The following is a 144,179-nucleotide window of genomic DNA, read 5'->3' on the forward strand; positions in this document are numbered from 1 at the left end:
TAGGTATCAACAATCTTAAAGATTATCTAAGGACATAGACCACAGACAACTACCCTAAAAGTGGGATTAAGAAAAGACAAGATTCAAAGATCTGAAAATGAATAAAAATAGAAGCAAGATGCTTTGCATCCTTAACAGCACCGCGTATGCACACAGAGATACAAAAACAGCTTAAAAAAAGGCAAGAACAAAATTAAACAGTAATGATGTTTTGTAGTAAGATACTCTGAGACATGACAGAATTCTCAGTACACCAAAAGGAAAATCTTGTTTGCTCAAATTATTTGTTTCTTCGATCTAATGAATGTAATTCTGACATCCCAGTGATAACACTGGCATTTCTTTGAAATGTTGATTCAGTTTAATTATGAAAATCACCAAGGTATTTTCTAGCTGCAGCATCACTCCCTGTACTAAGATTAATCATATCAACATCATTCACTTAATCTTCAAAGAGGAAGCAGTTGTCCACAAAAGCCTTCAAATAGCTTCATTAGTGCCATTTTTCAGTCTCAAACACTTAGCTGGCAGCATATGATTGAGAGTAAGATCATTATATTCATCTATTTCCTAATCTAATTTTTAATGTCCCTCCAGCTAATGCAGAGATGTATGAATGTGGACTTCTTGCTTTCCCTTTGTTTTGTAAACAGCTCAAAATATGGATTTTGATTAACAAAATATCTGATCGACGCCATGTCAATTTGGGCCCAGAACTGAATAATTTACCCTGTTTGGGGTTTATTGAATGTGGAAAGGATTGGATCTGGAAACATTATATTTCCTTGTCTCTCCAAGACAAAGCGAGTCTCAGAGCATGCGTGATACGCCTCAGTTCAGCAACTAAAATTAAAATAATCCTTGAAAGCATAATCATGTCTTTGGTGTTTTAAAATGCGAAGTGGAACTGACATTGTAAAACCAAAATGCTTAACTTTTCCTAGAGTGCTCTCCTAAGACTCCTATTGCCATCCTATAAGAGAATAGAAAGTCCTTTGTCTCACTGGGGTCTGATAGGGATCGGGGCTCCACTGCTTAAGTCTGAACCCTGCTCAGATCATGGCGTCAGTCACTCAAGAGTATGCCAGTCTTATTTAAAGATACGGTGTCAGAGCGAATCACAGCAATGACTAGCACCAGAGGGGCTGCGGTGAAGCGGAATCCTTCGTAATTATTGTACCCACTTTAAAGGGTTATAAAATGTGTCAGAATGTAAAATTTGCTAAGCCCATTTCCAAGAAGCCAAACCTGTTAGGTGGTACTTTAAACTTTGCATTTTATAAAGGAATGATTTATTTGACTTTTGACTGGTCCACTTACATGGCAATACTCAGTAATTGTGAAAAGGGAAAAGAAAGGATAAATCATGCAAACGCAGTCTCGAGTTAGCATCAGGCAACAATATAATGCCAAATTTTATGGTCAGAACTTCTCAAGAAGGGACAACTAATGGGGCATGTTTGTGCAAGGAATCAAGGATTTGGGGCACACAAATAGTCTATTGCAAAAATGAGATAATTCCACATATTTTGTTTATACAACTTATATTTTTTAAAGTTACCATATTTACAACATGAATCTCTTTTATATTGGTTTAAAAGAAAACCACAACCAGTTCTTATGGAGCTGAATTCTGGATAAAACAACAAAAACATAAGATAAAATCTCAAGATGACAATGACTTGAGTTTGAAAGGAGAAGTGTTTTTCTTGGTACTCTGCATGTGAAATTACCAGGGCAAAAGGGAAGGACGTGAAGAGCTACTTGAAAGTCACTGCATTATTTGTGTCCGTTCAGTGTGGTGACCAGTGGTGGCGTGGGGTGCTGGGAACCTTTGTGCATTTTCACGGGTGTATTCGTGAAGTTTTATTATGTGCTATATATAATTTTGTAGTTGACATTCTGCGGAATATAAAGAAAAACATTCTCCCTTCCCTTGAGAAGCCTTTACTATGATAGAAGACAAATAAATAAATAAACATGGCATTAGGTTATAAGACCGTAGGATATAAATGACGAAAAAGAGGAAATTCACAAGTGATTCCTTTCTGACTGGAAGACCTTTGAAAGCTTCCTGGCAATGACCATACCTAGGCTTTGAAGGGTGAGTAAGATGTTTGAATGCCAAGATTGGAAGAGAGAAATCTTACAGTTAAGATATTTTATCTGCACGTCCTAATATTAAATGTATTTTGTGTGTTCCTTGAAGAAAACAAAAAAGTTCCTTTCTTTTCAAACGTGTCAAAAGGATTTTTTACATAATATAGACAAATAAATTTTAAATGATTCAATATTTATTCCAGTGGCATTTCTGAAGGTGAGTGTAAAATACTCATTTTTAATGACTAATGCCATATAATTGTATGTGAGATTTATATTCAAAATAAATCAACCTTAGCACATCTCTTTAAATATATTCTGGGGTTAAATGGGGGTATGTCTGCCTACTTTCTATATAACAAGTAAGTTTGTATCTATCTATGTAAAGTCTATCAGAAAACAATTTATAGAAAATATTTTTAAATCTGAACTATTTACTTTTGTGAATTTTTTCTAATTTCTTCTCACTATAAATATTTTCAATGCCTGCTTGGGAATGAATGTAGGTAGAAATTTAGTGGGGAATAAAGGTGAATCTCATGAAAGCACCGTGGGTAATATATGAATTCAATTATTAATTGAGGGTAGAAATAAAACAAATAATAGAGCTTACTGGATTCATCTAAGCAACACGTGCTTTTAATTTCTGATAATTTCAATTGTCATCTTAAAAGTGAAGAATTCATCTTACAGTACTAGATAATATCGGGAGATCTATGAACTAAAATAGACCCAGGAACAATGGCTATGTGTTCCTGTTTGCAAGCATATAAAGGATAAATACGGGTTCCTACAAAAATAGGAAGATTTCAGGAAACAAAAATTATCTTATGGAAACTACTATGTAATTTAGGTCCTTTTCTGAGGCCTTGGGAATATGACTTTCTAATATAAAAATATGCCGTGTCTCTTTTTTACTCTGGAAGTGACTGAGAAACCTCCTTCACAGAACACTAAGGAGCTTAGAATCACCTTTCTGACCATCCCTCCTGTCTTCTACATAGCCTCATAAATTATTTACTGCTCTTCTGAATGACCACTCTGCTTATCCTTAGATTCTTTTCAGATTCCCTGATGATGTCATGGAAATGTTAAACCCATTATGCTAAGTTAGGACCTCCATCTGCAGTGACCTCTTGGCACATGCTTCGAGGACAGCATGATATTTTTACATAAAAGTTCATCTTCATTCAAATCCTTGAGGTCTGATTCTGAGGGGGAGATGGGGGAGGCGGGAGGAACCTGACAGCTCAATCAGTCCTACTAAATACTTAACTAAGTTTATGGAAAAAATAATAATACAATTCCTCCAAAATACATTACACACTTAAAATTGAGTCATAAAAGTGTCTATTAAGCATACAATTATTTTACTACCTTTTATTGGAAAATAAGCTTTTATCCTAATTCAAAGATTTTACCCAAAAGTGGTACATGACATTCCTTTTCATTGAGCTGTTAGGCAAGTTATGAGTTAAGTGCCCAGCTTTCATGTTTTTAAAAGCAGTGTTTCAAGTTGACATGCAAAATACAAGTATAAATCATAACTAAATTCATTTATATTGATTTTTTATTTTATAAGTTTCCAACCACAGTCTAGTACAACTATTTACACATGCCAACATTCATATTTTAAAACCGCCCAAACACTCTTCCTTTCTACCCCAGTTTTGTTCTTAATAAAAAGTTCAAGAACACAACCACTTCATCGGGTGAATGCTAACTTCAAAACCCTAAAAGTAAAAAGTTGGGACATTTAAATTAGGTTAATATTATTAGAGGAGTAGAAATTGTGCCTAATCAACTGAGTTTAAAAAAGAATTTATGGAAATATCCTGGCTCCACCGCTGGCTAGTTCAGTCAATGCACTTCAGATTAGCTTCTCAATGTGCATTCTCTTTGAGCGAGTAACTCATAAAAAATCAAGAGAATTCAAAGTGGTAGAAGCATTTTCTTCAATATTACAGGAAAGTGGAGAGGAATCTGGAAGCCAAGAAATGCAAAGAAAGTTTGCCCAGAAAATGAAACCCGGGGAATCGGCACTGGCTAGATGCTTCCCTTCTCTTCTCAACCCAATCACACTCAAAGAATAAAGTTCCCGCAGAAAGCTCCACACCTGAAGGCAATGCAGACAATCAATGAGTGGACAGATAGCACAGGAGACCCAGAAACACCCCAAGCCCATTGTTTCTCACAAGAAGGGAAAGTGGTGCTGGAGGGGGGAGGGGGGAAGAAGTAAGACTGGACGGCAGTGGTGATGCTGTTGCTGCCCTCCAGGAGTCAGATCCAGACTCATAGTGACCTCAGGTGGGAGGGTAAGCCTGTCCCTATGGGGTTCCCAAAGCTGTCCACGTTGCAGAAATAAATCTCCAGGTGTTTCCCCCCTTTCTAGTATATTTTTTCTAACAGAAGTAGCTATTAGACAAATTTGCCAATTCAGTGTGACTGGTTTTGTCACATACGAATGACGTTTCTCCCCTTTTACATGTGCTCTGTGAATCCAGACACAAGGCAGTAGCTGCTGGGCCAATTCTGACCCAGAGCCACACCACAGGGCCCAGGGGAGCCGGACAGGCTTCTTTGGGAGGCTGCAAGCCCTGCAGAAGCAGATTGTCACGCCTTCCTTCTGCACAGGGAGGCCTGGAGGGCTTCAAGCAAGGAACAGCCTGTGAGCACCTGCCAAAATCACGAAGAGATACAAGGGGGCTTTGATGTTTCAAATTGTTCATGGAAAACGGAATGAAAAGACAATGGGATTTGCCCACCAACTCTGTGGAGCTCCTTACATAAGCGGATCTTTCAACTCTCAACAAACCACTGGGACAGGGCCCTGTGGGTTGTTGCTCTCACCTGGAAGGGGGGCGGGGTGGGGGTGGGGGCTAGAGCTGAGAGCTAGTTTTCCAATTGCTTCCTTTACAGGCCTGAGGATCCAAATAGAAGGGCACGCAGCCAGCGCGGTTGGCAATGAAGCACTCACAGGAAACAGAAGTGAGAGGTTTATGAAGGAGGCTCACAGAGCCCTATGGTAGGTAGAGTTTCCTGGCTGGGCAGGGACAAGTCCCTTAAAGTGCGGGTGTGCAAGTTCAGGGTGAGTTGAGGCAAGCGCGCTGGTGCAGCTTGCAGTTCTCCATCACCCCGCCCCACCCAGGACTGCGGGGCAGAGGCTGCAGTGCATGCCCGTACTGGTCCCCCCACCCCGCCCACGCGAGGGGGTCCACTCCTCTTCCGAGACTCGGATCGGGGGACACCCTAAAGCCAGGCTTGGCAAACGCCACCAGACCGCCTCGGCGTTGTGGAGGGGCCAGCGCTGAGGGCGGGGATGGAGCCCCCAAGGGCGGCCGCGGGTCACTGTCGTCCTCCGGACGCCAAGCCTGGTCAGCCCGAGCTGCCTCTCCGCGGGCGAGAGGGGTCCCGAGAGAAACAGAAACCGTCCCCCCAACAGCACTCCCCCCCCGCCCCCGCAACCCCCTCCCCAACCGCGTTCATTCAGGCGCTCCTCCAAGTGACCTTTGGGAAGAGTTGAACTGCCCAAGCAGGGGTCCGGAAGCAGCCCACCTCCGCACCTTTCTCCCACGGGGCCGCGGGGGGGGGGGGGCCGGGGAAGGCGGGGGGGGGGGGGTTGTCTGATGGCTTCCCGCCGCTCACTTCCCGCTTCCCCGCGGAGCGCTTCACCCCTGCACCACTAGAGCTCCCGGGGCAGCCTGGAGGAGACCCCCAACTCCGCGGAAGCCTCCTGGGGCGAAGCGGGCGGAGAAGTCTGCGACTCAGGCCAGCGGGCCGGAGACGGGCCCGGTCCAGTCGTTACCTTTGTCCTAAAATAGGAATAGAGGTGGGAGCACCGCCAGGGTTTCAGAAGCACACAAGCTACAGCAGCACCTCTGAGAGAGAGAGAGAGAGAGAGAGAGAGAGAGAGAGAGAGAGAGAGAGAGAGAGAGAGAGAGAGAGAGAGAGAGAGAGGGAGGGAGGGAGGGAGGGAGGGAGGGAGGGAGGGAGAGAGAGACAGAGAGAGAGAGAGAGAGAGAGAAAGCAAAGTGAAATTCAAATTTGGGGCAGGTTGCCAGACCCTATCCTGTCTTCAGCCCTGGTGGGACCAGTCGCCACCCCCTACCCCCCAAGTCAGTCAAGCCTGCTAGCCTGGGTCCCAAGAACACGCTTCGCGGTCATGCAGTTCATGGTGCCCGCTTTCCGAGGCCCCGTTTGTCCCAATCCCAGGACCAACTGGCAAAATCACTTCTCCATTCTGACTTCTCAAGACATGGCTCCGTTCGCTCCAGCACTTTGGCACAAGCGCGGGCCTCAGGTGACATTTCTCTCCAGCTGAGAGAAAAGCTTCAGCCAAGGATTTCTAAAAGATTCTTGAATTATAAAGGTCTCTTGTCACCAAAAATGTGTTTGAAGGAGAAGGGGTCAGCGAAAGGAGGAACAAATGTTCTCCTGGACCAGCGAAGAGAATTCATTCGATATACATGGTGCATAGTTTCCTTAGCTAAAAAGACTCTGAAATGGTGACCCGGACTTTGAATATGAGTCAAAGTTTGGCAACAGACTCAACGCTGGAGATGTCAGATTGGAAATTCCAGTTATGAATTTTCCTGTGTGTGATGTCCCTGGAAATAGGAGTAATGAAGTCCTTCCTATCCTCCAGGAATGAGAACACTTGCTATTAAAATTCCATCAATAAGAGATTTGTTTTAAGAAGTGGGCAAAAATTAAGTTTCTGACGTTAATAAAGTCTTACACTTGTAACTTAATTGAAGTGTAGGAAGAAATATTGCCTTTTCCCTTTCTTTTTTTCTTTCTTTCTTTCTTTCTGTCTGTCTGTCTGTCTGTCTTTCTTTCTTTCTTTCCTTCCTTCCTCTCCATCTGTACGTGTGACAAGTAGCCCAAGTTGTTAAATTTCAAAGCAGGCACCAACTTAAAATGCATGGATTCTATTATATGTACAATTTAATCACAGGGTATTTAAAATAGACATTTCCATCTAAAATCCAATCAGAAATCAACACAGTTCCTCCAGGCATTAGACAATCATCTCGATTTTGCATTTGTAAACTGGGAGAAATAAATGTGACTTGTGGATACCAAGAGGTCAAGTACGGCTGCTCAAATATTTTTCTTACAAAATGACGGATTTATTAGACAAATAAGTAGCCCGGCTGATGCAAAACCCCCAGTGATTGAATTTTGACGTTAAGTCAACAACAACTCGAACTACATCAGTGCTTCAAGATTTAGTTATGATGGTAGAGATTACTGAACAAATAAGAGCCAGAAATGAATACAGATTTCTGAGGATCTGCCCCTGGCACCCTCTTCTTGACATTCTCCTCCATATGCTCCCTCTATTCACAGTGTGTTATAATTAAAGGCCTTGCCTGGGCTTTGCAAATGGAAAAGAACTTTAAAATAATTAAGCGTATTTTCCTGTTTAAAAAATATATGTCTATATAATGGGCTCAGAGAGAAAGCCAAATGAGTTTTTGGTAAATTCCTTCCTGGCCTGAAAGTCATCCACCAGCAGAAAGGAAGGAACATGAAGTGGGTGTCGTGGGTTTTTGTTGTTGTTTATTAAGTTCTTTTTATCAAGACCTTCGATACCTATCATCCTCTCCCTGTGTTCTAAAGACACTTTTTCTAAAATATCTGGACCATCTTAGTATCTAATTCTCAGCTTTTGAGGATTATACTGTTCACAGAATTTCACTTCTCCTGGGTTCTCTGGTGTGGAGGTATAAAGCTGCCTGTCAGTGGGATCTGCCCACGCTTCTGAATCTCTGGCGTGCACCTCCTGAGAAGGCAGGAACCTTTTGTGACACTTTGGGGGAATTATCTTTGCTCCCTGTGGAAGGAACTGAAGTAACCGAGAGGACATTTAAACACAAAGCAGCTCACATCTCATCTTCTCATGGAGAAAGACTAATCTTCTCTCACTGTGAAAACTTGCCTTCTACTTATTCTATAGGTGACTTACCTTCTATAGAGGAATTGGAAACTCAATTTCCAATGGGATTTTGTTGAGCCCAGTCCAAGGTTCATCCTTTAAAGTATTCCACAAATTTCTATACAATTTTGCTCCCTCAGTCTATGAATGACTTGATCCATTTGTAGGGACAAATCTACATTAAAGTTCAAGGATTTGTCTGCTCAAAGGCTCCTTGCAGATACAAGTTCATTCTGGGCAGCCAGGCACAGACCATTGGAGACAATAAACCTAGGATTTATTTAAATGAGAACATAATCCCACTCTAGAAAACAAATTGCTGGGCTTGGCTTCTCTCCTGGTTTGTCATATTCCTCTCCACATGTCCCATGTACCCATCATTTATAAAAACTGTTTTCATCACACTGATTTAGAAATCAACTATTGTATTAGTCGATTTCCCAAATGATTAAACTTGGAAATCGACCATTGCTAGTCCTTTAAGAACACTAGAATGCTCTAAATAGAAAGGAATGTTTCATTATTGCTTTGCCATTTCTCAGGATTAAATAATGAAGTCCTTCTACTGGGGAGGGAGATGCAGTTCTTTTTCTTCTTTTACTCAGTGGCAGTACCTTTATTCCAGCAATGCATCTGTTTATAGTTTGATCAAACTTGTTTCTGGATTTATATTTCAATATGCTCTTTAGGATGCAAAATTCCTGTCAAATTAAAGAATGCTCATGTCTTGTCCGCTTCCAGCAAATCACTTGCAGCACCTAATAAATCCAGCTGGGTGCCCTCCATAGCTGATGCTACTGAAATCATTATTGTCCTGCCTTGTTTCATGTCAGAGGCCTCTTTGCCTCATCTGTCATGAAACCAATTTCGCTTTATTTACATCCATTTGCTAGTTTAATTACTGTGCTGATGAATAGCCTGAAGGAATTAAGTTACGAGTCTTTGGAAACCCAAAGCGACAGATATATGGGTTACCTTTTAACTACAGAGAAAGAAATGAAGGCTAGTAGCATGCACCAAAATTTAAAGATAAGTGTTTCTCCCTCCCCAACTACTTTTGGAATTCAGGATGATCCTTCCTCTGTATATTAGTCGTGCCCTGGGTAGGAAATAGTGTTCCCGCATCTCTGATTTATAGAATGAATGTTGCTTAAATGCAATTCCCTGTACTTGAATGCTTACAAAAATTATTATTAAAGGAATCACAAATCTTGTTCGGTCAAACCAAATTATGTAATTTAATATTGTCTTATTTCCTGTAACTGGAAACTTACTTCGATAGAGAGATGATTATATTTGTGAAAACAAAAAATGTTTAGTGTATCCCGTGTAATATATAATACAGAGTACTCTATAGTGTATCATCATGGAATATAGTTCATCTATATAGTTACTGCTGTCCCCTTTCATTTATGTGCAAATCATGAGAACATTCTGCTGTTCTTTCATGTTTATGTGAAAGAGATCTAAAGGCACAGTAGTTACTCACTAAACAAGAAGTCAGCAGTTGGAACCCAATGCGAGGAGGAAGATGTGGCAGCCTAGGTCCATGAAGATTAGAGACTGGAAATCCAAGAAGCCAGTTGCCCTGGAGAGCCACTATGAATCAGAATCAACCGAATCAGCAATTGATAGTTATATTAATGGGTTGGTGGTATGAATGACTAATCCATGTCTTTAAACATGTAAGTAGTCTATCATGTGGATATCTATTTTATGAAACCTAAATTCATGAAACTTTCCAGTCATTCCATTATCCTATAAATTAACTGCTGCAGCGGAAGCTCACAACCGGGCAATATTCAAGAGCACTTAGTGATCTTTCCTGAAGTCTGTCATTAATTAAGAATTTCAAACTTTAAAGTTGATCATTTAGAAATTTAGCCTTTGTGTAGCTAATCTTCATAATTGCCCATTGAAACAGTAAGCAAATATGATTGAAATAACTTTTAATTTTATATTATCTTTATTATTAAATATCCAGTATGAAAAAGTGTACCTTTTAAAATTAAACACCTATGTCTTATTTCATTGCTCTGTTTCTGGTATAGTCTCTAGCATTTAAAATCAACATTCGCATTTCATTTCCCCAAAATGATGAATTTAAGGCACATAGCATGCATATTCATTACAAGAAAGTTTTCTTTTACACATTTACATGGAGTATTCCATTATTTCTAAGGTTGTCTACATTTCTAAACTAATTATCTAACTTAAAATTATCTTTAACATTCAATAACAAGAGGTACTTTTAAATATAATAAAAATTAGAAAACAGATGTTTTAAATTTTCCTACTTTATTCTTTCTCTTAAAGAAATAAATGCTTTTCCATGCAGTGGATTCTGCCATTTGATTAATCACAGAGTCAGCTTAAAGGAAGGGATAAAATTTACTATCAGAAGAAATAAGTGGGGGAAACTCCACTGTCCATGCAGATATATATTAATAAATTATATATTCATTACAAATCCTCCAGGCGCCTCCTTTCATGCCCCCTGTACATCCCCCTAAGCACACATTTCCCCATCCCCACCCCCCTTCACTATTTTTAATAAAGCTCATCTTAAAAGCAACATGCTTTTAACAAAACAACTTCTTATGCTGCAAAAGGGTTTTGCTTACATAGATTTTTTTTTCCAAATCGGAACACATTTAAGTAAGACTCGCTAGGTAAATTACCTTATATAAAGTAATCTGATTCTTAAGTAGACATTAATGATCCATCTTTAACTTGACAGAAAGAAAATCTACACGGATTGAGTCTTTTTAAAAGATATTGCTTAGATTTAATTTTCTTAAATAAAATAAAGAATGTGGAGTTTTAAATGCGTCTCTTTCTCTTCCCCTCCCCCATCTCCAAACCCGCCCCCACCCCTCATGGAAGACCCTCTCCAGCTCTTTTTGATTAATAGATCCATGTGGCTAACGGCCTGACATATGGTGTTCGAAGCAGCTTGAGATGGTACCTTAGGCATCCCCTACGGCCATTAACATATTAGGGGCTTATGTGCAGTCAGTCAGACTTGTCCTGAGCCCAGCGTCTTCAGAAAGGCTGGACCCCAGAGTTGGTTGATAGAGCGTTTCAATAATGCACACCCCTCTTCAATTTTAAGGGAGTTGCTTCTGGGGCTTCACTACTGAGAAAGAACTGAAATAAAGTTTAGCAATGTGGCTCCGTTACTTGCAACAACAGTTAAGTTGCATTTGTTTGTCTATGATATGTGTGGGGAGGTGCTACGTCAAACTCACAAACACACACCAGCTCCTGAGTATTATCCGTAAACAAGCAAAACAGCTGCCTGGATTTACACTGTTTAAAGATTTGTTTTGTTTAAATTCTTCTTGATACCGGGAATACTAACACAACCATACAGTTACAGTAGGATTACCAATTTAGATATTTCAAATAAAAAACACAACATAAAGTTCAAGAAAATCCCTTCTAGATCATATGATTTGTGCCTACCCCTACCTGCACACACACCCCTTGCACACACACCCCTACTCCACTCCCAGTAAAAGAAATAAAGTGCAGTCTTAAAATAAGGAAACGTGGAAAAGGGGAATCGTATTTTAAGTACATTTGCAGATCTAATCTCTGGGGAGGTAGCCAATTTTCTCCACAAAATTCGAAAGTTTACAAACGAAAGACATAATAATTTCAACAGGAACAAAGTCTTGACAACAACTCTGAGAGGTGTGTGTGTGGGGAAGGGGCTCTAGATAAAATTACATAACATACATATCTATCGAAGAAGGATGATATTCAAAAGCAAAGCAGACATCCCAGTTGAAGCTTATTTAATTCACTTTAACATAGTAACTGAAGCTTGAAATTCACTTTGCCCATGTTCTTCTTCCAGCCTCCTGCTGATAAACCACTGTACCCCTTTGAACTGTACTCTGGGCGTTTGCTTGGCAAATAAATGTTGTTCCGCCCTATTAAACCTTTTACGTAGTTTCATCTTTGGATTTCTCAAATACAGAACTAATAAGGAGGTGCTTTGATGCTGCTTTACTTTCAAACTATAGCCCCGGGGTGTTAAAATGAGCATCAACCACTACAACAAAGGTAACTGGAAAAGCAAATTGCCGGGAGCAAGGCGCCACCCTCCTTTTCAAGATCGCTCCTAACCTTTGCAGCACCCATGGACTTGCGATTGAAAACGCTCTTATTTCTGTGCCAAACTGCGTCCCTACAGCAGCCCTGGTGATTCTGAAGTGGTGGCTCACGGTAGGGATGGCCAGGAGAGGGGAAGCACTTTTAAGTTTAGAAGCTCTAGAATCCCTTGGGGTAAGATAAAGGTGGGGATAAAGGTCGCTTTCCCAAAGGTGGGGATCAGCGCTTTCAAAAGTTGGTTCTAGGCAAATAAATATTAGGTGGGAAGTGAAAGTTTTAAAATAGCAACGTGTTTTAAACAGGCAGAAATGAAACTGTTGCTTACAAGTGCAGGGATAGGTGCAAGAATCTATCTGCTACTTAGCACTAAGAATGGAGCTTATTTCCACCCTGGACCTCTGGTTACACTTTTGATGGAAGAGTCCCACCGTGCGCGCGTCCCCCCACCCGCGCCGCGCGCGCGCGCCCACTAACCACTGGATTATCCCCCTCCCCGCCCCGCCCACATTTGACACAATTGAAACAACTGAAGACTGTTTTCTTCTAAATAAACAGCCAAGTGTGTCCCTCAAAGGCATCACGGTTCTTCGGTGCGTATATTTTCAGCAGAAATCCAAGCCCTCTAGAGAAGCCTCTGTCCAGAGGCACAGGGATCCTACCTGCTTTTTAAAATGCCTTCGTATCCATTGCTAACTCACATGCCCTGTTTAAGATCGCTCAAAGTGCAGGACACTTGAAGTGTCTCCGCCCCAGAGCTCCGCTTCTCTTTCTCTTTCTTCCGTCACAGTGCTTTTGGTAAAGTCGCATAAGTGATCAAAATTAACATAAATCATTATTAGTTATTAGGGTTTGCTCTAGGTTACTGTGAATATCACACCAGCCCCATCTGCCGCCCCTGCTCCTGCAGCAATAGATTGCAGATAAAATAAATGTCCTTACCCCATTAGACGGTTCCTGTCTCTGTAGCCAAAAGCCAAACAAAAGCAATAAATACCGGGCTTTTCTCGCCACCATTCGGCTGTGAATCTTTTCATCGGCTCTTCCTCTAGAAAAGCTCGATAGCTGCCTGAAAATATTGCATTTTATATCACCAACGGGCGATTAATATTGCATTAACTGTGTTTAACATTTTTAAGGGCGAGTTATCGACAATGAATTTGTTTCTGTTAGTAAGTACAGAAGTATCAAAACTGATGCATACCACTTTAGATATCTGTCTAAACATATTATTTTTGTCGCACACTTTCAAAAATAGATCATGGTAGAGTGTCGCTTGCAATGTTTGAAGTCGCAGAAGCCGTGCTAATAGTCTGTTTCAAGTATTCCGACACTGTCTGGAGACAGCCAGGTCTCTGCCTTCATTAAATGTTTATTGTCAACACTTGGGCGGGGGCAGGGGGGGGGGAATGGAAGAGACTTGGTGTAAGTGAATTTCCAGGACTAGAAATTTTCAACACTTTTAATTCTGATCCATATTTACAAAGATTGTATAGATTACGCTGGATCCAGGCCAGATAGAAGAGTTACCAAATAAACTTCTGTTTGTAATTCATTTTACAACGAGTTCAAAGAGACAGTGGCCACTCTCTCCTCTCTCCACCTCCTTTCACCCCCTGCCCTTCTAGGCTCTTGTTTAAAGCCCTTCACCGCTTCTCCGGCTCCAGTATTCCTTCCTTTCTAAATTTGCCAGGAGCGACCTCCTGGGAATTCTGGCTGAGCCCCGACCCAGGCCGGGCCTGGCGCGTGACAGCCCCGCGCCGTCCTTTCGCTGCACCGGGATTGCGCCTGGGCCGGCCGCCTGTCCGCTCCGGGCGCTTCGCGGCAGGGCTGGCGCCGGCTCCGCGGCCCAGCGCTCAGCGGCCAGTCTTCCTCCCGCGGCCCGCGGAAACCTCGGCCTAACGCACCCAAACCGGCCGAGCGCTTTCATGACGCAGCCCGTGACAACAAAGTCACGATCTTCATCTTCTCAATTAAACCTTAAGAACGCAAGCCGCTGGTGAAAGTTTGGTGTGTACGGCTTTTCTGAAGTCCACTGGGGGATCGGAAAGGTTATGTGTTGGTCTGGGAGAATTCAGCCCGCCCCGGGGAGCGGGGCAGGGCATTGGGGGGGGTGGTCGGGACGTCCTCAGAGACAGTGAAGAGGTGGGAGGGGACCTCGGGGAGCGCTCGGTTTGGAGCCGCGGGATTCCGACTGCGGCTTTGGCGACTCGCTGCACACAGTGCGCATGTGCCATACCAGCGACTTCCCCGCGCGCGCGGGGAGCGCCTCGCCGGCCCCGCGTTCCATACTCACCGGCCGCCCGTGCGCAAGCGCGCGGGATGCTGGGGCCTCGGGCCTTGAACCTGGGAGCCAACTCCGCGGCCGCGCCCAACTCGGACCTGACCCGCCAGCCGGTGGCTGTCCCGCGGTCCCAGCGGAGCTCGGACTTCCGACTGGGCGTCTCTGAGAAGGCGAAGAAGTGCAGGCGCAGCGCACAGCGTCGCTTCGAAATCAAGCCCGAGATCTGCGGTTCGTGCGCTTGGGGGCGCAGGACTAGCAGGCGACAGTCCCCACTGTGTGGGCTTCTCTGGGGAGAGCAAGCAATGCGTGGGTCTGGGTAGAGCGGGACCCTTCCTGGCTGCAAATCCTGACCCAATCAGCTCTGCCTCTGTTTTGACCTGGCACCAGCCGACCCACTCCACTAAGGAAGTCTCTCCCAGAAACAGAATGCTTTCCCAAGTTTTGAATCCCTCCACTCGTGTACACCCGTGGTCCAGAGCCACCGGATTTGGGCGTTGGGGAAGGAACTGATTTGACAATAGTTTCGAAAGTTATCAATTAGTCCCTTATTAGAATTCATTTTCATTTTCTTATTTCCCAGCAGTCCAGGCAATGAATTATTCAAGGGATTTCCCATGTGAGTGCGGCTGCTAATGGTTCTCAGCCCAGGCAATGCCTTTGCTGGCCCCCTGCCCTGGTCAGCAGGGCCCGGCCACAAAGGCATGAAGGTTTCATCAAATATTACATAACGTTATTATTAGGACAGAATTTCTCTTGTAGGTGGGAAGATACCTCTGTGGGAATTGGAATTCAGCTGCTATTTTATCATCGTCCTTGAAACAGTCCCTGAGTACCAAGGGACTCGATGGACTGAGGCTGAAATGCAGGACCAGACCAGATAGGATTTGTGGGCATCAAGGCCATTTGGATGGGATAGGGGATCCTGGGTTTTCACCAGTGTCAAAAACCACAATTTCAGTCTCTCTCTCTCTCTCTCTCTCTCTCTCTCTCTCTCTCTCTCTCTCTCTCTCTCTCTCTCTCTCTCTCTCTCTCTCTCTCTCACACACACACACACACACACACAAACACACACACGACTTTGAAAACCCTTCCATGCCCCCCAAATGGTTAGGGTTTGTGTCCAGGAGAGGCTGGCGCAGTAGGGTAGGATGCCAAGGGTTGACTCTTCAGTGAAAGGAGTCTTGTGCTCTTATCTTGGCCACAAGTAGCAAGGAAATCAAAATAGTCTTAATATCACAAGGAAGTAAAAATCGATACAATCACTGTGGCAGGTGCCTACGGTTTATTTATGACAATATATTCAAAGTTGAGCGCAATCGCAGAACATGCTTGAAACAACCTATTCAGAAGTTGGTTGGTAGGTCTGAGATGTGTGGCATGACAAAGACCCTGAGTTAGGACTGAGGAAGAGGGAACCCGAGGAGAAGGAGTGGCGGCTACATTGTATGCTTTTGCTGTCTCTGCTCCAGCGGTGCCAGGTTGCCTGGAACTTCAAATGCATCCAGGGCCCAAGCCACTCATTCTCTCAGACTTACCCTTGAGTACTCTTTAAAAATGCCCCAGGCCACATGGTTTACTCTTTTTACCTACTGAGTCATGCTGGAATGTGCTTAAAGTGAACTTTTGCTCTTCAGACCTGAAAACGTTAAAGGCCAGCCTATCATGGAGTAGCATGCCTTTGAGTTCTCCGCAGCGCATGCTTTTGCTTCTTCCTCCTTCCCACATCCAACTTCACTCACCAGAAAGCAGTGCATTCTTTGTTTTGCACAGTTTCCTACCACATAAATAGGAAGCTCTGCAAAGCATATATTTTCATGATCTGTTTTATTGTACTGTATTCTTTTAACTTGCAAGGATTTTACTTAATACAAAACAATTGTTTGCATTCTTAATACATACATTGATTGTTAGAGTATAATACAAATGTACTTGCCTGCAACATTTCCATTTGGGGCAATTTTTTTTTCTTCAAGTCTTTGTAAATCTCGTTTCGTTTGTTCATTCCTGGCTCTCCAACAACAAAATCTGGTCATACTTTTCTATAAAATAACTTTGTTTTACAAATGCATTTTATTGAAAACTTTGATGACATTTCAGGTCAAGAATAAGAGAAACAAATCAGTTCTAGTGGAAGAGACCTTTTTTTTAAATATCTCTAGTGTTTTTGTTTAAAAACATGTTAAAAATCACAGCTCTTTAAATGCACTATTCTCTTCTGAACATCAAAGTGTTTTGCTTCACAGATTTGCCGGTAAAATGAAAAGATTTGACTAAAATAGGATTTCAGAAGCTATGAATCCAGTTATTAAGGAACTTTGTACATTTGGCATCTTATCTAGTCCCAGGTCACCAGGATATGGCTTCTCTGGTCGCTTAGAGCAGTAGGTGGCATACTTAAATGTTCCAGATGAACAGAGGCATTTGAAAAGATATCTGGGCAAATAAGTGGATAGTTTTCATTAAAATCTATTAACCCCTAAGGGAAGTCATTTAATAGCAAGGTTTTGAGAAGTATTTTTAGGCTAGCATAATATATCTCTCACTTCTGTCAAATCAGTTCTGAAGCATCGCAACCCTATATACAAATCTCAAAAGACCTCTGTCCAGGGCCTCCAATTTAAATGTCCTTTGTGGGTGCTTGATTATTTAGTACCTCCCACTTCTCTAAAGAGAGGGCTATCCTTTAGGAGTTTCTGCAGTTGAAACAACTTTGATTAACACAGGCAACTAATAAGAATTCTTTTTATTCGGAGCACTGCTTTTCACTTAAGAGCTATCTGAAAGAAATAAATGTTTGATTCAGCAGAAAAATACATCATTCTCACCCTTTCCCCCCTTTCCATCTCCCTTTCAACACCCTTCCCACGGCCCCCCACCCTTGTGGGGAGTGGTGGGATTTTGTCTGTGAATTATATTTCATGTTGAGCTTGGTCCACTACGGAAACAAAAATGCACCCAAATCATAAAGCTGCTCCTCTTTCAGGCATGTTTTATTCATAAGTGTGCTGGAACATATCCCCCTATTGTATTTTGGCGCACATAAATGGTTTGAATATAAGTAGGGAGGGAAAATGTCATCGAGTAAGGAAATAACCAAGGAGGAGGCTCAGCAGACATACATGGTCAGGTGGATCGATTCGTGAGACATTTAAGGATTAATACTGAAACTTTGTAACCACTCTGTGAGTGTGTGAATTAAAGAAAATATTTACAATAATCTTCCTTTCCCCCTTTCCCTCTAAATACAAGAATATGACAAGAATGTTGTGTTTTCAGTGAAAACAGGTAGTAGACTGTGAAATCACACCATCCACAAAATGGTCTACCAGAAAGCTAGCCCAGTTTAGTGCTCTCAGTTTCAAATGCATAGAATGTTTGCTCTGCAAACAATGACATACAACATAATTCAATAAATAATCCCTAACCAGAGTGAGGCCTAACTGTGTTTCTTTCTGCACCTTTCAGGCCATGCATGATTTCAATCTTGTTAAATAAGGGTTTTATTTTTTTCTCTTATTTGTTCTGGTTTCCATTTTTAACATATTAAAAATGGAAAGAAATCGCCTCCACACGAGAGCCAAAGAGTATCTTGTGCAGAAGATAGGCATTTTACCTAACCACCTTCAACTATCTTTCTCAATTGGAAAAAAAATCCATCAGCCGTTCATGAAGTACCTTGATTATTACTATGAAACACTATACATAGTTATCTATTTGGGAGACTGATAGTGCAAATTAAAGTTCTTGCTACCCAACATTTATCCCAACCATAAATAACTTTCAAATAATAATCACCTAATAATAATAAAGAAACTGTCCTGCTTCCCCCCCCACTACATGCAGACCCCTTTGAAACAAACAGAAGTTTAAACCTGTCTTCCTCTCAGCTGAGATTTAGCTGACTTTTTCATTGCGCAGTTCTGCTGCTACTGAAAGCAGACATTTTTCAACATTAAAAAGAAAAACCTCATTCTCCAAGAGAGGGAGAAAAGAAACCTAGAAGAGCAAGATAGATTTTGTTCTGTGAAGAACATGGGTCAGAGTGTCACTTCTGGAATGTTCCACAGCACAGTCTATGAGAATCCATAGGAGAAAAAAAGCACACTCAGATCAGAAGAAAAGGACAAAAGTAGAGTTCTAAAAGTGAAAGGAGAAACTACTTATTTTAAAATTATTTCTTTTGTCAAATATTAAAACAAAATCAAAAGAAAACCTTGTTAAATTATTTTATTTTTTCTAGAATAAAATATTTAATGCACCCTCTAAATTTATTTTAGCCAACTCCAACACTGCGTCTCTCTTCCTACAGGCCCCCACCGAGCCTAGGTCTGAGATGTGTAGGCCAGGCTACTGAAAACTTAGTAGGAACCTAAACAAGAAGCAAATCCCCCCTTTTCTGCAGTGATGGAGAGCAACCATCAGAGTCTCACTGAAACAGAGGAAATAAATCAGAGATGGAGAGAGTGGAGGTAAGACTTAGAAAGAAAGAAAAAAGACTTAGAAAGAAAAGCTAAATTAAACATACAGACAAAATAACTTGCTCCTCTAACCAGTATTTCATCTTCTGCTTCACTTGGCTTTCCTTTTTTGACTGTGTGTGTGTGTGTGTGTGTGTGTGTTAGGTTGGGATGGTAGTGATGATGATGGTGCTCTTTACTGTTTGTTTTTGCTTTCCTTGGGGGGAAATAGAGCTGCAGATTGTGGCTCCCCGGAGTTAAATTTCTGCAGCATTCTTTCTTTGCTTTGCTCTGTTTTGTTTTAGTTTGTCTAGTTTGGGAGGTTGGTAGATTTTGGTGGGGGGAGTTTGGTACAGAGTTCCTTGGTCCCCAGGAGTTTTGGTAAGTGTCTCTGGTCAAAAACAATCCTTTTCCCTATGCTTCCCATATCCTGCCCCACCCTAACCCCTAACCTATCCTGTTCCTCTGAACCTGGGTCCAGTTTCTGCTTTTCTATTCCCCACTCCCTGCTCACCCAACAGGCCCCTCTCCCTGGCTGCCACCCCTTCCTTCTTCATGCCAACAACAGGGTCCCCTAGGTCATAGGAGAGCAAAAGCTCGGGGCTATAGGGAGCGGACATAGGAGAGCCTAGAAGAGTTTAGGAGGGCCTCTCCCAAACGTAAGCAGGATAGCTTTCAGGCCAAATCCAGCGGGGATACCGTCCCAGGGAGGGGCGAGCCCCCCAACGCCCAGATCCCCAGCTGCCCTACCCTACACCCCTCAACCCCAGGCCCTCTCAGTAAGTGGCTGAGAACTTCATCCGCTTCTGCTTCTGTCTCTGGTTGCAAAACCACACCCGCACCACGTTCTTTTTGAGGTCCAGTTTCTCCGCGATGGCTGCGATCTTCTCCGAGGAGGGCCGGGGCTGCACGGCGAAGTAAGCCTCCAGGGAGCGCTTCTCCGGCGCGGCGATGGAAGTCCGCTTGCGCTTCTTCTCGCCGCCGTTGAAGAGCTCGGGCTTATTCATTTTCTCCCGCTGGGCGCCCTCGGCCTCCTCGAGCCACGCCTGCAGGATGGGCTTGAGCGCGATCATGTTGTTGTGCGACAGCGTGAGCGACTCGAACCTGCAGATGGTGCTCTGGCTGAGCGAGCCCACGCCCGGGATCTTGAGGTTGGCCAGCGCCGAGCCCACGTCGGCCTGCGTCACGCCCAGCTTGATGCGCCGCTGCTTGAAGCGCTCCGCGAACGCCTCCAGCTCGCGCGGGTCCGTGTCCGAGTCGCAGATGGACGCCAGCCCCGCCGCGCCCACCACGGCGGCCGCCGCCGAGGCCGCCGCCACCTGCCCGGCCGCCGCCGCCGCCGCGGCCGCCGCCGCCCCGTGATGCGCCGCCGCCGCCACCAGGCCGGGGTGCGGCAGCCCCGACGGCATGTTCATGGCGGCCGCCGCCGGGTGCGACAGGTGGCTCAAGCCGTGCATGTGCGCGTGCGGGTGCGCAGAGCCGCTCAGCAGCCCGCCGCCCGGGCCGCCGCCGCCGCCCCCCGGGCCGCCCCCGCCGCCCCCGCCTCCGGGGCCGCCGCCCCCCGGGCCGCCGCCGCCCGGGCCGCCGCCCCCGGGCCCGTCGTGGGCGCCGCCGCCGCCCGCCGCGCCCGCGCCGGCCGCGCCCGCCATGAGCGCGAGCGACGGCGAGGAGATGTGGTCCAGCAGGTCGCCGGGCTCCAGCGCCTGGTGGTGGTGGTGGTGGTGGTGGTGGTGCGCCAGGGGCACGGTGGGCGTCGACGTGCACGGCACGCTGTTCATCGTGTGGTACGTGGCGTCCGGCTTGAACGGGTGGCTTTTGCCCTGGGACACGGCGATGTCCACGGCGGCCAGCGCCTCGGCCCGCGCCAGCAGCGTCTCGTCGAGGCTGGCGAAGAGGTTGCTCTGCAGCTGCAGGCGACAAAAACCAAACCAACCAAAAAAAAACAACAACACCACAAAACCGAAACAACAAAGACAAACACAACAAACCACAAGCCGGGGAGCACGGGGCAAATGGCAAACACAAAGCAACCAAAATAAGGACACGGGGAGTAGGGAGGAACCAGGAGCGGGAAAGGGAAAGACAGCGTGGGGACACATTGGGGACCCAGTAGGAGGACGGGCGAAAAGGGACGAGAGCAGAAGGAGGGGGTGCAAATGCAGGGAAAGGGCGACACGGGAACACAGCCCGAGGGCCGGGATGGGGACAAGGAAAAGAGAAAAAGAAGAAACAGAGCTGTCACTCGCAGCAGGCGCCCGCGTCAGTCACGCACGCCCCGAGACTGGATTGCAGAAGGCCGGCGTTCACCGAGAAAGTGGAGGCAAGTGGAGAGTCGCCGTCCCGGCCGCCCCCTCCCCCCGCCCGCCGCCCCCCGGATCTGACCGCAAGCGCCCGGCCGGAGGCAGAGGCCGAGGAGTCTCCTCTGCCCACACATCCGCGCACCCAGACGGCCGCGGCAGCGGGCGAGCTTCGGGCAGCGTGGCGGGGCCGGGGACGGGGCCGGGGCCGGGGCCGGGGCGGGGGCGCTTACCGGCGGCGTGGGCAGGCAGGCCCGGCGGATGGCCTCGGAGCTGGAGTGCAGCGACGGGTACTTGTGCTCCGGCAGGGTGGGATGCATGGCAAAGTGCGGCTGCTTGCTGTTCATGGACATCATCTTGGAAGCTTGGCAAGTAAATCCACAAACAGTCCGAAAGTCCCCGGCAAAGTGCGCTCGCCCACTTCTCCGACCCCCTGGCCGGATCTGGAAGCCCGGCAGCGGGCGGCGCGAAGGCGGCGGCCGCCCTGGAGACTGCTGCCGCCGCCGCCGCCGCCACTGCCGCCGGGCACTCCCTCTGGCCGCGCAGAGCGCCGCGCGCCCGCCTCGCCGTCCGCCTCGCCGAGAGCTCTAGCCCCGCGCGCCGACGGGCTGCGCTCCTCTTACACCTGAGCCTCACTTCTCGGTCCGGGGAGCTCTCGCGAGAGCTCGCGGCCCTGCCGAGCTGTCAAGCATCAGCTGTCTCACTCTGTCTGGCGCTCGCTCGCTCTCCATCTCTCCATCTCTCTCTCACTCTCTCTCTCTTTCTCTTTCTCTCTCTCTCTCTCTCTACTTCTCGGCGGCGGCGGCGCCGTGCGTCTGTGCGCGCGCGTGCTCGTCTAGCCGCGACCAGCGCCTGGGAGCCGATCTTAGAGTGACCACACGCAAGGACAGCGCAGGTGATGCACCTGTGGCTGCCCAGGCATGCGCACTGCACGTCTCACCTTTTCCCACCGTGCGTCTGGAGAGATCAGAAGGGCCAGCTATTGTCTGAGGGTGGGCACCTTTTACAGATAGGAAGACTAGAGGCTAGTTTGCCCCTCTGAGTTTCTTCTTTAGTCACTATAGCCAGCCCTAGATATATATATAGATATAGATATAGATATAGATATATATGCATCACTTAGACACACCTCCTCTTCAGGATGTCTAACAAGCTGTTTTTCAAATAATATATGCAGCGGGCATTTGTATGTTAAATTATGCCCGCTCATACTTCTGTATACTGCATAAATAACAACACGCAGAAAGGCAAAAGGCGCTGTCTTTTGCAGCTAGAACTTTTTTTTTTCAAGGTTTATAAATAGGCTCCTGGAGAGTAATCGCGCTGACAGACTGTTTGAAGCATCAGTCAGACAGACGGCTTTTGATTTCCATATAATTTAACTTTCTCCTCATACTTTGTTGCTGTTGTTATTTTGAATATAACTGTGTCAGGCACCACCAGTGACAGTCATCAGGAGCCACGAGGAGCGCGTGCTTTCTACTTGGCTGTTGAAATGAAATTGTGCCTTTCTCTTACTGTTTGTCTCCTTTAACCGTGTACAAACTCAGGTTTCAAACGAACTCCAGGTGATCTGAGGCTTCTAGTAATCAAAAGGAAAAACTAGTTAACAGGGTGTAGTTAGGATCCTTTCCTCTCTGCTGAAACACACACACACACACACACACACACACACACACACTTTCTACTGGAAACGCCAGAAAATGAAATTGCTTCAGAGAAAAGGGAATAAGATGTAGAAATGAGAACTTCCCCCTTACATCTTGTTTGCTCCCCCCTACCCCCCCCCGCCCCAATCTCGGCATATAGAAAATATTTCTCTCACAGAAAACAAGATCAAACCAGAGTGATTAAAAATATTAATTCAAACTAATTTGAAAGAAAGGGTTCAAACTCTGGTCTAGCCTTTAATTTTTAAAAAACCTGTAAAATCAAAGCCTAACATGAAGCGTCAATCAATTAGCAAACCTGTTATATGGCTCTTATGTGGCAGGTGGATCAAGAACCTCCCCAGGGAACCACCATTCAGGTGGCTGAGTCCCCAGGCATACAGAGCTTGCCCCTGGTGATAATAAAGGCCCAGATGTTATCACATTTGCGGCAAGGGAGCTGGAGAACAGCAAGGGACTGCTTATTGAGAGGCCCAGATCAGATCAATTATCTGGTCTCTCCCATACGAAGGAGATGTGTTTCCACCAAAGAGCAGATTTCATTTCTAGAAACCTAAATTTGCGTTCCCTTCCATAGATTTGATCTCTCCTTTGCACAGATGCGTGCGTATTTAGCATACACATTTAAGACTCCGATTCCAAGAGGAGCCCACAGGCGTCACCATGGCTTCTTCTTGTCTTTTTGTCCTCCGCCCCCCTCCCCTTTCTTCTTAGCCAAGAGGGAAGCGCGAAGGATGTTCACTCGCTAGTGCGAGAAGGAGCGGCGTTTCCATCCATTACGCAGTCCCCTGAGAGCGCTAACTGCAACTTTATCTGGACTAGGGATGGACGGACTACTGGAGAGACCGGGAGACAGCTGTGGAGGGGGAGGGTGATGCTTCACGGGGAGGCCTCGCTTAGCCTAATCCTTCCTGACACCCACCTACCGCGGTGATATTCTGCCCTCCCTTACTGAAGGAGGAAGGCTCTAGGCTAGGCTAGAGTGCTAGCCAGGAATCTCCCCTTCCTCAGGGAAACGCTGACCTTTAAAATCTCTGAAAGGTGCAGGGCACAACACCCCAAAACACGCACAGGCTTGGTGTCAGGTGGCTTCACAGGCCGGAGGTTTGGGCTAGAACCCCTGAGCACACCAGAGCACCTGGTATTACTCTCCGGAGTGGGAAGGGCAGCAGGAAACCCAGCGGAGACACCTGCCGGGCTAGAGGTAGGGCGACTCCATCTCTATCTGCAGAGACTCTCCCTCCTTCCAGTTCACCTTGTCTTGCAGTTCAACTGGTCAAATCCTTTGCTCAGACAATTCTACTTTTGACTGCGTCTAGAAATGTCAGGGCTGTGAGTGCAATCGGCACCGACCGATTGGAAGCCCCTTTCAGGCACATCTGCTCTCACCATGGCACTTAGCAGGGTCCCTGATACACAATAAAAGCACACCGTCAAGCAACATATGTCAGCAGGAAGGTCTCTAACTCGGCTGCAGAGGGACAAGAGAATCTGACAGGTACCGATTGGGTCCGGCAGGGAGATTTCAAGGGGTGTCTTCTCTGACTGAAGAGGAGACGGCAACTGAGCTAGAAGGGCCCGAAAATTCCCTGCCTCAGAGTGACCCTCTCCTAAAAGCAAGGCTGCTCTTGTGCTTTTTGGAGGTTACCACAGGAGTAGCTTTACAGGAGTAGAAAGCTGTATCTTTGGTTCCTCCAGCCAAGCTGGTGGTTTTGAACTGCTGACTCAGAAGTTAACAGTCTAACTTGGAGTCCTCTCTGCCACTATAAATCTGGATTCTAGCCTGTTATCCTGAAGCCACTGCTTTCTGCTTCTCCTTCCTTGTCGTTCTACTTTTCCTCCTTCCTTCCTTCCTTAAATTCATGCTCAGCACCACTAGGCCGGCGGCGCAAGATGGCGGTGATAACATGAGGTATAAAATGTGGGTACCTATTCTCCCCAAAATGACAGTCTGCGGTGGAGGTCACAGATGAAGAGGTGCTGAGAAAACATTGTGATGTGAGGAAATTGAGTCAAAATATGGCTCAAGGATGTTGTTTGGACAGTGATTCCGCTGCCTTTCTGCTGGACCTCAAGTTAAGTAAAGAGTAGGGCATACTGGGGCTCGGGGTTCTTTCCTTACATTCAGAATCACTCAGCTCACCAAGACGTCACTGCTTTGTTTGTCTGACTTGGCATTCCTGGTAACCGGCCCCACTCTGTGCTAAGGAGGGCCACCATGGGTCTGAGCCTTGGCATTGATTCCTAGACATTTTACCCTCCTCCCTTCATTGGGTCTAATAACCAACACAGAACCTCCGCTCCCGAAAACCATCCCACCCCTCCATTTCATAACTTTGCATTTTATCAAGAGGGGGGATAATGAAAACACAGCTATTAATTTCCAAAGAATTTCCGCCTCCAGGAAAGGAAGTCTATCATCTGCAACAGAGACACATTTCTTTTCCTCTCTATTGTTTCCTCTTCTTCTTTGGCAGGCCCCACTTCACAGTTCATTCGGCAGCTCCTCTTGTCCCAGTTCAGGAAGCATATATTCATTTCTTGGTCTGGGGAGGACCCATAGGAGAAACACAGAGCTGGGCACTAACGAGTGCTGCTGGGGTGAACTCCCCAACTTTGGAAGCTTCCCATCTCCCCCAGCTGACCACATTCCCTTTCTCCTTCCAAACTGCTCCGGAAGTTAGCGCTGTACTGCACAGTCACTTGGACCTGCCAGGACCTCTAATCTACTCTTTCTAGTTGAGCCTGAAAGTTTGTGTGTCAAGTTTGGGGACAAGGAGTTAGTCCTGGGGAAGTCCAAGTAAGTGCACGCAGGGTGGGGGTAGGCCCACAACTTCCTGCCCCTGCTGGAATCCCAGGACTCTGGCCTACCACTCTGACACTTGGTCTCTGCAGAATGGAGGTGGAACTTCACTGTACAGCCTGTTTACTGCATGCTGGACCATCACTTCGCCTAACACCACCCAGTCTAGTGTAGGAGGACTGGAGAGACCTTGAGGGCTGTCTGAGACCCTCTCTGAAGGAGCAGGAGCAGGGTGTGACTGTGTGAGTGTGTGTATGTGGAGGGGGAGGCGTGTGGCCATGTTCAAAGAGACACAGTGTAGGTGTGTGTGTGTGTGTGTGTGTGTGTGTGTGTGTGTGTGTGTGTGTGTGTGTGAGAGAGAGAGAGAGAGAGAGAGAGAGAGAGAGAGAGAGAGAGAGAGAGAGAGTTCAGCTTCAGGCCCAAGGATGGAGTGGAGGAGGTGTAGGTATGGTACCTTGCTTTCCCTCCTGGCTGTCTTTTCAGGCACACACCACTGCAGCTGTGATGCAGTCTCTCAGAAGGAATCTCACTGCTCCTAGTCATGCGCTTCCCACAGTGACAAATAGAGGGGTGTCCTCGCCAGGCAGAGAGGCCTCAGACCTCCTTCCAGTAGCTCCCTGAACCCAAGACCCGCTGCACAGAGCTTACACAGACCTGTTCTGTAGCCCTGACTCGACTGGCTGGTAGAGCCCAGCAAAGCACCAGGAGGAAAGTCCTGGCAGAGCTTTGAGATTCCTGGAAGGCATTGACCTTGACAGCTCTGCCCACCCAGCTGGCCTCTCAGCCCTTGACCCCATTCAGTTCCCAAAGTACAGGTGAATGAGTTATTGGGGTCTAGAAATTCCTCCTCTAAGGCTCCCAGATGCAGGGTCTAGTTTAGCTTAGAATGGAGAATCCTAGCCTGTGTTCAGACTGGGCTGACTGAAGAGTGCTCTAGTAAAACGGTTTTCTTTCCTCTGACTCAAAACCCAACCTCAGTGCCAGGAGTTGGTGCTGACTCTGTAGCTTAATGCTTACGCCATGGGGCGGAGATCCACAGGGTACACAGTTGGAATGACCAGGCTTTCTTTTCACCTAACCAACTGTAGTCACTCAAACTCACTGGCGCAGTCCCAGTCCCACCCAGTCCTCCAGGGTGGCTTCCTGTCAGTTCCATTCAAATGAACTTCCGCTGGAGACATTTCACTCCTTGTCCACCACTGGACTGGGCGATGTCACTGATCCCTTGCCACCTAGAAGACGTGTATCAGTAATGGTCACTGGGTCATTCAGCTTCTTGGCGTCAGAGATAGATTTTTATGCATCTCTGCTCTGTGAACAAAAAACTCACTTGTCTTACCCAAGTCTCACAGTGCTGAGTGACAACCTTATGCCTGTCCAAACGGGGCCCAGCTGCCCCCTCTTGCTGGTTGCCAGATCGGTTTTTCCAGCCCAAGTGGGCAGTGATGCTTCACCAAGATTGGTTACAACCCTCCAATGATTTTGGCTACAAGAGGGACAGAGGCGCCCCTCATCTGCCGGACCCCTTTGAAAGAAAGAGAGCATTGGTCAGAGAAGGGGCTCTCTGGATCCTGAGTTTAAAAGGAAAACGGCAACAAACAAAATTCCACAACCCACGTGCCAGCTCCAGACCCCACGCTGCAAAACCGGAGCCTCCTGCTGGCCGCTGGGCTCCCACCCCACTCCCCGGCTGGTTGGAGGGACCTCCGCGGAGGAAAAGGGGCGCAGAGGCCCCCACCTCCACCTCCAGCGGTGGAGCCCGGAGAAACGGCGCCGCCAATCGCCCTCTGAGAGCTCTGTTCTGCCTCCCGGAGCGCAGTTCTCAGAGGCGCTCAGCTCCTAGCAGGGAATCGCCAAGCAGCGGGGGGAGCAGTGTCCTGTCGCCCCGGCTGGAGAACACTCGTTGACGCCGCAGCCAGCCTCTCCTCCTCCCAGCCACTCGCACAAATCAAAGCCCTTGCGAGGCAATGGGAAATAGTTGCCTTGTCATGTAACACATTTCCCTGATTTATTATAAAATTTTAACGAAATCATGCATATTTTAACAGCCTTTAATCACTGCATGAAAATTTAATTCATGGACTGTAGCGCGTTTAAATAAATGAAGTGTTAATTCATTAGGATTAATTAATTTGTTAAAGGATTGTGTGCAAGGTTAAGGTGGAAAGAAAACTCTTTGTTGGTTTCGCGTCTTAATCGACAGGTTTCGCGAGTGGAAATAAACCGAAAGGAAACCCAAGAGCAAATCGCTTCTTTGGGTGGGGCCTGAACAGGACAAGCTGAGAGCCTACAACACCCCCACCCCCCTGGCGCCCCCCTCCCCCTGCCCCCTCCCCCCCAACCAGGTAACTGGATGCAATTGAAAGGCGCTGGCGGGGTTCTACTCGCGGAGACTGTGTGGGCACTAGTGGGGCTGGGGTACCGGAAGTCGGGAGGGGCAGGTTTGCTGTGAGTCAAGCCTGGAATGGGGGCTCAAAACAGAGCCAGGCAGACTAGACCCCACCTCCCCGCCCCCAGCACCAAAATGACCCCATGGGCTAGGGAGGTCGACCCTTCTGCTCCTCAGAGAGCCAGGCCTTGGCTTAATGGACAGATGATGAGCCAACTCGTTCACCTCTAGTGCCTCCCGCTGCCCAGGAAGCCAACAGATCCAGGCAGTGAAGACGACCCCAGAATCTCAGGGGACTTTCTGAGAGAGGAGGCGGAGCAAAGCCAAATTGGCAAGCTCAGGCTGGAACTATCCCGGAAAGGTTTACAATGAAGAATAATAAAACAAACAAACAAACAAACACCCCCAAACTGCCGTTAGGGACGGATCCTTCAAACCTCTCCTTAAGCAATTGCTAAAGGGGCTGTAATAAGCCAGGTATAGGGCATGGGCAGCTCTCGGCATCCATCAGTAGCCTATGCAAATCATATCATCGCCTCAGCGAAGCTGCCTACTCCGCACGCTGGCCAACAGGCACTCGTGTTTTACACAGAATCCAAACAGACAGCTTTTTGTTTTGTTTTGTTTTCCTCCTCAGTATCAGTAAGTGCCTAAATCAAACCCTTGCCCCTGGGGTCTGGATTTCTACATCTCCAAGGTAGAAATGTAACACGCTTCTACACTTCTTCAGTCCTGTTAACATCTATTAAAAAGGGTCTCCTCCCTTTTAAAGCGCAGCAAGTTTGATACCTCTACCTTGGGACAAAATGGGCAGACGCAACTCAAGGTATTCTGGGCTGCCTGCCTCCATCCTAGAAAACTAAAGCTTGCTAGAGCTTGTGCTCTAGATGGGTTCTTGCAATCTGCATCTTAATAGCTGCTTCCCTTGGAGTGGGGTTCCGAGAATTAAGCAATAAATGTTCACTATGCACTCTGAGATCACTGCTTAAAAGGTTTTCTCTCTGCCAAGTCTTATTACAGGGATCGAGTTACATGTGATAGGCAAAGGCTGTGTTGTAGGGTTCCCACAAATAGGGACGAAAGACCTTCTTAGGAGACTTTGAGAATCTCTTCTAATCGAATATGCCACTTCCCAAAGCTTAACGGTTATTTTCAGTTTCATGCTCTCTGCAAGTTATCCTTCACAGGGACAAAATAACCGTGTCTGTGCTGTATTTTCAATAACTGAAAGGCACCAACGTGCTCAGAAACAGCAAGAGTTCCTGAAAAACCTGATGGTCCAAGACCAAAGTACCTTCTTTGCTCAATGGCAAACCAATGCAGGCATGAAAAATGGTTGACAAGAAAACAAAGCAGTTTTGAGATCAGGAGGCCATCAATCTTAAAAATCAGTTTTCCATTTTAATCAGCTGAGTTATTAAAACAGGCAAAATGTTATTTTGGGATGCAATATCATTTTGGATTTGGATAAAACAAATGAGCACTAAAGATGGTAACTAAAACCCTAATATAGCACATTTCTATAGCCACAGCCTTTTATAAAGGTAGCAAGCAGTCTATATACTCAAACAGAGCACACTGACATTGGGTCAGTTCTGACTCGTTACAGTATAGGACAAGCAACTGTCCCATAAGATTTCCAAGGCTAAAATATTTATGGAGACATGAAATGGCTGGTGAATTCCAAACAATGGACCTTATATGGATATTTACGCTCAGGGACACAAACTGAAAAGTGTCTGTTTCCTTTATGACCAATACATCTCTTGAAAATCACAGCTTGTGAAATTAAGCGATAGAGGAGGGCCAGTTTACATAAAGTTTTATAAACATAAAAGATGTGTATACACCACTCCCATCATGAAGCTGCTTCTTAGTAGTAGACTTGGTCCCAGGAGCACACGCAGAGTTGAAATGTTCACGAATCATTCTTGTAGGAGTGTCTAAAAATTTGAAGTGACCTCAGAATAATGTTATATTTCAAGAACTGGCTGCTCTTCTCTCCTTGCATCATGAAGGTGGTATATGGTTCATGGACACTAGGCAGACACGTTGCCTCATTGACTGGGGAACTGGAATAAGATGGTAGATTACAGAATGACAAAAACTGATAAATTCTGTTAAGAATAGAAACCCGCCTTTGTCTTGTTTGTTTGGTAGCAGTGGTCTCATTGAATATTTATCCTTTTGGGATTTAGGAACTTCATTCAGCGTAAGGTACATTCATGTCATGAGGTGTTTCTTTCATGGTTTTATCACTCTTTTTCAGGGATGCGTAGCATTCCATTGTGTATATGTACTAGTGTTTCTTATCTGTTCTTCTCCTGATGATATTTGGGCCGGTCCCAGTTTCTTGCTATTGTGAGCTGTACCTCTGAACACGAGAGTGTACATGTCTGTCTATGCTATGGCACTTAATTACCTCTTTAGAGCTACTGCTAGATCAGATAGAATTTCTATTCCCAGTTGTTGAGATAGTGCCTATCACATTCAAAAATGGCTGTACTTACTTACAGACCCACTACCAATGTCTACTATGCTGTGGCAACATTTTGATACATGGATCATGACAACCTGTACAAAACCTTGAGAAGAATGGGAATTCCAGAGCACTTCACTGTGCTCCTGCAAAATTTGTACATGGATCACGAGGCAGTTGTGTGAGAACGAGAACATTCTGCTTGGTGCAGTCTGAACTCCCCCAAATCAAGATGGGAGTATACCTAGATAAACAACCCTGAGGAGAAAACAACGGACCAATGGTCCCGGGAAGAAATGGGAGAGAGGGAGGTGGGGGAAAGGAAGTGGTGTTAACAAACTCAGGGACAAGGGAATAACAAGTGATCCAAAATTGTTGGCGACAAGGAGGGTGTAAGAGACCTGGTAGGGCTTGAGCAAGGGTAATGTAACCGAGAGGAATTACTGAAACCCATATGAAGGTTGAGCATGACAGTGGGACAAGAGGAAAGGAAAAGGAAATAGAAGAAAGAACTAGAAGGTAAAGGGCATTTATACAGGTCTTAACATAGGTATGTGCATATGTAAATATACTTATTGATCATGATTGGGAAATAGATCTATATGCATATATTTATAGGTTTAGTATTAAGGTAGCAGATGGACATTGGGCCTCCACGCAAGTACTCCCTCAATGCAAGAACACTTTGTTCTATTAAATTGGCATTCCATGATGCTCACCTTCCAGACACGATTGTTGAAGACAAAAATGTGCATAAGCAAATGTGGCGAAGAAAGGTAATGGTGCTCAGCTATCAAAAGATATAGTGTCTGGGGTCTTAAATGCTTGAAGGTAAACAAGGTACCATCTAGCTGAGAAGCAACCAAGCCCACATGGAAGAAGCACACCAGCCTGTGTGATCACAAGGTGTTGAAGGGATCAGGTATAATAAGGCAGCAAGGGGGGAAAATCATATCATTGTGAATGATGGGGCGTGCTTATGGGGGACCCAAAGCCCATCTGTGGGAAATTGCACATCCCCTTACAGAAGGGTTGTAGGGGGCAGATGAGCCAGTTAGGGTGCAGCGTAGCAACAATGAAACTTACAACTTTCCTCTAGTTCCTAAATGCTTCCTCTTATTGTCATGATCCCAATTATATCTTACAAATCAGGCTAGACCAGAGGATGTACACTGGTACAGATAGGAATTGGAAACACAGGGAATCCAGGACAGATAAACCCCTCAGGACCAGTGGCAAGAGTGGTGACACCGGGAGGGTGGAGGGAAGGTGGAGTAGAAAGGGGGAACCAATTACAAGGATCTACATATAACCTCCTCTCTTGGGGACAGACAAGAGAAAAGCGGTGAAGCAAGCAAGATGTCGGGCCATGTAAAATATGATAAAATAATAATAATTTATAAATTGTCAAAGGTTCATGAGGGAGGGGGAAAGAAGAAGGGAGGGGAAAATGAGGAGCCGATAACAAGGGCTCAAGTAGAAAGCAAATGTTTTGAGAATGATGATGGCAACAAATGTGCAACTATGTTGGACACAATGGATGTATGTATGGATTGTGAGCAGCGTTGTAAGATGCCCCAATAAAATGATTTTTTTTAAAAGAAGAAAACCCTGCTTTGTTTAAAATTAGGGAAGGTGTGTGTTGGGGTTGTATCCTCTCACCATACTTTTTCAATCTGCATGCTGAGAAAACAATCCGAGAAGCTGAATGATATGAAGAAGAATGTGGTATCAGAATCAGAGGGAGGCTTATTAACCCCTGAGGAGAATTTGACCCATTTCCTGAAGGAGATTAAGGAGTGTAGTCTTCAGTATAAAATATGAGTCAATGAAAAGAAAACCCCAATCCTCACAACTGGACCATCATGGTAAATGGAGGAAAAGTTGAAGTTATCAAGGACTTTGTCTTGTTTGGATCCACAATCAATGCTCGTGGAAGCTGCAGTCGAGAGACCCAAGACAAGACTGCATGGAGTAAATCTGCTGGACAAGGCCTCCTTAGAGTACTGAAGAGCAGGACATTATTTTGAGGATTAATTAAGGTGTGCCTGATCCAAACCATGGGAGTCTCAATTACCTCATACGCATGTGGAAATGGGCCACTGAAGAAGGAAGATGAGACAAGAGTTGTGGTCCTGGTGACGAATAGTGAAAATACCGTGGCTTCGCAAAGGAAACACCAATCTAACATGGAAGAAGTGCAGCCAGGGTTCAGCTTAGAGGCAAGGATGGTGAGACATCATCTTACAGACTTTGGACATGTTGTCAGGAAAGACCAGTCCCCGAAGAAGGCCACCATGCTTGCAAAGGTGGAGGAGCAGCAAGAGGAAGGACCTCTAAGAGAGGGCTCGACACAGTGGCTGCATCAATGGGTTCAGCCACAGGAACGATTGTGAGGATGGCACAGGACAGGGCAGCGTTTCATTCTTTTGTTGACTCTGTTGTGCATAGGGTTGCCACAGTTCAGAGTTGACCCGATGGCACAGAATAGCAGCAATGCATACCTCTGCTTGTGTTCTGCCCCTCACTTCATTGGACTGCATGTCCAGTTCAGGTATTGCTGTGTTAAAAGGGATTTATAGTGCTGGGTGTTACAGGTGGTGCCATAGTACTTTCCACAATGGTTGTACATATTTACAAATCCACCAGCAGTGTATATGTGTTCCAATCTCTCCACATCCTCTCCAGAATTTTTTTAAACGTTTTATTAGGGGCTCGTACAACTCTTACCACAATCCATACATACATCAATTGTGTAAAACACATCTGTACATTTGTTGCTCTCATCATTTTCAAAGCAATTGCTCTCCACTTAAGCCGTTGGCATCAGGGCCTCTTTTTTTCCCCTCCCTCCCTGTTACCCCCTCCCTCACGAGCCCTTGATAATTTGTAAATTATTATTTTGTCATATCTTTCCCTGTCTGGCGTCTCCCTTCACCCACTTTTCTGTTGTCCGTCCCCCAGGGAGGAGGTCATATGTAGATCCTTGTAATCGGTTCCCTCTTTCCAACCCACTCTCCCTCTACCCTCCCAGTATCACCACTCACACCCCTGGTCCTGAAGGTATCATCCGCCCTGGATTCCATGTGCCTCCAGCTCCTATCTTCACCAGTGTACTTCCTCTAGTCTAGCCAGACTTGCAAGGGAGAATTCAGATCATGATAGTTGGAGGGAGGAAGCATTTAGGAACTAGAGGAAAGCTGTATTCTTCATCGGTGCTACATCACATCCTGACTGACTCATCTCCTCCCCTAGATCCCTCTGCAAGGGGATCTCCAGTGGTCGACAAAGGGACTTTGGGTTTCTACTCTGCACTTCACCCTTCATTCACTATGGTAAGATTGTTTTGTTCTGATGATGCCTTATACCTGATCCCTTCAACACCTCATGATCACACAGGCTGGTGTGCTTCTCCCATGTGAGCTTTGTTGCTTCTGAGCTAGATGGCCGCTTGTTTATCCTAAAGTCTTTAAGACCCCAGACGCTGTATCTTTTGATAGCTGGGCACCATCAGTTTTCTTTACCACATTTGCTTATTCAGCCACTTTGTCTTCGGCGGTTGTGTAGGGAGGGTGAGCATTTCGGTTTTTTGAATTAGGCTATTATTGTGGGTATAAGGTGATTATATCAATGTCATTTTGATTTACATCTTCTTTATGGCTACTGATTGTGAGCATTTTTTGTATGTGGGTGTTAGCCATCAAAGTATAATTTTTGATGAACTACCAGTTTACATTTTGTCCTTTTTAGTTGGGTCATTTGTTATTTTATTAGATGTTGAAAACTTTATAGTTTTTGGAAAGTTAATCCTTGCCCATTATTCCATTGCTAAAGATTTTCCCCCAACCCATAGACTTTCATTTTACTCTTTCAATGTGCATAAAGTGTTTTATTTTTAGTAAGTCCCAATAATCTATTTTGTCTTCTATTGTGTATACTTCCTTTATTATATTTGATAGTTTGTGTATGACCTGCAGTAGGACCCTTACTTTTGTCAAAGTATTTTCACAGAGAATCCTAATAGCTCTGGGGGTTACATCTAGGACTCTGTCATGGTTAGGAATTATGTAAACTAGACACTCCTGGCTAAAGGTAGAGTTAAACCTGCCAATCAAGTCACAGACTGATGACACCTTCTTGATGACATAAATGTTTTGTGTAAGAGGAAGAAAACAAGGAGAGTCAAACTTTCTTTTGTCCTTTTCCTTCTGCTGGAGTGGATCTTGTGTCTCATTCCTACATCTCCTGGTGAGTCGCCTGTCAATCCAGGAGGTGTCAGGAAACTGATACCTAATATGTACACAATACTTTGATCTTTTCTCTTGTTCTTTCTTGTATTTTTAATGACCTTCTATTTTCTTCATGTATGATGTTCTTGATGCCATCTTACAGCTCATTAGGTCTTCTGTCATGAGTGTTCAATGCAGCAAATCTGTTCTTGAGATGTTCTCAAAATTCAGGTGGGATAGACGAAAGGTAATAATTTTAGCTCCCATGGACTTGTTTTAATTTTCCTCAGCTTCAACCTGAACTTACATATGAGCAATTTATGGTCTGTTTCACAGTCAGTTATGGAGCTTCTCCATTGCCTCTTCCCATAGATATAGTCAGTTTAACTTTTGAGCTTTCCATCTGGAAAAATCTGTGTGGCTAGTTGTTGAAAAAAGATATTTGCTATGAATAAGTTGTTGGGCAGCCAATACTGACAGATAGAAAAGAATAGTAAGTATTCTAAAGTTGATGTATTTGAGGAATTGAATTGTACCTGAGAGGAATTAGGGAAATGTGAATGATGGGTAAACATAACTGTGGGGTAGGATAGAAAATATATACATAAATATATATGCATATGTAACAAAGAAGCAGATGGACTTTAGGCTTCTAATTAAATCCTACCTCAGTACAAGAACGGTTTGTCATAATAATGTGGCATTATATGATACTCATGGGTGCATAAGGAAATGTGGTAAAGAAAGCTGATGGTGTCCGACTATCAAAATACATATCATCTGGGGTCTTAAAGACTTGTAATTAAACAAGCTGCCATCTAGCTGGGAAGCAACAAAGTCCACATGGAAGAGGTATACCAGCCTGGGAGATCATGTGTCTACAAAAAGAGGTATCAGATGTTCAAATATATGCAACCAACTCGATGTGAAGGGGCATGGATACAATAAAGAGCCAAGACTCACCTGCAAGGAAATTGTACAGTCCCTCTCAGAAGGGCAATACAGAAAGGATGATAAATTCTTTCTGTTGTATGGCACTGATGAACCAATTATCTGCCAGTTCTTTAACGTTTCCTCCCCTTACATGCACCTCCACAAAAAATTTTTTTAATTCACTCACAAGGTGACAGTGGAAGTGTCCACACTGGATCTGCTGGGCTGAGCTTTAAAAGCAGCCTGGCCACCCTCCTGGACCCCTACAAGACCAGCAGCTGCTAATTAACAACCTGGGATTTGTAAATGACACAATCTTGGTAACTGAAAGTGAGGGCGACTAAAAGCATTTGGTGATGGAGTTAAAGGACTGCAGATCAATGATTGAAGCCTTCAGTAATTATCACAACTCAATGTAAAGAAGGTCCAAATTCTCACAATTTGACCAATAGACAACATAATAAAAAATAGAGACAAGATTGAAGTTGCTAAGGATTTCATCTTGCTTGGATTCACAATCAATGAGCATGGAAGTAACAGTCAAGAGATCAAAAGACGTGTTGCATTGGGTAAATCTACAGCATACGATGTTGTTAGAGTATTGAAAAGCAAGGACATTACTTTGAAGACTAAGATTCTTTTGATCCAAGGTATAGTATTTTCAATTGCCTTATATGCATGTGAATTTGATATTGAATAAGGAAGGCTGAAAAATAACGGTGGTGCTGATGAATAATATTGAAAGTACCATGAACTGCCAAAAAGACAAGAAGTCTGCCTTGGAAGCGTGGGAGAGTCCTGCCTTAGAGTCAAAGATGAAGAGATGTCACCTTATATGCTTTGGACATGTTGTCAAGAGAGACTACTTCTTGGAAAAGGACATCATGCTTGGGGCAGCCAAAAAAGATGAAGGCCCTCAATGAAAGACATTGACACATGGCTGCAACATGGACTCAAACATAAGAACAAACTGAAGACGGGCAAGATCACGCGGTGCTTGTTCTGTTGTGTAAAGGATTGCTATTTGTCAGAACCGATTGGATGATAACTAACAGCAACAACATATACAACACCTATAAGCATCACTGAGTTTGCTTCTCTAAAGAACTGAACCCAACAGTCTCTAATCCACGTTGAGTTTGTTTTTGTGCATGGGGAGAGTTTAATCCTGTTTAATTCTTCTGCATATGGTGATCCCTTTTTCCCTCAACATCATTTGTTGAACTGGATGTTCCTATCCCATTTGATATTTTTTGATTCTTTGTTAAAAAATGTTTTGCTTCTAGGTGGATGAAGTTACTTTTGGCCTTTCTATTGTGTTCCATTGTACTAGTACCAGCTCGTTTTGACTACTGTGGCTATGAAGTAGGTCTTGAAGTCAGGTAGTGTGAAGCCTCCTACTTGGTTAAGTTGTTTGCTTACCCTAGGTCTCTTTCCTCTCCATGTGAAGTTGGTAACTCACTTTTCCATTTCTGTAAAGAATGAAGTTGGGATTTGGATTGGAATTGCTTTGTATATTAGAGATTAGGTAGAATTGACACTTTCACAGTATCGTTTTCCTATCCATGTATACAGGATGTGATTCTTTACATTGTTTATGAGGTATATTAACATTAATAATTTTTTTACAAATGTTGAACCATCTTTGCATCCCTGGTATGAACCGTGCTTGATCATAATTCTTTTTGGATATGTTGTTTGATTTTATTGACCAGAATTTTGTTGAGCATTTTTGCAGCTATGTTGATAAGATACATGGGCCTGCAGTTTTCTGTCTTTGTTTGGTCTTTACTTGGTTTGGGTATCAAGGTTATGCTTGGCTATTCATAAAATGAGTCTGGAAATTTGTTGTCCTTGTTTATCTTCTGGAATAATTTGTGTAACACTGATAGCATTTCTACGATGAACACTTGGTAAATTCCCCTGTGATGCCATATGATCCTGGCCTTTTCTTGGTCGGAAGTTTCTTGATGATGCCTCTGTCTTCTTTTGTTAAGGTTTTCTACATCCATCTGAATTTGTGTAGATGATTTTTTTAAGGTATTTGTCCAATTCTTTAAGGTAAACAAACTTGTTAAGAGTACTGTCTACTGTAGTAATGTAATCCTTTTTATTTCATTTGGATCTCTTGTGATGTCCTCCCCCATGTTTCATCTCAAGTCCTAAATATTTATATCTCTTTTTTCTTTTACTTTGTTAAGTTTGCCAGTGGTCTGTCAATATTATTAATCCTTTCAAACTACCAACTTCTTGGTGTGGTTTTTTCCATTTTATTTATTTTTAAGTTTGTTCATTTCTGCTGGGTTTTTTTTTCTGTTGGAGGGTTTATGTTGCACTTATTCCAGTTGTTGAATGTGTTAAGGTGTTAATTTCTTTTTATGAGTGCATTGATTATTGTAAATTGGCCTCTGATAACTGTTTTACTGTGTCCCAAAGGTTTTAGTATGGTATCATTCTTGTATCATTCTCATCTTTTCAAAGAATTTCTTAATTTCATTTATTTGATCTACTACGCATTTTTTAGTAATAACTTGTTCAGTCTTTGCTTTGTCTGTTCACTCGCCATGTGTTTGTCTTTATGTTCCTGTTTTCTTTTGATTTAGTTTCATAGGGCTGTGATTTGAATGGATTGTAGGATCTCAATGTGTTGAGTTTGTTGAGACTTGCTTTTTGGCCTAACATACCATCTATTCTGGAGAAAGTTCCATATGCACTACAAGAATGTATATCGTATTGCTGTTGGATGGAATGTCCTGGATATACACAGGAAGTCACGTTGGCTGCCTTTATTGTTAAGTTTTGTTTCTGTAGTGGTTTCTTTCCTGATGGTCTGTCTTTTCTTGACAATGGTGCGTTGAAGTTTCCTGTTAGTATTGAACTGGTTTTTGTTTTTTTTGTTTTGTCTCTCCTACTCTGTGAGGATTCGATGAATGTATTTTGAGGGCCTTTCACTGGGGGAACATGTTTATTATAGTCTTCTCAGTCTATTGTTCCTTTAATCATTATGTAATGCCATTTCTTATGTCATTATTTGTCTTGAAGTCTATCTTTTCAGTGATTAATATTTCACCTTTTTTTTACTGTCACATACTTGACATGGTTTTGCATAGGCATTGATTTTTCATGTTTGTCTTGCGTCTGAGGTGTTTCTTATTAAAAGCATATTGATAGGTCTTAACTATCCAGCCTGCTACTCTCTTTCTCTTGATTGATGCAATCAATCTATTAATGTTCAGTGAGATTATTAGGGATGTGTTGCTTTTTGAGTTGCGTTTGTCGTGTAGTTTCTTTGTTCTTCCTCTATTTCTGTGCTGGTAATGAAGGCTGCTTTTTTTGTGTGCTGGTTTTTGAGGAATTGTCTTGTATTTTGGTCTCATGTTTCTGTTATTTTTTTGGAGGGTGGGGCCATAGTTCATCTGCGAACATTGTGTTTAGAGTCCAGTTTGCTTAGTGGGAGTTCAAAATTGGAAGTGGCCTATGGTATAGCTTATGAAGGCTGCTGTGAACTTGAACAGGAAGAGTCTAAGTTGTTGTATATAGTACATATCCTGGGTCACCAAAGACTGAATAAAAATGAGGTCATTAGGACCCAATTAGGGATAGGATACTGAAACTATTCTTTTATTAGTGGTCTATATATTTAAGATGCAGCTTTTCCCCCAGTGGCAGGCTTCCTCACCTGGCTTACCCACTGACCAAAGTGCATTTGCCTTCTCCAAGTCAGACATGCCTCTACCCTAGGAAATTTCAAATAAATTCCTCTTTCACACCTCTCGAGTCAGCTCTGATTCATAGTGACCCTATAGAACATGGTGGAACTGCCCATGTGGGTTTCACATAAAGACTGTACCTCTTCACTGGAGTGGCTGGTGGTTTCAAACTGTGGCTAACAGCCCAATGCATAATCACTACACTACCAGGAATCTTTATAAATTCATCTAATTGACAAATGTGGACTCCCATGCGTGAGTGAGGAAACGTACAAGCGGTGGAATCTGAGATGCAGCTTCAAAATAAAACTACCTTTATTCCAGCACTGTTAGCTCACAAGCCTTGTAAAGAATGGAAAGAGACAAGTCATTAGCCCAGCACTTGCTCTTCATGAAAGACAGGGCTGCTTTTATGGTCAGTTTGGATGTGTGCACATATTTTAAGATAGGGAAGACCACCATCATGTGGTACACATGTGAATGTGTAGTTAAAATAAAAATCTCCACAAATTATTCTCTTTACTTGAGGCGTGTCGTGGTTTGACAAGATTAAAATGTGCTGTGGAGTCTCCAGGGAGGAGGCGGAGCGCGGTTTCTGAAGATAAGCTGGAGAATTTTTTTTGAAGAAAAGAAAAAGACCACTGCCACGGAGTCAACTTTAACTCATCGCAATCCTGTGGAAGATCTCCCAAACTCAAAAGTCCTTATTGGAACAGACTGCCCCATCTCTCCATTCTTCAATGGAGTGACTGGGGCATTTGAACCGCTAATGTTGCGGTTAGCAGCGCCACCAAGGCTGCAGCGCCACCAAGGCTGCAGTGCAAATATATATTCAGGTTCAAAATGGGCACATTCTTGGGAGGGTGACTGGCAGAATTAAGAGCAAGGCTTACCCCAAGCTGATCATGTGACTATGCAAAAACCTGGATTTCTACATTTCATCATTTAATTGAGTTTCTAATTTCCTATACCCTTTTAAAAGATATTTGAGCTGCTAATATCTCTGCAAGTGCCTATTAGCTTTGTCAGAAAGACAAAATAATGCACAAGTAATTGTTGGAAAAGATACACTACATATACCAAAATAAAAATTACGCTGTCAATGTTTTTGGTCTATTCTACAAGCAAAATAGTATTGTAAATTATAAAAGTAATTTGCTATCTTTAAGGTCTTGTTGAATTCTAAGGGTTGGTAGGGTTTGTTTTTTTTTTTGCTTTGTTTTGTTTTTTTGTAAACGACTAGAAAGAACGTATTTTAAGGTTTGTGGGCCATTTGGTATTTGGCAGCTTTTCATCTCAGCCTCTTACAGTGGAAAAGCAGCCACGGATCCCGAGTAAACCAAAGAGCAGCCCGGGTCAGGTAAGACTTTATTTACATATGCTAACAGGGAAGGACACGCAGAAAAGGAGGGTTAGAGTGGCCGCAACACTCAGAGAAATGAACTCATATCACTAAATGCTACAAGAAGAAGCCGCTCGGGTTGTTTTGCCTTGTACATTCCCAACAACACCAAAACAAGTTATGTATAAAAAGACTTTATTTACAAATGCTGGAATTTTAATATGTCATGACATGAAATATTCTTTGAATTTTTTTAACCATTTAAAAATGTAAAAACTATTTTTGACTCACAAGCCTTACATAAATAGGAGGTGAGCTTTATCTGGCCCATGGAGCACAGTTTGCCAATCCCTGCACCATAGCAATTAAAAACAGTAACTTTTGTTCCTCTTTATAAGCCATTTCAATACTTGAAACAACATCAAGGATACAGTGCTATGACATCTTTTATTCAACTCACACGGAAAAGCATGCAGTATTAATGCAAACCATTACAGCATGAATGGAAAATGTTCAGTGTACATTAAACAAGTCATCAGCAAACAAACCCATTTTTAAAGACCCGAACAAGAAAAATAATACACTTTCAGAGCCTAAATTAAAAATTGTGCTCTGCATTTCCCTATCCTCATCCCTACCACATACACTTGTCATGAAAAAAATTTCTTTTAAAGAAATTGTTTTACATAAAAGATGTTGTGCATGCCAGATGAAACTTAATTTTTCATAAGCATGGGAAACAGTTAAGTAAGAAAGCTACCATGCACAGAGTTTACATAAAGATCAGGAACATGCAAACAAGAACTGCATTCCAAAAAGGCTTCTCTGGGATGCCAGTGGATCAAGACCATGGAAACGAGTGCTTTTAGGGTTGTACATCCGGAACAATGACACTACAATGTTTACCTTCCTCTACAGCTCCACACCAAGGAGGCATACCATCTTCCAAGGCCCCCATGCCACCTTTCCATTTTCTGATATTCCACACACATGAAAAGGTAGGCAACATAACCCACCTGACATAGAATATGTATTTTCAAATAGAAAATGTATTTTTTTGGCATTATCGGGATGTTTGTACAAATACTGGGCAAAACACAATGCTTAACAAATGGAAACATATACATAAAATGTGTTTTTTTTAAGTAAGTGAATAATGAACTACAGTGGGAGTGCTATTTCTCAATCATAGCCTTGCCTAAAAGTTAGGCCACCACTAAACATAAAAAAAGAGGCACGTAAAAACATTTCCACCCTAGGAAAAACTTTTAAAAGAAATTCAAAAGTGTTTTTATGGGCAGTGTACAGTCAACACTACAAGTTTTATTTTAAAAATCCAAGTGAGATAACTGAGGCAGATCAATAGGCCCCTGTGTCTAACAATAAGCTAAAACTTAAAAAGCAAGATACGCCTAATCCAGAGATGTATGTCCTTTAAAAACAAAACCAACAACCCTTTCTCTACCTCCTGTGATCAGAAAGGTTCCCACATAAAACATACTCACAAGACTGAACTCTTCAAAATGAACAGTATTCTGGGTATAGGTATTAATCCATGATTCTGACTTGACACTTGGCATCTTTAAAGATTATCGATCTAAAACCATATAGAATCTTTCTGATGAAAAAAAGGAAAAATTAACTTTTAGAACTCTCAGGACAAAAACATAAAGGATGCCTTTCTAAGAAATCAACTTTTAGTTGTCTTCGAGGGGCTGGCATTGGAAAGGCTGCTCTGGATTTTTCTTTTCGTTGAATGACTCACATTTTTATTCTTCTTTTCAGGCACAAAAGAAGTGGACCAAGGAGACTGAAGGTGGTTATGAAGACCATGCATCTCTGAGGATATTTTAAACAATGATGATCCAAACCTTTGATCTTCAAATAGCCGGTGTGAGCTGTTTAACAAAACTCCCTGGGAAAATTCTGTCTGAAACAAACAGCCTGGAGGTTTGAATTCGTTAGTTCCTGGATTTGAACTGGGATGGAGTGAAAAATCTTCATTCATATCTTGGTCAGATGGAGGGAGAAGGAAAAAAGAAGTGGATTTCCATTCATTTCCATTTTCTAACTGATCAGTAGAGAGAGAACCATTGGAAAGGTTTGGCTTAGTTCTTTCTTCCAATTTATCTGGTTCATTAAGAAATTCACTGCTTTGTGATGACTTTGATAAAGCATCCAAATCTGTTGACTTAAACCCATTATTACAAGGGCTCTTGCTATTGTCTGATTCTGACATCATGGAATCCAATTCAGAGATTTTGTCAAGGTAAGCAGCATCCATTGATGCTTCACTAGATGTTCTTGTCCGATTAATTTCAAAAGATCGGATAGAGTTCAGCCTTTTGGATAAGCATGAGCCTGATTTCTCACTCGATTTTGAAGCTACTGCCCCGGCAGAATTTACCATGGTGTTCCTCTCTGAGCTTTCAAAGCCCAAGCTTTGGGCATAGCTTGTGGAACAATCCCAAAACCCAGTCTTTGCAGAAGTGAAGCCATCTGCTTTCCTTTCCTTTTCACTTATACTTCCATCCTCTGCAGAAGCTTTCCTACAGACACTGGGAGACTCACCAAACACCAGTTTTCGGAGATGGTTTGAGTGCTTTTTGGAATTGCCTGCTTTGACCACCGGGCACTCCCTATTTTCTGGAGTACTGAGCTGAAGGCAACTAAGGGACAAATGAGGACACGGAGCGGGAAGATCAAAGAGCTCTTCATCTTTGTAGTGTCCGCATTCACTGGCTTTATCAGCCCACTCTCTTTCCATGTAAGTGTCCATACCTGTATCTGTCACATCTAACATGGTTTCTACCTGTTTTTCATAAAGGTCTTTGTTAGAACAATTTAGTTCTGTTTTGCTGGTGCTTTCCTGCCTGGCCAAACAAGTCTCAGAGAGTCTGCTGCTGGAAGGCTTTGCCAGGTGAGAGGAACTTGAAGTAGAAGAGCTAGGCTGTTTTCTGACACCATCCTCTTGGCACTTCAATGCCACCTCCTCCTCACTGACGTCGTTTCCCTTGCCATCTGTAGCAAGTATTCTCTGGCTAACGGCATTCACGGCTTCTTTCTCATCACTCTTTAGCTGAGCAACTTGAGATTCTAGTTCCTCTATATATTTATCACTTCGTTCCAAGGCTTTCTTGAGGCGATTGGTTTCACGTTCATATTGCTCTACTTTGGACTGAAGGGCAGCAACTGTAAACCTTCCAAACCTGCAAAAACCAGAATAATAGGAAATCTTTTAACTTGTGCTTTTTCTTTCCTTCTCAAAGTTTAAGAGCAAACTGTGTTGGCCTTTCTAATCTCATATAGGAAACAGTAAACATTTCAGATCATTCAGTCAGCACAGCAAAAGAAATGGCAGATATAATGTCATATAAAAAGGATTTCTTCCCCTAATGTAACTCTAAGTATATCATAATAATGGCAAAAATCTAATGGGATACGTTTGTGTCAAGCCAGACTGTTGGTGGTGGCGAGACAGAAACTTGCTGATCAGTTTCCTTCTCAGAATCAGTGCTATCTAGCCAGCTCATACATGCATGCATAGCCATCCCCTAAAACAAAGGCAAAGATTTATGATAACGTTTGAACAGTGGCCGACATCTTGAAATATTTACATTCAATCATTTTCCTGCTGTACAGCAGTGTTTTACAATTTATTTCTTATACAATGTCACCTTGTCAAACATAAAATGCAATTTGAAATTCAAAAATCTTAGTAGTCCCAGGAGGGGTGGTTTTAAATACTTATTTGTCCGCTTTCAATTATATTCACCCTTGATCTGAAGCTTTTACTTAACTTTCTGAGCACTGGGCTTTAATTCATTTCAATGCTGCTTATTTTTGACGCATAACCATATAGGACACAAACCTTATTTCTTCCAACTCTGAAATACAAAGTTAGTGCTGTTGGTTCTAATACATTGTGCATAAAGTCATTTTCACAAGCGAAGCATTTTGGTGAATACCTAACGAGAAAATCAAAATGTCACCCCTTATATCCAAGATAATGTTTTTATTATTCCCTCAAGAATGGGCACCGGTTCAGCTAACAATTTTCGAGCACCTAGGATGAGCGAAAAGGAGCCGCATGGTGACAGTGGACTATGATTTGAGCAGCAAACAGAAAGGAGAGTGATGCAAACCCACCAGGCTGTCGGCCGGCGCCTGTGAAGATGTACAGCCTTCAAAACCTAGAGGAGTAGTTCTACTCTGTGTGAATGGTTCACTATAAATCCGAATCAACTCGATGGCAACAGAGCTGCCAGAAGCTCAGGACTGATTCAAAAGAGGACACTGAGCAAAGAATATCATTGGTGGAGGTGAGGTGGATCTTGGCAGAAAGCAGAGAATACCAGGAAGATGTTTCCTTGTGTTTTATTGACTAGGCCAAAGCATTTGACTCTGTGGATCACAAGCAGCTATGGGCAGTCATGCGAATGAGAATTCTAAAACACTTTATTATGCTCAAGTGGAACTGATACACGAATGAATCAAAAGGCAGGTGTGTGAAAAGAGCAAGAGAACACTGCACAGTTTAAAATCAGAAAAGGTGGGTGTCAGGGTTGTATCCTTTCAACATACTTAGTCAATCTGTTTGCTGAGCCAATAATCAGAGAAGCTAGATTATATGAAGACGAATGCTCTCTTAGGGTTAGAGGAAGGCTTATTAACAACTTTAAGAATCTCAGCCTTAAATATGGATTACAACTCAATATAAAGAAAACCAAAATCCTTAAAATTGGACCAATAGAGAAAATCATAACAAATGGAAAAAGGGTTGAAATTGTCAAGGAATTCATTTTGCTTGGATCCACAATCGATGCTCATGGAAGCAGCAGTCAAGAGATCAAAAACTGCATTGCGCTGGGTCAACTGCCGCACAAGACCTCTTCAGAGTAATGAAAAGAAAGATGTTACTTTGAAGACTACGGTATCTGAAAGGTGGACAATGAATAAAGAACGAAGAAGAACTTTCTCATTTGAATTGTGGTGCTAGAGAAGAATATTTCAAGTTCTGGGGACTCCTAAAAGAAACACTAAATCTCTCTTGGAAAATTATGGTCAGCATGCCCATGAGCAGCAAGGACTGCAAGCCTTTGTCTAACCTCCTCCTTCAGACACATTGTTTGGAGACACCTTGCCCCTGGAGAAGCACTGCATGGATGGTAAAGCAGAGAGAGGGGCAGCAAAAGAGGGAGGTCCTCAATGAGACCGATTCGTGTAATGGCTGCAACAATGGGCTCAAGCCTGGGAACAAGTGTGAGGGTGGCAACCAACTTGATGGCATCTAACGACAGCAGCAGCAATAGGGAACTAGAGCTGGTGGGCAAACTAACAGAATGTGAAGTCAAAGCCAAGGAGCTGATGAATGAATTAATCAATCTCTGTACCTACCCACCCCGCCCCCCACCGTCTCCTACATTAGCGTATAAGTCGTAGGAAAGCAGGGATTGTGACTGTCTTTTATCAATGCTTGAGGAGAAAAGTGGGCCTGTCAATGTCAATGATTTATAGTCTCAGAAACCCTGTAGAGGGTTGATACAACTCAGAATTGACTTGATAGCAGTGGCTTTGACTTTTTGGTTTGCTGGTTGACCCCTCCTCAAACTCAATCACTAACTGAGCCACTTCTAGTGACCCAACAAGGCAGAGTTGAACTGCCCTTTGAGTTAGTTTCCCAGGGTTCAAATTGACGCTTTGTGGCTCAGAGTCCAATATGTGTTTAACCCCTTGTACCACCAGCCCATTTAAACTAGTGCACTTCTTGATGCATGGCAGTTCTTCATTAATTCTTTGTTTATTAAAGGTCAATTTCTTCCTTTAAGATGCACCAATCAATACCTTACTAAATTTACAAGACAGAGCTAACACCACAGGAGAAGCTAACAGTTCTTAGGTCTTTTATACCTGTAAGTTGCTTCATTATTAAACAAAATCTGATTTGTACATGACATTTCACTTTTGACACCAAGGAAAGCAACAGAAACTGATAAAACACAGGGTAGCTTTTTTACTGATTGCCATTCTACACTGTTCTACAAAAAACAAATGAATCCATTTTCACCTCTGAAAAAGAATGCAAATAAATGAGACTTTTCAGAGGCGTTAGGAGAATTTATTTTAGTGGCTAGCTTTATTTTCTTTGATATTAATTTTACCCCTATAATCTTGAACAAATGATGGCGGCACCAAAAATTGGGTGGCACCTCAGTAATTACAAATTCTTTAAAAGAAATAACAAGTGTCTAAAATAAAAACATCTTGTTTTTTGAAACATCTGCTTTTTTAATAGACAATCTTGGCCTAAGTATTCTCTCACAAGTTGCCCAAGAGATAGAAGAGAACCCTAGGATAGAGACAGCCCCGGAGAAAACTTCCCAAAGACTCGGAAGAACTGCAACATTCACTGAGTGTCAGAGCCCAGTGTCACTTTTTATCAGTGTTTCTTTGTCTAATTCTAGTCTCATTAGGGCATTTAAAAAATTAAACTTGGCACAAGGCAATTAACTTTACCATGTAAAGATGATCTGATACTACCAAAGAAAAAGACAATGAAAACAGCTTATTTACCTTTGAATTTTAATACTCTTATTCATATGAATTCTAAATATGTCCAGAGTACATAATATTAAATGCATCAATGCCAAGGCAAGCCAGAGGGATTTCTAAAATCATTTACCATACTTCCTCTGACTGCACACATTTCAAAAAATGGAATATTTTTATAAACATTTCATTAGAGACCAAGAGACTTTGATTTTCCAAGGAGCAGTGATGGCTAAAGGCTTCATTGTTACAGAGAAAACACTGTAGAGCTTTCTGGGGAACAGAAACTGATATATATTATACCAGGACAAGGAGAAATTTAAGAGGATTTTTCAGCTTGCAAAGTTAACTAATTGTATATTCGGGATGAGAGTTCCCCTTGCTATAATTCTGCTTTTTGTCTCTAAAAGAATTCTGAGAAATGGAAGTCCTATTGGCTAGAATTTTGAGGTATAAAAGTATACCAACAATGAAACATACAACTTTCCTCTAGATCTTAAACACTTCCTCTCCCCTCCACTATCATGATCCCAATTCTACTTTACAAATCCAGCTAGACCAGAGGATGTCCACTGGTACAGATAAGAGTTGGAAACATAGGGAATCTAGGACAGATAAACCCCTCAAGATCAATAGAGTAGCAATACCAGGTGGGGAAGGGGATCTACATATAACCCCTTCCCTGGGGGATGGACAACAGAAAAGTGGGTGAAGGGAGACATCAGATAGTGTAAGACATGACATAATAATAATAATAATTTATAAATTATCAAGGGTTCATGAGGGGGGGCGAAGCAGGGAGGGAAGGGAAAGAAATGAGGAGCTGATACCAAGGGTTCAAGTAGAAAGCAAATGTTTTGAGAATGATGAGGGCAACAAATGTACAAATGTGCTTGACACAATGGATGGATGTATGGATTGTGATAAGAGTTGTATGAGCCCCCAATAAAATTTTTTTAAAAAAGGAGGGGAAAATCATATAGTAGATGCCAATAAAAATCTTTCTTTTTAAGCAAAAAAGAAAAAAATAATAGGCCAACAACTTCAAATATGTGGAAAAAGTCTAAGAATAAAGTAATATGAAAAAAAGAGAAAGTAATAGCATCTCTAAGAACAAAGAGGATATAATTCTTAAGACATTACCTCACGGCTCAGGAGGAACAGGGATGTGTGTGAAGGGGTCAGGAGAAAAGAATAGTAGCAAAAGAAAGGTATTGAAGGAATCCTATAGTCAAAAAAAGAGAATAAATTCCAGAACCACAAAACACCAGAACTAAATAAACGCTAGTGCTACACTACCATTAGCTAGCAAAACCTTGCACATTCACTTTGCCTCTCTGGTTCACAATAGCACCATTAATAGAATCCGGGCACTGAACTAGATCAGGCGTCAGCAAAGCAAGGCTCCTTGCTTCATTCTGTCATGTTTTAATCTGGTAGTCATGGCTCTGCTGCTGGGAATAAATATCACTGGAAGATTTGCCCTATCACCAGTCCCCTTTGTTTGTGTAAAGAATGTTCAGTCACTGAAGAGTTTAATATGAACAAGTTAACAATTCATGCATTGCAGTTCACAAGTGGCCTATACTCATATAATTCCCTTTTCTCAATGGTGTTTTAAATTCTGTACATTTGGCTAAACTAATGATACTATCAATGCGTAGTGGTCACATATTGGGTCGATAACTGCCAAGGTCAGCAGTTAAAAACCACCACACAGCTCTGCAGGGGGAGGATGAGGCTTTCTACTCCTGTGAAGCTTTGCAGGCTCTTGAGACTCATGTGGGGAGTTCTACCCTGCCCTGTAGGGTCACTATGACTCAGCATTGACGATAGCAGTGGAATAAGGCTCCAGGGCATGACTGATAATGTCCTTGACCAGCAAATGGAAGAGAAGATACAAAGTCCCTGAGAATACAAGGAAGCTGATGGACTTTGGGCCTCTACTTTAACCTTACCTCAGTACAAGAACAGTTTGTTCTAAGGATGTGGCAATGTATGATACTGACCCTCCCCACATGATTGCTGAAGACAAAATGGGTGCATCAGCAAATGTGAAGAAAGCTGATGGTGCCCAGCTATTAAAATGATATAGCGTCTGGGGTCTTAAGGCTTGAAGTTAAACAAGCAGCCATCTAGCAGGGAAGCAACAAAGCCCACTTAGAAGAAGCATGTGTGATCATGCAGTGTCGATGGGAATAGGTATCAGAAGTTCAAACATAGCAACCAAATTGATGATAAGAAGCATAAGCAAAGTGGAGACTGAAAAAAATTACCTGTAAGATAATTGGTCAGTGCCTCACAGAAGGGCCACACAGAAGGGATGATATATCCAGGGTGAAACATAGCACTGTTAAAACACAACTAAGTTCTTTAATATAATATTCCAACCTATTATTATGGTTTTAGTTTTACTTCATAAATCCTGTTAGACCTGCGTAAGTGCATTTGTATAATTAAGATTGTTCAATGCCTGACGTCCAAGATAGACAAACACTTCAGAAATAGTAATGGGAGCAATGATTCCCTGAAGGTTCGGAAAGAGAGGGGGGCAAGGAGGAAACTGATAACGATGATGACTGTATAACCCCACTCTAGAGCAACCAATAGGAGAATGGCAGGTGAGTGGATACATTGGATAGTGTAATATATGGGCGGGAAAGGAATAACAACAACAATAATATAATAACAAGGGTTTGTGGGGGAGGGCAGGGGAGAGGAGAATAAAGGGGAGCTGATATCAAAGAGGAAAATTTTTTGAAAATGATGGTGGCAACAATTGTACAAACATGCGTGACCTAACTGAACTATGGATTTTTTTTTGTAATATCTGTAAGAGCTCCCAATGAAAATGAAAAACAACAACAAAAACCAAACATAACATGACAAGGATGTCTCTAACATAGTGGTTCTCAATCTTCCTAGTGCCACGACCTTTAATACAGTTCCTCATGTCCCCCCAACTATAAAATTATTTTTGTTGCTACTTCATAACTGTAAATTTGCTACTGTGATGATTCGGACAACTCTTGTGAAAGGGTTCTTCGACCCCCAAAAGGGTTATGACCCACAGGTTGAGAACCACAGCTCTAGGTGAACCAGAGACATATATAAGCCATACATGTATGAATAGATTTTGGGCTTGCACTTACTTTTATCCCCAATCTAAGGGCAATTATTTCTTTTGGAATGGTCCTGTCTGATGACTGAACTCACGGAAGGTCACTGAAGACATGGGCGCTGTAGGAAAGTGCGATGAAGAAAGTAGAGGCTGCCCAGCCTCCAGAAATAAAAGTCTGGGGTCTTAAAAGTTGTTTTCAAACAAGCACAGCCATCTGAACGTGGCGTCAACGAAGTCCACATGAAGAAACACAACAGCCTGAATGATCCAAGGATTATAAAAAATGAATCCAAATCTACAGGAGGGTAAGGTATCAGAGTTTAAACTGTTAACACTTGGTTTGCAGAAGGCGATAGATGGCAGTGGAAGCCCCAAATTCATTTCTGGGGTTCACATATGGATTAACTCTCTGGTGAATTCTGTATTACAGCTGAGAGATGTGAACAGCCCTGTTAACAGACAGGTAGCACAGTAAAGTTGATTATGGAGGATGCAGTTAGGTCAAAATGTATTATCTTTCCATTTGATCTCCCCTTTGACCGATTTTATAGCTGTTTCAGTTAAAACTATTTTCTTTTTTTTCCCATTTTTTTTAATTTTAACAATTTATTGGGGCTGATACAATTCTTTTCACAGTTCATACATATACATACATCAATTGTATAAAGCACATCTGTACAGTCTTTGCCCTAATCATTTTTTTCTCTTTTCTTCTTTTACATTTTATTAGGGACTCAAACAACTCTTACCACAATCCATACATATACATACATCAATTGTATAAAGCACATCCGTACATTCCCTGCCCCAATCATTCTCAAGGCATTCGCTCTCCACTTAAGCCCCTTGCATCAGGTCCTCTTTTTCCCCCCCTCCCTCCCCATTCCCCCCTCCCTCATATGCCCTTGGCAATTTATACCTCGTTATTTTGTCATATCTTGCCCTATCCGGAGTCTCCCTTCCCCCCTTCTCTGCTGTCCCTCTCCCAGGGAAGAGGTCACATGTGGATCCTTGTAATCAGTTCCCCCTTTCCAACCCACTCACCCTCCACTCTCCCAGCATCGTGCCTCACACCCTTGGTCCTGAAGGTATCATCCACCCTGGATTCCCTGTACCTCCAGCCCTCATATGTACCAGTGTACAGCCTCTGTCCTATCCAGCCCTGCAAGGTAAAATTCGGATCATGGTAGTTGGGGGGAGGAAGCATCCAGGATCTGGGGGAAAGCTGTCTTCTTCATCGATACTACCTCACACCCTAACTAACCCATCTCCTCTCCTAAACCCCTCTATGAGGGGATCTCCATTGGCCGACACTTGGGCCTTGGGTCTCCACTCTGCACTTCCCCCTTTATTTAATATGATATATATATACATATATACACATACATATATACATATACACATATATACACATACATACACACACTTACATCTTTTTTTTTTTTTGCATGATGCCTTATATCTGGTCCCTAAAACTATTTTCAAACGAAGGGGAAGTCTGCGTGGGTTGAGACCCCGTGAGTGCCCTCTGACCATGGACTGAGGCTGTGAATAGTCTTGCTGTCATGCAGAATGTGACACAATGGAGAGTGCATTATTGTGGAAGCAGTGAGGTTAAACATGCAGCACCCTGTCATTTGATCTCCCTCATGGTCCACTTAGATTTCTTCTACTTTTCAGTATTTTCTGATTTATTTTCGATTGAGGTTTTATCTGTGTTACTTTGTTATTCTTGCTATTTTTAAAAGTTTTTCTGAATATGAAATCCAGGATACATGAATTTAAAGAGACAGTAACTGGATTAATGGTTCCTTTGGAGTACGCCAGGAGAGGAGGAATAGGGAGCTAAAAACAATGAGTAGAAGGATGAGGAAAATATTCTGAAATGTACTGTAGTGATGACTGTGCAACTCTTCTTGAGGTGACGGAACTATTTAATTGTGTACATTAATTATATGCCAATAAAACTGTTAGAAAAAAACCTGCTATAATTTGAAAGACACTAGATTGGTTAGGTATTAGGCTAATTCCAAGGTCAGTGGTTCAAACCCATTAGTTGCTCCATGGGAGAAAAATGAGGCTGCTTACACCTGTAAAGATGAACAGGATTGCTATTAGTCTAAATCAACTCAATGGCTGTGGGTTTTGTTTGTTTGTTTGTTATTGCATACACCCTGAGGCATGACAATGAGACATGTGATAGATACCTAAATGATGGTGCTCAAAAGAAGCACCACTAGCAAAAATAATGGTACGTGTGGAGCTAGTCAGAATTGACTCCTGGCAATGAGCACTTTTGGTTTTAGCTTTTAAATTCATATACATTTATGACTGATAGCAAAAGAGTTAATATTTTGACAAAAATCTTGAGGTCACAGAACAATTGTGATTTTTCTGCAGCAATTAAGGTTATGTTGCCCAATCTTAGCAAGTATGGTCATTTTTATGATTCTTCACTATTGTGCACAATGAGGATTACCAAAACTAAAATATGATTGATGTGTGAGAAGACCAAATAAATGAGTCTTAACTTTATTATTATTTTAAATGAACTATCACACTTCTTCTTAGATTGATTTTAGTGTAGACTTGCCTGTTTACAAAGGATTCATATTGGCAACACAGTGTATGTTTTATTTCTATCCCTGGATTTCAGAGATACTGGAAGTTTCTCCTTTGAAGAAGTGGAATTTCAGAGGGAACATTTTTTTTCATTTCCCATTTTCCATTCCCTAACTACCTTCTTCTGAAGCACAATCTATAAGTTAGTAGAGATTCAATGGGTTCACAAATTCTTCTTTCTGGTTATACATAAGTGAGTAGCCTAGAATTGGAGCTGTTCAAGATTGTTTTGACAAAAGGGGAAAAAAGGAAGGGGGCCAAGTGCTGGATCCCACTTATGTGCATGTGGTACCGGGCAGGTAAAACACAATATATCTACTGCCACTAAGTTGGTTTGCAGTCACAGTAACTTCCAACGACCATAAAACTCTGCAGGAACAGACAGGTCCTTTTCCCCAAGTTATGGCTAGTTGGTTTCAACACTGTGGTTTGTAGCCCACCGCACAGCCATGGAAATAAGGTGAGAAAAGCTGACGGTGCCTGGCTATCAAAAGATAGAGCATCTGGGGTCTTAAAGGTTTGAAGATAAACAAGGGACCATCTGGCTGAAGCAACAAAGCCCACATGGAAGAATCACACCAGCCTGTGTGATCATGAGGTGTCTAGGGTATCGGGTGTCACACATCTAAGATCCAGAATAAAATCATACCCAATGTGAATGGTGGTAGGGGCATGGAGTGGAGATCCAATGCCCATCTGTAGACAATTGGACATTTCCTCACAGAGGGGTCACAGTGAAGAGATGAGCCAGTCACGGTACAGTATAGCACTGATGAAACACACAACTTTCCGCTAGTTCTTTGGTGCTTCCTCCCCCCCACTAGCATACCTCAATTCTACCTTAAAAATCGAATTAGACCAGAACATGCACACTGCTACAGATAAGAGTTAGAAACACATGGAATCCAGAATAGATAAACCCCTCAGGGTCAACAATGACAGTAGAGATTCCAGGAAGATTAGGGGAGGGTGGGCAAAGAAAGTGGGACTTGATCACAAGGATCAATATATAACCCCTTCCCAGGGGGACCAACAAAAGAAAAGTGGGTAAGGGGCGATGGAGGTTGATGTAAAATATGAAAATAATAATCAATAACTTATCAAGGGTCCGTGGGGGAGGGAGGAGAGGAAATGGGGAGCTAATATCAGGGGCTCAAGTGGAAAGAGAATGCTTTGAAAATGATGATGGCAGCATATGTGCAAATGTGCTTAACACACTGGATGAATATGTGGATTATGGTTAGAGATGTAAGAGTACCAATAAAAGTATTATTTTAAAAAAGAACAAAAAGAGAGGGGTGAGAGTAAAAGAGTAATGGAGAAGAGAAACTACAGCCTGTACCCATGTAAAATGCCCTTTAATATGTAAATATGGACACAATAGATGTATGTAAATATTATGATTAGAGCTGTATGAACCCCCAACAAAATGATTTTAAAACACCCAAAATCATAGTTTTAAAAAAAATAAGGATATATATAGTTAAAAAAAAATAATGGGGATTTCCAGTGGCCTACAAATGGGCCTTGGGTCTCCACTCCGCACTTCCCACCCTCATTCGCTATGGTAAGATTTTTTTGTTCTGATGATGCCTGATACCTGATCCCTTCAACACTTCCTGATCACACAGGCTGGTGCATCTTCCATGTGGGCTTTGTTGCTTCTGAGCTAGATGGCTGCTTGTTTATCTTCCAGCCTTTAAGACCCTAGATGCTATATCTTTTGATAGCTGGGCACCATCAGCTTTCTTTGCCACATTTGCTTATGCACACATTTGTCTTCAGTGATCGCATCATCCCCTTACAGAAGGGTATTGGGGAGGAGACTAGCCAGTCAGGGTGCGATGTAGCAACGATGAAAAATAAAACTTTCCTCTAGTTCCTAAATCCTCCCCCCTAACACCACCACTACCATGATCCCAATTCTACCTTGCAAGTCTGTCTAGACCAGAGGATGTACACTGGTACAGATAGGAACTGGAAACACAGGGAATCCTGGGTGGATGATCCCTTCAGGACCAGTGGTGTGAGTGGCGATACTGGGAAGGTAGAGGGAGGGTGGGTTGGAAAAGAGGAACCAATTACAAGGATCTATATGTGACCTCCTCCCTGGGGGATTGACAACAGAAAAGTGGGTGAAGGAAGATGTCGGATAGGGCAAGATATGACAAAATAATAATTTATAAAGCATCAAGGGTTCGTGAGGGAGGGGAAAAATGAGGAGCTGATGCCAGGGGCTTAGGTGGAGAGCAAATGTTTTGAAAATGATGAGGGCAGTGAATGTACAAATGTGCTTTACACAATTGATGTATGTATGGATTGTGATAAGAGTTGTATGAACCCCTAAAAAAACGATTTTTTAAAAAAGAGAAAAGAATGGAGGGAAAATGACAGAATAAAATTCATCATCATGAGACATGATTTTTCCAGCAAAGAATGTAAGAGGACAAGTTAATTGTTTTATGGACACAATGCAGTAGCAGATGAAGTATAAATTTCATAGTAATCTACATCCTCAAACTGGGCTAAATATTAACTATGCCTATTTCTTTATTTGTAGGAATATTAAAGCACCAAGGTCTAGAAAGGGTATACTGAGTACAAAGACTGTCTACATAACCAAGTTGACTAGAATTATTGTAATATTTATTAATATATACATTTGTCAGGAAACATAGGAAATAAGAAAACAAGATGTGAAAAGTTAAGTCTGTATACACAATGTCAATATTTATTAAAATTGACCATGGGCTAGATATATTTTGGAAACTTCCAACTATTATTTATTAAGGTGGCCTTGAAGGAAAATGTAGTATAAACAAAGCCCCTTGCTATGTGCCTACCCAAAGAATATGGCTATTATATAACTCAAAGTATGAAATGGATAAGGGAAACGAAAAGTCCTTGTATGCTAAATAACTAAAAATGCATGTGATCATATCATCTTGCCTCCTAATACGCAAACCATAGGCATCTTTAACTACAAGGAAAATATTTAAATATGTAAATGAACATAACTTTGAATATAAATGTTGGGGAACTGAACTTCACACAGGTACCTGTCTCAGGGTCTAATCTTGATCAAAAATAAAATCATAAGCTATGTTAAGTCACATATTATTCTTATCACTAAACAGAAATTGCTTTAGCACTTGCAAGTCTAAGAAACATTACAACTTCCCCCTGAAACAAAGTTTACGTGAACAGTTGAACTAGCCAAATAATTAAGGTCCTGAGAGAATTCCTTTTTCTTCACCTCCCAAAAGTACTGTTTAAAAATCATGGCACACCCTGCTTTGTAAGTTAAAAAAATTAATAAAAATTACCATAACATTATAGTTCTATTTTTCACTAAAGAAAGGTTTGTTTTTTGCATGTTAGTTAAAAATTGTGCTGTGAAAAATATTTATATGCGAATACATATAAAATGAACTAAAGAATTTTTGTGGTAAATCTCTAATAAGAGTGAAGCCAAAACAACGTAAGGGTCGTATAGAAATAAAGAAACAAACAGTGCTTCATGCTGGCTATTTGTCCTCGCTGCCACTCCGGCATTGGGCACTTGGTCTGATTCTCGGTTTGGCAATCGTAGCCAGTTAGTGTCCACTTCCGAGGCTGCTCTCCTCTCTAGGTAAAATATGAGGCAATATGCAGTTACTCCAAATGGATGCCTGACCTTTTCTACACTGTCTGGAAGATGGGCTAATCTTTTAACTCTGGAACAAATTCCACTCTATTTAACAAATGTATTCCACTTCAATCCCATCCAGAAATGTTGCAATTTTTTGCCCTCAAAGAAAAAGATTAACCTTAAAGTTGTCATGGTAAGATTATGATCATTTATATAATTTTAAGTAGTTTAAAGAGGAATCAAGGATTTAGTACCTTCTCCCAAATATAATAACAGCAACAACAAAATCTTCAAAGTGTAAAAATCAATGGAAACAAACACATTTTTAAAAATCTCTGGAATAGTATACATCTATACTTTTCCTGGTAGCAGAATTTTTCTTAGCATAAGACACAATCTGAAACAAAATTAGAGTTTTGAATTGTTCAGCCATAGCCAACACCGCCAAATTGTGACAGTCCAGAATCTGTGGAATGTGGGTGCCTAGAATCATCATTGGAACAGAAAAAAATATGGGCCAAATCCGTATCAAGGATGACTCAGTAGATCTTTCAAAAGCCCGATCAAAATTAGATGACTGGTAAGACTGTGGAGAGTGTGCTGATGTTCCGTCTCTGCAGAACAAGACGTTTGGTTGCTATGTGGTGTGCACCCTCCATGTCCTTGTTTTCTAAAAGGAACATTAAGTTTCTTGAAGGGCATCAATCTCTTTTTCCTGTTGCAGTTCCTGCTTCAGGCACTCCTATCTCACAAATTCTGGTCCATGTAGGTTTTGCTTTGTCAGCCATGACTAAATTGGGAAGAACTGGGAAGAAGACCTGAATAAAATAAGAACAAAAAATTGTTCTCTAACCACCCTGTAATTGATACTCAGATGACAGTTATTGCGGCCTAATGTGTGCCGAGAGGCGAGGAGCAAGATAAAAGAGGCAGAAGACATCATCCATGTTCTCAGCAGTTTATAATTTCTCTGACAACCTTATTACTAAGTCATTAGCATGCACTGCAGGCTCCTAAAATACCTTTTCAATACAATAAAGACAAGTTGACAGAAAACTGCAGTAACTGTCTATCCCAAATTAGCTGACTACCCAGAGAAGGGCCCCTCAGGCGCCTAAGGGGCTGTCACAGTCTGGCCCCAGGGTATCGTCAGGCTCCCATGACAGTCTACAAGTGCCCCTTCCGGGAAAACCAAAGGGCATAGCAGAATCAGTCATTGAATCAGGCTGGGGTCAAATATCAGGAATCACAGCATTTGTCAGGGCAGAATTGAGAAAAGCAAAAAAGGCCAGAATAGGTCAGGAAGGTACACAGTCAAGGCCAGCCAGATCTAAAGTGCTAACGTTTCCGGAAGCACAAAGTCTGGAGTAGGTTCAGTGGTACTGGCGTGGGCTAAGAGACCTGTGAACTAGAAAGGGGACCCCACCTTCTAGGCAAGGGCAGAAAACCCTGGTTCAAAAAGGTGCAAGACAAAAAAAATAATGAAAAAATCTGCTCTCCTTATTTGGAGAAAAGGTAAGAAATCTGACATTCGGCTCCCATCTCCCCTTTACTTCAGGCTTAAAGGATGTTCACAGTGGAACTGCCCAATCAGTCCCTTTTAAGTGGGAACTGTTCTTGGTGGGTGTTGCTGAGCTGTCGCATAGCTAATCCGTGCACAACAGAATGAAATGCTGCTGAGTCCTGCGTCACCCTTTCGATACAGCCACTTTGCCACTCCACCCAGTGTAAAGCTTTCCTCTTTTTCGCTGCCCTGCTACTTTACCAAACATGACAGCCTTCTCCTGGTCTCTCCTGACATGCCCAAAATATGTGAAACCAAGTCTCGTCATCCTTGCCTGTGAGGAGCCTCTGAGGCAGTGTTGCTTCTGACAGCTTGTTCTTCCTTTTCGGCAGATTGCGGTACTTTCTTCCCCAGCACCATGATTCAAATGCATCAATTCTTCTTAGGTTTTCCTTATTCAACGCACCACCTTCATATGCATATGAGATGTCCTCAGAGTAACAGTCTTGCTTTTCAACACTTTAAGGCTGGAGGTCTAGTACAACAGATTTACCCAATGCAACACATCCTTGGTCTCCTGACTGCTGTTTTCCTGAGCACTGACTGTATGGAAGCAAGGACATCCTTGACAATTTCGTAATTTTCTCTGGTTATCATGATTTTTGGTTTATTACCCTATTGGTCCAGTTGTGAGGAATTTGGTTTTACATTGAGTTATACATACATACATACATACATACATACGTACATAAATATACATCAGTAAAAATAACTCTTCGCTCCAAGGAGCTGACAAATAGCCAGTTAAGACTAAGTAATCATAAAACTTGGTCACTATCAAATGTAATCATGAAAGTAATAGGGCAAAAAGGTATAAGAACAAGAGGAAAATGTTCCTTTGGACTAAGGAAATCATGGAGGATTTCACAGATAACTGGAATGATAACTGGACTAGATCTTAAAGAATTGGTAAGAATAAAAAACATAGTTTTAATGGTATGTGTTTCACATATCATATCATTTAACTGCTCAAGCATATTAATATTCGCGCAATCATCACCAAAATCAACTTCAGAAAAATTTCTTCTCATATTCACTATTGTTAATGCCCTATTTCCCCCATCCTCTCCTGCTGTGCCCCTCTATTGTTACTGTCTCCACAGATCTACCTATCCTCGACTTTATATACAGAAAACCATACAAAACACAACCATACAAATTCATACAAAGCAAATAAACAAAAAAAACATCAAAAATGACTAAACAAAACAGAAAAACCTTAAAGAGAGTGAAGAAAATTTTAACAATTGAAACAACTTTAAAATGGGTCAAAAGAATATCCAATGATAGGTTATTATATTTAACTGAATTACAACAGCCATAATCGACTTTACAATGCTCTCATGTCATCAGACAGCAAAGCTATTTACATAGCTTGAATATATTCATAGAGGATTCACCAGACTTAACCCACGTGGGGACTCTGCAAGTGGATGTTGGGCCTCAACTGTCATCCACAACGTTTTACAAACTAAGTGTTCGTAATTTAAGCTCGGATACCATTCTTCTTAGAATTTAGATGTTATTATTTACAGTTCTTGGCTCACACAGACTGGAGTGGGCTTAGTTAATGCCTCACCCGGCTGCTTGCTTGAAGATAAACTTTTAAGAACCCAGACGCCATTCTTTCTGATAGTTGTACCCCCTTTGGCTCCTTCTCCCTTTGCTATAGCACCTACATCCCCAGTGATGTCTTCATAAAGGTGAACATTGAAGAGGGCCAGGTCATAAGAACTAACTGTTCTGAGATTGGGAATCGTATCAAGTGTGAGCCCCCGAACCACTCATATGTCTATGGTTTATATGTCTCTGGTTCACGCTGGAGATATCATTTTAATTTTATGATAGTGAACATTATAAATCATCCTCCTGGGGAATAAGGTGAAGAATTTTTTAAAAGATAGGTTAGCAGGAAGGATCATGCAGCGTGTGAGAAAAGACATGAGCCAACAGATAAAAGAAGACTATACCATAAGGGATCTGAGCCCAGTAGAAGAAATCCACCAAAGTAAAGCATAACAGGAAGGGGCAGGAAGGCAACAGAGTATCACCAAAAGATTTTAAGCAGGTTATACAATTGATGTATGTATATGTATGGACTGTGATAAGAGTTGTATGAGCCCCTAATAAACCGTTAAAAAAAAGTTTCAAGTTATTAATGAAATATAGTAAATGATACTTGACAAAACAATAAAACATAAGATATTTCTAAAAAAAAAGATTTTAAGCAGGGGAGTGACATGATCAAGTTAATATGCTAGAATTCAGGTCATAATAGAGCAGATACTCAAAGGGCTGGAGTGGAAAACAAGGGTAAGCTGTCAAGTGGGTCTTTTAGTAGGATGGCCAAGAAATAATGTTGGTCTACACTAGTGAAGATGGGAAGATGGAATGATAAAACACACTAAACCACGAGGTATGGACTGAGAGGAGTGGGGAAGATCAAGGTTTCTGTCACAGACAACTAAATGAGTAGCAGAGCATTCAGGAGTGTAGCAGCACGAGGATGGACAACCTTTTGTATCTGGGAAGGGGCTGCAGAGGGGAACAGACAATGGATATAATTTAGGCATACACAGAAAGGCTTTTCTGTGCTACAGTTTATGCTAATAACACACACATTCTCTCCTTTAATCTGCACAATGGTGTAAAGTACCCAAAACCAAACCAAACCAACAAACAAAAACCTCATTGCCAGCAACTCATAGTGACACTCCAGGACAGAGAACTGCCCCAAGGGTTTCAGAGGCTGTAAAAGTACACGTAAGGAGAAAGCTTCATCTTCCTCCTGAGGAGCAGCTGCGGGATTTAAACTGCACTTAGCCATGCAACGCGCAATCCACTCCACCACCAAGGCTCTTACACTGTACGACAGTACAATAGGGACCTGATAACCACATTTTACATTGGGGAAAAAAAGGCTCAGGAGGTTACGTAGTTATTTTTCAGTTACTTATTTATTCAACAAATATTTATAACATGTTTCGTCGTTCTTGGCGGTGCATTAGCGTTAGGCTGCTAATGGCAACATGGTGGTTCAAGCTCATCGTGATTATAGTCTTGGAAACCCTATGGAGAAAGTCTACTCTACTGTTGTGATAGGAAGTGACTTAGTGGCAGTGGGCTTGATTTGAGTTTTCTAGAAGAGAAGCTTGGGTCTTAGAAGTGAAGAAACCAAGCAGCCAACTTCTCACCTCCATAGAGTTTAGAGTAGAGAATGAAGGAAACACACATCAAGCAATTAAATGAACAGGCTACTGTAACATTCATTGAGCATTAACTATGGGCTCTCTTATACGTTCATTGCAAGTTTTAACTCATTAACTTCACTTAAAACCTAAAAGATTGGTTTTACTTTTGGCATGATTTCACAACAGCCAAAGACAGAAGTTAAATATTTTCTCCTATCACAAAGTTATTAAGTATTCAGTCCGAGGAATTCTGGCTCCAGAGTCCACTATCATAATCCCCACATGATGCTTTTACTAGTAGGGTATTATAAAAGAACAAGCGAACAGTAAGCGGAGAGCTGCAGAATGCTAAAATCTAAAATAAGGCCTCTTTGAAATCTGATGATAGGAACCTGCCACTTAAAGATCTAGAAGCAGACACTCAAGCAGAAAAACCAAACCTGTCATGTTGCGGAAACAAGAGATAGCCAGTATTCATATAGCATAAGGCAGTGCAGTTAAGAGTGAAATGAGGTGAAAAGGGCAGGTGTAGGCTAGTCTGTGAAGTCTTCAAATCCTAGTAAAGAACCTGGATTCTATTCCAAAAATGCACTGGAGAATTTTGGGAAGGAGGTATAAAAATTTTAACTCATAAGACAATTTTGATCACAGTGAAAAATTAATTGGATAGGTGACAGAGGGCTCTTGTGAAATTTGAATTCAGGCAGTTCGTTTCAAGAATAGTACTTTTACCCATTATACTATGTACTGATGCAAGGCATGGGGCTTCGGATAAAGGCACAAAATAGATGTATGAATCTAGGGTTCAGGAAGGACACTGAAGTCAAAGATTTTACATTGTATTTTGTTATTTCTGACATGCAAGTATTAGTGACTCATAGCATGGGACCACATGAGATGACACAAAGAACACACATATAGCAAAAAAGTAAAAGAAGACCATGAAGCTAAGGAAATGGAAGGTAATCATGCATGGGGGCAACCAAAAAGAGGGGCCCTCAACAAGATGGACTGACACAGTGGCCACAAAAATGGGCTCAAATGTAAGAACAACCGTGAAAATGGTGCAGGTCCCAGCAGTGTTTCTTTACATTGCCCACAGGTTTGCCATGGATGGTAGAGATTCAATGGCATCTAACAACACCAAGGGGATGGCATGGAAGCCATGTCTGAGACATCCTCTAGCTTAAGGAAAGGAGAATACAATTCCACACCAGTCCAATTCTCATGACACAGCTTACACATGCCTCTACCCTCCAACCTTATTGATCCAATGTATTTTGACACCAGCCCCCCCCCCACCATTTCTCACTATTTCAATCATTGTTACAACAGCCGCATAGAACTCACAGACAATACGCATGATTAAGAGATTTTAAGGAAAGTTAACAGTTATAAGAATCAGAAATGTTAAGGATACAGATCTTTGCAGCACTTCTCAGTCATGCCAATAGACATACTCGGTCTCTGCTCTACTTGGGGAAAATGTTATAAAACTCTCTTAGCAATGATAAGTGTCCGAAGGTCATCCTGTACTGCAAGTCAGCCTCCTGCCTAGAGAAACATGGCTTTTTCTGTTCTATGGGCCAGAAGTTCACTATTCTGCTATGGTCCACCACTTGGATCTCAGCTCTTTCTTTTGGATTGTCATGTCTCTACCCTCTACATCTGAGAGGGTTCACTTTATACATAATAAAATGGTAAAACTGACCAATCTGCAAATTAAGAGTTCTCTACAGCTTATTTGTAAGCTCCTACCCAGTCATATACAGGAAGGTGTACAACGGCTAATGATAGAAGAAGAGCAATACCAGGTAAATTCACTTCACCGCAGAAGTCTATTCTTTGCTTTTCAGACCCCAACAACAGAAGGTAATGGTTAATATCCAGTTTCCTGGAAACTTTATCCTCCTATAAAAGAAGTTGACACCATTTGCCTGTCAGTATGTTGTACTATGATGGCCGGTGCGTTACTGTGATGCTAGAAGTTATGTCACTGGTATTTCAAAAGTCAGCAGGGTCACCCAAAGTGTACAGGTTTCAGTGGAGTTCTCAGCTTAAGAACAGATTATGAAGAGACTTGGCTGCCCACTTTAGAGAGCCATAGAAAACCTTATTTCAAAACACTGTCAGATACCGAAGGCCTAATGAATGGAAGCAGAACATTGTCAGAGTAGTGCCCGAGGATGGGTCCCTGGGGACCAAGGGCACTCAAAATGTGAATGAGTAGGAGCTGCTTTCTCACAGTGGAATGGATCACAGTGACCTGAATGTAGTAAAATTTGAGACAGTGGAGCCTTCAGGATTTCCATTTACTATTTGGGCAGAACACAAGGAAAGTAGACTAAAATCTGCTAATGGTCAGAACTTAAAACATATGAAGTATGAACTTAGGAAAATTGGAAGGTGTCAAAAATCAAAGTGTATAAAGATTAAAATCCTAGGCCTTAATGAGCAGAAACAGATTGGTATTGGCCATTTTAAATCAGACGATGATGTGATTTACTGTGACAATGAATCACACTATCACATGATTTATTGTGACATTCCTCGATTGTATTATTTAAGAATGGCATAGTATTCATTGTGAAAAAGAACATGCAAAATCAATCAATAAGTACAACACTATCTGATAGGATTCTATCTTTCTGCCTTCAATGAAATCCAATCAATACAACTATTATTCAAATTTATGCACCAACCACAAAAACTAGTGATGAAGAAAGGGAAGAATGTTACTAAGAACAATCAGAAATTGATCAAACATGTATTCAAGATGTATTGATAATTATTGGAGATTGGAATGCAAAAGTTAGAAACAAGAACTGTACATGGAAAATATGGTCGTGGTGATAGAAACCTATTTGATAGAAATTTGCACGACCAAAGACTTGTTCATAGCAAATTTTTTCCCCACAACAGAAAAGCCGATTAGATACATGACTTTTCCAGATGGAATACACATAAATCAAATTGACTATATCTGTGGAAAGAGACACTGGAGAAGTTCAACATCAGCAGCAAAAACCAAGCCAGGGGCTGACTATAGAACAGATCATCAATTGCTCACATATAAGTTCAGCTTAAAGCTAAAGGAAAAAAAAATCCACAAGAGCAAATATATGATCTTTGTGTCTATCCTACCCACATTTTGTTAACAATCTTTTTGTTAATAATCTTTCAAGAACAGATTTGAAGTATTGAACACTAAAGATAGAAGACCCGATGAGCTGTGGGAGGACCTCACAAACTTTTGTCATGAAGAAAGAACAGGTCACTAAAAAGACAGGAAAGAAAGAAAAGATCAAAGTGGATGTCAGAAGAGTAGATCTGACACTTGCTCTTAATCTTCAAATAGCTAAAGCAAATGGAAGAAAAGGTGAAGTCAAAGAATTAAGTAGGAAATATCAAAGGGCAGCTCAAGAAGATAAAGCTAAATATTATAATGAAATGTGCAGACCTAAAGATAGAAAACCAAAAAAAAAAAAGAACAGGTTCAACATATCTGAAACTAAAAGAACTCAAAACATTCAAACCTAAATTTGTGTGTAGTTATACAATTTAGTGTCAACTTGAGAATATTAAGAGTGAAGGGATGGAGTTTAGCCTGTCAATCTGGTTGCAGCTTGATGATCTCATTTGGAGGCATGACAGAGGTAAATAAATAGCTCACTGAAGGCCTGACATACTCACTCTCTCTGCTTAGTCTTCCTGCTGAAAAGACACATGGAGCTATGCTGATGGAACCAAAGCCCTGGAACTTGATGGAGCCACATGGAGACCCACACCAGCCCTGAGATGCTTCCAACGCCACTGGATCCACAAGACTTTCCACTCACTGGCTTATGATCTTCCTGAATTCAGCATCATTGCATGTCTGCATGAGTCTAAAGAGGGATTTATGGACTAGTATCAACATATGGATTAATATTGAACTTCTGGACTTGATCTGGACTGGGCTGGTATGTTTTCTTAATGTACAATTGCTCTTTTGTATAAAGCTCTTTCTTATACACATGAGTGTCTATGAATTTATTAGTCAACTCAGACAAACATAATTTGCAACACTGAAAGATTCTATGGTAAAACTACTGGATGATGCAGAAAGCATAAAAACAAGGAGGAGGAGGTGGCAAGATGGTGATCAGGTAGGCAGCTCAGGCTGGGAGCTCCGTGGAGCTTGCTGAGTAGGGAGATCTGGGGGCCAAGTAGGAGTTCCAAGGCTGTAAGTTAATTCCTGTAACAGTACAGGGCACTTCCCTGAACCAGGAGCTGACTCCCACCCCATCTCCTGAACCTATGGCGGAGTCCCGAGGACCTGGTCCTGCCGCAGAAACTGGTCTGGACCTATCTGCCTGTGCTACTATGGACTGCTGTGGCCAGCTTGGCTGTGCAGGCAGTTTGATACCCCAAATAGCATGGGGCCCTCCTGCTGCCCGTTGGCAGCTCTATCCTCTAAGATCAGCACTATTCTTCCTAACATTTCCCTGTTCCACAGCCCTCTAACAGACATGGGTGGGCCCTATTTCCCACCCAACCACCTGACCCCAGTGACTAGTCGGGAGCAGATGACCACCACCGTCATCCCATGAGCTGCATGCTCCCGTGCCTGAGTCAGCACTTGGATCCAGAGCATGGCCGGCAGAGCTGTGAGCAGCCCCTAAGGAGGCCCGAGAGTTGCTGGAGCGCACGCAGGCTGACCTCAGATCCTGACAACTAAGAGGGCTATCCAACTTGCCCTCCAAACAACAGATTTCCTTTACGCTAGGGTAAGAGGGAAACCTTGGTGGGACAAAGGTAAAACACAATCCCTCAGGGCAGTTGGTACAGACATTCACACCAACATGTCAAAGAGAGAGTCAAGGGCTCTCTAATACCCGGGGAAAAGGGCACCAAGTTCCTCCAAAATGACACATAAACAGTTATCTCTCTAAACAGCTTCAACAAGGAAAGAGGAAAAACAAACTCTAAGGTCAGAAGATGACCTGAACCTAATGGCAGTCAAGAGTGCTGTTTAGAATCATACTAGACATGAGGAAAGCAATACAGAATAAGAATGAAATGACAGAGGAGATAAAGGCCGTGTACCAAAGGGAAATACAAAAGCTAAGGAACCAAAAAATCAGTAGCAAATTCACTAACAACACCAACAGACTTGAGGAGGCAGAGAATCCCACCAGTGACCTCGCGGATAAGCAGGCAGACTTCAACAAATGGGAAAAGCATTCAAATAAGATAATCAGAGAAGCTGAAGAACACCTGAGAATCATGTATGATGTTATGAACCAGAACAACATTAGAATTTTTTGACTTCCAGAACAAGTCACAATGAAGAAGTCATCAGCAAAAATAGCGAGGGAATTCTTAGAGAAGAAAACTTCTCCAGCTGAATTAATGAAAACCAGCATCCATACAGGAGGCCAAAAAACACCAGCTAGACCAGTAGTTCTCAAGCTGTTGGTTGCGACCACTTTGGGGGTTGTACGACTCTTTCACAGGGGTCACTGATTCATAACAGTAGCAAATTTACTTTTATTAAGTAGCAATGAAAATAATGTTATGGTTGGGGGGTCACCACAACAAGAGAAACTGTATTACAGGTTCTCAGCATTAAGAAGGCTGAGCTCTGAGCCTAGACTGAATCCCAAAAAGAAGTCACCACCACACATAATAGATAAACTATCCAGCTTTGAGGAAAAGGAGAAAATCATAAGACCAGGTAGAGGAGATAAAGCAGTCACCTATAAAGGCACCCACATACCCTAATAAAATGTAAAAAAAAGAAAAGAGGAGAAAAAAATGATTAGGGCAAAGACTGTACAGATGTGCTTTATACAATTGATGTATGTATATGTATGAACTGTGATAAGAATTGTATGAGCCCCAATAAATTGTTTAAAAAAAAAAGGCACCCACATAAGAAGATGCTGATACCTATCAGCAGACACTATGAAGAAGAGCAAGTGGAGTGACATTCTGAAAATTGAAGGAAAACAAGCCAAACCCAAGAACATTCTATCCTGTGGAATTACCTATAAAGATGAATGAAGAAGTAAGAGTCTTCCTGGACAAGGGAAAACTAAAAAAAAAAAAAAAAAATCAGTTAAAAGAAACCCAGCCCTACAAAAATCCAGTATGGGCAGAACAACACTCACCGAGCACAAATAAGAGACTGCCACATAGAACAACTCCACACAGAGGTCAACAAAGAGAAAAGCACTCTCAAGATAGCATTGGTTTATGGTGAAAAGAAAGCAAGAATGAATGAACCACACACACATGTACAACACACTGTTAAAATGGGAGGTAGGAAAAAACCCAACACAAAAGGTACTAGATGACATCAGAGTCCACTAGATGTAATAACCCCGAATGTAAACAGAAAACTCAACAATAAATGACACAGGCTAGCCGAATGGCATATAAAATACAACTTGTTGATCTGCTACCTATACGAGACACATCTTAAGTTTAGAGATAAAAATAGACTAAGAATCAAAGGTTGGAGAAAAATATGCCAAAATAACGGCAATTAAAAAAAAGCAGGGGTTGCCATAGCCATTAACAAGAGATAAAAGAGGGCACTATATAATGCTCAAGGGAAGAGTAGACCAAGAATCAGTGAGCATAATAAACATATGCACCGGAGAGAGCTGCACAATTCTTCAAATACTCCAAAAGAAAAAAAGAAATCACAGGCTCAACATTATAATAGCTGACTTTAATACACCGCTTTCTGAGAAACACAGATCACAGGGAATGAAGATTAACAAGGAGGCTACAGATCTAAACATTACATTTAGAAGAATTGACCTGGTATTTTCAGAGCTCTCCATCTAAATGCAAAGAGTTCACCTTCTTCTCAAGCCCATGTGGCACATACTCAAAGATAGACCACATGCTGGGACGCAAGTCAAATCTGTGTAAATTCAAGCACATATAGATCATACAGACTTCCCACAATGATCACTATGAGACTGGAAATCAACAAAAGGATGATTAAGAAAACAAGGGCAAACAATTTGAGGATGAATAACACTCTATTACAAAAGGAGTGGGCACTGGCCCAGATCAGAGATGAAATTAGGAAGGAAGAGGTGAAACTATCATTATTTGCCGATGGTAAGATTTTTACATATGAAAAATCCCAAAACTTCCACAAGGGAGTGCTGGTAGCAATAGAATAATATGACAGAGTGGCGGCATACAAAATCAACAAACAGAAACTTATCAGACCGCTATACACATCAGACAAGACCACAGAAGAGGGGATCAAAGGGGTAGTACCCTTCACAATAGCCAAGCACAAATCAAAATATCTAGAGATATACCTGAGTAAAAGAACAAGATTTGTACAAGGAAAACTACAGAACAATATTACAAGAAATCAAGAGTCACCTCAACAAATGAAGAGTATCCAATATTCCATGCTTGTGGATTGGAAGACTCAATATAGTAAAGATTTCAGTTCTGCCTAAGGCACTATATAAATTTAATGTAATCCCGATTCAATATAGTACTACACATCTCTAAAAAACAGTGATGAATACATGAAACATATTGTCGCATGGGAAGAATTGGAGGGAATTATGCTCAGCGAAGTTAGTGAAACAAAAAAGGAAAAGTACAACGTGAGTCCACTGAGGTAAACTTAAAAAACAAAAGGGACATAAGGGAAAAGCAACTATATGCATACATTCCTGTGGTGAGGTCCAGGCATGATGACAGGGGACAGACCCAATCCAGAGATACATATGGCACCTAACTAAAAAAGAGGGAGAAAAAAAAACAAACCCAAACACATATGGGTAGTGGGGGAACAGAGAATGTCAAGGTATTGCTAATATCACCACAGGAGAGGGAGAGAGGGACCAGAGTTCAATCTGGTGCACCAATATGTGAGTGCAACATGCTTGCAATAGAGAGGTCTGCGGGCCCAGACTACGTGGACACCCACCCCCGCACTCCGCCCAAAAGAATGCACTACAGAGGAAAGCACTGAAACTACAGCTCAGGGAAAGGGGTACACCTGGCCAGAGAATAAACTTGGAGGAAAGAAGAAAGAGAGAGAATGTGGTAGTCACCTAATCTGGTGTCGATTTGAGGATTAAGACTGTAGCAGGGGTGGAGTCTAGCCTGTCAATCTAGAGTTAGCCAATGAGACCTCTGTGTGGGCATGGCCTTCTCCTGAGAATTCTGAGAAATCCAGTACTTCCTCCTTGGAAGTGGGAGACACTCTCTCTGACACTTCATAGCAGACATAGCAGCTGACATAGCAGCTGACAAGAACACATGGACCCACCCTGATTCAGAGACCCTTGCCAGTGCTGAGATATTTCCAATGCCACTGGATCCAAGACTTTCTACCCACTGGCCTGTGATCTCTTATATTCAGCATCCGTGCATATGTTTCGTGAGTCTGAAGAGAACTTTATATATTAGTATTGGACATATGGGCTAATATAGGATTTATGGACTTGATCTGGACTGGGATGTTTTCTGAATGTTTAATTGTTCCTGTATATAAATCTCTTTCTTATACACATATGTGTGTCCATGGATTTGCTTCTCTAGTCTACCCAGACTAACACAGAGTAGAACACATTCTGGCCCAGAAAGCCCCAAGGACAATATTCTAGCTCGGAGCAACCAATGAACAGAGAGGACCACTGGGCCGGCCCCACCACAAGACATGATGTCCCTTACTGACGCATAGTGCTACTGGGGACAACACTGGAGACACAGTGTGGAAATTGTGCCTGATCTGACTACACCACACCAGGGCGAAACACAAAGGGCATGCATCAGAGCAGCAGGAGATCAAAGCAATGAAGTTACCAACTAGGAATACTGAAAACAGACTCTGGGGCCAGGGTGTGGCACTCCATCAAACTCGCCTAGAAAACACTCAAAAACAGACCTGGAACTATTTATAGGCTTTTCTTTTTGGTTGTTTTGTTTTGCTTTTGTGCTCATTATTGTTTTTGCATGTCTATCTAGATGAGCAGGATAAAAATTCCGGAGGAGAAAACAATGGGACCGACAGTTCTGGGAGGACATGGGAGAGGGGGAGGTAGGGGAAAGAAAGGGGGAGTGCCAACAAACCCAGGGACAAGGGAGCAGCAAGTGATCTAAAATCGATGTCGAGGAGTGCTCAGGATGCCTGGTAGGGTTTGATCAAGTGCAATGTAGCTGAATGAAGGTCAAACATAATAGTGGAACAAGAGGGAAGTAAAAGGAACTAGAGGAAAGAACTAGGAGGCAAAGATAGAGATCTAAATACTGGCATATACATATGTAAATATATTTATTTATAATGATAGGGAAATAGATCTATGTACATATATTTATATTAAGTATTAAGGTAGCAGGTGGACATTGGGCTTCAACTCAAGTACCCCCTCAATGCAAGAACACTTTGTTCTAATAACCTGGCGTTCTGTGATGCTCACCTTTCAGACATGATCGCTGAAGACAAAAGGGGTGCATAAGCAAATGAGGTGAAGACAGTGATGGTGCCCGGCTATCAAAATATATAGTGTCTGGGGTCTTGAAGGCTTAAACATAAACAAATGACCATCTAGATGGGAAGCAACAAAGTCCACATAGAAAAAGCATACCAGACTTTGTGATCATAAGGTGTCGATAGAATCAGGTATCAGGCAACAAAGACCAATAACAAAAAATCATATCAATGTGAATGAGGCAGAGTAGAGAACCAAAGCCCATCTGTAGACAACTGGACAATCGGATATCCCCTCACAGAAGATTCACAAGGAAGAGACAAGCCAGTCAGGGTGCAATATAGCACTGATGAAACAGACAAGTTTTCTCTAGTTCTTTAATGCTCCACCCCTACCCACCCCCACTATTATGATCCCAATTCTACCAAACAAATCAAGCTGATCAGAGCATGTACACTGGTACATATAAGCACTACCAACACAGGGAATGCAGGACAGATAAACCCCTCAGAACCAAATGAGAGTAGTGATACCAGGAGGGTAAGTGTAAAGCAGGGATAGAATGGGGGAACAAATCACAATGATCAACATATAACTCCCTTCCAGGGGGATGAACAACAGAAGAGTGGGTGACGGGAGACAGTGGTTGGCGTAAGACATGAAAAAAATAATAATTTATACCTTATCAAGGTTTCATGAAGGAGGGAAGGTGGGGGGGGGGGGGAATGAGCTGACACCAAAGGCTCAAGTAGAAAGAAAATGTTTTGAAAATGATGATGATGGCAACAAATGTACAAAATGCTTGACACAATGGATGGATGTATAACTTGTAATAAGAGTTATACAAGCACCCAATAAATTATTTATAATAGAAGCAAATATATAAAAATAATTTTAAGAAAGGAAAAAAGGTCTTATTGGCATATATTTCATACATCATACAATTTAATCATTTAGTAATGGTAAGACTTGTGCAATCATTACCATAATAAATTTCAGACTATTTTCATCTCATATTCATTGTTGCTAGCTACACACTTCAGCCCATACTCCCTTGCCATGCCCTAGGTATTTAATAATCTATTTACATTCTACAGATTTATCTAACCTGGATTTCATAGAGATCATGGAAAACACAATCAGGAAGCAAGCAAGCACACAAACAAATACCAACAGTGACTACACAATACACAGAAAAACTTCAATCAAAAGGACAAAATATTAAAAGCTACAACAACTTTAAAATGGGCCAAAGGGGAAATGCAATAAGGTCCCATTACACTCGAACCTAATTGCATCTCTCATAATTGACTTTACAGTGTTCTCTGATAGTAAGACAACGGCCGCAAGGCTAGTCACATCCCTGGACTATATTCTAATGGCATTCACTGGCGACCTCATCCATGTGTGGACGCTGGAAATCGATTTGGGGCTTGCACTGTGAGCCATGGTATTGTGGAAACTAAGTGTTTACAATTAAATCTCTGGCACCATTTCCTCCTTTGGATTTGGATTTTATTATTTACAATCCTTGGATCACACAAGCTGGTGTTGCTTCTTCATTGTAGACTTATAGTTGATGCCTCACTTAGAGGCCTGCTTGTTTGAACATAAGCCTTTAGATCCCAGATACTATTCTTTTTGATACCTTTGCTGTATCACCAATATCTTCAATGGTTTCTTCATGAGCGTTAGTATCAAGCAGAACCATGTCACAAGAAATAATTGTTCTTAATGCAGGGTTAGCGTTAAGTGTGACTCCAAATTCCATTCATTTATCTATGGTTTAGGTATCTGGTTTACTTTGGAAAAATCATTAGTATTTTATGATACGAGACATTATAAATCAAACCCCTGGGGTATGCGGTAATTGTACTGATAGTGTCATTAATTGAGCCAACAGTATATAATTTAAAATAATGTTGAGAAAAGGAAATTATACATATATAGGCCAGCTTCAGACTACAATATATGAATTGTTGACCTGTACAGATTAAAATATTAAGTGACTGGATACTATTTACACAAACAATGGGGATTGGTGAAAACTTTAATAACACTCATTCACAAATGTAGAGTCATGCCAGTCAGACAAACAAAGGTCATTAAAAAGCAAGGGGATAATTAAAATACTAAACATGTAGTAGTGCCAGGCCCCATTACTTGGGCACCCTCAAAGCCAGAGATCTTTGCAGTGAACACCAATCCCTAACCTTGGGATAATGGTCATCTATTTCTTCTCTAGCTAGGGCATTTCAGTCTTAAGTACAAGGGAGTATACCAGTTCCTTAAAACTGCTACAGGTGAATTTGAGTTAATGCTCGGTTCACTTAGTGGAGTTTGCACATCCAATTCTTCTGGTATGATCCATAGAACAAAGTCCCAGTAGTCTATAGCACACAGCTTGGTTCACCAAGGGCTAGGTAAAACTAGGTCAAAAGTGTTCAATTAGGAGTACAGTACCAGGTATATTTTCTTCTTGGGATCCATGTAAGTAAAATTAAGCATTTGTCCCCCCTACTCCCCATGGACAATTGGTCCACCAGGTTTACATACCAAAAGAAATGTAATCATATATGTTTCTTTCCCCCATTTTGACTTGAATTTCAAGTAAGGTTCACTTATCACTCTTGTAGGAATTTCTATAAACTTAGGGTGACCTTTAGCACCTGTAATCACAGCAACTGAATGGTCTTCTCCCTCTCCTCCCATCTTGAGAAACTGACCCAGCTAAGATCTCCTGTCAAAGTGGTTTTTTTCTTTCATCATTTTATGAAAGAAATTTTATGTATGTTATGCCAATGGTTTTTGCTTGCATAGCTTCTGCTGAGAAATTCGAGCTTATCCTTGTTGATTTTTCTTTGTATTTCCTGTTTTTCCTCAGGATTCTTCTCTTTTCCTTGAAATTTGACTACAAGTTGTGATGTTTTTCCTTTCAAGTCTATCCTATCTGGGGTTCTTTCAGCTTCTTGAATTTTCTCCTCCTTTTGATGTTGGGACATCTTCTGCCAAGATTTCCTGTATTTTCTCTAGATTATTGTTTCTTCTTGTTCTGGGATCCCAAAGAGACTTAGGTTGTTTCTCATGATAGTGTCCCATATCATTCTTTTTTATTGATTTGTGTCACAGTGTTTGTCTTCAACATCACCAATTCAGTTGTTTTCTTCCACTCTATTTCTCAAGTTTTTTATTATGTCATTATGTCCTTGTTTATCTTCCTGGATTCCTTTTGGTTTAAGGAATTTAGTTTTAAATTTCAACTGATATTCTCACGAGTGTTCTTCGTATCTTTTGAAAGAACCTAATCATCATTCTTCTGAATTCTGTCTCTGGTTGTTCCATGGCCTCTTTCAGAGTTTTGGTGACTTTTGATTGTTTGTGCTTATTGTTCTGATTGTTCATTTTACTGTGCTTTGCTATTTCCTTGCATAGTGGTACAGTTATTAGTGGTGTGTGACCTGGTGGGCCATACAGAGGTAGGTGGCTCTGTATAGTGATGTGGGAGAGGTCTAATAGTCGCTGGAGCACATGCAGTGGGGAAATGGAGAAAACAGGAGATAGGCAAATTGAGAAAATCAGGTGGGGTGAGGAAGAAAAGAGAGAGAGTAAAATAAAAGTAAAGTTACCAATAACAAGCAGCTATCTGGATGATTAACACTGTAAAAATAATGAGAAACTGTATTTGAAGAGGAGTAATCAGAATATGAATAGGATTCTTGGATATACATTTCAAGAGGTAAAAGAGAGATAATGAGTGCTGTATAGGGAAGAGGAGGGTTGAACGAGAGAAAAGATGGTGGGGGCGTTGCTGACTGTGTTGACAGTCAGCATGTATGTGGGTGGGGTCTGCGCTCAATGATAGGGGGGCATGCCAGAATCTACAGTCCTGCCTCTTGTTGCCAGGGGAAAATGTGTATTCTCGGGACGGTAGGTTCATATTGGAAGATGACAGCAGAAAAGGAAGTGGGAGCGTACTAGAAAAAAATATGTAAGAATTATACTAGAACAAAAGTACAAAACCTGAAGAAAATAAATAACTAACCTGCCTTGTGTGTATGGATTCCTGTCTGCTCGTTTGGCAGTGTTATGTATGTACATGTTTGCCATGTAGAGAAGTAGGACACCAGGGAAGACAGCAGAAAAGGAGGAAGGGAAAACAAGTGGCAAAAAGTATGGCATGAGTACTGAGAATGTCTGCACCAAGCTGTCCACATAATCTGCTATCCCGTAGGGCCCCCAGTGACCAGTAGTAAGGTAAGAAGTTGGCTGGCTGGGTTTGCACAGGGACTGGGGAAATCTGCTGTGCCAGAGGGGTGGGCCTCAGAGACGGCGTGCAAGCCACTGGCTATTAGTCAATGTGAGCATATCAGCAGGCACTGCTGCTCTCCCATTCTAAGAAGCTTGGGTCTACTTAGCTTTTAGGTTGATTTTCCCACTGTCAGGAAGTACAGGACACCCTTCCTAGGAGAACCGCTGCAGAAAATTGCTGAGAAGATCTTCCTATGCTTCTTATATGGAGGTCATATATTCCCTTGTTACTGAGACTGTAACTCTTTATGGGAGTAGAAATTCTCATCTCTTTCCTGCAGAGTGGCTGATGGCTTTTAACCGCTGACCTTGCAGTTAACACCTCAATTCATAATCATAAGGGCCAATTTACATCAGGATTGACTCAATTTGTCACTAGTTTAGTGATATGGGACACCTGGGTTCAATTTCCAAAGTATTTCATGTGTAACCACTGACATCTATCAGTGGAGATTTACTTATTGCTCCGTTGTTGAACACATTTCAATCCATCTTCCAGTCTGGGATGGACTAGGAAGAAAGGCCTGGAGACTACTTTGAACATCAGCCAATGAAAATCTTACTGATTGCTCACAATAGCCTCAGTCATTGGGATGGCACAGAACCAAGTAGCAATGCATTTCAATGTATATGAGTTTGTCAAGAGCTGGGGAACAACACAATGGCAGTTAACAGTAATGAGAGTTACTCTCAGGGAAACTATCAAACTCCTATGTCTCACTAATGATGATAAGAACAATCAAATTATAGCCAAGTTTGATATAAATGATCTAGGGAGTTTTACACATATAACTTAATTCCACATGCTATGAGTTACTTGCTGAGGGTGAGACTACCTGCTGGGTTAAAGCCTCATGACCCCCATAGAAATGGCATAATCTCTGTTTAGCATGTTTTTTAGGTGCCATTGAATCAGCTCCAACTCATGGCAACCCCATGTACACAAGAACTAAAACCTTACGAGAAAGCAGAACCATTGTTTAGCATACTTAGGGCTATGAAAATAGCACAACTGATCAGAGACCTGGTAGAGAAGACAGACAATTGTTAAATACTTTTTTACACATCAATTAATCAAATACCTTCAAGCTAAAAAAAAAAATCATCATGGAACTCCTAATTCTCTCAGGGACAAATACACATGCATTTTCTGTCAAGGTTTATAAGCGAAAACTAAAGTCAAGAGATTTTAGAAACATAAGAAATGTAATATGAAAGTGTTTCTATTAGCTTCTTCCCATTTTTGATGTGTTTACCACAGGCAGTATGATACTCTTGGCATTCCTCACAAAATAGGAGGGCGATCTATGGTCTATCTGCTCAGAATGGAGAGTGGAATGGTGCTATCTAGCAGTATAAGACGGATGATAATAGTTACAAAGGAGAGATGTAAAAACTACAAAGACTCACTCTGATGTGACTGAGATGTCACTCTCTGTATTTCTTGTGAAGCAGCTTGATATGTGGCTACTACTGGAGACAGGGGACTAAAGGAGAAAGGACAGCTAACCCAGCACTCATCAACAGCTCAAGATGTTTCCTCTTGCTCAGAATGTCTCCCTCCTCACTGAAACAGCAATTTTTCAAAGCCAAAGCTCTTTCATATTAAGAAAAAAGAAAACAACTGTCACTGAATTGATGCTGACTCATATCCTATAGAAGACACTGGGAACAATAGGTTCTTGCCATTTTCTGAATCTAAACTACTATTTCTACTATTTGTTAGTTCACTGTTGGTTTCAGGCATTTTGGCCTCTTGACTATGAGCTTCCTGGAGCAGAAATCTTTATTTTTTTATTATACATATTTTCAGACACACACAGAGAGAGAATTATATAATAGTATACTAACCCCTTGTGATACGTTTTGTGTCAACTTAGCTAGGCCACAATGCTCAGTGTTTTTTGGCAATTAACACCTATTAATTCCACATGAAGTGAGTGAACAACGAAATATCCATAATGGAATCTGCTATGAGCATCACATCCAGTGTAAGAAGCTAGGTTAGCATGCAATACCCTTACTCAGGCTAAGGCTTGATGCAGTCAATTTACAGGAAGTTTCTTCAGAGGTGTGACCTGCTTCCAATATTAGAAGGTACTATGGAAAAGCTTGCTTGCTTTTTGTTTCATATGGATCCTGCAACAGGTCCATCTACCTCTTGATTCTTTGACTTGAATGAATGGCCTCTTATACTGCTTGCTAATTCTAGGAGTCACCAGCAGTATGCCCTATGACCTGCCAACCTTGGATACATTAACCTCCATAGCCACCAGTCTGTTTTCTTCCTGCTGATTTGGAGTTCATTAGTCCTTGAAGCTAGGCCAGTAAAGAGAAACCTGTAGCCTAAAATCTGACTTATAGACTTGGTACCTGCCATTTTCTTGATATAAACTTCTCTGAAAAATATAGGTTTTTCTTTTCTAGAGAACACAGCTTAAGACACTCCTCATTCAATAATTTATCACCCACAATTATCAAGATTTTTGCCTCATTTCCTGTATATATGAGGCTTCAAAAAGTTCATGGAATCCATTATCTTTTTTAAAATTCCATTTCTCCATGAATTTTAAAAACCCTTCATATATGCATACACAGATAGGGTTTCTATGAGCTGGAATTGACTTGAGGAACTGGGTTTAGTTTTGTTTACACACATATTTCTCCCCAGAGTATTATATATGTCCTATTTTTGTATGCATTAAAGTGTGAGCTTTCTCAAATAACCATAAAACATAAATAATGCTAATATTAATTCTTGGTATCATCTAATACCTATTCTGTTGCATATTCAGATTTACACACTGCCTTAAAAATGCCTATTGAAAGTTGGTTTATAATAATTAGTATTGAAACAAGACCTACAGACTGCATTTGGCTGTTATGTCTCTTAGGTGTCTGGATAGTCCAGAAGGATGAGAGTTATTACCACCAATGATTAATTAGAGCTTGTCTCCCTTCCTTTTGGAAGACTTCTTAACAAATGTGAATATTAAATTATTTGAGCTCTAAACATTAAAACTGATTCTCCTTGGGAGTCCATGATAGAAAACCGAAGGTGTAAACTAGTGACTTCCTACAAATGAAACAAATTATTTCAGAAGTGAACGTAGAATTCAGAAAGTGTGTACACAGGCAAAAAATTGCATTTTCTAGGCCGCTAGTTTAGATATTAGGACAATTAACTTTAGCAAGGAATGAAATGACTATTATAAAAGCCAAAAGTACATCCTTTGTAAGACAGCTTGACATTGCATAAAAAGTATTTTAAGTGAAAGTTAAAGTAAAACTATCTACAAGTATTTTAAGAAAAAGAGCCCTAATAGCACAGCAGTTAAAGTTTCAACCGCTAGCCCCCAAGCTGCCAGTTCCAACCCATGCAGTCACATCATATGAGAAATATTGGTAATCATCTCCCATATTCTTGGGGGTCCTCACTGAGTCAATGGGACTCCACGTGACAGAACAAAACTGCCCTGGATGTTTTCTTGGCAGAATCTTTACAGCAGCAGATTGCCAAGTCTTTCTCTTGCAAGGTTATAAGTTGGATCGAAATCACCATCGTTTTGGTTACCAGCCCTGGCTTAACCATTGTGTCATGACCAAACTAAACGAAACCACACCAAACCGAATTCATAACCACTGACTCACAGTGACACTAATACAACAAGGTATAGCTATCCCAATGGTTTTCCGAGACTATACATTTTATGGGAATAAAAAGCCTCATCTTTCTCTCATGGAGTGGATGGTGGTGTCAAAATGCTGATCCTGAAATTAGCCCGATGTGTAAGTACTATACCACCAGGTTCCTCTTTACTGCGACCAAACCTAGAGAATACTGAGCCAGTTCTATTCTATCACATAGGGTCACTATAAGTTGAGTACCTAACAGCAATGCACTAAGATGAGAAATACTGGAGGTTAACAGAAGAAAACAGTAGCAGAGAAAATAAATCATTTACAAAGGTTTTAACCTAGTTATAAAAAGGTGGTTATGTAGATACAGATATAATTTTCCTACAAAGTCATCTACTTGAGAATAATATAAATACTTAAGTCTTCATTGGTCATATGAGATAATAGTCTAGTTTCTGGGTAATATCCTATTTGATGGAACTTCATAGAAAGAAATATCGTCTTAATTTCCCCCTTCTCTGAAGTCTTAAAGTTCTCTCTTTTAAATTACTGTGGACCATTATCTATTCAATCTGCAGAGTATATCAAAGAATGAAGTCATGTGCAGGAAAAGGACATTGTGACATCTAACCAGTGGCCACGAGAAAAAAGAACCAAGGCACATCCTAAACTAAAGGGATAAAGGCATGGGCTGATTTTAAAAAAGAATTTTGTTTGCTTTTATTTTCAAACTCCTGAATTTCCATACAAGACGGGAGCTCTCCTCAGGTGAAACAAGTCTGAGAATTTTCAGCAGTGGTCAGTTTTTCTCTGAATCCCTCTAGAGTTTGGTGATGCTGGCAATGAATCAAACACAAAACATTTAACATCTCAATGCGCTGCAAACTGACCTGGAATAGAGGTCAATTCAAATCACATTTCAAGTAAAACGTTTCACACTAAGGGGAGGGGAGACAGGTGGAAAAGGAAAGGAAAGGGATGGGAGAAGAGTAAGGAAAAGATGCTAAGCCCTAAAGTTTACTGGATTCAGATGAGCGATTTCTTGTTTAGGATAGACCAAAGCCACGAAAGCCAGGTTTCCTTAGGTGATATTCTTCAGTTATTTATTAGATTGGAGCCATGGACATTTAAAAACAAAGCCTTATGGCTGGCATTGAATCTGAAATCTGGTGGGCAACTTTTCAAGAAATAAAAGCTACAAACAAAATAGCTTTAGTTCCATTCATCATCTGTGGGAAATGGCTAATGAACAGCATTAGTGTGACTGGCAAGGCAAGCTGCCAATTACTGATAGTAGCAGAAATTCAAATACTTTCTTAACATATAACACTTCTTTAAGCTTATTTCACTAATTTTTCAAAGCAAGTCATTATCCAAATCAAGCAGAAGATAAGCAGGCTGTCTCAAAGTAAAAGCTAGGCTTCTTTTGGGGTGCCCTGGTGGTGCAGTGTTTAAGCTGGTGCTTCAAACCCAGCAGTTCCACAAGAACAAGGTGAGGCAATCTGCTTCCAAGAAAGAGTTACAGCTCTGCAAACTTTATAGGGCAATCCTACTCTTTCCGATAGGATCAGTATGAGTCAGAAGCCATGCTCTGGTAGTGTATTTGATTTTGGTTGATGTGTCTTTTAGAATTGGCTCCAAAACAAGAACTCACTGCTACAGTCAATGCCAATTCATCGTGGCCAGACAGGGCAGGGTGGTACTGACCCTGTGATTTTCGTTCACTTCTCTCATTTCCCGATACCACACTTGGCTTTACCTGAGGGCAACATTTCCTTCTTTCTCCCCCTTTTAAATAATATGTATTTCCATATGCACGATTGAGCGACAATGATTACATTCTTGGCACTGTGCACCCTTTATTACCCTCCCTTTCTGAGTTGTCCCTCTCCCACTAACATAGGCTTGCTGCTAAGTTTCCTGTCTAGTCTTTTGAGTTGCTGTTGTTAATGTGATTCCAATAAACAGATCTTAAAAGAGCATGACGGTTTGGTAACAGACAGTGGGTTATGTTGGGTTGCTAACAAGGTCAGCAGTTTGAATCCATCAGCTACTCTTTGGGAGAAAGACCAGGCTTTCTGATTCCTTAAAGATATACAGCCTCAGAAACCTAGAGGGGCAATTCTACTCTGTCCATATGAGTCAGAATTGACTCACTGGCAGGGAGTTAAGGCTTTATGAAGAATCCAAGGGATCTTTTTCAGTTAAAAGTTAAAGATGATTCAGGGCAATAAATATTAATTATAAATATTTTAAATTTTTCCCTTTTTTGTTCAGGCTTCTCCTAGAGAAAATTTTATCAAAATATTCAGGAATGGTAGTCAGGTAACGTCTTTTCCAATTACAAACTCAGGTCTATTTCTGCTCAGATATATTTCCCTGTGTGTCTTATCTTTCTCCAACTGAAAGAAATAAAATCTAGTGGCTGGATGAGAAGAATATGTGGAGGCCTGAGATGCCATCTCTTGACCTCAGAGGACAAAGGTTTTTCTCATTGGTCCTTCCTAAGAAAATAAGAACTTCAAATGCCGTCTCTAGTTATGTCTCATCTTCAATTCTTAATTTCTAATTCTTCTGTGCAAGAAGGAAGGGGGAGCAACAGTAAAGGCACAAAAGGCCAACACTGATCATGAAATAACACGAGGCAGTCTGATCCATACACTGGTACAGCTAAGTGCCTTCACGCTAGTTGGGAGATGCCCTTGGGCATTTATCAGCACTAAACAAGCTTTGGAACACTTGCCTGAGCAAGATAAAAGCAAAGGGGCCACATGGCTGTGAGGCTGAGGACCAGAGAGACATACTTGTCGGTAGAGCTAAAAAAAAAAAGCACTGTGGACCAAAGAACTGTATCGTAACCATTTAGGGACTTGTTAGCTTCCTCAGTAAGCCCTATCATCATAAGTATTGTCTGTCAATCCTGTGTGACCTCTGCAACAGATTATCGAACCCAGCAGAGAGGTAATGCTACGGAAGGGATGGGCCGTATCAAAATAGGATAAAGAATGATGGAAAGTGAAGACATGCCTGATCTCTGTCTCAAAGAACTCATGCTTGGGCATACAAGGAGTTGGATTCTCCTGCCCCTTCTGTAATCAGAGGTAAGACAGGGTCCCACACCATTTCCCCAGTACTCTTAAACAGTCACAAGTAAAGTCAATGAAGGTCCCTTTGTCTTAGGTCACATGGAATAATCTCTTCTCTAATCAAATAAAGAAAATGATTAAGAATTATATCCTTTAAAAAAATTAGCCATAATTAAGGCTATGATTTTCCAATAACATAAGTACATACTTGACTATCAGAGGTAAGGTATTCTAATTTAAACCTACAAAGTTTCAATACAAGAGTCAAGTTGAACACATGAATAATCAGAACAATCTGAATATTTGCTCTGTAAGCAAAATACATACTTCTGAGGTGATCTGTTATCCACTTCAGCCTTCAGTCGTAAATTCTCCCTTACCAGGCCACCATTTTCCATTTTCAATTTTTTATTTGCCTTATAAAAAAAAAGTAGAAAATAATTAAGCACAAATCTAAAGCAAAAGTGCTTTGTGAACACAATCACAAGCCATCTCTATTTTATCAAAGAAATAATACCAAAAAACTGAATTTTAGAACATATTCTTCAGCAACTTAAAAACTGGGCATGACTTGTGAAATTGCGAGTAAGACCAAGCGTGTTTCATCTCTATTTCTCTTCTCCCGTCCAGGGAATTGCACAGCTATGTGAGCTAGCAGTCATTGGGGGAGCACACAAATGACAAATGCATGTTGTTCCTTTTTTCTTTTTCATACAACGAATTACTTTCAGTCTGGTAACATTACATCACATACAATTAATGGAAAAACTGATGCAGAAGAGTTCATATTTAGCCATGAGGGGTTTTTTTTTGGGGGGGGGGACGAGGTTGTTCTTTAGAAACATTTTTCTAATGAGTCAACATATGCTTACATCACTTTTATTTCTTCAAAAAGGCTTTCCTAATACCCTTGTCTTGCAACTTCTGGGACCTAAAAATTAAGCTCAATGTTTTCTAATCAATTCCATGCGCTCTCATTTGGTTAAAACAAAAAAAAAACCCATCAAAATTGATATTTTCTTTCTTGAATTGTATGAAAACTAAAGGCACCCTAGCAAAACATTACCTCCTGGAAAATCTGGAAGCTCATTACTGATTCCGGCCAGCTTGAAAGCAGTGTACTTAAGTTTTAGAGTCCTCTCAAAAACGACTTCCTTTAAAGCCCCTAGTAATTGCATTTGTAAATACCAAAGGAATATATGATTTCCAAGACTAGAAATCAGCCTCGGTAATGTGGCAAGAAATGCTTTATTTGATGAGAACACTTACATTCAAAGTTAGTGGGTCACTATGGCTGTCAACGAAAATGTTGAAGCCAAGAAGCTTAACACCAGATTTCAAAAGTTTGACCACTATCTTTAATTAATTTCCAGACTTCACTGTATTACCTGCTCATCCACACAGATGCTTCATGATGATTGTAAGAGAAGCAATAGCAGCATGTACCCTTTTGGATCTAAAGTCACTTAGATTTTTCCAGGTTTCTTCTGAGTTTGGAGCACCTATATATTTTTACTATTGCTCACAAACTAGGATGGTAGATGGTTAATTATTTAAGTGACTGGTAAACACCACTGCCTTTTCTCTGAAGATATAACGAGAGCTATTTACTTCCTCATAGTGATTTAAGCCCTCGAGCATAGTGCCGTTAAGAAGAGGCACTTAGTGAGTGCATCTTGATGATGATGACAAGCTTAAACTAGAAAACTCATTTGATGTCTTTTCCCCATATCCCATTCTGTATCCCGTATTTCAAGGTCTCTCACTATGGCTATCTACTGTTTCTCATCACAGGTTGGCTAGTTCTCAACTACAAGGGATTACTTTCAAGTTCAGAAATCTTAGGTAAATTCAAGTTATGAAGACAGACTTCACCACACTCAACACTGACTCAGCTAGTCCAAAAGCATCATCAGTAACAACAAGGCCAATTGCAAACATTCTTAGTCCTTTTGTATGAATCTTTTGTACTCCTGTTTTATCTTTAGTATGCTATTATTTTGTACTTCACACAAGCTTTTGTCTCTGAGGCCCATATTGTAAAATTTACTTATGCTCAATTTATAGCTAGTACCTAAAATGATCACTACAATTCGAAACAGACTTACTAAATGTCCAAATAATCCCGAGGTCTACTCCCCAGCGAGAAGATAAGGCTGTCTCCTCCCATCAACATGTATAGCCTGGGAAAGCCTGGGGAGAGGTTCTACTCTGTCCTATGAACTGGCAACAACCAAACGACAGTGAAAAGGGTAGTTTTGGGTAGTGAATTTAATGTGAACATTAAGAGAGAAAAGAAAAACTGTGTGTAAGATACATTAAAAAATTTAATAAATCATTTTATTGATTACAGCTTGTATAACAATCCATACATCCATTGTTTCAAGCACATTTGTATATGTTGCCCACATTCTTTTCAAAATATTTTCTTTCTACTTGATCCCTTGGTATCAGCTTTTTTTTTAACCTCCCTCCCCTACCTTCCCACTCTCATGAACCCTTGACAGATTATAAATTATTATTATTATTATTTTAAAATCTTACACCATCTGCTGTCTCCTTTCACCCACATTTCTGCTGTTCCTCACCCTAGGGAGGGGAGTTTATATTGATCATTGCAATCAGTTCCCTCTTCCACTCCCCACCTTCCCCCTAGCCTTCGTGTTATCACTACTCTCATTGGTCCTGAGGGGTTAATCTGTTATGGATTCTGTGTGTCAAGAGCTCTTATCTGTACTGATGCACGTGCTCTGGTCTAGTCAGATTTGTGAGGTAGAACTGGGGTCATGATAGTGGGGGGAAGGAGACATTAAAGTATAGAGGAATGTTGTGTGTTTCGTCAGTGCTATACTGCACCCTAGCTGGCTGTCCCTTCCTTACGACACTTCTGTGAGGGGAAGTCCAACTGTCTACAGAAGGGCTTGGGGTCTCCACTCTGGTTCCCCTTGCGTGTATTGATGATTGTTTGTTTTGGGTCTTCTAGTGCCTGATACCCAATCCTATCGATACCTCGTGATCACATAGGCTGGTGTGCTTCTTCCATGTGGGCTTTGTTGCTTCCCAGCTAGATGTCCACTTGTTTATCTTCAAGCCTTTAAAGACCCCAGATGCTATATATTTAATAACCAGGCACCATCAGCTTTCTTCACCACATTTGCTTATGTACCCATTTTATCTTCAATGATTGTGTCAGGAAGGTAGTAAGCATAACAGAATTCCAGGTTATTAGAACAAAGTGTTCCTGCATTGAGTGAGGGTTTGGGTAGATGCTCATTGTCTGTCTGCTACCTTGAGACTTAACATATAAATATATGTATATAGACCTTTATCCCTATCATTATATATAAATATATTTACTTATGTACGTGCCTATATTTATACTTCCATGTATTTTGCCCCTAGTTATGCAACCCACATCACTCCTATGAATTCAGAGTAAACTTTTCAAATCAAGCCTCATGCTCTAAATAAAACCAAATCCACTGTCATTGAGTCTGACTTAGAGATCCTACAAGACACAGCAGAACTGCTCCAGAGGTTTCCAAAGTTGCAAAGATTACTATATATTTTTCCTAGAGTGGCAGGTGGGTTGGAACTGCCAACCTTTAGCAGCCAAGCACTTAATCCCTGCACCATGAAGGCTCCCTATGATTTAGAGCCAAGACATTTATTGCTGAAGATGTCAAGAAGGCCTAATAACGATAAGGAGATCATGTAGCTTATAGTTTATTGATGGCTCAAGTAGGGGCAGGAAATTTAAGATGACATGGTAGTTTGATAAATACTATCACCTCCCAGCTATCATTCTGTGTTTTCTTAGACAAAACAACATGTCTATGTTGGCCATCAATACCTAAATAAACTACATTTCCCCTATACATGTAACAAATTCACTGTAGTCTCATTAATATGAAAGCATTATGATCCCTCCTTAATTTTATCTTGTCCTTCTCTAAGTGCACACAGCATTTACTTTGCAAGCGGTCGCGTAGAGATGGTTTAGTATGTATACTGCCATTTAAGTTCACTGAGCGTCTGTGAGATAGTATGCAATGGGACTTCTTTAAATACTGTGTGGAGTTCATTGATATAGGAGTTAGTAATTTAGCATAGCAACAGTATTTTTTAGGGTTTGTCAACAAATTAGCAGCCCTGGTGCCGTAGTGGGTTCTATGTTGAACTGCTAACCACAAGGCTGGTAGTTTGAACCCTCCAGTCACTCCATATGAGAAAGAGGACTACTCCTATGATGATTTACAGCCTCAGAAACAGTGAGCTGCTGAATGCAAGGTTAGTGGTTCAAAACCAGTAACCAACTGCACTCAGGGAGAAAACAGGCTGTTTACTTCCATAAAGATTCACAGTCTCAAGAAATCTAGAGAGCAGTTGGACTTTTGCCATAATGGGTTGTTGTAAGTGAGAATCGTCTTGACTGCAGCAGGTTTGGTTGTGGCTTGATAAATTCATTTAGTGTAATCTTGGCACAACAAAAACATTTCCATTTAGCATAATAGAGTCCACTCTGTATATAAAGCTGAAGCCGAATTCTTACTGGTCCCTTTGGTCCACAGAGCAAACAGCACCTGACTGTGGCTTCCAGGGCTGAGGGAAGATGCCCCTCCCTTTTCCACACTGGAGAGAAACAAAAGCTTGTCACTCTTATTTTGTTAGGTGGATGAAAAAATAATTTAGAAGATGAACCATTCATATAAACCACAGTATTCTTTGGTATGTATGGAGTAGTCTAATGTGGCTGCTCATAGCTTTCTTGTATTTAGTAATTAAGACTTAGCTATATAATCTTAAAACTCAGAGAATGGTAGGACTTGAAAAAAAAGACATGGTCCAACTCTCATTTTACAGAGAAATAGGTATGTCTAGGTTTATAATTAAAGGGCTGTCATTGATATAAGCTTTAAAAAATTAAGGCAAACCACAAAGAAAAGAAAATAGATATAGATCCTTTACATTGACAGCATTCCCCTAAAAAAGTCAGCAACTCATACACTCACAAATAAAACCACTTGGTATTTCTTGGCAGTTAATGGCATTTAAGGAGTGAAAGATTATTCAATTGCACATAGATGCTCATTTATGCTTTTGTCCCTCCCTGCAAACTGTCTAATGATCAGTAAACACTTTGAACATTCTTTCCCATTGGACAGAATTTAAAAAGAATGACATAAAATTTAAAACCAAACAAAACACTTACTTCCTTTAGTTTTTCTACATCATCTTTCACTTTTTCATAGATTTCATTGGCTGTTCTCAGTTTTTTCTTCCACTCTTCAACAGTTTCAGAATCAATTTTACTTGGATTATCTGCAGGTGGATGTTTGTCTTCATTGTGGCTGCCCTGCATCACAGTTAAAGGATCCAGAATGGTCTTGATCTGTGACTCCAAGGTGAGATTTTTACTCTTGAGCTCTTCTACCTCTTTCTGTAAACAATCTATTTCATCCTGAAAAAGGATGACATAGCATCACATACTAAACACATTAAGTATGGTAAATGGAAGCCAATGTGTTTTAATTTTATAATCAAAATTTTGCACATGCATATAGATCTATATATCAGAATATTTATGTAAACAGAAAGTCACTTATGGTGGAAATTCTTCAAATGTACTCATTCTTTAAAAAAACAGGCATTTCTGCTTTCTGCATAATTGTATAACCGTGGTTTAAGAACCTGAAATACCAAATTTTTTATTCTATTTAAAATATCATTCAGAAAACAAGAAAAGTTGCTTAAATTCCAACAGAAAAGTCAGTTCCACTTCTTAAGAGAAAGCTGAGGTACAATTAACTGCTTTACTGAGGAGAATGAATCATTAGCTATCTATTGTGTCGAATGTTTCAATTTTCCTTCGCAGTTGACCAAACCAAGCCCACAGCCATTGAGTAGATTCTGACAAGTGACCTTATAATTGAAGTAGGAGTGAAATCTGGTAACATTTCCTTCCACATTTAATTTCAGAAAAATATCATTGCTAGTTTTTCATTTTTAACTTCCTGGACTATGATTCTCCAATGACCACCATGACTATTTCAAATGTTAGCCTTCCTCCTATGGGACTACTTATTACTTTAAACCTAATCAATAGAAGTGTGTAGTACAGGCCTTCTCTGCAATACCATTTATTCCACTATAATGGCTGTTTCACTGAACCGAGGTTGTTAGAAATTCTGTTATTAAAAATCTAATCTGCTGTCCCCAAATAGGAGTCTTAATGGCACAGTGGTTAAAGTGCTAGGCTAACCAAAAGGTTGGTGGTTCAAACCCATCAGACAGTCTGTATAATAAACATGTGGCTGTCTGCTTCTATAAAGATTTACAGCCTGGAAGTTCCACTCTGTCCCACAGGATCGTTATGATTCAGAATTGACTCAATGAGGTGGGTTTGGAACTAAAGTAGCTCAATATGCCAATGATTTCTTGAAAGAATTTGATTAGGACTTAAGTACGATAAATATTCCTTTAAATATATAAGGATATATTATAGGATCAATACAAGTAGTACAATTTTCTTTTTTTAAACATATATACACATTTCAAGTTAATTCTTCTTAACATAAAGTGACAACAGGGCAACTATACAAAAGCACACATATTTAATTAGCATGAAATAATTTGGAAAAACTTTTTCACCATGCCAAATTAATCTGTTTATTCATTGACTTTTAAACAAGAATTAAGTAGCAGCATATCACTTCATATGAAAATTTATTTGCTGGTAGTTGACTTAAGATATATTTACTTTACCAAATATATTTGATTAGGTATACAATCTTCAAAGAATTAACAAAAACAGAATAGAAGGGGTTTTAATCACTGTTTACCAGAGCACGCATCTCTTAACTTCTCAAGGGAACAAACACTTCCAAAATCATCTGTTGAGATATAAACTTAAATTAAAAAAAGGAAATTCTTCTACTTATTCCCTGTTATCCTCAATCCTTTCACTCTTAATATTTAAAAGGGAGGGTCCTTTGCTCTATTTGAAAGAGAGGAAGGGAAAAGAATAATAATATATCAAGTAATTTTTTTAAAAACTGTCATTTAAAATAGTATTTCATTGGATGTTTAAGAAGTTTGAGGACAGAGGTACTTCACTTTTACCTTGAATTAAATGCTGTTATCATTTTAAGCCTAGTTATTAGTTACCTCATATTCTTTGTGGAGTAACTCAAGTCTAGTTTTTCGAAGGTGTTTTCTTACTGCATGACTTAGCATAGGTTCACTTTCACTCGTTCCTCCTACAAAAAAATTAATAAGAAGCACGAATTTTTCATTTTGACTTAGGCAAAATGAAAATGAACTCTTTACTTGTTTTATATAATTCTACCATTTTCCTTATATACACACCCCAGGCTGCCATCTAGACATTGCCTCTATCACAGTGTATAGGAAAAAAATACATATAAACAACATTTTTTAAGAAATACCTTCAGTACAATATCATGTGTGTTTACTTACCTATGTATTTCATTACACTACAGCCCATGAATATAAAGGCTAAATTTTATTAATGTATTACATTTGGATTAGTACACTCTAAATATTAGACAATGGTTAAATAATGATAAGCCCAATTAACTATTCAAACATGCCTGGCTACTGGTAATACAACTGAAAAGACTGATAGTCTTCTTACTGATTCTGACAAATCCAGTTACAAGGACTGAGTCACAGCATTAATTGTACACTTTATACAATTTATAACACTGGTTAAAAATGAACACTTCCTTCATAGTTCATGCTGTAGTTACCCTGCTTTTCCTTGTATTTCTTTCTCAGCACCATGATTGCAAAGGCACTCAATACATGCTCTTTAACAGGATTTTATATCCAAATACAAGGATTGATGAACTATTCTACTTGTGAGAATTCATGAAATGTCACTTAGGCATGACTGAATGAAGATATGAAAAAGAAACCCACAAGAACTGAAGGAGAGAGGAGTGGCAATTAAATTATTTTAATCATCAAAACTCATATCCTGAAGAAAAAAAAAGACTTGACTCATTGGTAAATTTCAATACAGGTAGAAATCCTAATAAATTCTGTAGCAAGCAGCATAGCAGAGAATTCACCTCGTTGACTTCACCCAGATGCCCAAAGAGAAGTTGGAGCCACCTTGAATTCCATCCCTGAAAATCTTAGTTCCAATGGCCTGGTAGTTCTTTTGCTTCTAGCATATATCTTCTCTATGTAAAAAATCATATTTATGTCCTTTATCCTTAATTAGAGACTACTACAAATGACTTATGGTTAGTAACAGACTCAGGATCATTCTCTCTTAACACAAAAACACATTAAAATCATTTTAGTTTTTGCAACCCAAGAAAAAATAACTTATATGGGCATAATAATAATAATAATATATATATACTGAAAATGCTATTTATTTACTTAACTTTGTTCTTGTGAGTTATGTGAGGATTTAAAAGGCAATCAGTTTTATATTTAACGGTTCACCGAACCTCTCATTGTCTACTTGCATCCTTCTTTGGCCATCTCCCTCGTATTGAATATTATCTTCCCCTTCATCCAAGTTAATGCCTGTCTACCCTCCAGACAAAGGGTCGGCATTCTCTTGAGAGTAAAGAGCCAATCGTGATGCTCGCAACAATTTTATAAATGATTTGAGCCATAAATATATTTTTTAAAAACAAATGAACTACTAACTGAATAACATTCTTTAAACATTTTCAATTTTACTCTACAGCCAGTTTGCCCACCCTTGCTCTAAAATGTGACTCCCCTTTCCCATTCCTGGGTCACCATCAAAGTCTGTTTCCTTTAGTGTGAAACCTTTTCTTGATTATTTAATACTTTTATTTTGGTAGCGGTGAACACATACACTATTTGACCTTGTGTGCTTGGCTAACTACACTCAGCATGATGTTCGTAAAGTGCATCCATGTTATGATGCGCTGCCCAGATGGTCATCCTTTAACTGCCATGTGTTCTACTGTATGTACCAAAGCTTATGCATTCTTCCACCAATGGGCATTTAAGTTGTCTTCATTGTTTGTTATTGTGAATAGGGCTGCAATGAACAGAGATGTGCACATACCTATTCATGATATAGCTTTCTTGCTTTAGGATATAAACCAAGTAAAGAGGCTACTGGGTCATGTGGTATTTCTAATCCTAATTTTTTGAGGATGTGCCAACCCACAGCTGTACTGTTTTAGTTAGATCATCAGTAGCTGAGAGTTCCAATGTCTCTGCACCCTCTCCAGCATTTTTTCCCTCAAATGTTATCAGTAATGAGGTGAAGTGGTATCTCATTGTTGCACTGATTTGCATTTCTGAGTAGCTAACAACTAGCTTGAAATGCTCAACTGTTTTTTTTTTTTCAAGGATTCTCAAATTTTATTTCTGTTTTGTGTACATTAATGTAATACTGACTCAAGTTCACCTCCTCACAGTTTTTCTCTCCCCTACAATCTAGCCTACATGTCACTATGGCTGTTAGGTGCTATAATGTCAGTTCTGACTCAGATCAACCCTGTGTACAACACTGCCCTGTCTGGTGCCACCCTAAAAGACACTCGGACACTGAGTGTTAAGACACTCGGACACTGAATCCTGGATTTTCAAGATGCACGGCATTCCCCAGAGGCTGCATCGGTGAGATGCCACGTGGGAACTCTACTGGCTAAAGTGGAATGTACCTCAGACATACTTGGAACCTGAGGACTTACCGTATATACTCGAATATAAGCCAACCCGACTATCCACTGAGGCACCTAATTTTACCACAAAGACTGCATTAAAAAATGTGCTAAAAAAACCTGGTTTATACACCAGTATATATGGAAAGTCAGAAAATACATGGTCTAAGAGAAGAGAGCTGTACCAAGAGTGGTGCACTGTTGGTTGGCAGAAAAACTAGGTCTTGCTCCATCAACACCCTATATGCCGGGGGGGGGGGGGTCATCCTCTTGAAGTTGTGTTATTAGGAGTCCAGGAAGGAAAAGTATGTTGAGAGACTTATTATGGAAGCAATTATACTATTCTGTTTGACATGATTGATTATAGAATGACATGACATATGGGGGAGGGTGGGCTGGGGACAGTACCCAAAAGCACCCAGAGTTTTTTTCAAAGTTATGTATTTAATTTTTTTATATATATATAAAACCACCCAATCACCTTCTAAGTTCTCTCCCTTACATTTGTCAAATCTGCAATTCCATTCTTGGAAACATTTTCAAATGTATCTGTTGGATGGCTAACAGCACCTTCCTCTTTTTTTAGTCTTTTTTTCACCTCCTCTACATCATCAAATCGTTATCCTTTCATGTCCCTTTGCATTCAAGGGAACAAAAAGAAGTCACAAGTAGCAAGGTAAGGTGAGTCAGGTACACAGGGCAAGAGCCATGTTGTTAACAAAAACTGGCTCACTCAGATGGCTGCATGAGCAGGTGCATTGTCTTGGTGCCAAAACCAGACCCCCATCGTCTGCCACAAATCAGGCCTTTTTAGTCAGCGGTTCTCAACCTGTGGGTCGTAACCCCTTTTGGGGGGGGGTCAATGAAAATAATTTTATGGTTGGGGGTCACCAAAACATAAGGAACTGTATTAAAGGGTCATGGCATTAGGAAGGTTGAGATCCACTGCTTTAAATAGAAAGCTTGATCAACAGTCAGACCTAGTAGAACGAATTCCAAATGCACTATAAGTTGACATTTTCTGACAGACATTCAGAATGAGGTTTGTCATCAATCAACATCCCACCTTTTTTTAAACAAAATAAAAACAACCACTCGTATACTTGAGTTTTTCCCACAGCACTGTCCCTGTAAGCTGCATTCAACATCACATTAATTTCTGCGGCATTTTTCCTGAGCATGAAACAAAATTTCACAGCCGCATGCTATTCTCTTAAATCGGCTATCACACACACAAAAAGGAGGTTTGAGTGAAACTGCTTTCACAAAAAAATTCACCGTGACCAGACAGAACCTTTCTTGGCAATGCCACTGGGTGCACTAACTCAGAGCGAGTTGCTCAATGCTCAACTTAGCAGGAAGAAAAGCGGAAATTTTGGGGGGGAGGGGTAACCCCTCATACATATTAACTCCCAAGTTACAGCAAATTGAAAACAACAAAAAAGCATAGATCCAGGAATGGGTTTGGGACTCACACTAAATCTTAGCTCCAACTTAAGAAAATTAAGTTGTTACATCACGTCTCTGCTCCATACTCATCCTCAGGAAGGGAACACAGAAGATATAGATGCATAGCAAAATGTGGCTAAGAATATGATGGCGCCCGGCTATCAGATAAAATAGCGTCTGGGATCTTAAAGGCTGCTCTCCAAACAAGAAGCCATCTAAGGCAAATGTCAACTAAGACCACATGGAAGAAGCACATCATCATCAATCACTGAAGGACTGGAATCCAGATTCATTTGTGGAACTACATAGAAAGTAAGTCTCCAGAGAACTCCCCTTATCTTTAATTGAGGGATGGGAGGAAAGTTGTCACTAAACAGTGTTTGGGAGAGAGGAGCATAGAAGATCAAAGGTATGAATCTGACCTGAGCATTCGGTTAAATCTTTGCCAGTAGATTCCCCCTATGATGCAGATTGGACCTGATCTGGTTTCCAAAATTTTCTGTACTTTTGGTTTGTACTGTTTGTTTGTTTTTTTTCATTCATATTAGAGTGTATCTCAGAGGTATTACACATCAATGGTGGTCATTACCCTACTGAAGCTGTTTTACATACTTTTCCATTTTTCAGTATATGAAACCCAGAATTGATGAACTTATAGGGAAAGCAAGTAGAATAGAGAGTTTGGGGGCACAGGGAGACAGTGGTGGTGGGAGGCTAAAAGGGAGAAAATGTCAAGAAGTTCATGTAGAAAAAAATGGTTGGAAACTGATGTGGTAGCAATTGTACGATTCTACTTGATGTGATTGAAATATAGACCTATGTTGTCTACATTAAATCCCAACTAATTAAAAAACAAATCTGTTCTTATATTTAAGCCCACTGTTGTAGCCACTAGGTCAATCCATCTCACCAAAAGCCTTTGTCCTTTCTGCTGCCCCTCTGCTTTATCAAGTATGATGTTCTTCTCCAGAGACTGGTCTCTCCTGACAACACGTACAAAGTAAATGAGAAGTCTCACAATCATTGCCTCTAAGGAACATTCTGGCTGTACTTCCTCTACAACAGATTTATTTGTTCTTTTGGCAGTCAAAATTCTTCAACAGCACCATAATCCAGCAATCATGGTTTGCAGCTTTCACAACTGGACCAACAGGTAACATTGTGAAGAGAGAAAGGTTTGAAGTTGTAGAGGATTTTACCTTGCTCTTGGAAGCAGCAGTCCAGAGATAAGTAACACATTGCATTGCGTCAATTTACTACACAAGACCTCTTTAAAATGTTAAAAAGCAAGGATGTTACTTTGTTTACTAAGGTGCACCAAGCCATAGTATTTTCCATCATCTTATATGTAAATGAAAGTTGAACACTGAATAAGGAAAGCAAAAAAAAATCTTGATGCATTTGAATTTTAAATTATATGTCACTATTGGAGTAATACCCCTAAAGCATATTTTGGATCGTTCTCCTCTCTTGCTCAAAACTATCATATCAGACTCACCTTGTTCCCACCTAAAGGGCAAGTCCTTCAGTTAGTCAGTTACTCACAGTTCTCTGCACTGATGTTTCATTTTACCTTTTCAGTCTCATTTCAGTAGTCAGATCTAAACCAGGCTGCCCACTTCCAAAAATGGGCCCTGGGTTTCCTACTTCTAAGCCTCAGTCCATACAATTTCTTCTGCATAAAATGCTCTCTCTCTAATCATTATCAGTTGGAAGCTTTTAACTTAAAGGACACCTACTTTATAAAGGCTTTCTCAAGAGTTCCTATGTGAACTTCCTGGCCTGAACTCCCAGGCCTGTTTTATTGGCCCTTAGAATCCTTTAACCCTTTCAAATTGGTACACATACACAGTTGCTCCCAGAATGGAAACTATCAAGCTTTAATGTTGATTTCTCTTAGTACCTTTCATAATACATAGCATCTATCAGTTGCTCCACTTGCTCGATACTTCTTATGCAAATTACCAATCCTGATAACCACTGAAAACTGTCTATTTAGATCTTCCGTAAGATATACATTATTTGGAAATTGTTTCAAGTCTGTTTCTGCATGTATATGAAATAGACCCTTACCGATAATCTCTTTGCAAGGATTTTCAGGAGTGATGGGGACTCTGCAAGCTGGGCACTGGCTATTATTCTTCAACCACAAATCAATACAAATTGAACAAAATACATGGTTGTTGATGCATATGACAGGCTGGCGTACCTTGAAAAAAGAAACATTACTTTTAGTACAGGGCAAAAGTCATGGCTAGAAACCCAATAAAAGTATAGAGCAAACATGCTGCTTCTTTGGAGTACAGCAGAGTAGGTCATTCCGAAGAGAATATAAAAAGTGCCTTGGATTTATAAAAGCACCGCCTCTTATAAGACACCATATTGCTTATACATAGGATACCAGCTGAGGTAGTAGCCACTAGGGTCTGAAATTCTTTTCTAGTCACAATCATAGGCATGGGAGGGAAAACCAACAACAAAAAAACTTTGTTCCCCTAAGTTTGGGATGATTCTTCTCAATTTCTTCAAGATATTCTACTTTAGAAATATGAACTATCAGGCTTAGTTCATTTCAAAACCCTTCTTATGCAATTACCCATCTGATGTCTGAAGCCTCAATTCATTCTATTATAAAAGAGTAACCAACTATTTAACATTGACGTCTTACTAGAAATTTCCTCAAACCAGAGAAGTATGACTAACCCACCCCCAAAGGCATGAGCCATTAACTTAATCATCTAAGCACCAAACAAATACCAAGTACACAAATCCCCAAGTATAAATACTATCATCCAGAATTTTGCATTTTGCAAGGGCTTACACATATACAATTCTTTCTTTCTCCCCTTTCCGGTAACAAATTCTGTAACATAAACAAGTATGTATCTATTTTACAAATAAAGAAACCGCGGTATGAAGAAAGTAGGCAGCTGCTCAGGATGAAGAGGATGTTTCCACTTTGTATAGTCATTTTTTCAGGAGGCAAACAGAACTGACATGTTGTTTTGGCTTTCTTCTTAACACTCAATCACAGTACTTGATTCTACCTCTTTGTTCAAGTACGCATTGACTTCTTTATTAGAATGGAAGCTTCAGGACAGCAAGAGTTTCTTCCATTCATTCTTAAGACCCTGCCGTCTACAAGAGATTGGTAAATCCTAGTCAATAAAAGTGTGTTGAACTAACTAATTACTATTAAGGCTTAGGAGCTCTGGCGGTGTAGTGGTTACCAGTTGAGCTGCTAAATACAAGTAAGCAGTTCAAAACCACCAGCCGCTCCCCAGGAGACCCACAAGGCTTGCTACTCCTGTAAAGAGTTAAGTCTCGGAAACCCACAAGAGCAGCGCTATCTGTCCTTTGGGTTCACTATGAGCGAGAACCGACTCGATGGCAGTGAGCTTGTTTTGTTTTTATTAAGACAGTATCTAACATTCAGTTAGTTGGGGAACTTATCTCTTCACACAAGCTGAGGGATAATAAAAGCATAGAAAAGCTTGTTTACACTTGATTTACAATGGTACTTCCACTGCAAACAGTGGACAGTGTAAAATATGAAAATAATAATTTTTAAATTATCAAGGGTTCTGTAGGGTGGGGTGGTGGGGGAAGGAAGGGAGAAAAAGAGCAGAAAAATGTTGTGGATATGATGATGGCAACATACGTACAAATGTGCTTGATACAAATGATGTATGGATTGTTATAAGAGCTGTAAGAGTTTCCAATAAAAATTCACTCCATTGAATTGATTCCGACTCATAGTGACCCTATAGGACAAGGCAGAACCGCCCCTGTAGGGTTTTCAAGACTCTTTTTTTTTTTTTTGACTCTTGACTCTTTAAGGGAGTAGAAAGCCTCATCTTTCTCCTGTGGACCAGCTGGTGGACTTAAACTGCCGACTTTGTGGTTAGCAGCCCAACGAGTTCACCCGCTATGCCACCAGGGCTCCTAAACACTTGAGTCATTTTTATTATTTTCCCTGATTACCATAAACTACTTTCCTGAGAGAAAAGCTTGCCTGTTGGTGCTGGTGCCTCAGAATATCATGGTTATGCATTCATTTAAATGGGGTTCCTGTCCTCAAAGAAATCATGGAATGGTAGGTATTCACTTGAGTCTCACTGCAAAGTCCTTGTCCAAACATTTTGGTGCTCCCTAGATTATAAAGACAAATATAAGAAAATTAAATAAAGAAGATAATCCAGAATAAATGTGGACTTCCTCTTCCTAGAGAAAATGTTTTGTAAAGTAACTTTAGTTTATTATATTCAACTGGTTTGATAGGATTGATAAAACAAAAACAAAAACTAAGACCAGGAAGCATAACTGCTCAAATTTTACTTCCAAATTGTTCCTACCAGTTCCAAGGACTGAAAGTTCATCTCTGAGGTATTCCTGGTTAAGTCTCAAGTGATCAAGACAACTTGCCTGAAATTTCTTTGCAGGTTCTGTTTTTTCTTAAAAAGTCATAAGCTAAGTGTCTGTGGCAGGACACCAGAACCTTGTCTTGAGATTGGAATCTCACTTCTGGCCAGCTGATGCACCTGGCTCATAAGCTGGCTTAGTAGAGAAGACAAGACTGCTGGATGAGACTCGGCCAAGGGCTCACTTGTGGCTCCTGCAGTAGGAGCTGCCTGGGCAGGGCCTTGTGCACACCTGTTCAAATAATGTCCAAATCACATAGTGTATTATCTCACAGAACATATTGTTGATGTAAAGCAATGAAAACCTGTAGGCTCACGTGTATTACTTCAATTTTTTAAGTCATAAAGCTTTTTATGAGCAAACAAAAGCAAATTAAGCACCAAGAAGATAATGCTGTTATCTGTTCTTGGGTTTTCCTCCTACAAATACACATACTTGTCTTAAAAGCACATATACCTCCCAGTGCAGATGCTCAGAGAAAGCATGAAGAATCATATCCTTGGACTGGCATCTACTTTTAGAGCAGTGATTAATTTTTAAAGTTATTAACTCATTTGAAACTGACTGAGAGTCAATACTCATGATATAAAACTGCACATGGTATTTAAAGGGAGTATTCTTCCACAGGCTTTGCCCATTAGAAGCCAATTTAAATGCCATGTAGATTTCCTATGCAGTTGCTTCCACATAAAGGTTAAAGTATTTTCTCAATTTAAAAAGGGTTTTGAGTAGCTCAGCGATTGGTGGTACCACTTGCTAACATGGGAAGGGCAGGTGAGAAACAGGTTTCACAAATGGTGGAAAGAAATCAAGAACTCTACTCTTGCAATGTTAACTTTGTGATGCCAATTTTATTTTCCCAGAGAAAGCTAGCAAGGCAGAGTCTGAGCATCACTGGCATAAGAGAATGGCATTTACAGCTGTGAGATCCGTAGAGGAAGAAAAGGTGGAGAAGAGAAGGTATTCCGGGACCAAGGTCTAGGACTTTGCAGTACAGTGGAATCAAGCAGAGGAAGAGAAGAACCAGTAAATGAAACTGAAGAGGAGGGAGCCTATCCTGTAGAACAGAAAAACACAACACCAAAACCAAGAGAAGAACTTCTTCAAGAGGGAGACAGTAACCAAATATGTCATATAGTGATCAAGGACTGGATTCGGAGAGGGTAGAGAAGTGAGCTTGGCATCTGATTGCATGGAGTCCGATTGCATCACTATGGAATTTTACTGTAGTCTCTGTGCTCTTCCACTGAAAGGGATGGTTTTAGTGGCATTCTAGCAATGGAAACAAACTCATTAGAGGCGGAGCATCAATAGGAGTTGAAGAGACAGGCAGAGAACCCTGACAATTCTTTCATGTTTTACTGCAAAAGGACAGCACTAAAAAGAAAATGAGAGCAGGGTTAAGAATGCAGATGGAAATAATACCCTAAGTACCCTAAGAAGGGAGTTCATGACGATGGGAGGAAGAAGCAGGTAAGCGCCATACAAGGAGCGCTGGTTGCACAGTGGGTTAAGCAGTCAGCAACTAACGGAAAGTTGGCAGTTAGAAACCACCAGCCATTCTACAGGAGAACGATGAGATCGTCTGCTTCTGTACAGATGTACCACCTCAGAAATCCTGTTGAGCACTTCTACTGTCCTACATCATCACTCAATGGTACTGGGCTTAATAGCTGCACACAACAAAGTCCCTACGTGAATAAGGCAATGGGATCCAGAGCATAAGGTTCTATCTTAGACAGAAGTGAGGACTTGTGATGGGAAGGCTCAGAGCGTGTGAGGAGAAATGCAGAAGCTAGAGAACATGTCGATGAAGAACTGTATGTTCTAGTTGTTATATTCTGCCATTAAATATGAAGTTATATTCTGCCATTAAAATATGAAGTTAGTTTACCTAATGGCTGCAAGTAGAAAGGGGTGCTGGATGTAGATTTGAGAAAACAAGAATAAAGAAATTATTTTGGAAAGTTCATGGAAAAACAGAACGAAAAGACAGTGGGATTAGCCCAGCTGTTTGAAGCGCTCTGAGACTGCAGGATTACTGTGCATTACGGGGTTCCTATTTGAGGTCTGTGGTTTCAATTTAAAATAAGAACAATCAACCCGAGTGTATTTTTTTTCCTTGGCAATATTTAGCTGGTCAGATTCTGACAGGAAATAGATGAGTAGCTGGTTTTAACAGAGTTGGGGTTCTGCCAAGGGAGAGAGGGAGACAAAGGGAGGATAAAAATGACTGTGGCCAATAGGTGAAATGAGGACACACCTGGTAACAAGGGGAGCAAAAAGTGACAGTCTGGAGGAGGTTGAAGGAATGCTGGAGAATAAGTATGGCGGAGGTACAATCAGAACCGAAGATGCTGAGGGTCGAGATAGTGGAAGCAGCACAACTGCTTTCTCAATCGCTTTGTCCTTGGACCATCTTGCCTTTACAGGCTTCTATTTTCCCCAGACTGATGTGTCATATGGCTTTACCATCTGTTTGTGTGACAACTTGCTAATTTTCCTTTTTAACCAGAACTCAGAAAGCATCAGAATCTTCAACAGACAAACCGGGATCAATATCAGCACTTCAGTTTGACATTGGGTAAGCCATTGAGTTACTTTGTCCATCAAGTTCCTCATTAGAGAATTGAGCTTTAATATAACATACCCTTTTCATTTAGGCAGTAAGATTAAAAATAAAGAGCACAGCATTTCTATATAGCAATTTGTTTGCGGGGGGAGTAGCAACATTACTCTCTCTATATGGGGAAATGCTCAGACCAAACTCACTCTTCGCGACCTGTCCGCTTCTCCTTTTGAGTGGACCTCTCATCGAAATGAATGTCACCACTAGAACAGCTGAGTGTTACACTGGAGCATTCAGAACTGTGCCGGAAGCATCCTTCTTATCATCACCACTTCATTTGTCACTAAATCTTGTTATCTTGTATCAAGTCTAAGAGCAAAACAACTCACAGCCATGAGTGTCCTATAATGAAAAATACAAACTATACTTCCTAAAACAAGTTTTCTTACAGTCCACAAGACAAAAATGCAAAGAACCTGTTGTGTGCTGTCGCAGCCCCATTAAGGTTTCCCTGGCAAGAATTTTTACGGGAGCAGGCTGACAAGTCTTTTGTCTAGACAGCAGCTTTTGGGTTTGAACTGCTGCACTTTGGGTTAGCGGCCAAGCACTTAACCACTGTGCCACCAGAGCACCTGACAGAGATTCTAACACTTCTTTAATTCACATTCATTTATATTCCTCTACAACGGAATTCCCACATAAAACCTCCATTAAAAATATAAATAAAACATTTCCAAGACAAAACAGTGGTCATAAATTTAAAACACATTATTGTAATACTTTCCTGCAAATGACTGCCACCAAACTTTAATAGCTGGAAAAGTGGGGGAAACAGAAAACTTTTCTCCATGTAGCTTTTATTTAAAAAATAAATAAAATTACTTGTGAGAATTACTTGCAAGGCTTTTTTAAACTCCATTCTTATGGACAGAGGCAATCAAAATTTCAGTGTAGTAAAAAGATGACTTGATGATCAGTAAGCAGCCACCAATAAGTATCAATTGATAAATGTTGTCACCTAGAATTGTCTTAGTTGCTTAAGGCTTTGTCTTTGGCCCTATCATTTGCAGTTTAAATCAGCAATAAGGGTGAAAAACACAGGAAAAAGTATTCCTAGTGGACAACAGTCCAGTCTTTTACTGGGAACTTCAAGAGCTGCACATCCCCATGTTATACGGAAGCTGATTTCACTTCTGGAAAACCTGTCTTCACACTAAATACTGTATCCTAATAATCTACAGCTACACAAAATTAAGTTCCTTATCAATGAAAAATACTTTGATTTATGATCAGGTCCATTTATTCCAATATTATTCTATAACACGAATATTCCAAACCCAATTTCAACTCTTTCAAATGTTTTCAAAATGCTCTAGTTTATTCATGTCCATTCTTAAAGTGTGATACTTAGTGTACTGTCAATCCAAAGTCTCCAACAATAGATTAATAACTTGTACTGGAATATGATAACAACAGTGTTACACAGCAATAAAAGCTTAGTGGCTGGCAATTCTCCTGAAAATCTTTCCATCTTTTTAGCAAACCATGGGTCAGATTTGGCTGTCACTCATGACAAAACACATGTTCACCCAATAAATGCATACATGTCATAACAATTTGGTCTCATTGCTTGGCTTCTAACTGAAGAGAAATACTTCTAGAATTGACTAGCAATAACTGTAAATGCCCCTTTAATAGTAATCTGGGCTAGATTATCCATACATCTTGGTTTGTGGCACTCGTGAAGGAGATGGGAGAAGGACAGGCAAGATGTCATATATAAATACTTCTGCAAGAGGGATTCCTAACTTCTTAGAATGCAGTGTATTCTCATTTGATTCTACCGTGGTAGAAATGCCGAGCCGCAGGTGTATAATGGGTTTCATGTTGGGCTGATAACGGCAAGGTCATCAGTTAAAAACAACAGCCACTCCAAGGGAGAAAGATGAGGCTTTCTACTCTCAGAAAGATGTACAGCCTACTGTCCTATAGATGTGCTATGAGGTGGAACTGACTTGATGGCAAGTGAGTTTTTTAAGTGGGAAACAGAGATAGCAAAGGAAAAAGAACTAAAGTTTCCAATTTTAAGACCTTACATTTAAGACAAGGTATTTACCACACACATACTTTGACTCACTCCCTTCTTTCCTCTCCATTCCACTGCACCTGACTTATCCATTTTCTCTCTTCAGATTTAAGGCCCATGTACTTAAATGCCTCCATTTCCCATGTCTCCTTCTAGGTAAGAAGCTTATTCTATCCCCTTGTCCCACCTCACACCTCTTAAACTCTTCAGGGTTAATGTTCCCAAATTCTGTTTGACAATCTAAAGAGAAGATGGTAACAATGGTGAGGTATAGGGAATTGGTGATAGTAGTGAGTGTCCAAGGGTAATTATCTGGAAGAGGGCTAAGCCAAAAGGACCTTCAAGCAGACTGTATAAGACCACAGAGATGCCCAGATATGTTGTGCAGAAGAAAGTTGAGAAGTGACACTGGAAGCATGGAGGGGACACATTAACCTGTTTACAAAAAAAAAAAATAAACAACCCCAAATTCACTGCCACTGAGTTGATACAGACTCACAACAACCCTATAGGAGAGGGTAAAACTACCCCTGTGAGTTTCCGAGACGGTTAACTCTTTATGGGAGTAAAAAGCCCCATCTTTTACCCCCTGGGCGGCTGCTGTTTCAAAATGCTGACCTTGCAATTAGCAGGCCAACTAGGAACCACTGCCACCAAAATGGAATTTCAGTGAGGGAATGATTAAATCAGATTTGTTTTATCCATACAGAAGCAGCAGCATTATGAAACCAGTTACAACCTCTGTATTGGGGCAGTTTCCAGTAAACCTTCATTTAGACATGCTCTAGATCATAAAACTAAGAAAAAGAATATTTACTAGAAAAGGGTTGTTTTCTCAGTTCGAGAACCTGGCTCAGTGTCCACTGGGGAAGTTAACAATGTTATGTGCCAGAGTTTCTCCTAAGTACTGCATGACCTCATTAATCGTCCTATAAGTCAGGAATCTCAATGTTCTCATTTTACCTAGAAAACTGAAGTTCAGAGCGTTGAGTAAGTGACACAAGGTTATTTAACTAGAAATAGTGGAGCCTAGATTGGAACCCATTAGAACCTTGAATGCAGGGCTCCAGTCCTCAGCCACTATACAGTTCTGCTCCCTTGGTTCTGGTGACACAGTTGCATAAGCATTGGGCCGCTAACCAAAAGTCAGGTGGTTCAAAGGGACCACTCCTCAGAGGATGATGAAGCTATTTGTTCCCAGAAAGATTCACAGCCTTGGAAACCTTATACACAGGTCTCTATGCATCAGAATCAACACCATGGCAGTATGTTGGTAGAACGACAACAAAAAATGCCGATTAGCAAATCTTTAATCATTTTACAATAATTGTGATTTTCATTTAAGAATAAAGCTAATCAAATCAGTAAAGACACCTAAATCATCTACGGATGAATGAACTCTCATGAGTCAGAAAGGGATCTACTGAAGGCCCAAATGAGAACTACAAAGGTTCCACCACCCCAGGCGATAAGCCTTATTTAAGAAGTGGAAGAAATCAGTTCTATCACACACCATTGGGGTGAGAAGAAAGTGAAATAATTAAATGCACGCAAGCATCTGTAAATCACCTTAATCTCTTAGGTCCTGTTTTTTGTTAAATACAAAAGTATAGGTTTGAAAAAAATCTAACAGGAAACCATATTCTCAACACAATTGCAAATGATAGTGTTAATTAATGGAAAATAGATCTGTGTGGAGTCCTGATGGTGTAGTGGGTTATGCATTGGGCTGTTAACCACAAGGTTAGCAGTTAAAAAACACCAGCTACTCCTGGGGAGAAGGATCAGGTTTTCTACTCCTGTAAAGGTGTACAGGCCCGGCAACCCACCGGGGAAGTTCTACTCTGTCCTGTAAGGTCAGTAGGAGTCAGAATTGACCTTGGGACAAAGGTAAATGATGCCCCAAAGAGATTTTCCTCATACTTTACAACTAGCTGTGGATGAAATTTACTCAGAATCCAAAACACACTTCTGAGATATCAAGTGTCAAGAGCCAAGTGCTGAGAACTGCAGCAAATAGAAACACCACCTTCCCTTTCCCCTAGCCATCCAAGCATATCGGTAAAGCAGCAAGTGCCCAGGCAGCCACGCCCTCCGAGAAGCCTTCCTTGATGTCTCCAGTCAGAATTGATCAGCCTACCCCCTGAATGTTCTCACAGCACATTTGCTGTGTTGCTGGCATTGCATTCCGACTGGAATCAGATTAGTATTTGCTTCTAAGCATTACTTCCTAGCTGTCTGAAACCACCCCAGACCCTGTAAAAGCTTAGTGGATGGGTCTCAAATATTTGCTCAGTGAAGTTTCTCTTTCTCAAGTCTAAGCCTCCTGCGTCTTCTCAGAGCCTGCAGCTGGATTACACACCTGGGAAAGATCACAGATCCGAGCTGAAACACCTGTCCCTTCTCATGCTAAACGCTCTTTAAGAAACCAAATGGAAGGAGGCGCGGATGGAAAGTGAGAAGTGAACGTTTGAAGAACATTCAATACTCCCGTTTCCAATTCAAAAGTACTTTCTCCCCGCTTTCTCCCAAACGCACTACAACGCCAGTGTGCTCTCGGTCCTGACCGGCTCTTGGGCTTAAAGCACAGCACCGGAACACTACTCAGGACTATTGTTTGCTTTTCACAATCTGAACCCACACCCTGAGCCAAAGCCATCTTCAAGGCCCGCTTCAAAGGGAGAGGCTCTTGCACTGTAGGCCCAAGAATAGGACCAGTCCAGCTGTGCCGGGAGCCGAGACCTCAGGGCGGGAGCCTCCTGGACAGGGTGCTTTGGGAGCACGTTTTTCGATTCGTTTGGGACCCGCATCCCAGGACTGGCGCCGGCCCGCACGAGGCCGCCTTCCCTCCCACCCCCAGGCCGCTGTCACGCACATCCTCGGGGCGCCTGGACGAGCCCGTCAATCACAGTGCACGCCGGCCGTCCCCGAGAAGGGGCCTCCCGAGGTCGGGGAGAAGCCGGGCGACCGCCTTCCACCGCCTCGGCGGCCCAAGCCCCTGCCCCGCCCGGCACGGCGCTGTGTCCCGCACATCAGCCATTACCTTCCCCAAACAAATGTGGCACGTGAGGGGCAGAGTGAGCGACAACGTGACGTTCTGCACAGTCTGAGCCATGGCAGCGTTCAGAAGCCCGCCAACACGGAAGCCCCGCCGACGCGCGCCCGGCGCGCTCGGAGCCACGTGAGGCCGACTACGGGAGCGCGGCGGGGCCACAGCGCGCCAGGGAGCCGGAACGAGAACGCGCTTTGCGCGCGCGCTCTCCGGGCAGGAGCTGCAAGGGGTCCTCCGCCTTCCTCCCGCCGCGTGCGTGACGACCCCCCAACCATCACAGGACTTTCTTTTTTTTCTGATATAAGTTTATTTTATTTCTAAAATAGGGAAGTCATTTACTCACGTTTCAAAAAAAATTATATGAGTGGGCATATATTGAGAAGTTAACTCCTCCCCTTAATTTTCTCCTCCCAGCTTCCTCCCTGGTCCCCACACACAGAGCCACCCTTTCTTTCTTTCTTTCTTTCTTTCTTTCTTTCTTTCTTTCTTTCTTTCTTTCTTTCTTTCTTTCTTTCTTTCTTTCTTTCTTTCTTTCTTCCTTCCTTCCTTCCTTCCTTCCTTCCTTCCTTCCTTCCTTCCTTCCTTTCTTTCTTTCTTTCTTTCTTTCTTATCTCTCTCTTTCTCTCTTCCTTCCTTCCTTCCTTCCTTCTTTCTAAAATCATTTTATTGGGGCTCATACAACTCTCATCACAATCCACACACACATAGCAAATGTGTACAGCACACTTACACATTCGTTGCCCCCATCATTTTCAAAACTTTCGCTTTCCGCTTGGGCTCCTGGAACCAGCTCATTTTCCTTCCCCCCCCCTCCCACTCCCCCATAACATGATTTTCGTTGCTCCTTCATCACTGTCATTTTGCTACTGTGATGAATGGGACGACCCCTGTAAAAGGGTCTTTGGACCCCAGAGGGGTCGCGACCCACAGGTTGAGAACCACTGCTAGACTCTAGCCACTGAGAAGAAAAGTGGTTTATCATAGCTTTTTGGGGCCAGGGGAGGGGTGAGAACGCTTAAAGGAAAAAGTAGTTGTGGAGGTAGGCAATGGACCCCCAAACAGTTTCAAGTCCCAGATCTGTCCCCGAAGCGGCACGGGAGAGACTACTGCCTAAATATTAAGGCCCGCACTCTGTAAACGCACGGAGTAACCAAGACGTGAGGGCGAAAGACGGTAGAATTCTCATTTACTTTTAGAAAACAACTGCCCACTTCTTATTCTCCTTTCTTTCATAAACGATGTAATGTACTTCAAAAGAGCACGGCTTAAAAAAATAGTCTATTTCCAAGACTTCTACGTACATTTAATCGCAGCTTTGCTTGAAGGTAGGTTTCCATGCTGATCCTTCTGTGCTTACGGGTGGGAGACTTACGGGTGGGAAACCACAAAAACAACAAGAAGCAGGTAAACACACACCTTCCAAACTCCCCGGGAACATTTTGTACAGTGCCTTCATCTTAGGTTGGGTGGCTGGACATGACTTGTATCACTAGGTTGTCAAACTTAAAAAGAAAACAGGCGGCGATATAAATTAGCATTTGGCACAGTGGTTAAAGATGGACTGTTAAGTACAAGGTTCGCAGTTCGAAACCACCGCTTCTGGAAAGAAAGATGAGGCTTTCTGCTCACAGAAAGATGTTTAGCCTGGGAAACCCGCAGGGGCAGTTCTACTGTGACCTGCAGGGTTAAGCACAGAGAAGGGACACTCGGGAGCCTGATGTCCTTTACAGAATCAGATGTCTGTGGGTTATGACCAATTAGACCAATTAGAAAAAGGAGCTCAAACCCCATGCAGGAAATCCTGGGGTGAAAGGTTTTCCCAAATTTGGGCATGCACAGTAGACCTACCTTTTGCTTTATTAACATACTAACTCACACACTCGTGGAGCCACGACAGAGCTGAGTAAAACTAGATAAGGGCCCCAAAGGGAGAAGGCACCCTAATCCTGAAAATCTCTTCCTATTTCTACATAATATTAACTATTCCTCCCCTTCATTAACATGTGTTGTTAAATTAAAATAAAAATCCTTGCTCTCTAATACCTGTTCTGCATACAGTGAGCAGTTTCTCGTTGTTTTGAACTTAGTTGTTACTTCGCATAAATGGTTGGGTGAACCTTTGCTATGTGCAGTCCCTCCTTGAGGTGCTCAAGTGCTGACCTTCAGAGCCTTCCAAAGAGTGTGGGGTGCTGGAACCAGTGATTAAAGAGCTCCGGGCTAAACCGAAAGGTCACTGGTTTGAATTTGCCAGCTGCAGCCTGTTTCTGTAAGCCTTAACTAAACCCAACCTACTGGCGCCCTGTTAGTTTCAATTCAGAGGGACCTGTAGGATACAGAACTGCTGTATAGGTTTCCCACGACTGTAAATGCTCTGTGGGAGCAGACAGGCAGTCTCATCTGTCTCCTATGAAATGGCAGGTGAGTCACAACAACCACCATTCAACTAGCTGCCGGTTGCTTAATCCATTGTGCCACCATGAGGCCTTGGCGACACTATGGCCCTACTTTCTCCTATAAGGTTGGAATCCATTCAATGACAATGTCCTCATTGGTAAAATAACTTTTTACAAAAAAACCAAACCAACCTGTGACAATCACAAGAAGACAATATTATATGAGACAAGACAGTGATCTCAGATACTATGACCACCTGATCACCCAAGAGAAATAGAAATAATAAGCAACATTAGAATCAATTTGTATTCACACACAGAAGCAAGATAAGGATGACAGAAAGGACTGACCAGCGCACAAAGCCAAAGGACCCCTGGCCTACCACCCTTGTCAGAATCTAAAGGCTCTTCTCTTTGATATCAGTTTCTTTTTTTCTGTCTCCTTTTAAAATATATTTTTTCACTTATAAGAGTGGTCTCATATGATATTTTCCTCCTTTGAATCTTCACTTCAATAGAACGGTGTCCAGGTCCATGTGTGTTTTATTGTTTCATCACTTTATTTTTAGGAATGCATCGTATTCCGCTGTGTGTATACACCAGGAATTTCGTTATCCATTCCTCAACTGACATTTAGGTTATTTCTATCTTCTTGCTACTCTGAAGAGTGTTGTTCTGGATAGGAGTGTACAAATGTCTGTTCAGGCTATCACTCTTACTTCTTTGGTCTTGTGCATTTGTCACTCCTTTATGAGGAAACTAATTATCAGGTACTTTAATTAAGAACCCTAGAGTAAAAAATTATAGAAGAACTCAGGAAAACACTACCAAAGCAATCTGACAAAATAAATTTTAAAATGGAGACCATTGAAAACTCAAAACAGAAGTACAGAAGATTAATACTAAGATATTAAAAGTAGACAGCACTTTGAAAAAGCAAGGCAGTAGAATGGAAGTACTGTGTCATATCAGGACAGTTGACTCCATCAGGTGGTGCAGGAAAGTGATAGGAATAAACAAAACAAAAACCATAAAAACACACCAACAAGACTGAGCTACCAATCACCTCCAGCCCGCCACCTTCCTTCCCCCAGCCCGCAAACATCCGACCTGGAATCAACAGCAGTTTTCTCTTTGAGGTCAACAGCACATGATTTTCAAGGGCCCTCCCTGGGTTTCAACAGAACTGCTACCTTGGTGGCACTGGAGTGAGAGTTGGTGACTCCTCTGGTCACCAGAGAAGGGAATTAAGGATGATTCCAATCTTACAGTCTTTTGTCATTCCATACGGTTCATCAAAACAATAAATAAATAGGGAGGGTGGGGGGGACAACAGAGAAACCCCCAACTTCAGCACCAGAACTGGCTTCTGTCTTTTCTTAACATCCCCTTCCTGAGGCTGGTTCTACCCCCCTGTGTCTTCTTAGCAAGCCAAAAGAAGCAAAGACAAAAGAAAACATAAGAAGTGTGGGGGCAGCCTGAAGAGTGAGGAAAACAGCTGCTCCTTCAGCCACAGAGCTGTTTTTGTCCCTGGATCCTGATGCTTTCTTGGAGCCTTCGCTGGAAGTGCACACAAGCTGGGGCCAAGCAGTAAGTTGCCTCTGCGTGTGGAAGTGTGAACATAGGGGCCAGTGTCCCCTATGGTCCTCATTGCTTCCTCAGAGACCTGGTGTGGTTCTGCCTCCCTTGCACTTGCCTCTCACGCTGTGTTGTGCTCCTGTCCAGTCTGCCCCACTTGTAGAATGCATACGCTGCCCAGGGTGGGATGGGGTGGAAGGGTGGCTATGGAAAGAGGGGTGCAGCTGTCACCTCCGCTACCAGAGCTCTTGGGTTTCAACTCTCAGTGGCCTCATATAGGGTTTCTGAGGATTTCCATAACTGTCAATTTTCAGTGAAGCAGATGGCTTCAACTTTCTCTTTTGGATCAGCTGGTGGCTTTGAACTGCCTATCCTGCCATTACCAGTTACTCTTACCCGGCAGCACCACAAGGACTGAGATCAATCTAAGTATACTACCATTGCTATAAAAGGACTATGAGATCATAAGATTAGGGTAACTATCAATTTATAAGTTTTGGTATGGAAATATATTCTCATTTCTCGAGTATATATCTAGGAGTAAGATTGCAGGGCTATAAGGCAATGCTATGTTTAACCACTGAAGGGGATGTTGGCCTGTTTTCCATCATGGCTGCACTGTTTGACATTGCCACTAGCAGTGTATAGTGTTCTCATGTTGCCGCAGTCTGATAAACACTAGTCATCATCTGATTTCTCCATTCTAGCCTCTCGTGTGTGTGTGAAATGAGCCCTGGTGACAGTGGCTGAATGACTGGCTGCTAAGCCAAATGCCACTGAAGCAAGCTCATCGACAGCTCCAACCCCTTATTGGCTCTGCTGGAATCAAGATCTGGGTAACTGCTCCTACCAAGAGCGGGTGCCAAGTTGACCACCTATCAATCAGTTCACAGCCTAATGGCATCTCTTTAGGGATGCAACCTTTTCGTAAAACATGCTGTGAAGAACTTCTCCATCTCTTGGGCCCTTCACTTTCCTGGTTGCCTATAATGTAGGTCAGGCTCTGAGGTAGATATCCATATGGCCTGTTGACTCTGCAAGCTTGTTGCCCTGCCGCTTTCCTGCCGACTTTGGATCCTTGTGATCCTGCAACCACCAGCCGGTGCTCTTTCAGCTTCCCACGTGGCCTTCCTGGTCCATCCTCTGGCTGCTGTGTGAGTCTGAGTGTGTCCAGTTAACATCTGATCCATAGACTTGAGGTGAACTGGGCAGGGCCATTTTGTTCATACAATACTTTCTTGATAGAAAATACTTTTCTTTTCATATATATATTTCACTAGTTTTGTTTCTTTAGAAAATGGTCTGACACCTATTATTTTTTTAGCTACAGCCTCATTTTATTATAAACCCAAATTATTTTATTTTAAACATTGTTTTTACTTATTTTAACTTCTAAGTGGAATATTGTAATGGTTTTCTTGGAAAATTATAAAATGATATAGTTTCATCTTTTAAAAGTTAAGCCATACAAGAAAATAAATAATAAATCAAAATAATAAGCAAACGTTTCATCCCATCTTCTCTCCTTACTCAAATGAATAATAACTATTCAAAACTATATTACTAAAAACATTTATATTCACATATAACCACATGCATTAGTGATATTGGTGGTAGTGGAGTTTATAGGTTGATCAGGACTCTAGGACCAGGTTGATTCCAGGCTAATTCCCCAGATTTTGCTTTTAGAAATCCAAGTGATTTAGTCAGAGGCTATGCTTTCTCTCTACTCTATGAAGGATATATTACATATATATTTGTATATATATAATTCAAATCTTGCTGCTGAATACTTTATTTGGCCAAAATCACTAAATGATACTGCCGTTTTTCTCATGGGAAACAAAGATGACACGTTGATTTGCATCTTAGTTGCTTCCTCACCGTCTCCCTCGCTTCATGGGCACACCGTCATCCCATGAGTTCTGTCAGATAGAGGAGTGAGAGAGGGCTAACGCCTCCTATGCCCTTAGACTCATAAAGGGGCTAGACTAAAACTGATCTTAGGAGTGGCTGTTCTGGTCTTTCCAGTCACAGATGAAGAAATGAAAGTCTGGAACAAATGCTACCATGATCAGAAGATACTGGTACAATTCAAGCTGACTCCTAGCTCTCACTTGATGGAGTCTCTCAGATTGTTGGCCCAATGCCTTGGTGTAAATGCAAGATTTATTCTGATTAATAACGTAGTTCAATAATAAAAAGTCAGTCATAATAGAATTTCTTTGCTAAGAAAACCATCAAATTGCTATGGAACACCTTTACCCCTTGTTTAAATCAGATTCATTTTTATGATAAATTATTTAAAAGCAAGTTTAAAAAAATTTAAAATCTTAAGTGCTATTAAAAATTGATTAGGAATACATTATTCTTTCATTGACTCAGTTAAGATTGTTTTTTAATTTTTTGGTTAAAGCTAATAAATTTCAGTAGATGTTTCAGACAGACGTTTTGTAATCATTTGGACATCAGTCAATTAATCACAACTTCATAAATATTGATTTCAGATTACATTTATTTTTCATTCCTGAAAGACAATTTTTCTTTTTAAAATTTATATTCTCCCACCTGGATTGTGGTTAACACTAAGAAAACTCGTAAGTGTTTATTAAAATTTAATCAGAGATGCTGGCCCAGTTTCATGGCTATCAAGCATGGTACCATTCTCTTCCTGCCCAAAGCCAACATCAAACGCACCGCTGTCATATTCATTCTGATCCACGGTGAACCCAGTAGAGCAGAATATGACTGCTTCACAGGGTTTCCAAGTCGTTTTTGGAAGCAGACTCGTTTTTCTCACACAGAGTAGCTGGTGGGTTTGAATCCCTGACCTTGCAATTAGCTCGATGTTGAACTTTCTCAGGGACCCCTTCTTTTTCTAGGCAGGAGTTAGGGATTCTGAACTTAAGAAGGGCTTATGAAAGATGCTTAGTTATAACAGAGGAGCTTAGGTTTCCTTATTCAATATTTTTTCTAGAATATGTTATCAGTCTTTTACATTCAGTGTGGGATTGCTACAAGTTAGCTTTCACCAAGTATATATTTTCTGTTAACTACATTTAAGAAAAACTAACCCAGATAAACTCCTTCTCATGGAGTTTCCATTCAAGTAGAGATGTGTTCTAATAGCTAGAAAAGGACTTCCTGTTTACTAAAAGGTTCGCAAAAATAAGGAAAACCCTCAACAAGATTGATTGACAAAACAGGCTCCACAATGCGCTCGACCTATCATAGACCACGGAGATAGCACAGGACTGGACAATACTCATGTGCTTGGTCTGTTACGTGCAAGGTCACCATGGGTCTGTTTACCGGCTAAAACAATAATATAGTTGTACTGTGCTGACTGGGCATCTTATTGTCTTGGACACTTAAGTAGCAGTTGAGGTTTTAATCATGAACCCACACATCAAGTCAGTATGTAACCACAATATAAGTAATTGCAGAATAAACAAACTAATGTAATCAATTATTTGTTCATCCCACGAAGATTGAAATATGGGGAGGGGGCTTCAAAAAGTTTGTGGAGAAATTCTGTTTCATACATACTTTCACTATCATGCACATATTTAAAGGCGAGGCAAGCATCTCTGAATCAAATAAGGTTCTTCCCTTAATTAAATTCATTTAATGCATATTTTCTTGAGTACCTATTATGCACCAGTCACTGTACTAGTATAAGACTTTACAAAGGAAACAACTGGGTCCTATGCTTCTATTCCAGCAAAAAATGCCCATTTCTACTGTAACTTCTCTTGTGGATTATTTTATTGTTAACTTGCCCCTGGTTAGTGACACAGCAAGTTATAATTTTTAATATGTTTAGATGCTGTAAATTGGGTGATTGTTTTAAATTAATTAATTTTAAAATAAATATTTTATTTTTACCTAAAGCTAAGTAGGAGCCCTGGTGATGTAGTGGTCATGGGTTGGGTTACTAACTTCAAGGTCAGCAGTTTGAAACCACCACTGGAGAAAGATGAGGCCTTCTAATCCCAGAAGAGTGACTGTGTTGGAAACCCACAGGGGCAGTTCTGCTCTGTCCTATAAGGTCTCTATAGGGTCACTATGAGTCAGAATCAACTCTGTGGCAGTAAGTTTGGTTCTTTTGGGTTTGCTTGTTCATTTGAGGCTAAGTAGTGCTTCACAGATGTTTGTGAAAGTATCCAGGAATATTCTAATTAAAAAAAAAAAAAGGAAAGTGAGGTTAGAGAACTTGCCAAAGTAGTAGGATACAGAATCCAGCTCTGAAACTTTGACTGCTTCTGTCTTTAAGCACATTCATGTCAGAGCACGTTCTTGCTATTTCTGACCTTACTTTAGTTGTGTGCTCAGGTTCTAAAGAAAGACTCCCATAGAAAACAAAAGCATCACTCACCCCAAACAGAGGAAAATGAAAACCTCCAACCGGTTGCTGTAGAGTTACCTCTAGTTCGTGGGGATCCCATGTCCGTCAGAGTAAGGGTTTCAATGGCTGAATTTGGGGGAAGCAGATTCTGGTGAAGACTTAAAGTCTCTAAAACCCTAAACAGGACTGCTATGAGTTAGAATTGATTAGATGGAAGTGGGTTTGGGTTATTGCAAGAAAAAAGTTCTGGGTACACAGTGGTTAAAGCACTTAGATTCTACCCCAAACATAGGCAGTTCAAATTCAGCAGTTGTTCCACTAGAGTAAGATGTGAGTCAGCATCCATAAAGATTCACCGCTTTGGGAATTCTATAGGGCAGCGCCACTGTGTCCTGTAGGGTTTCTATGAGCAGGAATGGACTCAAAGAGAGTGAGTTAGTATTTTAAAAAAAAGGCTCAAACTCTTTTCAAAGATTTTTAGAAATGGATGCCCAGCAACTGAAGATGATTCTAAAGAAGAATTTGTCAAGCGTAGAGGTTGGTTCAGACATCGCAAAGAAAGAGAGACTTTACATAGTATTGAAGGGCAAGTACAAATTGTAAGTTGGACATTTGTAATTACAAACATTGTATATTCATTTAGCATCAAAATATAATGAAATACAATTACTTTCCCATTGCCCAAGATAATGATAAGATTTATCATAAATGATTAATTCCTGGGACATTCTAGGCAGTGTGTTTTTGTTTTTCTGTATTTTTCAATCCAGGGTCACATACCATTTAGTGGACCATGAAATAAATCAGGTTGGCAGTCAAACCAGGTTCAGGTGTCAACCATTTCTTTACTCTTTCTTCTCTAAGGAAGAGTAGATATGCTCAAAATTCCTATGGGTGCAGTCTGTTTTTTGATTGGTTCATTTTATGTACCTTTCAGAGCTTGGACAATATGTTTATGCAAATTTGTTATACAAATGAAATGTCTGTGACCTTTGTGACCCTACGGATAATTATGTCTGAGAACAGAGTGGGGTCCCTGGTGGTAGATTGGGTTAGATGTTGGCCTGTTGACCACAGTGAATCCATCTCCTTGAGGGAAAAATGAGGCTACCTGCACCCATAAGATTACTGCCTGAGAAACGCTAGGGAGCAGGTCTCTTTTGTCCTACAGGGTCACTATGGATCAGAATCACCTCAATGGCAGTGGGTGGGGTATGCTCAGTATATCACAAACTGCCTGAAAATCTAACACATGAGTCTTGAAGGAAGTATAGCTAGGATGTTTTTTGAGAAGTGGGAATAGTTTGACTTCTTTTGCTTACTTTGGATGGACACAGAATCAGGAAAGACTAGTCACAAAAAAGGATTTCATGCTTGAAAGTGGACCAGTGAACATTAGGGCCGCTCTCCATGAGTGGGCTTGACACGGTGGCTCTGACCATGGGCTGAATCATACAAAGGATTGTGAAGACGGTATAAGACACAGCAAGTTTTGTTACACATAAGGCCACCATGAGTTGGAGCCAGCATGACAACAATGAAAAAAATCATATTAAAATCCCTGGGATGAGCAAAGATAGGAAGATTGTGGGCCCTACTTGCTCTTAAGGCCCTTGTATAGTCCAGCAGGAAAGAAATACTTATAAAAGAATAATTTCTAAGAAGGAATAAAATGGTAACCATCTAAAGAGAGATTCAAAGACATGGCAATGGAAAGTGGGTGGTAGGAATATAGTCCTAAGAGGTATAAAAAAGAAATCTTCATGGAAAATCACTATGGGATGGTCGTATGGAGATATATGGAATGGGGGAAGGTCATCTTAGATGATGTAATGATATAAACTAAGTCATGAGAATAATAAAACATAAAGGAACAGCTCATGGTTCAATTTAGTTGTATAAGACAGAGTTTTATATAATGCATAAGTGCATATCAAGAAAATATCCCAACCCAGTGCTGCCCAAGCCCACAAGTCCAACATTAACCCATATGTCCAACACCAATCCACAAAGTCCTCCTTCATCTCACAAAATACATACAATGATGCCAACTGCAGGAGGAAAGCCAAGTTAGTGAACGTGTAAGCATTTCAGTGCTGGCGGGGGTCTCCACACGGCTGCTCCAGCACTCAGGGCTACATCAGGGTAGGTCCATGCGGCTTCTCCTCAGGGATGTCCTGCAGGCTGAAGCAGGGAACTGGCTAAGGCAGTTGCACCCTGGTCTGATCATCAAAAGCAAGAGACCCAAGAACTAGAAAGGCGAGCTTCACTGAGCCATTTAACCCTCCGCCCTTCAATTAACCCCACATGTGTTTATCAGCCAGGTTGACACAATGAATTTTAACAATATCACCCAGCAAATAGATTGGACAGTATGGTGAGAGGATACAACCAAGATGTATACTTCTCCTGTTTTGTTGTATATCGTTGCTTGGTTTTCCTCTGTCTTGTTTTTGTGCATGTTATAATGGAGTACTACACATCGCTAAAAAGCAGTGATGAACATATGAAGCATATCGCTGCATGGGAAGAACTGGAGGAAATCATGGTAAGCGAAGTAAGTCAAGTACAAAAGGACAAGTACAACATGAGTCTGCTGAGGTAACCTTTAAAAAAATATACCAACGGGGAATAGGGAAAACGCTACTGTATACAAACATTCCTGGGGTGAGGACCAGGTAATATGGCAGGGACCAGACCAAATACAGGAAACACATGGTAGACAACTAAAAAGGAGGTGGGGAAAGGGAAAAAAGAAGAAGAAAAAGAAATGGGTAATGGGAGCACAGGGCACTAACCCACCCAAGGAGAGGGTATTGTTTATATCTTCACAGTGAAAGAGGGACCAGACTTCAACCCAGTGCTCCAAGAAGTGAATGCAATAAACTGGCATGGAGCAGGGAACCAGTGGAGAGGTCTGGAGGGCCAGCCCCAATCCCAACTACTAAGTGGACAACTTCCCCTCCCCCCACAAGAATTTATAACGAAGGACTACATTGAATCTGCAGCTCTGGGAGAGGGACATATCTGATCGGAGCACACGGGAGCACTTAAAGTTGGGAGGAGGAGGGAGTGGAGCATATCCTGGCCCACCGGGTCTGAAGGACGAAGTTTCCCATTAGAGCAGCCAGTCCATAGAGCGGACCACATGGCCGGCTCCACTATGAGACATGACGCCCCTCACTGACCCATAGCCCTACAGGGGACAATACCGGAGACACAGTGTGGGAATTGCACCCGATCTGATCCCGTCACACAGAGGCAAAACACTAAGGGAGTGCAACAGAACAGCAAGAGAATGGAGCGGCGAGGTCCCCAGTGAATGCTGAAGGTGAACTTTGGGGTCAGGGCGTGGTGCCTCAACAGACTGGACTGGAAAACACTCCTAAAGGCCAACAAGCTATCCTTGAACTAACTACAAGCTTTTCTTTCTTGTTGTGTTTTGCTTTGTTTTTGTCAATGGTTGGTTTTTGTTGCTTTGCTGTATATTGTTTCTTGGTTTTGCTCTGTCTTGTTTTTGTGCATGTTATTATCTCCACAGGTCTGTCTAAATAAGATAGGCTGGATTAACAATCTGGAGGAGAAAACAATGGGACCAACAGTTCCGGGGGAACATGGGAGAGGGGGAGGTGTGGGGAAAGGTAGTGGTGTTAACAAATACAGGGACAAGGGAACAAGTGATCCAAATCGTGGTGAGGAGGGTGTGGGAGACCTGGTAGGGCATGATCAAGGGTAATGTAACCAAGAGGAATTGCTGAAATCCAGGTGGGGACTGAGCATGATAGTGGGACAGGAGGAAAGTCAAAGGAAATAGAGGAAAGAGCTGGGAGGCAAAAGGCATTTATAGAGGTCTAGATAAAGGCATGTACATATGCAAATATATTTATATATGAGGATGGGGAAATAGACCTATGTGCATATATTTTTAGGTTTAGTATTTAGGTAGCAGAAGAACATTGGGCCTCCACTCAAGTACTCCCTCAATGTAAGAATATTTTCTTCTATTAAATTGGCAGTCTATGATGCTCACCTTCCCAACACAACCACTGAAGACAAAGTGGGTAAATATGCAAATATGGTGAAGAAAGCTGATGGTGCTTGGCTATCAAAAGATACAGCATCTGGGGTCTTAAAGGATTGAATGTGAACAAGTGGCTATCTAGCTTAGAAGCAACAAAGCCCACATGGAAGACGTACACCAGCCTATGTGTTCACGAGGTGCTGAAGGGATCAGCATCAAAGAACAAAAAGTCATGTCATTGTGTGTTCACACCCATGATACAATCGCTGAAGACAAATGGGTGCATAAGCAAATGTGGCGAAGAAAGCTGATGGTGCCTGGCTATCAAAAGATATACCTCTGGAGTCTTAAAGGCTTGAAGGTAAACTAGCAGCCATCTAGCTCAAAAGCAACAAAGCCCACATGGAAGAAGCACACAGCCTGTGGGACAACGAGGTGTCGAAATGATCAGGTATCAGGCATCATCAGAAAAAAAAAATCTTATCATAGTGAATGAGGGGGAGGAGTGCAGAGTGGAGACCCAAAGCCCATTTGTTGGCCACTGGACATTCCTTACAGAAAGGTATCAGGGAGGAGAGGAGCCAGTCAGGGTGCGATGTAGCAACGATGAAAAATACAACTTTCCTCTAGTTCCTAAATGCTTTCCTTCTCTCTCCCTTCCCAATTCTACCTTGTAAGTCTGGCTAGACCAGAGGATGTACACTGGTACAGATAGGAACCGGAAACACAGGGACTCCAGGACAGATGATCCCTTCAGGACCAGTAATGTGAGTGGTGATACTGGGAGGGTGGTTTGGAAAGGGGGAACCGATTACAAGGATCTACATGTAGCTTCCTCTCTGGGGGAGGGACAACAGAAACGTGGGTGAAGGGAGGCATCAGACAGGGAAATATATGACAAAATAATAATGCATAAATTATCAAGGGTTCATGAGGGAGTGGGGAGGGAGGGGAAAAATGAGGAGCTGATGCCAGGGGCTTAAGTTAAGAGCAAATATTTTGAGAATGATGAGGGCAATGAATGTAAAAATGCACTTTACACGATTGATGTATGTATGGATTGTGATAAGAGTTGTACGAGGCCCTAATAAAACGATTTTTTAAAAAAGATGCACACTTTTCCTTATTTTAAACCAGGCAACATTCCTTTGTTCTGTTTGCACTCCTGTCTCTTTATCCATGTACAGGTTCCGAATAAACACCATGAAGTATTCTGGATCCCCCATTCTTCCCAAGCTATCCACAGTTTGTTATGATTCATGCATTGTACTGTCTTTGCGTAGTCCATAAAACACGAATCAACATTTTTCTAATATTCTCTGCTTTCCACCAAGATCCATCTGCTTTTTACAATCGTATTACTTGTTCCATGTCCTCTTCTGAGTCCAGTCTGGACCTCTGGCAATTCACTGCTGCAACAATTGTTGGAAGATCTTCACAAAATTTTGATTGCATTCAATATCACTGATAATGTTCTATTGTTTGAGTAGTCTATTGAGCAATTTTTCTTTGGAATGGTTTTAAATATGGATCTCTTCCAATCAGTTGGCCAAGTAGCTGTCTTCCAAATTACCTGCTATAGTGCTTCCAGTGCTTCTTCAGCCTGTTGAAGCATTTTAATTGGTAGTCCTTGAATTCTTAGAGCCTTATCTTATCTTAGGCTAACGCTTTCAGTGCAGCTTGGACTTCTTCCTTCACTACCATTGGTTCTTGCTCAGATGCTACCTCTTGAAATGCTCAAATATTAACTAGTTCTTTTTGGTTCAGTGACTGAATTCTTTTCATTTTTGGATGCTTTCTACATCATTCAATATTTTCCCGATAGAATTTTTCAGTATTTCAACTCAAGGCTTGAATTTTTTTCTTGAATTCTTTCAGTTGAACATATGCTGAGCATGTTCTTTCTTTGTGGTGTTCTAACTCTTTGTCTTTGCCCATTTCTTCATAGCATTTGACTTTGTCTTCTCGTGCTTTCCTTTGAAATTTTCTATTCAGTTCTTTGACTTCATCATGTCTTCCATTTGCCTTTGATTAAGACCAAGTTTCATTGTCTCCTCTGACATCTACTTTATTGTTTCTTTCTTTCCTATCTTTTTATGACCATTTTGCTTTCTTCGTGAATGATGGTCTTGATGCCATCTCGCAGCTCATCCGGGCCTTTGTCATTAGTGTTCAGTACATCATATCTGTTCTGGAAATGTCTAGAAATTCTAGGTGTGATAGACTCAAGGTCTTATTTTGGCTCTTGTGGCCTTGTTTTAATTTTCTAAGCTTCAACTTGAACTCACGTATGAGCAATTGAAGGTCTATTCCACATTCAGCCCCTGGCCTGGTTTTAGCTACTGATATTGAGCTTCTCACTGCCATCAAGTCCATGCTGACTCATAGCAACGCCCAGTGGATTTATGAGACTGTAACTGTTTACAGGAGTAGAAATCCCACTCTTTATCCCAAAGAGCTGACAGTGGTTTTGAACTGTCAACCGTGTGAATTTCAGCCCAAAGTAACCACTTCAGTACCAGAATATTGAGCTTATCCATCATTTTTACTCTACAGTCAATTTCATTCAGGAGTTGAATCAAAGGCAGAATATTGTATATTTGTGAATATTTTCTCCTAGCTTGTTGTTTGCCTTTTCATTTCCTTAACACCATCTTTTACAAATAAAAGATCTTAATTTTAATAAATGTTTACTTTCTTCTCTCACTCCTTTGCTCCTTCGATATCTAAGCATGAGGCTAACTCTGTTGCTTTCTCTCTTAAAATATTAACAGTTTTATTGACATATAACTCACATACCATACAATTTAATGGATTAACCATACTGAAAGAATGATGAAATTATTACCATAACCAATTTTAGAACATTTTCTTCATTCTTGTATCCATTATTAGGTCCTCATTCCCCACTGCACCACAACTTCCCCTGCCATAGCACTAAGAAACTGTTAATTCAGTTACTGCCTCTATAGATACACCTATCCTGAATTTCATATAAAGAAAAAATATAATCCTCCTCCAACCACAACAACAAAATCAAACACAGAAAAACTTCAATGGAAAGAAAGCAGAAAATAATAAACACTAGAACAAATTTAAAATGGATCTGTTAGGTTTCTCGGCTCCGTGCGAGAAAGATTTCACGCCGAAGCCGGGCTCGTGATCCAAGTGAATTTAATGAAAGTTCAAAGAAGCATCAGTTTTACGCGGCACGCATAGGATTCCTTTGACCATGCGGCCTGGCAGAGACTGCTCCGGGACACGCAAGGATCTCTCCCCTCCCACAAACCACCAGACCACCCAAGCAAGACAAGCACGACCCTTCTCTCTCTCGGTCCCTGCCTTTTCAAGGGTTCCCAGGGGAGGTGTGGTGAACGACCCCAGGTCGATCCCATTGACTGAATTGCAATCACCTGGCCCAGGTGGGCTGCTCCAGGTGTAATGCCCATCTGGGCTCACCTGTGGGAAAATCCAGCTTTTGTCCTTTGTTGGCTCTCCTGGGCATGTGTAAATGGACTTCCCAATTCCCTAGGTTAAGCTACCTAACAGATCCAAAGGGAGAAGAACTGATAGGGTGTTAAATTTTATCTTAACTGCATCTGCATTGATCCACTTTCTAATGTATTGCATCTGATAACAAGAGTATTTACACCCCTGGTCTATGGCCAGCGGGGATTCACTGGAGGTTTCTTCCTGAAAATGGATTTTGGATTTTCACTGTCATCCATAGACTTTTGCAAACCAGGGTCTCAGAATTTGAGCTTTAAAACCATTTCCTTATTATTTCTAATCCTGAGATCTAACAGAGTGGTGTGCTTTTTCTGTGTGGACTTTGCTGTCACCTTACTGCGGTGACTGCTTGTTTTACATCAACCTTTTATGGCCCCAGATGCTATACTTCCTGATAGCTTGGCACCATCTGATTTCTCCACCACACTTTACGATAGCATTTGTATCTTCAATGATCTTTTTATGAGGGCAAGCATTGAATAGGGTCACATCATAAAAACTGATGGTTCTTAGATTAGCGCTATGATTTAGTGTCAATTCAAAATCCAATCATGTATCTATGGTTTATATATGCTCTTGGTCTACTTTAGAGTTATCATTTTTTAAAGAGATCGTTATTATCATCTTATGGGTATATGGTAATTATACTGATAGTATGATTAATTTAGTCAATGGTCTAGAATTTAAAATACTGCCGAGGAAAGGAGAGTATATATGTTAAGGACAGCTTTTTAAAACTAAAATACATGGATTGGACAGATTAAAAACTTCAGCAAATGGACATTATTTACTTAAATAATGATGGTTGGTGATAGGGCAAAATGTTCTTTCTTTTATTAAATACTTTTATTGGGGGCTCTCACATCTCTTCTCACAATCCATACATTCATCCATTGTGTCAAGCACATTTATGCATATGTTGCCATCACCATTTTCAAAACATTTTGTTTCTACTTGAGCCCTTGATATCAGCTCCTCATTTTGCCCCCTCCACCACCCTATGAACTCTTGCTAAGTTATAGATTATTATTTTCATATCTTACACCATTCTCTCTCACCTTCATCCACTTTTGTGTTGTTCATCCTCCTGGGAGGGGGTTATATGTTGATCTTTGTGGTCGATTCCACCTTTCTCCCCCCACTTTCCCCTTATCCTCCTGGTATCTCTATTCTCATTGTTGGTCCTGAGGGTTTTATCTATCCTGAATTCTCTGTGTTGCTCCCTCTTCTCTGTAGCAGTGTACATGTTCTGGTCTAGTCTGATTTGTAAGGTAGAATTGCGGTCATGATAGGGGGAAGGGGGTTAAGGAAGCATTAAAGAACTAGAGGAAAGTTGTATGTTTCATCTGTGCTATACTGCACCCTGCCTGGCTTGTCTCTTCTTTGTGACCCTTTTGTGAGGGGATGTCTGATTGTCTACAGATGGGTTTTGGGTCTCCACTCCATGCCCCCCCCGACCCCCGCCATTCACATTGGTATGATTTTGTTCTGAGTCTTGGATGCCTGATACCTGATCCCATGGACACCTCATGATCGCACAGGCTGGTGAGCTTCTTCCATGTGGACTTTGTTGTTTCTGAGTAGATGGGTGCTTGTTTATCTTCAAGCTGTTAAGGTCCCAGATGCTATATCTTTTGATAGCCAGGCACCATCAGCTTTCTTCACCACATTTGTTTATGCACTCATTTTATTTTCAGTGATTTTGTTGGGAAGGTGAGAATCACAGAAGCCAGATTATTAGAAAAAAGTGTTCTTGTGTTGAGGGAGTACTTGAGTCAAGGCCCAATGTCCATCTGCTACCTTAATTCTTAACAAATAGATTTTTCCTATTGTTATATATAAATATATATATATTTCCCTATCATTATATATAAATATAGTTACATATGTACAGGCCTGTTTTTAGACAAATAAATGCCCTTTGTCTCCTAGTTCTTTCCTCTATTTCCTTTTGGTTTCTTCTTGTCCCGCTATCATGTTTGGCCTTCATTTGGGTTTAGTAATTCCTTGCTTTTCATAGGGCAAAACTTTCAATAACTCTTATTCACAAAGATAGAACTCTGCTTGCCAGACATGTCATTAAAAAACAACAGAGCGAGTATGAAAATAGCAAATATAGGGTAGTCGTGAGTTGCTATTTATTGGCCACCCTCCAAGCAAGTGATTTGAAACATAGACCAATAACTTCTGAATTTGTAACTTGTGATATTAGTCATCTGCTACTTCTCATACCGGAGAATTCCAGCCATGGGAGTACTTTAGTTCCTTTATTCTTCTACAAAGGTAAAGTTTGGTTTGCTTAGTGGGGTTTCTAAAGAATTTTCTTCTAATGGGGTCTCTGAAGGGTGTTACGCACCTCCAAAGGACAGCGTTTAATGTATTGGTTGTTTTCCATATGTGCCATGGATCAACAAGAGCTGGATAGAAACTTGGTAAGAGATTCCTGATTAAGAGCATAGTATGGGATGTAGTCTCTCATTGTTGTTGTTGTCATTGGGTGCCTTTGAGTTGGTTCCAACTCACAGTGACCCTATGTACAACAGGGAAAAGCACCACCCAGCATGTGCCAGCCTCATCCTTGTTCCTATGCCTGAGCCCATTGTTGCTGCCACTGTGTCCATCCATCTTGTCGAGGGCTTTACTCTTCCATGCACTTTGATGTCCTCCTCCCGGCACTGGTCTCTCCTGACAACGTGTACAAAATAGGTGAGTCAAAATCTCGCCATCTTTGCTTCTAAGGGGCACTCTGGCTGTACTTTTGTACAAGAGCGATTTGTTGGTTCTTTTGGCAGTCCGTGGTACTTTCAATATTCTCCACAAACACCATAGTTCTTCTAGAGTCTTCCTTATTCAAGGCAATGTTTGCTCCCTTGATGGCTTCTTCCATGAGCATTGATGGTGGATCCAAGCAAGGCAAAACCCTTGACAACTTTAATCTTTTCTCTATTTATCATGATGTTACCTATTGATCGAGTTGTGGGATTTTTTGTCTTTACAGTGAGTTGTAATCCATAGGGAAGGCCGAAGTGCTTGATTTTCATCACCAGTGCTTTGATTTCTCCTCACTTTCAACAAGAAAATTTGTGTCATCTCTATATCGCAGGTTGTTAGGGGTTTATATAAAAAATGCAAAAAAAATGCTAGGTGTTTTTCTTAATGGCAGGTTGTCCCTTCTGGTTTACCCAACAATTGAAATGAAGCCACCTTCTCAGACACAGACCTACATCCCCCTTAGTGCTCATTAAGGTTCACTGAGCACTCTTACAGGAGTGTCTACAGATTTTAGGTGACTGTAGAACAACGTTATATGGCAGGAATCTTTCCTTTTTTAATTGACCAATGTGGTTTTTTAGCCTCACATTTTTGGCACTTAATCCACATATCTTAAATTCAATACTTCAATCTTCCAATCATATCAAGAAGAACTGTACAATCATTACCACAAACAATTTTAGACCATTTATGCCCCTTCATGATTAATTTGCCTTTAAAGTGAGTTGTGTAATTATTATCAGTTCTAGTTCTCTCTCCTCCCTCCTGCCTTTATTGTTTACTCCCCCAAGCCCCTCAACCTCCCTGGCTCCCACCCACCCCCAACCCTAGATCCCCTATAAATCCTGTATCAGTTATTATCTCTATGCATCCATTTCTCTGTGCTTCACAAATTGAGAAACCCAATAGAAACAATAAAAAATGAATTTGAAATAAAGTGGGAGGACAAAATAATAATAATAATACAAAGATAAAAATACAAATAATAATGAGTAAGAAAGAAGATCACCCACAATATTTAAAAAGCCAGGGAAGAAATTTTTGTCATGGAACACTAAAGAGATACTTTCACCTACAACAAATTCGAGTTGGGTCAATAGGGAGGTCAGCTGACCATGTATCAAGTTTGATACAGCATAATCAATATTACAGTGCTGTTAGAGACCCTTGCCTGTGGTTAGTGAGGGTCTGCCAGTGGATTAATCTAACTAGTTACTCTGCAGATGGATTTTGTTCTCCTACTGTCCTCGATAGACTTCTACCTGTTGGGTGTTCATACTTTTAGCTCTGACACTTTTCCCTTATTCATATGTGAATTTTGTTATTGTCACCTTTAGATCACACAAGCTGGTGTGCTTCTTCCATGTGAACTTAGTTGACTCCTCCCATAGATGGCTGCTTGTTTGAATACAAGCCTTTAAGACCGCAGACACTATTTAGCTTGATACCCAGGCACTATCTTCTTTCTTCACCACACTTTGATGTAGCATCCTCATCTTTCATGATAATTTCATGATGGTGAGTATGGAGCAGGGCCATGTTATTAGAGCAAAATGTTCTTGGGTTGGGGCTAGAGCTGGAGCCCAGAATTCATCTGCATGTCCATGGGATATTTACAACTCAGTTTCCTTTGTTAGTCATAATATGAAAAAACCAAAATCCTATAAGGTCAACTACACCAATAACAGTAACAAACCAACCAGCAAACAAACAGGAAAAAAAACAACACCAACCCCCCCAAAAAAGCAAGCAAACAAACAAGCTAAAGACAGTAGAACAAAAACCTATAAAAACAACAAAGTGCCACATTGTCAATCATCACCCCTGGGGTATAAGGCAATTGCACTGATAACATCATCAATTTTTCCAATAACACAGTACTCCAGACACTGTACTATGAGTACACTTCCATGTTGAGTCAACCCATAAGTTGTTGCCCTATAGAGTCCGATCTCCCATTCAATTGTGCTATGTTTACTCTAAGTATGGGGAGTGTATCAATTCCTGGATCAATTCCTTCAAGTGCAAATTCCTGCCCAACAGATCCAACTGGTCAAGTCACTGAGAGATCGACATCGAGACACTAAATATATGGTGATTCTGGGTCCCTTTCCATTTGACACCCATCAAGTTGGGGGTTCCCCACAAGGTCCAATGACCACCACTTCCCCTCTCCTGGGGCAGCCACTCTCTGATTTCTCCCTTATCCAAGTTCCCCAGTCCTCGGTTTAAGGGTGCAGGCAACTTCAAGGCAGGGTATAGGTCATTCATCCTTGTCTATATGTTAAGTCCTCTTGTTTATACCACATGCCTGCAAACTCAGCTTCCATGATCATTATTGTGCTTAGCTCATGTTTCACTGAAGGTTGGGTAGAATGTATTCACAGTTTTTCTCCAGGAACATAAAATCTGGCCCATTTCCCCCGCTAGGTTCCTTACAATCATTGTTCAGCCTCTATGTTACTCCCCGTTGACTAGAGAAGCAAATCCAGGGAGGCTTATATGTGTAAAAGAGAGAGCTTTATAGAAAAAAGAGTAATTGTATATTAAGAAAACATCCCAGCCCAGTCTAGATCAAGTCCATAAGTCTGATATTAGCCCATATGTCTGATACCAGTCCATAAATTCCTCTTCAGACTCATTCAACACATGCAAGGATGCCAAATGGGAGATCACAGCCCAGTGGGTGGAAAGTCCTGTGGATCCAGTGGCAGTGGAAGCATCACCGTGCTGGCAGGGGTCTCCACATGGCTCATCCAGCTCCAGGGCTCTGGCTCCATCAGTGTGGCTCCATGTGGCTTGTCAACAAGAAAATGAAGCAGAGAGTAGGTATGGCCTCCAGTGAGCTCTTTATCTCCATTGGACCTCAAAATGAGGTCTTCAAGCCAAGATTTGATTGACAAGCTAGCTTCCACCCCTTCCTCAAGTGGCAGTAGGTTATGAAACTGCCACAGCATCCATTCCCATTGTGAAGTTACCTCTCCCCTATCATCCACCATAATCACCAACAGAGCTATCAGTGTCTCTTCTAAAATGTAGATGGTCCACTCCCCTGATCTTAGCTCGATTTTCCAGCTAGATTCTCCTTACATTCCTGGGGGGTGGGGGTATCTTTGATTTGCCCCAGCCTTGTCTCAATGCTGAGTAGCCTCAGGTGGGTGGTCGTTGCCCATTTTCCCTCTCTGGAAGGAGTGACCTCAGACACTGTGAGGTCTTCTCCTTCAAGTTGGCTCTTGTGAAGTGTGCAAAAGGGAGGTGATGTATGGTTCATGGCTGGTAAGTAGCCCTCTCTCATTTTGTTCAGGAGTGTTTGTTCCTAAGATTTTTGCAGGAACTTACTGGTCTTCTCCCTCTCCTGTCAACTTCAGAAGTTGAGGGGATGCTTCCTCTGTAAAATCAGATCAGATTAGAAGATTACATGACCTGAGAACCGATGCCTACTTTTGTCTTTTCAGTACTCATCAACTAGTACTAGCTTCACTCCACATAATAGTTTCCAGGTTCATCTGCGTTATGGTGTGCTTTGTGCTTTCATCACAACTCTTTGGGGCTGTATAATATTCCATTGTTTGTATGTACCAGAATTTCTTCGTGTATTATATTACTGATGGGCACTTGGGCTGTTTTTAGTTTCTTGTTATTGTTAACTGTGCTGTGATGACCATGGGAGAGCATGTGTCTGCTTGTGTTGTGCCTCTTACTTCTTTGGGGCTTATACCAAGCAGAGCCATTGCTGGGTCATGTGAGATTTCACAATTTTTTTTTATGATAGCACCATCTTGCTTTCCACAATGGCTGTCTATGTCTCTAAGCTCATCATCAGCGGAAAAGAGTTTCAATATCTCAGTAGTGTCTCCAGAATTTGTTAATCTCTCTCTTTTTGAATAAGGCTATCATTATTGGTGTAAAGGTCTCATCATTGTTTTGATTTGCATTTCCTGGATGACTAGTGATAGTGAACATTTTCCCCCCTTTTTATGTGTTTGTTATCCATTTGAATGTCACTTTTGTGAAGTGACCTTTGTCTACTTTAAATTGGACTTTTTTTTTTCTTTTTGAGGTGTTGCAGAATTCTACAGATTTTAGTAATTAGCCCCTTGTTGTTGTGTCATTGCTAAGGATTTTTCCCAGGCCATGAGCTCTGGTCTTACTTTTTTGATGAGCAAAGTATCTTATTTTCAACAGGTCATCTATTTTGTCTTCTACTTTATGTGCCTCCCTTTACTAAATTGGGTTACATATGCATGCTCTGCCATATGGTCCTTAAATTTGTCCCTATTTTCTCATTGACAGTCCTTATGCTGCTGGGATTGACTTTAGGTGTCTGATCCATCTTGAGTTTGTTCCTGGGCCTGGGGTAAGGTGTGGGTACTGTTTCATCCTTTTTCAGAGCGATGTTCAAATTGGCCAGCACCATTTGTTGCACAGGTTGTCGCTCTCTTTCCTATTTAGAGTTCTGTGGTCCTTTGTTGAAGATTAGTTGCCAGTAGGTGGGTAGATTTATTTCTGGGTTTTCGATTCTGTTCCATTGATCTATCATTTACCAGCAAGAGAAAGTTTTGACTACTGGGGCTTTGTAATAGGTTTTGAAGTCAGGTAGATGTGAGACCTCCAAATTTGTCCTTCTTCTTAAGGAGTCATTTGTTTCTCCTGTATCTCTTCCCTCTCTATACGGGAATGGTAATTAGAGTTCCCATTTCTTTAAAAAAATAAATTGGGATTTGGATCAGAATTGTGTTCTTGTTATTGATTTCTTTCAGCAGGATTGATATTTTCATATTATCCAATCTTCTGATCCATGAACATGGGATATTCTTCCATTGATGTAGGTCTCTTTTGGTTTATTATAGAAGTGATTTGGAGTTTTATTTGTGCAGATGTTTGTTTCTTTGGTTAAATTTACTCTACGTATTTCAAATTTGGGCAGCTACTATAAATTTTTTACTTTTTTCAGATGTTTTGTTCTGTCTTGACTGGTGTTCAAGCAGCTCACACCCACTGCATTCCAACTGCTTTCTGCTCATACTCACGCTGCATAGAATTTATGAGATTGTAAGTATTTACAGGGACAGTCCCAACTTTCTTCTGAGGAATGGTTGGTGTGCTTTAACTACTGACCTGGAGGTTAGCAGCCTAATGCCTAACTCACAATGCCAATAGAGCCCCTTGGCATTGGAGCAAGGCCATGTCAAAGTGTTGCTTAGTATGTTTGGTTCTCTAGAAAAACCAAACCAGTGACACTCATATATGTAAAAGAAATTATATAAAGAAAGCAGCCCACATAACCACAGACCAGGCAAGTCCCATTCGGGCTTAAGTCCATAAGTCAGATACTAAGCTGGACAAACTTCTTGACTCACACAGCTGACAAACTGGAAGCAGGACAGCTTAGCAAGCTGCTGATAGCTCTTAGGGTTGGCAGGTATTCTGATGGGATACTAGCCCAAGTCCGAAGGAACCAGATCCAGGATCCAGGCCTGCAGGAGGAAAGAGAGTGAGTTCTCGACAGCATTTATGTTTAGATATGACATAGGCCAAACCTCCAAGGAGACATCATCAAGCTGCGATTTGAGTAAGGGATTGTGCAGCTACACAGGCTAGCTTGGAGTTCTTTCCATTATGTTAGGCCCAAATTACTGAAGATCTTGGCTCAGGCACGTTGACACACTCTATCATACTTAGTTTAGTGCAAGTTTTCTACTTTGTGTTCTTAATTATATGGTTCATATGGGAGAGGCTAAAGGGATGGAGTGAAAGTGGATGGGGTAAGCTGGAGGCATTATGGGGACTGCCATCATGTCTAGGAGTTTCTGTTAGCACACATTGTTAAGTGCGGGACTACTAACCAGCCACTTTGGTGGTTCAAACTACCCAGAAGCAATTCATGACAGCCTTGATGATCCTAAGGATCACAGTGTAGAAAATTTTGTGGAGCAGTTCTATTCTGCACAGGTAGGGTCACAATGTATTGCAATCAACTTGACACCAACTAACCACAGCACAAACAAATGTCAGAAAATCTTTTTTAAGTTCACCCACTGCTGCACTTAGTGCGGCCCCCAAGGATTTAGAAGCAGTTCTTTGAAAAGTTTCGGCTTGGAGACACTTGAATCTCTTTCAAAATATGAATAAGTAAAATGCCTAGGGAAGATTTGTGTCTGAACCTTGTGACTTATAGTACTAACTATTTTTGACTCCTCAAATGATTTTAAAGTATTGTGCTGGACAATGAGGGGGGATGGGACAAAATGACACAGGGTTTGGTTTACTTTCTTTTTGATGTTATAGTGTGGCATCCTTGAATGGATCTGCTATGACGGGTCCTGTAGGAAGACAGTCCAAGGTAAAAGGATTCTAGGTAGGAGAGCAATCCTTAATCCATTCTTAATCTTTACCAGATTGATGTAAGCAGAGATTCCTGAGGTGTGAATTCAGAACCTTTCTTCCCCCTAGGGATTAGAGAAGAGTTGTCAGAGAGAAGCAGGAACTGTCTGCAGCAGGAGAGGCGACCTGGATCTGGGTGCCTCTGTGGACCTGCAGCCCCTGCCTGCTGAAGCTCCTAAGCTCAAGTTAAGGCTGATGCCCAGACACTCAGTGATCCCATAAGGCTAACAAGCCCAGACATGTTGCAAGAAGACAAGAAACTGACCCCAGAGCACACACAGAGAGAACCATAGCCATGAGCTGAGGCCCCAGATATGGGTTCTATCTACCTGAACGATAAGACAGCTCATCTTGGGGGTTTTAAGAACCCAGTTGGTGATTCTTCTCTCATAATCTCACTTGAAATCTGAGAACATGTGCTGGACTCTTCTCCAGAGAGCAGTGCGCTCCAGAGAGATGCAATCTCTGTGACATGTTTTGTTAGGCTTCGGGTTGTTCACCATCAGGTCAGTGGTTCAAACCTGCCAGCCGATCTGTGAGGTTGGATGAGGCCATCTACTCCTGGAACAATTGACAGTCCCTAGGAAACCAAAGAGGCACTTCATGTTTCCATTAAAAAAAAAAAAGTATTGTGCTATTCCTAATACATTCCTCATTCTTCAAGTACTTCATAAACAATAGCTATTTTTAGCTAATAATTTTATATATGTATTTGGAGAGGATAAAATGGATAAAAACTGACATTTGTTTCCAGTAAAATGTCTGTAGCATCTTTAAAACAAAAAACAAAAAAAGCAAGCAAACAACAGACCACATTCTATATTCCTAAAAAAAATAAAAAAATAAAAGAAAACCCAAAGCAAAAAACGGTTCCTTGAGCGTTTATGATATTACAACCATGTAAAGGAAATATTGATGTTAATTTTTAGCTCCAGATCTACTGAATCAGAATTTCTAGGCTGTAGGTCTCCAAGCAATTTTTCTGTATAGTTTAGTTTCATAATCATGGACAGATAGGTTCTTCCCCCGCCCCCTCCCCCCCACAACCCTCCTCAACCCCTCCCCCCCCCACACTCAGATTTACTCAGTTATATAATATCAATGCCAGGCTCTTTGTTGGGGCCAAAGAATCATAGAAGGCAGAACTTAAATACAACCCAGGCCCCATTTTCTAGTAGCATATCATACCTGCGTAGTAGGAGAATAGGAAGAGATCCCCATACCTGTCTCTGGGAAAGCAGGAGTTAATTTTCAAGAGGATAACGAACTGGGCTGGATTATTACCTGCTCTAGGCAGGAATGCACCTAAGTCTATTGGCTGCAGGCTGCAGAGTCCCTAAGGGGCTTATGGCAGAGCCCTCTGTGATTGGGAGGCATTATTTATTGCCTATTCTGTGGGGCTGAGAAAAGTGTCATTTTGTTGATGTCAGGAGTGGAGGAGGTGACAGAAGTTGCTTCCTAGAGTTCCTTGGTTGCAGAGATAAAATCCATGTCAAAGAATGCCTTTAAATATTTTATTCCTGGCAAAGGAGCAGCCTTCTGTGATTGTTTATCGTGGCCAGTATGCAGAGGGTCAGAGGAAAAGAGGAGGAGCCTCAGCACAACAGATTGACACAGTGCGACAGTGCTCTCAAAAACAGCCACAATTGTGCGGATGATGCAGGGCCGAGCAGTGTTTCCTTCTGTAGCACACAGGGTCACTGTGAGTTTTGTACACCAGTCGACAGCACCTAACAGTAACAATGAGAGTATAAGACTAAATATATGTATGTGTGTGTGTGCGCATGTATGTGTGTGTACCATCAATCAAAAAATTCTGCAGGCAAGTAAGCTATCCCTTTCATGTACCATGTAAGCCCATCCAAAGCCAACAGTGCTTTTCATATTGAATATACATCTTCCTTTCCCAGTCCTCACCATTGACCATGTCTTTTCCTTTAACTCCTGAGCAACATTCGACCATCTTTCTAGGATAAATTTAAATACTAAGCACCACGCCTAATTCTACTCCTCCAGTTCGAAGTGTTTCAACCTTTTGCTTCTTTCTGCTTTCTGTGCTTCCTTCTTGCCTCCTCCCTGCAGGAGCCCATTCCTTTGAGTAGATAAGTCATCTTACTACCTTGACAATGTCACTTGTGGTTGTGAGCTACCATTGAGTCTACTCTGGCCCAGAGCAATCCTAAGACCAACAGAACAAACTACTGGCTGATCCTGAGCCATCCTACGTCTGAGCCCATTGTTACAGCCACTGTGCCAGTCCATCACTTTGAGGATCTTCCTTTTTGGGGGCTGCCCCTCACCTTACCAAGCATGCTATCCTTCTCCACACACTGGTCTCTTCGGACAGTATGTGGCCAAATTATGAAAAACGAAGTCTTCCCATCATTTCCTCTAAGGAACACTCTGGCCATCTTTCTTCCGAGACAGACTGCTTTGTTATTTTAGCAGCCCCATGATGCTTTTTATTCTCCAGCAGCATTCTTCACTCAAATGCATCATTTCTACTTTAGTCTTTTTTATTAAATGTTCAACTTTTGCATATGAGGCAATAGAAAATACCAGAGCATGGGTCAGGAGCACCATATTCTTCAAAGTAACATCCTTGGTGAGGCAGTTAGTTTGTTGTGCCAACCTGGCCGATAAACACATGTGGGTTAATTGAAGGGCTGGGGGATAAATGGCTCAGTGAGCCTCTCCTTTTGAGTTCTCAGGTCTCTTGCTTTCTGATGGTCAGACCAGGTGCAGCTGCTTTAGCCAGTTCCCTGCTGTAGCTTGCAAGGCTCACTTCCTGCAAGACATCCCTGAAGAGAAGCCGCATGGACCTACCCTGATGCAGCCCTGGGTGCTGGAGCATTGGTGTGGTGACCCCTGCCAGCACTGAGATGCTTACACGTTCACTGACTTGGCTTTCCTCCTGCAGTTGACATCATTGCGTGTGTTTTGTGAGATGGAGGAGGACTTTGTGGATTAGTTTTGAACATATGGGTTAATGGCTTGATGTTGGATTTGTGGGCTTGGGCAACACTGGGTTGGGATGTTTTCTTGATGCACACTTAACCTTTATATAAACCTCTCTCTTATACATAAGTTTCTGTAAACTTGTTTCTTTAAAGTACCCAGACTAATACATTTGGTTTTCAATACTCTAAAGAAGTCTTATCAGAAGATTTTTCTAATGCAATGCATCTTTTTATCTCTTGACTGCTGTGTCCATGAGCATTTATTGTGGATCCAAAGCAAGACAAAATCCTTGAAAATTGTTCTCTTTTTCCATTTTTCATGATGTTTCCTATTGGTCCAGTTGTGAGGATTTTGGTCTTCTTTACATTGAGTTGTCATCCACATCAAAGGCCGCAATCTCTGATCTTCATCATGAAGTGCTTCAACTCCTTCTCACTTTCAGAAAGCAAGGCTGTGTCATCTGCATATCACAGGTTGTTAATAGGCCTTTCCCCCATCCTGAAGCCCCATTCTTCGTCATATAATCCAAGATCTCTGATGATTTGCCTAGCATACAGACTGAATAAGTATGGTGAGGGAAAACAACCCTGTCACAGAAGGTTCCTTGTTTAAAGTCATGCAATATTCCCTCGTTCTGTTTGCCCAACAATCTCTTGATCCAGGTACAAGTTCTGCATAAGCACAATGGAGTGCTCTGGAACTCCTATTCTTCTAAATTTCTAAATAATTATTTCTAAATAATTGTAAAGTTTTCCATAGTTTGTCATGATCCACACAGCTGAATGCCTTGGCATAGTCAGTGAAACAAGCAAACATCTTGATGGTATCCTCTGCCTTCAGCCAAGATCCATCTGACATCAGCAATAACCTTCTTTGTTCCATGTCCTCTTCTGAATCCAGCCTAAGCCTCTGGCCGCTCTGTCAATGTAATGCTGCAACTGTTGTTGGATGATCTTCAGCAAAATTTTGCGTTCATGTGATGCCAATGATATTGTTTTATAATTTGAGCATTCTACTGGGTCACTTTCTTTGGAATGGGTACAAATATAGATCTCTTCCAGTCAGTTGGCCAAATAGCTGTCTTCTAGATTTCTTGGCACGGATGAGTGTTTCCAGTGCTTCATCAGCTAGTTGGAACATTTAATTTGTATCTCATCATTTCCTAGAGCATCCCTCCCCCCCCCCCCCGCACCTTTTTGCTAATGTTTTCGGTGCAGTTTGAAGTTCTTCCTTTGGCATCTGGCAGTGTTCGTTCTGTTGGGTATGAGGTCACTATAGGTTGGAACTGACTAGGTGGCACCAAACAACGTGCTCATATGCTATCGCTTGGTGAACTATTGTCTAATTCTTTTCAGCAGTGACTTTGTGTATGCCACTTACTGTCAAACATTTATTTATTGTATTTGCCATTTTCTCCAACATCTAAAATACTCCTCATTTTTATTTTACCCATATATTAAGATCTGTAATAAATTATGCATCCTTCTCAAGTCCAGGTTTCCTCCTACTATCCAAAAGAATAGCTCTCCTATGAAACTTTTGTAAAAGTTGAAGAAGCAATTGCCATTAATTTATAACCATTTTTGAGCCTTCCCAGTTGCAAATAAATCATTATCTAACCCAAACTAACACTATATATGTATATGTGTGTGTGTGTGTGCATATAAAGTTGCATTCGATCTTAGGGAGCTATTGGAACTGCACTCATTGTGTTCTCCATAGTTTAACTTGTAATTGGTTGATCTGTGTTTACTGTTTCCCCCTACAAGTTAGGGATTAATTCATTTATTACTGAGAGTACTTCAGGATAAAATTAACTAGATTTACAGAGAAGTGACTCAAAAAGTTATTGGAAGGTTTATGATTTCAATAGGGTTTGCTTTACTCTCCCTAATATTAAGCATGAAAGTAAATGAATAGCTTATTAATCCTATAAACTAGGATTTCTACTCTGCCCCCTAAGGAATATGTTCCTGTGACAGCTTGGAGAAACTAAAGAAAAAGAACCCTCTGCTGATGCTCCCTCATGAGAAATTAAGGGTAGGAAATCTCACAGAGGCAGTGAGCGAGAGCAGAGCAGCGGCTGCATGTGCCTTATCTCTACTGTCTGAGCTAATGCGACCTTGGTAATGTCACAAGCGGGCATATGTTAATCCTTACCATACCCTCCATATAACTTTATTATGTAAAACCTGAAACGTTTCAAACTCTTCCCTCTCTCTAAAATAACTGATATTCCAAATCATTTCATCAACAAGCTGCCCTCACCAGCGAGCCATTCCCAAGGGCACATATAGTCTAACTACCTGAGATGTCAAAACCTGTGAGACAGAGGCTTTGGGGGAGGGGGGGGTGTGAGTCCTGACTACAGGCAAGATCAGCTGTTCTGAAATATGGTTCCTCTTGGGAACTAAGTGACAGCTAAGCAGAGAGCCAGGGCCAGCCACAGAGCAGACATTACATTCATTGGCGGATGTCCCGTGATGAAGATACAATATTGTTGACCTTCCTTTCCTAAGGCCCTCCCTTTTTTTCTTGACTATGTTAAAATCCCCTCCTCTCCTTGTTCAGGGAGATGATATTGGAAAAACTGAAACTCTGTCTTCTTTGCCCAATTGATTAAGCAAATGAAATAACCTTCTTCTCAGAAAGCTTATCTCCAGAGTGGTTTTGTGTTGGTTTTAATGGCAGGCTGAGGATCTGGTTGGTTGTTGTTTTTTTTTAATTTTGGGGTAACATAAGGGACGTCAAAAAGTTTGTAGAAAAATAGAATCAACATATAATTGATATTTCCCACAAGTTTTTTGCAGTAGTGTTTACAGACACCATTCAAAGCTCTGATAGCTTAAACTCTGAGTCGCTCTGAATCAGAATTGACTCAGTCAGTGGTGAGTACATGCCTTTAATGGGAGGAAAATGACTCTCACTACTCCTGCATAGGCTTACGGTTTTGGAAATGCTGTATAGTTCCACTGTGAGTTGGAATCATCGCTACGGCAGTGGGAACCCTGGTGGCATACTGGATTAAGCACTGGGCTGTTAACTGCAAGGTCAGCGGCTCAAATCCATTTCTTGGGAGAAAGATGAGACTGTGTTCCCCTAAAGATTGGCAATCTTGGAAACCCAGTTGCTCAATTCTACTCTGCCCTCTAGGTAGCTATGGGTCAGAATCTCCTTGCTGCCAGTGAGCTATTTTTGTGTGTTTGTTTTGTAGGTATCTTTAATTTCTTTATATATTTTCTATAAGGTTATGCTCACAGAAATATGAAAAGTCTAATGGTTTGGTAGAAATGACATACTGAGAATCTAAGACTGAACTAACATACATAGTTGTATTCTAATCTACAACTCAGACCAATACCTCAGGTGTGTCTATGGGTCTGATATCTCACCATATGGTGGACATACAGGCAGCAAAGAATCCCATATGTATCTTAATTATTAGGATAACTTCTCTGTTACTGAAAAAGAAAAGAAAACTTGATATACTACATCTGCTTCGATATTCCTCCTTTCTTACCTGGAGGTTTCAGTTGTTAATTGCTGTTAAGTTAGCTCTAATTCATCCCAACCATACATGTAATGCAACTAAATGTTCCCTTGTCCTGTACGATCCTCATAATTGTTGGCATGTTTGAGCCCATTGTTATAGTTAGTGTGTCACTTCATCTCATTGGGAGTTCTAAGCATGACTTCTATTTCTAGTGACTGGTCTTTCCTGATGATGTATAGGATTTCAAATGGGTTTGTTCTCATTTGGAGACCCTGCTGAGAACTTGCATGCCACCCGAGATCCACGGAATTAGAATCAGAATGAACCACCTGTGGAAAGAAACGAAATGAAAGCTCTCCATCCTTGTTACTAGGGAGCGTTCTGGTTGTATTTCCTCCAAGACTAGATGGAGCAACTGTTTCATAATTCCGTATCAGTGTTCCTGACCCTTTGCTTGAAATGCTCTTGATATCTTTCCTGGCTTGATGAAATGTAATTCTTAAGCACCAGCATTAGGAAATTTATTATCCGCATTAGGAAATTTTTTCAGAACCCTCAGAGTTACACCATCACCCCTTCATATTTCCAGAGCACCTTCCCCACACCTCTGTTTTAGTCATTTTATCACACATTGGGGTAATGTTCTGGTCATGTAACTAACTCCCTTATTAAACTACATGCTCTTCAATGCAGTTTATTGTGTCATGTTCTGACTGGTATTTCTCTACCCTAACTTTCACCCATCTTATGTCCCTTGTCTTGCATTGGGTTTGGCGATGATAACACAGGCATTAAATAAACATTTGCTAAACTATTGATCAATAGTTCTCAACAGGGAGATGATTTTGTTTTCAGGGGACCCTTGGAAATAGTTGGAGACATTTTGTGTTGTCACAAGTCAAGGAAAGGTGTCTAGTGGCATCTAGTGGGTAGAGGTCTGGGATTACGGTAAACATCTTCAAAGCACAGGACAGCTGCTCATTGTCCCTGCCCCAACAAAACGTTATCTATCCCGACGTGTCAGAAGTTCAAAGGCTGAGGAATTCTAGCTTAAGTTGTGTTTAGAACATGTTCTTTGCTGGATGCAATGACTTGGAACTTTGAGTGGTTCTTCTCCCATCTGTATGTTATGTATTTATTTTTAGCAAGACTCTTAGATATACTTTAACAGTTGGAGATTAACTTGCAATAACGACAAGTTTTGAAATTCTGGTTAAATGGCTTAGATGGTAATTGTGATCAATGTTGAAAATTAGAAGTTAAAAGCTTTTGTTCATGCAGGGTTCTGCAGGTTTACTTAAATCTTCTCTCCAGGGCTACCTGAATTAGTTTCAGGTTAATGTAAGTAAGCAGACCCTGTGTGCAAAGAATCAATCCTACAGGGACCCAGAATAATTTCTCCTGGTCATTTATGAACTGAATGGAGGAACTCTGCACTTTTATTTACTAAATGTAGCCATCTTCTCACATAAAACTGCAGGGCAACTGTCTTCACCCAGGAAAGATTCTGGTATGGTACTAAACAGAAAGAGAGCTTCCAAACGACTTCAACTCATCTATTCAGACGTGCTTCGTACATGTTGTCAGGAGAGAACAATCTCTGGAGAAGGACATCGTGCTTGGTAAAGGAGAGGGGCAGTGAACAATCCGAAGACCTTAGACAAGATAGATGGACACAGTGGCTGCAACAGTGAGCTCAAACATCAGAACATTGCGAGGATGGCGCAGGACGGGTAGTGTTTTATCCTGTTGTACATGGGGTCACTATGAGTCAGAACCAACTCAATGGCACTTAACAACAACAACATTTAGACCAAAGAGTCTCACGGTTAATTTAACAACTATCCCTGTGCCCTGATCTTTGGGCCATAAGTGATATTCATCTGCTCAGTCACAGGCCATTTGCTTTTGGATGCATCCTGGCCAATTGGTTATAGTAATTAGCATTTCCTACATTGTGGCAGCTTCCCTGAAGCTATGCTAAATAGGGTTGCACTTTTGTGCAGAAACATAAGCTGGGCTGTGCAAATGAGCCTGGCCACCCATCTTAGAGACAGAAGCCCTAACTGCCGTCTTCTTGGCTGGGGTGCCTTCCAGGCCCACCTGCAGATCTTATTTACAGATGATTAATGAGGAGCTCTGTAGGCAGCTGTGAAAGGCGCAGCAGGGCAACTCAAAGCTGCAACTCAAGACCATCCTCTGTGGAACCATAATTTTCATGAATGACACCTGACTTCCTTTTAATTTCTTTCTTCACTCCAAATGCACTTGTGCAGGAGAACTGCAATAGAAATTCAATGAGCTCCACGTTTAATGGGCAGACTTGCAACATTTGTTGGTGTATCTGTTAGTTTCTTGGCAGAAGTGGCGAGTTGCAAGCGGAAATGTATGTTTGCGTTTCTTCCAGAGTTGGCACACATCCTACAAGGTGATGATTCCGGAAGGGCCCTGGAGAGATACAGGAGAACAAGGTTATCTGATGGTACACGAGTTGTGAGTCTGTGGAGAGCATATATGGGCTTAAAAAGAAAATTTGATTAAATAACCATTGATCTCCAAGCAGCATCAGCATTCATGTTTTGGAAATATGATTTAGAAGTGTAATTTAAAAGGACAGGGCCCTGCATTTTATTTGGCACATCTGCAGAATGTTCGTTACCACCATCCCAGAGTTCATAAGAAGCGTTCACCACACATTGCTTTATATACAAGGTGATTTTATTTCTTTTTCTAATACATTAGAATGTAATATATCAACAGTGAATTTTATTTTTCATGCTTGAACTCCAGATTAATAGGCCGGACATCTTGAATGTAATTAAAAATAGGTTATGTTGTTTTCTTCTATTTGACTAATGCAAATATGGGCTTGTTGCCTTCTTGTCTTTTGCTGCAAATGCTGAATGGCTCAAATGAATAAAAGCATCCTAAGTTGAAATTTTGGGGGTGAGGCACTTGTAAATTTTAAGATGGATTAGCCATTTTGCTGTCCTATTTAATCACGGTGTTCTCTAAGCACAATGAACTTTGTTAATTAAAAAATGATATACGTAGTCTTGGTACAATTCATCTACATTTGCATAAGGCTTGAGGTAAAATAAAGCAAGCACTGTAAATAGAGAAAAAGGCCACTTTCAGTATTAGGCGATTGTGCATGTTCTGGGAAACAGTGATGATGACTGACAAGACCAAGAATATACTTAGCGGTGCTGTTGTACTTTATATTTTTGAACAGGCTTCTACAAAACCTGAATACAAATATAAGACTGCAGTAAGAACAAAGGGTATTTGTGAGAAAAAATTATTGGCTCCCATCCAATATTTTCTCATTTTTATTTCTTACCAAAAAAAGGAATGCCCAATAGAATGATCACAGCAAGAGAAGCAAAGTGCAAAAAGACTTTGGTTTTCCATTTTAGAACTTTTTTAGTCCATTGTAACATCGCAAGAGTTACAGTAGGAGGGAAAAGTGGGACACATTCTCATTGTCCATGATTCCTTTCTGTAAGAGTGGGTATCTTTTAAAAGCGTAAAGCCATACAAGAAAAGCAAAGCTAAGGTCTGATTCCCATTGCCTTCTACTCCTATTCTTTTTCCCTCTAAAATAACAAAAATAGGAGGAAAGAATGTAAATACTTATCTAAGAGTATTGTGGTAAAGGGCCTTTGGAATGCTTTATTGACAAGCTCAAACTCAATTATAAATGAAGGGAAAAGCAAAGTATTTGTAAGGCAGTCTTTTTATTGGGGGGGGGTGTCTCTCAGCAGGTTATTCTGGTCAATGTCAAAAATGAATCATGAGACCGAGGGGTTCAGTGTCACTAAAATTCCATTCTCCATTTACCAGCCTCAATGGCTAGAGAGTGGGGGAGGGGGGGGAGGGGAATAAAATTCTCTGAAGTGTGATTGCAAAGTAACTTTTATTTTGGCCAAGATGTTTTCCAGGGGAGACAGTGGGATAGCAAGAAAAAAAGCCCTATGTTTTTCAATTATGCAAGTTATTTTTTAATTGGAATAGTCTCATCTGTTAGTTAACAACAGATATATCGTATCTCCAAGTGATGTCTAAGTGTAATCATTCAAAAGTACTGGGAAAATAAAATGGTTCTGAAATTACATCACTTAAATGAAAGGAAATTTAATCATCGCTAAAGTTTAGAAAGTAAATTATTAAGAAATAAGCCCTCTGTCTCCTCAGGAAACTTGTAAAAGACATTTTTTGCTTGTTATGGATTGAATTGTACATAATTTTTCCTCTCCCCCCCCCCCACTCCTCTTGCATATGTGTGTCCTACATCCTAACCCTGATCTATATGCATTGCCTTTTGTGAACAGGGCTTTCTTTGTTATGCTAATGAGACCTATCAATGTAAGCTGTGTTATAAACTAATCACTCTTGAGATACAAAAAGAGCAGATTAGGCACACAGAAGGAAATCCAGAGAAGACAAACATCACATGAAGTTTGCCAGTAATTGAAGAATAGAAGCGGGGAGCAGGGAGAAGAGAGACAATGACTTTCTCTCACAGTGGACAGAGGGACAGAGAAAGCCTTCCCTGAATTCAGACCTCTGGTCTTCCAAACTGTGAGCTAATCATTTGTTTATTAAAGGCACTCTCTTGTAATATAGTTCTAGTAACTTTCAGTAACACTGATATTGCTCTATTGTGGCTTGTGTTAAAACAGTGGCTCAGTTTCTTCAGAATGATGAAATTGTCTGCTCCCATAAAGATTTAAAGTCCTTGGAATCCCAAGGGGACAATTCTATTCTGTCCTATAAGGTCTCTGTAGTAGGAATTGACTTGATTGGTGAGTTTGTTGCGGGTAGGAATGGTGCTTGTTCTTCTTCCTCTGCATTTTTTCTTTTTGGTATGCTACTTATGCTGCTTTGCTACTGACTATAGAATTATGAAGTGAAAATTGTAAAATAATAGAGGCCTGACTTTTAAACATTCTTAGAAATGAATACTCATCACCAACTTTCTATGTAGGTGGATAATATTTAATCGCAAAAGTTATCCTTAGGAAGCTAAGTCAATTCTCTAGTGATTCTAAATAGCCAGGCCTTGTATCAAGTAGATCTGGCATGGATACGGGAAGAGTTGATTAGTAAGAAAATGTACTTGCTCTTTGATGATGTTTCCTATTCAAGAGGATGTGCCCAGAAAATGTCATCAATAGGGCAATATGCTTGTTCTTCTTTAGTCCTGAAGCTTGTATCTTCTGAACCTGGACTGTAATCAAAGCTGAGAATTTGAGACTGACTTGATGTAGGTCTTTGTGAGAAGGAAGAACAGAGTCTTGGCAACAGATGGGAATTTATTGGATGGTTTTGGACAAATAACACTCATGGCAATATAATAGTCATAATTCTATTTATTGATCTATTACTATGTGCCAAGAAACCCTGGTGGCACTGTGGCTAAGCCCTCATGGCCTAACTGCAAGGTCAGAGGTTTGAATCCATATGCCACTTCTCAGAAAAGAGCCATGAATCTGCTTCTGTAAAGATTTACAGTATTGGAAGTTCTATAGCACAGCCATACTATGCAAGAATTGACTCAATGATAAACACGTCTGTTCTCAAATCCTACGCTCCACACTTTGCACTTTGGACATACACTCTTGTGCAGCTATTCTTTGAGAAGGCAGCTCTTCTTCAGTCATATTTTGAGTGTCTTTTGACCTGGAGAGGTCCATCTTCTGGTACTATACCTGACAAGGCTCAGCTGCTACTCATAAGGTTTTCAGTAACTAATTCCTCAGAATAGGAGAGCCTATTCATTCTTTGAAGTCTGCTCTTAGTCTGGAAGCTCTGCTGAAATCTGTTCAATTAGGATGACCCTCCTGGTATTTGAAAACACTAGTGACATAGCTTACAGCATCACAGCAACGTGCAAGTTAACACTTGCTGATGAACATCAAGGATTGCAGTCTTCTGTATGGACTACAACCTAATGTAAACAAAAACAAAATCTTTATAACTGGACCAAATAGGTAACGTTATGATAAAAGGAGAAAATATTGAAGTTGTCAAGGATTTCATCTTGCTTGGACCCACAATCAATGCTCATGGAAAGATGTCAAGAAATGAAATGATGTGTTGCATTGGGTAAATCTGCTGCCTAAGATTTCTTTAAAGAGTTAAAAATCAAGGATGTCATTTGAAGACTAAGGCGCACCTGACCCAAATCATTGTATTTTCAATTGCTGCACATGCATGTGAAAATTGGACATTGAATGAGGAAAAGTGAAGAAGAACCAATGAATTTGAATTATGGGCTACTCAAAGGAAAAATAAGTCTGTCTTGGAAGAAGTAAAGCCAGAATGTTCCTTAGAGGCAAAGATAGCAAGACTTCATCTCACGTACTTTATCAGAGATTAATATTGCTACTTCTGACTTTTTTTCATTACCATTGGCTTGGTAGATTTTCCTTCATCCTTTGATTTTTATTTTATTTTTGTCTTTAAGATGAATGACTTGTGGGCAGCATATTGAAAGCTATTGTGTTCTAATCTAGTTTACTACTCTCTATCTTTTGATTGGTGCATTTAGTCCATTGATAATCAGTGTCATTATTGCTATATGCAGGTTTGTTGCTGTCATTTTGCTGTGTTTGTGTTTGATTTCTTTTGTAAAAATGTATGCGTGGTTATTGGTGTCTTTATTCCTTGTGTATTTCTGAATTGTTTTGAGTGCTGCTTTCTTTGTATTGGTTTCTGGGTGGTTGTCCTGTCTGATGTTCTCAGGTTTGTCTGCTGTTCTTGTTGATTCTCTTTCTACACTGAACCAGTTATTATTTTTGTAATAAAATAATGGTCTTGTTTTTGTGAATTCTTTAGTTTTTTCCTTGTCTGGAAATACTTTTATTTCTCTCTCATATTTGAGGGATAATTTTGCTTGATATAGGATTCTTAATTTAAAGTGTTTTTTTTTTTTTTGCTTTCAGAGTTTTAGATGTGTCACTCCATTGTCTTCTTGCCTTCATAATTTTTGCTGATAAGTCTGAGTTTATCCATATCCGTTTTCCTTTCTAGGTGACTGTTCTTGTTTCTCTAGTTGCCCTCAGGATTCTCTCTTTTATCTTTAAGTTGGATAATTTGACTATACTATGTCATGATGTCTTTCTTTGGGGATTCTTGTTCTCCCAGCTTCTTAAATAGTTATTTTCTCCTCCTTTGTGTTGTTGGGGACATTTTCTTCTATGATTTCTCATACTATTTTCTCTCTAGACTTTTTTTTTGGATTTCTTTTTGTTCTGGGATACAGATGAGACATAGGTTATTTTTCTTGATAGTGCCCCAAATCATTCTTAGGCTTTCTTCCGATTCCTTTGTTTTGATTGTTTCTCTTTTTGATTGTAGACAGAGTGATTGTCTTTGAGCTCACTGGTTTGATTTTCCTCTTCTTCCATTATATTCTACAGGTCCTTTACTATGCTGCCTAATTCTGTTATTTCATTGTTTTTCTTCTGAGATTCCTTTTAGTTTAAGGATTTCAGTTTTTCAATTTCTTCTGCTGTCCTT

General features: G+C 41.2%; 2 protein-coding genes across 3 annotated transcripts; both read right to left on the reverse strand.

The window, feature by feature from the left end:
* Positions 1-19,677: 19,677 nt before the first annotated feature.
* On the reverse strand, positions 19,678-21,554 carry POU4F1 (POU class 4 homeobox 1). The gene is made up of 2 exons (XM_075562625.1): positions 21,432-21,554; positions 19,678-20,808 (listed from the first exon to the last, which is right to left on the reverse strand). The coding sequence occupies exons 1-2, from the start codon at positions 21,552-21,554 to the stop codon at positions 19,678-19,680; spliced, it is 1,254 nt and encodes a 417-aa protein (XP_075418740.1).
* Positions 21,555-41,181: 19,627 nt separating this feature from the next.
* Positions 41,182-105,291, reverse strand: OBI1 (ORC ubiquitin ligase 1). 2 transcript variants are annotated; one of them, XM_075563493.1, is made up of 6 exons: positions 105,184-105,291; positions 95,137-95,272; positions 89,096-89,187; positions 87,141-87,389; positions 82,256-82,344; positions 41,182-43,962 (listed from the first exon to the last, which is right to left on the reverse strand). In XM_075563493.1, the coding sequence occupies exons 1-6, from the start codon at positions 105,253-105,255 to the stop codon at positions 42,444-42,446; spliced, it is 2,157 nt and encodes a 718-aa protein (XP_075419608.1). In that variant the 5' UTR covers positions 105,256-105,291; the 3' UTR covers positions 41,182-42,443. The 2 variants fall into 2 exon arrangements, with proteins under 2 accessions (XP_075419608.1, XP_075419609.1); XM_075563494.1 differs by lacking the exon at positions 105,184-105,291 and adding an exon at positions 88,771-88,821 and having other exon boundaries at positions 95,137-95,157.
* Positions 105,292-144,179: the final 38,888 nt, after the last annotated feature.

This window comes from Tenrec ecaudatus, chromosome 11 (assembly GCF_050624435.1).
Source record: "Tenrec ecaudatus isolate mTenEca1 chromosome 11, mTenEca1.hap1, whole genome shotgun sequence".
Lineage (NCBI taxonomy): Eukaryota > Metazoa > Chordata > Mammalia > Afrosoricida > Tenrecidae > Tenrec > Tenrec ecaudatus.

What these genes read in the sequence shown, in the direction of transcription:
- POU4F1 (XM_075562625.1), bottom strand. Translation starts at nt 21,554, where the DNA reads ATGATGTCCATGAACAGCAAGCAGCCGCACTTTGCCATGCATCCCACC. An exon ending in CCTGCCTGCCCACGCCGCCG is followed by an intron (nt 20,809 to 21,431) that starts GTAAGCGCCCCC and finishes TGTCGCCTGCAG; the next exon opens with CTGCAGAGCAACCTCTTCGC.
- OBI1 (XM_075563493.1), bottom strand. Translation starts at nt 105,255, where the DNA reads ATGGCTCAGACTGTGCAGAACGTCACGTTGTCGCTCACTCTGCCCCTC. An exon ending in TCCTTGCAAAGAGATTATCG is followed by an intron (nt 89,188 to 95,136) that starts GTAAGGGTCTAT and finishes ATTTTTTTGTAG; the next exon opens with GAGGAACGAGTGAAAGTGAA. An exon ending in ATGTAGAAAAACTAAAGGAA is followed by an intron (nt 82,345 to 87,140) that starts GTAAGTGTTTTG and finishes TTTTTTTATAAG; the next exon opens with GCAAATAAAAAATTGAAAAT.